The sequence below is a fragment of the Lathyrus oleraceus genome, chromosome 7, assembly GCF_024323335.1.
Source record: "Lathyrus oleraceus cultivar Zhongwan6 chromosome 7, CAAS_Psat_ZW6_1.0, whole genome shotgun sequence".
NCBI lineage: Eukaryota > Viridiplantae > Streptophyta > Magnoliopsida > Fabales > Fabaceae > Lathyrus > Lathyrus oleraceus.
This window is the reverse complement of record NC_066585.1, coordinates 191,239,798-191,383,976: the sequence shown is the minus strand read 5'-3', so window position 1 is coordinate 191,383,976 and position 144,179 is coordinate 191,239,798. Positions and strand designations below refer to the sequence as shown.

The window sequence follows — 144,179 nt, the reverse complement described above, 5'->3', positions numbered from 1 at the left end:
CGCATGATCTATGGACTTTTAGGCTTAAATAATGATAGATTCTTGCTCCACTCAGTGAGACGGTTCTAATGATGTATCATATGCGCATTTCTGGAGATTTTTTGGATGAGTGCACTGTAACACCATTGGTCTCAACGAAGGAGACGGTGGAAACCACCCCTCCAACCGCCGTCTGCAAAAGTTGCTAGGGTTTGTTCCTAGTTGGCGCCACGCATGCGCCTGTTGGACATTCCATTGGCTCTCGTTCCTTTGATCGAGCCTTGTGTGCCTTGGACCTGATGACTGGGCGCCACATCGTTAGTGGAACGCTGCGTTTCAATTAGTGAAACGCGCTTGTAACCTCAGCATCCTCAGTTCGATTCCAGCGTTCGTTTATTTTGCATTTTTCTCATTTGTTTTATTTGAGCGCGTATGACCACTGAAACCAGGGTTCGATCCCCTCGCCTGGCAATTACTTTATTTCCTTTGTGCGCCTTTTTGACCTGAAGTGCATGTGTTCAACTCTTAGCTTGTGCAGTTTCCAATTTCATTTTTCATTTCATATTATTTTCCATGTTTCACATTTATTTTCATTTTGTTCATGTATTTCAAAAAATCATAAAAAAATAGAAAATGATTCCAATTAAATCCAAATTTTTCCTACATGTTCATTTGAATGTCTATTATTTTGTGGCATTTATTTCATAATTTTTGCATTGCTGGAATTTGAAATATGCCTGATTGTTTGAATGTGATGCAAAATATGACATGTTGTACTATTTCTTTTGTGGAATGCTCATACTTGATCCAACTGCCATGAAATTTAATATGCTGATTCCTAACATGTTACATGATTTGTGAGATTTTGTTTGGCATTTTTAGCATATTTCATTTCTGTTTTAGGCACATGGATGCATGGTGTGACAATGTGTGTCCCACATTTGAATGTTATACTTGTTCATTTTCATATACATGTCAATTGAGCTCTGTTGATTCCAATTTTTGGCATGATGATTGTGTTTAACATGTTGTGTGCACATAAAAAATTTCAGGATCATTTGATTCATTTCTGTTTTAATATGGAATTTTTATTCTTGATGTCCAATTGTGTGCTTTGTAATTGCCTTTGCCATATCTTGCTCTTGTGATGACCTTGCCTTATGCTTTAGACTTGGTCCTTTTTAGGACATGTTCTTACTTGAATAAATGAGCTTCGTATGGAATATTGGTTGCTGTTTTGACTTTTTGCTTTACCTTTGACCCTAGTCTTTGCACTAGTGGTTTATACTCACCTTTTAAGCTTTGCATTTTAGGTTCAAGCAAATAGTTCTAATGGATGATGTGATCTCCTTGCTTGAGATGCAATTTACTTTGGTTAACTAATCTTGATTGTGTTGTAGGTCCTTTGGTGGTGGACTCATTTGAGTGATTGCCTTTTAGGACTTGCTTTGTGTACAAATTGGGAATGTCTTACTGTTATCTGTTGGTTGTTTGTCTGAACATAATACTGATTGTTTAGCTTTTCATACAGGTATATTAGTCGCTTAAGCTCATTACTTGAGCTTTGCTTTGCTTGTGGTTTACCACATAGGTAACTTCTCTAACTCCATGTAGTCTGGAAGCCCTGTCGTTTCTTTTGGCAGGCATTTGGCTGAAGTCCTCCTTAAGAGGAAATGTCTGTGATTGTTTACTTTTGTGCTAAAGACCTCTTTGTCGAGGCAAGTTACTTAAAGTCCTCCTAAGTGAATAGGCAATTGGCAGATAGAAGGGATTAGAAATCAATCCCCTGCTAATCGTTTGAGTCGTTCATTATGCTCGCACTACGTGCTGAAGCTCTTGAACTTAACCCAAGATCATTGTATATAGAGTCAGTCATGTGGAATAGAGTCCCTCATGCTGGACTCCCACGTCTTCTTTGATTCAAGCTCACCCAGGCCAGGGTTAAGAGCTATGAGGTCCAATCCTCATTTCCCATTTCATCTGCTCACCCTGACGGTCAATGTCAGTGGTTAAGAGTCTCAATATCCATAACAGTATTGGCTTGTTTGTCAAGGTCGATATGACCCCTTGACTAAAGCCCAACTTTGTTTGAGCCTCTTGCTTGTGTAAAGAGTGTGCTAATTGATTGATGTGATTGCTTGTGTTTATTTTTGCATATTGCTTTTGCATATTGTTTTGCATGTTGTTTGCATTTGTTATTTGCTTTGTTTGAGGAGTCAGATGTAAGACCATTGATTGGTTATCTGTTTCCTGTTCCTTTTGGGGAGCTGGATATAAGACCATTGATTGGCACTCCATTTCCTGATTTATTTGTTTTGTGGAGTCAGATGTAAGACCATTGATTGGCTATCTATTTCCTATTTTGTTTTGTGGAGTTGGATGTAAGACCATTGATTGGCTATCTGTTTCCCGTTTCGTTTTGGAGTTGGACGTAAGACCATTGATTGGCCCTCCATTTCCAGTTTTGTTCTCTTATGAGACCCTTGCTTATTTTCTTATTGCTTTATGTTGCCTGATTCCAAAGGAACTTACTTGGATCATTTCTATGGTCTTGAGAAAGCAATCCTGCTTGTGGCTTTGTCCCTTATCCATGACCTCTTTGCATGTTTAACCTTGATCCCCTTTTTCATCTTTAAACCAAAAAACCAAAATTGTGCAAACTTCTGATTCCTTTTCAAATTAGAAACCTAGGCCATATGCCTTTGACTTTTTCAACTTCTTTCATGAAAACTCATTGTAATTGAACTTAACTCATACTTTGGTCATACTTTGCGAATACTCATAATTGGTTAATTCCACCCACTTAATTGTTTTTGTGGCTCTTGTCCACTTCTTGATAAGTTTTCATACATTAGCTATAGATCTGGATTATCTTAGTGGTTGATGTAAATCTCACCGCATCCTTAGTGAGTTGATCATAAGACTTCCATACTCATTATAGGGTTAACCCCTCACTAGTATGTTGAAGCCATCCTCGCATGGTGGATTGTTGGTTCAGGTCGAGTGTTCTCCCTTTGATAATGAAAGACCTTAGGGCTTTTGTTTAAAATCAATCTACTTACTTTTTGGAAATCTTTTAGCCGAACTACGAGGTTTTGATCCTGTAAAGGTACGTAGGCAATGAATTCTTCCATCCAAACACAAAAATAATAAAACTTGTACATTCTTTTCTCACCTCTTCCCTCATGTTTGCACAATAAATATTTTCATAAACAATACTTTTTACAACAAGTTGTGAAAAGGGTTCCCTAGGAGTACCTAGGATGTTGTGGGTGCCTAACACCTTCCCATAACATAATTACCCCCTTACCCAGATCTCTGTACCTCTTTTATTAGTTTTCTTTGTAAAACTTCTTAGGCTTTTGTTCGCTTTCTAGCCATTCCTTTGGATAAATAGAAGTGTGGTGGCGACTCTATCTTTGTATGCTTTGCTTTTGATTTAGTCAATAAATCTAAAGGTAATGAATACACCGCTACACTAGGCGCTTTAAATTTAAATTATTTCCTATCTCTTAAGGACCCTGTCTATGCTCAATTAACACTAGAATTTCTAAGTTAGTTAATTTTTAGTCCCACACCCAACACAAACTGCTCCAGTGGGACTGTCCAGTTTCGTTTATTCAACGTCGAATATGCCCTTACATTTTCCCAACTAGAGGACCTGCTACATTTCCCCCATGGGGATGGCATCCTAAGTGAGGTCCCAGATACTGAGGGTTGGCAACGCGCCTTCCAACCATTTTGGAGGGTAGTAACCGATACAATAACCCATAGTTTTGAGGGAAATAGAGCCATTCTAATTAACAACCTGGCTATTCGATATTTCTGTCAAATATTGGCATCCACCATTTTTGGCCAAACAAATTCTAACAAGGTGAACGAAAAAGAACTCTTTTATTTGTTCGCCACATTTTTGCCACAAAAGGTTAATACCGTCCCTTTTATGTTATCTCACATGCAGGCCATTGTCAATGCAAAGAGAGGGCCAATTATTTTTAGAGGTTTAATAACCTCCATAGCCAGAGTCCTAGGACTCGAGGAAAAATTCTACAGGCTAACCCCGCTCCCGCATCATGCCATTGACATAGACATGGCAAGGAGCATGAAATTAGTAAAATGAATGGGAGACGGAAAATTTAATTTAATAATTGCAAATAATGTCTTACAAGATTTCATCCTCCTAAATCCAAATCACACAGATGTGCGTAACCCGTATAATTATTGTTATATTAATGATTCGGTGCCTATTCAAGTCCCCACGCACATTCCTGAGAATGTAGCTGCTGGCGGGGACACCGATGAGGATCACATTTTGGAGAAAACTGCTCCCGCTACTGACCCACATACCACACACATGTCATCTGAAAATGTTGCAGGTACATCCTCCAGCAAAAGACCCAGAAGAAGAAATGTGGCACCAGCCACTCTCGATGAGGTTTATGCTGAACTGTTGCAGCGTAGCGAACTAGATGCTCAGCACGACCTACAAATCCAAAACATGGAAGCTCAGCAAACTGAAATGATGCAAGTCCTTCGCCAAATGCAGCATGATCAACACGACTACACTTTCAGAACCAAATAGAACATGTCTAGCTTGATCGATGAAATGACAACATTGACAATGCATGTCGAGAACCTACAAGACTATACGCCACCTCACCAGCCAGGAAACGGTGGACGTCCACATACACGTGGCAGATGGCGCCAGTAGCAGGCTACCCAGGTTCTACCTTTCTCTCATATCTTATGTCGTTGCATTGGGGACAATGCAAGATTTAAGTATGGGGGAGGAAGCTTTATCGCTTTTATTTATCGCTTTCTAGGTAGATTTAAATTATTGTTATTTCCTTTTGTTTTTTTTTTTGTTAAAGTGTCAATCGAGTTAAATGTGTTGTCGAGTCTTTATCCGTGGTTTTCGTTATTTACTAATTCTCCTATTTGCTTAAGCCATACAAAATTTTTGCAAAAATCTAGACTTAGAGATACAATACATCTTTTGAAAATTCTAACCTATAAATTAAACTAAGGTTGAATTATAGAGATTTGGAAAAACTTTATAAGATCGGTATCATTTTAACACCTTAAATCTCCCAAGTATAAGATCGATTTGAGTACTTGTCATGCCATAGCCTTAAATTCTATCCTTTAATATTCCTTAAGTAGTTTATCTAGCAGTCAACACCATCCTAAGCACACACTACACAAGAAGTCGATGCAAATAGTGTATGATCTCAAGCTTAAAAGAAGAAAAGATTGTGAAATACATGAAAAATGTTGTTCCTTCTAAGTTATGTGACCCTCACCCGGTCATTTAGCCCAACGGTATAACCATATTTAACTATTATTTGAGCCAAAGTGAGGGGAAAAAATAATGATGAGATCATAGTCACTAACAAATTATCTTGCTATGAATGTGAAAGAATAACGGGCTTAATGTGACTGCGCCAGAATGAAAAAGGATAAAAAGAAGGTTTAGTAAGGTAGGCTTAAGCATGACAACATGATTCATATTGGTTTGTATAGGAGGGAGACTTATGGTTGCAATATTGCGATTATGTGTTCCAACGATACCCTTAATGTGGAAGTGAGTGCCTGTTAATGCAATTTTTAACCAAAGTAAAGTTTATAGACTAGAATGAGTATTCGAATGCAACTGTATCTTTTTACAAGCCTTGATACTTCATGCTGCAAAGATATTACCAAACTTTTTATTCATATACGCAGCTTTTGCTTGAGGACAAGCAAAGGTTTAAGTATGGGGGAGTTTGATAACGCGAAAACGTATTGTATTTTTTGGCTTCATATGCATTGCTTTTTACTTGATTAACACTTATTATTACACAATATTTTATGTTTATTGCAGGTATTTATCGATTAAAAGGTTTACAATCAAGCAAAGTGGAAAATAGAAAAAAGGAAAGGAAATGGAGAAAAATAGAGAGAATGGGCCACCACGCCTAATGGGCTTGTGGCGCCCATCATCTGGGTGTGTGGCACCCGCCAGATGACCCAAAGAGGATGGTGGTGCCCGCCACAAAGAATGGAGAGTGTGGTGTTTAACCCTATATTGGTGGCGCTCACCACGGAGTCAAAGACTAGGGTTGTGGCAACCACCACAACCTGGTCTTCCTTATTATTTCTCCAAGTTTCTAGCCACAAATCCAATCACCTTTGGCTACAATTTAGGGGAGTGGAAAATATATAAAAGGGAGTTTTGTTTTCCTCCAGCTCTCTCTCTCTTTTCCAACTTTCAACCGTACGCTTAATTTTTAGTCAGATTTATTTCCTTTTAGTTTCCTATGCAGTTTTTCCTACTTTGTAACAGTGATAGTTTCTCCACATCAGGGACTATTGCAATTTATTTTACGTATTTGAATTCAATTGTAACGGTTACTCATTGCCAAAGCCTGTCGACATTATTTTATTTGAAGAATCAAGGTTCAGTTCCAGTTCTCAATTCATAATCCAGGTTTTATTTTGATTTCTATTTTATTTATTTATGCCTTATTGCATGTTTGATTTTCTGAATACCATGTCTGTTACCGGATCCATGTCCGGCTAAACCCTTAGGTATCAGTATGTAAAGACCGTCGAAACGATGGGATTCGTAGATGGTCGGTGTTGATTTCTATAAAACTTATTTTTCCGGTTTTAGTTTCTTATTTTATTCAAACTGTTTTACATACGAGAGTACAAAACAAACTAAGGTTACGGTCAACAAGAACGAGAGTTTGAGATTTTAACCAGATAGCTGAAACTAGGCATTAATCCTAAACACAACGAGAGTGCTTTATGATTAATTAGACTTTATTCATATTCAAAAATTACTTTTAAATTCAAAATGAGACCGCGCGAGCCAAGCATTCTGGTTTAGGAGTATGGTCAGAGTCAATAAAAACGAGAGTGTGAGACTAAGTCCTTTCTATAAATAATTTCTACTGAAGAACATTTTGACCAATAAGATTACACCAAACATATATTGAATCCCCGAAGTTTGATGTGTTACATATTGATATCCCTTTATCGCATATCCTTATTAATATTCTATTTACGCTATAGTTATTTCTCTTCATCCCTCCAATCTTATAACGATCATCAGCCTTAGATTTACATAGTAACATTAGATAACGATACGTTCGATTAGTAGTCCTTGTGGGTTCGATAATCTTTAAAACTACGCGATAGGACTGTGCACTTACAGTCACGATTCCCATAGACTTACTAAGTCGCGATCATGCATATGTATGAAACATGAAGGTATGTAAATGATTCTCTAGTCAAGGTTTAAATGAAAAGATGAAAAGGGGAAGGCAAATTTGGGGTATGACAGCTTCCCCTATTTAATCATCTTGAACCTGAATACCAGAATTGCGACATCTTTTTGGGTATTCAAGGTAGAAGAGGATTAAATACAATAATATCCACACAAAAATCCCGTTGAGAATGAGAGTTTTGTGGTTTTCCAACTAAAGATTGGGTTTTGGGTGAGTAAATAACTGGATTTTTGGCTTTTCTCATTTACACGGCTTCATGTTTATCAGATGCTCATATAGAGAGCGATGGGAATTTTAGGCTCGGATAATGGTCATACAAACATGATTCTCCGGCACCTACTTCAAGCTCAACAGTTGTTGTCACACCTCTGAAATTAATCTGAAATATAGCGAGAGCTTGTACCTATGTAGCCTGCATATGCCCCAGTCTAATAGGTATCTGAACTAATTTCCCCAGTCATAGGTTATAGAGCAGTCTCCTCATCTGAGTATTTCCAAATGGATTGCCCTAGCATCTTGAAACAATATTCTCTTGATTAACCATCTTGGGAATGATTGACTTCTCGTGCTCTTGAGGTGGCATGTCCCAATAAGAGCCTGGAAGTGACTTTGCCCCTATCCAGCTGATTCAAAGAGATTTGTAGAATCTCGATATGGTTTCCCCAGATTGACTGACTCTTGAAGAGATATGAGCCATGAGATACCATAAGGAATGTTCAACCGTCCCAATATGTAAGCTTTCTTGGTGTCAAGTGCTTGTTCGCAAGTAAAAATGCTCATTTTGAAAATGATAATTATAATTTCATGCTCATGCAAGTTTTGAAACTTAAGTGTGCCCACTAATATTTTGACATATAGTGAACGAATCACTGATTAGAATTTCATATAAGTATCAATACATATGACAAACAAATATTTAGGAGTCAGCTTAACGCGATCTTACCATTGTACACTTTCGAAATAAACCCTGCTTCAATTAGGTCTTATGAGGGTTGTAACGTGGCCTGGTTCACAGTGTTTAGAAAGAAAGGATATAAGGCTCAAAACCTAAACTAACCCAACCATTTTTCGTGATGTTCTTCAGTCCTACGTTTAGTTAGCTCGAAACAAGCGTTCATCTTTCAGAAAAGGATTTTGGATAGTTGTAATGATGGTTATGGAGCCCAATGAGAATCTGGAGCGACATTCACTCACCTTCTTCTTTTGTTTTCAGTCACATAGATTTGCTCTTGCTGAGGAATTTGGTTATTGATCCTCTTTTATCTTTTGTTATGATTTCCCTTATTTTTGTCTGGACTGATTCTTTGGAATTTGCAGTCCATCGATATGCCCTAACTTTTTCCTAAGTCAACCTTATTTTCAAGCTTTTAACTTAGCGGGCTTTTGATTTTTTTTTCATTTTTTGTATCGGAGCAAATCCTGTGATATTTTGCTTGTTTGATTTGTTTCAAGGTTCATGACTATCTCACTCCTTTTGTTGGTAAGGGAAAACCATTCTGAATTTGTGATCCCATCCTCTTGAGAAGGATACGATATGATTGATCACTTGATGGGATACTCTCTTTTTCGAAATTTGAGCGCAAAGTCAAACTAACTAAACACTACCATGCCCCTAGTTAAACATGAGGGTTTTATGTGTTAAAGAAAGAAACTCCTTCTTCAAGGCCCGAAGGGGTTGACTAGGGATTATCTTCCTTATATCTCAGGTGTTTAGGGATTTAAAGAACGCCTTACATTATCAGCACGGTTTTATCCAAAAGCATACAAGAAACGACTTTGCGTACTTTCAATTGCATCATTCTCTTTTGATTTTGCTTGAGCAACAGTTTGATACTGATAAATAAAGTATGAGTGAACACGAATGCATTTATTCAAAACATGCACGTTTATTTCATTATGATAATTATTCAAAGACAAACAATTTCACAATTGAACAAACACGAAAATATCACAAATGAAAAGATTGGCAGACAACATGATTACTGCCGAAATTTTTTGAACACAATGTTCAGTAACTCATTGGCGCCTTGTACGCCGAGGCTTTCTTGAAGCGTGTGAAAGTTAGATAAGGTTTCATGTTGCTTAGTTGGAATTAGAACAAGAGTCTCCACCAGATTGATGAGAACCGAACTTTCCACTTGTGAAACTTGAACTTGATCCATATGTGAAGAAACTAACACTCTAGGATCTTTAGTGTTTTGTTGCATAAAAATAGGCGGTTGATTACTTGCTTCTAAGGTAGCAATGACAACTTTTTGTGCGGTGGTGGATCTGGTAGTCTTGGATCCAACTATATTTGTTGAAGATGAAAATAGGTGATCCAAATTTTTTGAAGAAGCGAGACTGGAGTTGTGCTAATTCGAATCAGAACTCGATATATCTTCATATTTTATCACAATTAATCGCTCCGGTAATCAGAAGGAGTTATGAGCTATGAAAGTCGAATAATAGATGCAAATTCGTGGAAATCATAGGAATTAAGAATTGTTTCCCATATACGACACTATTATTCCTTCCTAGAACCAGGAATGAAATGTCTCGACGGAGGTCACAGTGGATTGCAGCCTCTAATGCAGTAGAGTGTGGGTACGTACAAGGTTAAGACTCTAATGCTCAAGCCAATATATGAAGAAGAAGAGAGAAATGGAAATTAGCTTTGAAACTTGTTACCTTGATTTGGTGCCTACTGTATATTTATAGAGAGAGGAAAAATAAAGTATCAGCCTCTAATACAGTAAAAATGGTATATTATTAAGAAACACAAATGTACTCCCACTGACTTTATAATAGGCACAATTTTTATATCTTATTCATCTGAAAACCGAATGAGACAACCAATTTTAGAGTACTCATCCTAAAATTAAATAAGACAATTAACATCGTAATATTCATCTCAAAACCAAATGAGACAATTAACTTACGAGAGTATATGGTATCACCAAAGAGATAACTTCTTTTTTTTAACTCAAATGAATTTTGATCATTTAAAGTTTCTCAAGTTTGTCCCATATTACTTCATTAATATTTCTGTTAAGAAATAAAAACATAACATTCATTTCATATAGGTACAAAATATATAATGAGCAAAGAGCGTCATGACTAATCAAACATAGAGTTTTAAGAAAACCAATTTGATTTCTCCTTATAGTCAATCCTTTCTGACACATGGTGCCTTAATTCCTGAGTGTAGTGAGTTTGATCTTTATAAATCAATTTATCAACTTGCTTGAGAGAAAAAACCATAACATTATCGTGAAGATAAAAATTTACTATATTAATAATAGTTATATGATTTGGTTTGGAACTAATTCTTCCTCACTCAATTCTGTTCTTTAATCATATCTCTACCCCAAACTCAATATCCTCAAAGTAGTTTGAAGATTTCTCTTCAAATACTCTTTAATTTGTGGGATAAAAAAATTATATTTCTCAAACATTTCAACAATTATATATTTTTACAAGTCATAATGAAAGACTTTAATAGTATTTGAATTTAAAAGATAAAAATAATCATTATTTAAAACTAATATAAAAATTACATTGCTTAAAATTAAATTAAAAAATAAAAAATTGATTCTAATAATGATTCACCAAATTATCTTTCTAATAAAAATATAAGCAAGTGATGTAAAACTATCAAATACTTAAAAGATATTAATATGTGTTCACTCCATATTAATGTGTATTTTAACATTATTGAATATTTATTAGTTCATATAATAATTCCATGATTTCTCCTAATTTTCTAGAATATTATTTTATTTTCTCTTCCTTTGGATTTATTGCACATTTTATGAAAGAATTATATTAAATAATTATTTTTTACTTTAACTTAATTGCGTAAAAAGAATATTAAATCTTAAATTTTCGAACAAATTACCCAATAGTAAAAAATTATAACACCTTAAAAAGAGTAAAATATTACAAAAATATTAAAGATATTTTCTTTGCTTATTTAATTTTAATGAGATCTTAGCTCTCCAATAAGAGTCTGTCTGACTCTTTATCTACTTTTAATATATAAAAGTTAATTACCACCATAATTACTTAATTACCCTAATTACAATCCATAATACAACTAATTTCATGTTTCTATAAGTAATTTTGTACTAAACTCTATTTAATACTCTAACTAACTCTACCATTTTACAATTTAATAAACATGCTCTAATGAAATCCCTTTAGGTTTTACAGCTATATTAATACATAGGCTGATGAAAAACTTTTCATTTCCCTATATTACACATATCCACATGTTACGTAATTGTCAATTATTTTGGAGTGAACAGACGAATTTTCGTACCAAATATATATATATATATATATATATATATAATGGAAATGATTCATTCTTAACATGTACCTTATATATTATATATTAGCATTTCAAGTATTGTTCCAAATTCAAGAAATGAACTTATCATGTTGAATGAGCAAAAGTTGTAAGAAAACTTAATTCAAATAAAGCCATGACAATGTAAGTTATGTTTTTTATCAGGTGAACATTTGATATTTTTATTCACTATAAAATTATATATCTTTTGTTTTATTTATAATGATGAAGATATATAATATCTGTTATATATGTGTAATTTTTTCAGATGTATGATCAAGTATGATCATTTTGAATTATAGAGCCTGAGTGAGTACTATAATAGAAAATATTCAAAATGGTAGATGAAGAATTACATTTTAAAACTATTTTGAGGAGGAAGAATGCTACAAAAGCCAAAATTTATAGAAAGAGTGTTATTGATGACAAGAAATCTAAGAGGTTGAAAACTGCTCTAAAAGAAAACGGTACATTTGATAAAAGACGCGGCAATGACTCAACAGCTTTGAGGATACCACTATCAGAACTTTCGCCAAACATACTAAATGACGGTCGTGGTATAGCCAACGTTGAAGTAAGTCGTCAACTTCATTCGTCCTTAAAGACTAAGCCAAGTACCGATAATAATATCAGATCAAAAAGGATATCAAGCAGAAACATTACCAAATTAGGAGTTAACTTATCTAAGAGGTACGTGGTATAGCCAACGTTGAAATATCGACAAAGGTAGTGATCGTGCAGAGCTACTAAAAATGGCAAAGTTGATAATTTGGGATGAAGCTCCAATGGCACACAAATTTTGTTTTGAAGCGTTTGATAAAACCCTTAAAGACATAATGGGGCGTTCCAATTGTTCTGACAAATTATTCGGAGGGAAAGTAATTGTATTTGGTGGAGATTTTCGGCAAATATTACCAGTTGTACCAAGGGGCAGCCGTTCAAATATAATACATTCTACAATAAATTCATCATACATCTGGGATCATTGTGTTGTGCTGAAGCTTACAAAGAACATGCGACTCCAACAAGCCGGCAATACTTCAAGTACATCTGAATTAGAATTGTTTTCTAATTGGATATTAAAAGTTGGCGATGGGAAATTGGAAGAACCTAACGATGGTTACACGAATATTCCTATTCCAAATGATTTCTTAATTTCTAACTATGATGATCCACTAGAAGCCATTGTTAGTGAAACATATCCGAATTTTCTTAACAATTACAAGAATCCAGAATTTTTGCAATCAAGAGCTATATTGGCAGGAACAATTGAAACGGTTGACATCATAAATCAATACGTTTTGGGATTCATACCAGGTATGCGTTATCCATTGTAAACATATTTATAGATACATTCATATATTTATATGTACTAACATAGATTTATAATAATAAAATTTCAAAAATTTTCCCAAAGGTGAAGAAAAGGAATATTTAAGTTCAGATTCTGTAGACACTTTTGACGGTGAAGGAAATGAAGCTTTTGATGTTTTGACCCCGGAATTTTTGAATACACTTACAACTTCCGGTCTACCTAACCACAAGATTAAATTGAAGATTGGGACCCCTATTATGTTGCTTCAAAACATTGATCAACCTGAAAGTCTCTGCAATGGAACAAGGCTTATAGTTACAAGATTGACAAACCACGTTATCGAGGCAAAGATTATATCTGGAAAGAATATTGGAGGGGTTACCTATATTCCAAGAATGAATATGACTCCAACACAATCTCCATGGCCATTCAAAATGACTAGAAGGCAATTTCCCATAACTATATGTTATGCTATGACAATTAACAAATCTCAAGGTCAGTCATTGGATTATGTTGGATTGTATTTGCCTAGAAGTGTATTTAGTCATGGTCAACTATATGTTGCAATACCAAGGGTCAAAAGCAAAAAAGGGCTTAAGATATTAATCCATGACAAGGATAACCATCCATTGAATTCTTCAACAAACGTCGTGTTCAAAGAAGTTTTTGAAAACTTATAGAACGTAAGTTTTTCATTAGTTATATTATATCAACAAATGTCGTTGTTTATTATTAGAATTTTATTGAATGAGTTGTATAAAATATACATTATGTTTTAACATTTGTTTATATGGATGTAATTGTTTTTTACAGGGTAATGAATCATCACTTCCTAAAAGGTTGCGGGCAGGTTTTGTATAAACCCAGTTTTTTAAGGACCAAAGAATTGTACGAAGTTAAATCATTTTTGTTGCTGGACTTATTTCTCACAATTTTAACTAAAATTGTGAACCTTTTGTTTCAATATCTTTTGTTGCATTAAACCTTACTGTATCAATTGCAATTAACTTCAACATTTGGTAGTATTCATTACTATATTTTAAAACAAATGAGGTTCTGGTATTTCTTTTACATGGTTTATGTATTTTGGTTAAATAATCATTTATTATGAAGGTTAATATTTGCGCTTTTATACCTCAAATTAGTAACAGATTGGAAAATTTCATCCATTACTAAATAAATATATTTTTATTTCTTATGTCCAAAATCTCAATGATAAATGGAATGTTTATTCATAACATTAACAATGGAATGTTTATTATATATCAATATACCAATAAATTGTAAAAATATTTTTGTATTATATTTTTTGATTATTTCCTTAATATAGTATACAAAAAAATTAAGCAAATTATATTACTATAAATTAATAATGTTTTACTTTATTATGTCCCAAACTGGAAAAAATTATTTGTGGAAATTTTTTGAACCCATTTATTGATCATTTAACATCCATTACATTAAAAAAAACTCTTATGCAATAAATTTGTGTACGTTGATCCAACCATATATATATATATATATATATATATATATATATATATATATATATATATATATATATATATATATATATATATATATATATATATATATATATATATATATATATATATATAAACAAAAAATATATTATATTTTAATTTTTTTAAATAAATTATTGCACTTGCGCGACCCGTGCGAACGCACGGGTCCTTTACTAGTTACTTTAAAAGTAGTTTACATTAAAATAAAATAAAAATGACAAAAATTTTGTCATATTAAATAATATTTTAAAAAAAAATTATAATGTCATACTTTATGATGGCACGGACGAAGCTATTAATAAGAAAGGGTGGGTCCATGCCCCACCACATTCATTATTGATTAAGATTTAATAATATAACTAATATATTAATATATTTAATATATTAAAAATTATGAAAAAAACTTAATAATGATCTCACTTAATAAAATGATACGGAGTATCACACATCCATTCATTTGTATTTAAAATAAAATAAATTCTTTAAATAAAATTAAAAAATTTAACTCCCCTTTCTTTTCATATTCCTATTAATTCTCTTTTACTCTTTCCAAATAAAAACAATTCACTTTTCGTATTCTTCTTTCTCTCACTCATTTTTCTCTCATTACAAATTGTCACTTTCTTACTCGCTTCTTCTCCATTGTTGATCTTTTAAAAAGGTAAATCTTTTAATTTTAATCTTTATGAATTTATAATTTTTTATTATTATTCTAATAAGAGTAAAAAATATATTATTACCTTATTGACTTGAAATTGTGTTAATCGCAGGAAATTTATTTTTAAAATTTTATAGTGTTGGTTTAGAATTGTTGTGTTTGTATCAATTTTATATTATTATTATGAATTTTCTGAAATGATTTTAATTGTGATTTTTGTTTTGTTTTGTTTTTAGTAATAAGCAATGGAAAAATATTTCAAAAGAAAATCAACAAATCAATCCTCAACTCCTAATCCTCAAACACCTCATGAATGTCGAAGTCCCAAACTGGGTCCTCCCATAAAAAAAAGGTTTTTGGAGTTTGAATTGAAAAAACTTCCTAACTATCCCGGTTTAAGGCCAAAAATATCAGATTGTCATCCAAGTGATAGAGATAAAATTAGAAGATATTATTTACAAAAAGGTTATTGTCAACCAAAAGAAATCATTTTTCCACAAAGAAAATTTGGAGATACCTTTCGTAAGTTTAACTCAGATTGGTATTTAAAATATGATAGTTAGTTGGAATATAGTCAAAGTGAGGATGTTGCATATTATTTATGTTGTTATCTATCTTATGAGGTCACATCTTGAAGAACATAAAGGTTATGGTGATGCCTTTATAATAGAAGGCTTTACAAATTGGAAAAAAAGTGAAAGATTTCGAGTTCATCTTGGAGATGTAAATAGCTTTCATAATCAAGCATGGAGAAATTGTCAAGCTCTAATGAAACAAAAGCAACACATTGAAGGTGTTTTGTGTAAACAATCTAATCAAGTTAAAGAGGACTATCGAATTCATTTGACAGGTTGATTGCATTCGATATTTATTACACAAGGTTTAGCTTTTCGTGGTAATGATGAGTCAATTTCATCAAGAAATAAGAGGAATTTTCTTGAACTTATGAATTTTCTTGTTAACCATAATGAAGATATTTATAAAGTTTGGAAAAATTGTCGTGGAAATCTTAAGTTAACATCTCCTGGTATTCAAAAGGATATTGTTAAAGTTGCTGCAACGGTCACTACTCAAGTTATACTGGATGATCTTGAAGATGATTTATTTGCTATTTTAATTGATGAATCTCGTGATATCTTAGTGAAAGAGAAAATCGTTCTAGTTATACATTATGTAAATAATGAAGGAAAAGTTATTAAGCGTTTTCTTGGTGTTGTTCATGTTTCAAATACTAGTGCTCGAACATTGAGATCGGCTTTGGAATCATTATTTGCAAAATATGGATTAAGTTTATCAAAGATACATGGACAAGGCTATGACAGAGAAAGTAATATGCAGGGTGAATACAATGGTCTAAAAAGCTTGATTTTAAAAGAGAATTGTTATGCATTTTTTATTCATTATTTTGCCCATCAGCTCCAATTAGCTCTTGTGACATTAACAAAAAAACATTCTAAAATTTCTTTATTTTTTAATTTGATTTCTAATTTTTATAATGTTGTTGGAGCATTATGTAAGCGTTGAGATATTCTTCGTGAAAGTCAAGTTACAAAGGTGAAACAAGCATTGGAACATGGAGAAATCTCTAGCGGGCGTGGCTTGAATTAAGAAATGACAATTAAGAAGGCGAGGGAAACAAGATGGAGCTCACGTTATGGTACATTACTTAGTATAGTTTCTCTATTCTCTTTTATGATTGATGTGCTAGAAATGGTTGAGGAAGATGGAACAAATTTAGATAAAAAAAAGGTGAAACACTAATGTTGATGAATTATACGCAATCTTTTGAATTTATTTTCATCTTGCACTTGATGAAAATAGTTTTAGGAATTACACATGATTTATCTCAAGCATTATAAAGAAGTGATCAAGATATTGTAAATGCTACAAAGTTAGTAAAAGTGTCCAAAATAAGGTTACAAGTTATAAGAGATAATGGTTGGGATTCTTTGTTAAATGATGTTTCATTATTTTGTGAGCATAATGATATTGACATTTCAGATATGGATGATTTTCCAACTGACACAAAAAAAGTCAAAGATAAAAATGGAGAAAGTATCTAATTTAGACCATTTTTCAAGTTGAATTATTTTATGAAGTGATTGACCGACAACTTCAAGAGTTAAACAATCGTTTTACAGAAGTGAATACTAAGTTGCTCATTTGTGTAGCTTGTTTAAGTCCAAGAGATTCATTTTCTGCATTTGATAAGGAGAGGTTGATTTTTAGCTCAATTTTATCCTTCAGAGTTTTCTCAAGTTGAATTATTGGCACTAGATTGTCAGCTTGAAAACTATTTCTTAGATGTATGCTCTGACAATGAATTTTCAGAATTAGAGGGGATTGGTGATCTTTCTATCAAGTTCGTAGAGACCAAAAAACATGTTGTGTACCCATTGATATATTTGCTTTTAAAGTTATCTTTGATTTTACCGGTGACAACTGAAAGAGCTTTCTCTTCTATGAATATTACCGGTGGAGACTGAAAGAGTTTTCTCTTCTATGAATATTATCATAAATCAAATGCGAAATTGCATGGGTGATGATTGGTTAAATGATTACTTAGTTACTTACATTGAGAGAGATATTCTTGTTGATGTTGAAAATGAGAAAATCATTCAACATTTTCAGAACATGAAAAATCATAGAAAGCAATTATAATTTATATTTATATTTTTGAAAATGAAATTTTATATTTATATTGACCTTACTATTCAAAATTTCTGACTCCGTCTCTGATTGTAAGACTTTTTAAATTAGAGCATATTCACTTATTATAATTTATTCTCACTTTTGACATACTGAATTATGAGTTTCACCATCCCTATTAAAGATGTAGATCCAAAAACATGTTAATGCTCTCATTTCAATCATAAATATTATAACTTTTAAGAGAGAAAAATAATAATCAAATTTGTTAATATATAAGTTAGTTTTAGCTTAAAAGAGAACAATAAAATGAGCAAAATTTACTCACAAAAATACTGAATGCACTACTAATATTAATTCTTTAAACAACAATATCAGTTACCAGTAGTATTTATTTTTAATGATCAAATATTGATAATTAATATTTATAAATAATAAATTCTTACAATCGTCATATGTTTATCATTATATATGTGAATGCAATCAAATTAGCATCATTACTTGTAAACTAATCAAAAATTAGTAATAAGTTCGATTAGATAGTGAGCGTCTTCTGCATCAATCATTATCCACATGGATAAATTTAATAATTATTACATATTTATCATCACATACAGTTGTTTAGTCAAACTGTGTATTCCTTTGACCCGACCATAACAGTTCACAAGAATAATTATACACTATAACTTTCATAATTTCGGTTGAATCAAATTTACACAACAGATGTTACTTTTACAAATTGTTGTATCAATCAATTCAAACAAAATTAATAGACATTTTAATAAATTAAACGGAGAGTCTTAAATTTACAAGGTACTACTCAAAAATGTAAGACATATTCATTTATGATTTCGTTTGCTAATAGTAAAATTTCTTGAGAGTCCTCAGTCTAAAAACAAACTCCCAGTAAAACATAAATATTATCTATTCAGATTACATGAATAAAAAAACTATATTATCGTTCAAAACTAAATATTTAATTTTAAATTAAATAAATATTAATTTTTTATATATTTTTTTAAAAAAATATCACAACATATTCACATATACACTAAGTAGAAAATTCAATTTTTTTTTTTAAATTCAAAATATCCAAAACTTAAAAAATCAAATCTTTAACTTTACCTTTACATTTTTAAATGTATTCAAAAGACACAATATATTTTTTTCTCCAATAATATATAATAACTAATACATATTAAAAAAAATTATATTTGTTGTCGAATTTTTTACCCAAATACCTCTAATTTTTTTTTAAAAATCACAAATAATCATGATTTTTAAAAAAAATCGCAATCTACCCCACTTTTACCCCTCTTTTTAGAGGAGGCACCAAACCAATTGGCGTCAGCTCTTAAAGTTAGGGAGGAGGCGCCAATTGAATTGTCTACAGTACATGGTACTGCCAATATAATTGGCGCCCATGTGTTATTTTATAGAGGGGGCGTCAATTGGTCTGGCGCCTCAGTGTAATGTGCAATTTTTTGTGTTATAAATAGAGGTGTTGTGTGAATCATTTTTCCACATCTCATTTCATCATATTGCAAACATGTTTGATGTTCATCTCCGTTATGGAAAAGTGGTTTATTCGAGAGACAAACCTCCGATATTGATGCTCTTATGGAACATCATTAGTTTCGATCCACTGAAGAGGGAGTTGGTTCGTTGGTTAGATGGAAAATACCATAAGGGAAACAAATTAGAAGTATTGAGAGACTCAATAGTATATTTGGTTGGATGCGAGTCAAAACTGATAAGGATGTTAGGGAAATGATGTTTGGACGGGATGACATACGTTTGATTGTTGTAATCAGTTAGAAATGTTTTGTTTTAAGTTTGCTTATGTTGTAGTGATGTTTGTTGTGAACCTTGTTGTAACAAAAATATAATGATATATAAAAATCCAAGGTTACAAAAATTAAGAGGAAATACTATCTTATGTTGCAGATGTTGCTCCTAGATTGGGACAGTTGTTCTTATTGTGTCCTGGTTGACGACATATACTACATAGTCTTATCATTTTATCAATCGTATCAATTTCTGTTCTAATACGCGTGTTGTTTTGTCGTCCTTTTTTCTTTCTTCGCATCTCATCGTTGTGTCAAACTATGTCACCTTCATATGGAGACCAGTATTCCTCCATTGGTATCACTGAGAAGCGTTTGTTATACACATTTATGGCGGTAATGACCTTGTAAACATCAGATAGATGGTTGTAAGCGTCCTGGCGAGTATGTGTGCATGCCGCAATTACATGGGAGCAAGGAATGCAAAAGGCCTGGAACTTTCCACAGTCGCACCAACTTCTATTTAGTTCGACCACCATGACCATGTCTTAATTGGCGTTGTTATGCCAACTGAAGAAAAACCAAGTCGTAATTATATGGCTTGGTACAAATCGGTTGGATTTGAATTCATCACCGAGGATATGTACCTATACGACCCACGCCAGGCAACCTACACACCAAAAGGCTCAACATCTAACCCCTAACAACATTGTCAGACCGACTACTCACAATCCCTTATCCATCAAACTTTTCGTTCCATAAACACACAAACCTACAACCCTAACATGCCAAACACTCAACCACAATACCAAGAGCATACCCCATACCACCACCAACAACTAGATCATCATCAAGACATCCAACATCGCTTTGCACCCAACACATCACCCTACCATAGCCGCCTTAGCCAAAGCACTCAACGATCATTTAACACCAACTGTCCCTCCTCCTACTATAGCCAAGAAGCCCAAACATCTCAAAACCAAAGCCTTCAACAACCATATGGCTACCAACACCACAACAATCATTTCAACCTTTCCTTGACGCATCATTCACACCAATGTCTCCCTTCAATCGTCTGATCGCCCTCCAACAACTCAAACACAACCCAACTACTCTGGCATGGGTCATGAACTCAGCTATGGTGGTACCCCTTCGATGCATACACAAGACTACGCTGATTTGTCTGACTATCTGAGGCAATCTCCTGCAGTTGATGGTGATGTTCCTGGGCCCTCAGATACTCAAACACCTGGGGTGAATCATCAACGTGGGTTAGGGCCACGAGTTCGGGTAGCTAGGGGATGTGGGACCGGAGGTCGGTTAGGTGATCTCGGTCATCAACATTAGGCTTTTTTGTGTAAACGGGTATTAATATTAATATGAATTGGTCCGATTTCGAATTTATCTATCATGTAGAATATTTTTCAAAAAAAATTACAAAACACACAGAAGTGTCAATCCAATTGGCGCCTCCCTTAAAGCTTAAGACATGGGTGTCAATTGGATTGGCAACACAAAGAGCCCTAGCCAATCCAATTGACACCTCCTTTCTAAGTTTAAGAGGAAGCGCCAATTGATCTGGCGTCTCCTCTTAAAAGTGGGGTAGATTGATTTTTTTTTTGAAATCAAGGTTATTTTAGGATTTTTTTTTTAAATCAGTGGTATTTGGGTAAAAAAATATTTGTTGTCTTATTGGATATTTTATGTGAATAAAAATTGAAAAAATATAACAAAAATAAAAATTAAATCAAATAGAATTATTCAATTATTAAATTTATTCAATTTAAAATAAATAATCAAATCATTAAATAATTATTTAAATTCAATATTTACCACATCAAAATAATTGACATAAATAAATATATATGCATGTATTATAATTATTAATATAAAATAATTAAACAATATTTAATATAAAATATTCCAACAAATAATTAATAATATTAATATATATTCCAATAAATAAATAATATTAATATATATTCGTCTTAAACCTCATATGGTATGGTCGGCCCTGTCTACAACATGTCATAAAAAACTGGTTGTCATATCAAAGCCTTATTTTTACCATATTGTTTTCATTAGAACTAATGACATTTTGTTTTTTTTCTGAAACATTGCTCTTTCTTTTAACAAGGAACACAAGTATTTATTTATTAACTAATGAATAATTTAATTACATAAATTTTTATTAAGTAAAAGAGATTTTTTATCTATATAATTATTATACCGATTTAATATTTAACTTTAAAGTTAAAAATATTTTTTAATCCTTATCTTACATAAAAATTAAAACATGAATATTTTTGAAGTTGATTATTTTTAAGAATAATTCAATTTTAATAAGTAAAATGTAATTATCTAAGTACCGACTTTAACATTAATTTTAGTATTTAATTTTATAATAAATACTAACAAATTTAATTTTAAAAATATCTTCTAAAAATATAATATTTTAATTATAGTGAATAAACAACAAAATATTCCATTTTAATATTTATCTTAGACCTCGTATTATATTATGTTGGTCAGCCTTGGTAATCGCCTCAAATTATAAAAACCACAGTTACATTTGTATCAATACATGTCTCAAATTATAAATCGTTTTGAGATAAATTAGTGTTTTTAAATATTTAATATGATTAGGGATAAAAATAAAACTTATCAAAAACTAAAAGTCAGACTATTTATAGAAGAATACAATGTGTGTTATTGTGGGACATGTCAATTGAATTGTTTTTTCCAAAAGTGGTAACATTTCTAGGTAATTAGATCCCTGTCTTTATGCAGGTGATGTATCACCTCACTTGATAGACACGTTGAAACTCTGATAAGGACTCTTGTCAACGTAACATAAGTATTTACTGGCCAATAGATATCCACCTATTTTAAAAGTAAACTCATTTTTTATATTAATTTATTCGTTGATCGATTCAGCACCACCACTAAAACTGATAACTGCAATCTTTGTTAAGCTCAATGGGCAAGTAAATAGTTCATCTTCTCAATCTTTGTGGAGGAACTGTAGTATGGCCATTTAATATGATGTAAAATGTGACACGTGTTCATATTATCGGTTAATTTTCTTTTTAATTAACAAGAGTCAGTTCATTCCATATTTGGTTAATTTAGTGAGAGTCTATCAACCAACAAAAGTAAGTGATAGTCTCATAGGTTTAGCCTCAATTCTTTCTTTGTTACTTTTTATCATTTGTGTGGTAGTCCAAATCCAAAATATTTATACTTTTTGTTGTGTTAATTTTGAACTTAGTTGGACACAGATATATTTTCATGTTGATTATTTTTAAATTTAAATGCACTTTAAATTTTTTGATTAAGTTAATATAATATATTTAATTTAAATTTTTATTCTTCTATTAAACAAGTTTTAAAATTGTTTATATTTTCGATTTTATTAATGTATCTGATTTATTAATAATATAATAAATATATGACAAAACTCATATCATATTATCTTACTATGAGAAATCTTTATCTTTTACAAGAGTTCAAAAAGTTATAAATAATAATATTATATTATTTAAACCTATAAATATAAATTTTAAGATAATTAATTTTATCATTAAAAAAAAGTAATGACGCAGTTTATTGCTAGTCTGTCTTTTATTTATATTTATGTATAAGCTTTAATATATTGAATTTGTTAGTAACAATTCATTCAAAAATATATAATTCAACTAATATTTGAATTAAATAAAATTCATGAATCAATATTAGCAAATTAAATTAAAACTAAGTTTATTTTGAATTAAAATGTAGTAATTAAAATTGAAATTAAAATATTAAATCGTAAAAATTTATCCATTTAACTTTCATCATAATAGAAATTCTTACATTTTTATGTAAATTTGTCCCAACGTTTTCATCAAAAGAATATTTTTTTTTCTCTTTAAGTACTTACTTTACATAAATAGAAAAGAACAGAAGATAAACAAATAACAAGTTGCATAGTTTTTTTATAGCAAAAATAATTATTTAAAAAATTATATTTATAGGGTTAAGAAAAACAACTTTGTTATGCACGATTTTATACTCTTTATAAAAGATTTATTGTTTCTAGTCTTGGAAAATCAAAAGTGTCAAAGACAAATGATATAAAGGTATGTTGATTATCAAACCATATTTTCTAATGTTTGACCACTTTAATTGAAGCGGCTTTAAGGACTTCATATGTCGCAGTAAAACCTCTTTTCCTCAACTCCACTAATGGAAAAACTCCAATCAAGTATACATGGATGTTTTTCTCCTACACTAGAATATTTGTTGGCCTAAGTGTTGATTCCTCTCTTATAGGTCAATCACGAAACTCACTAGAGTCTCTTTCTTCACAAATACTTCAACCCCACCGAAATATATCAAATAGAACACCCCTAACAAATTCATGTCGGTATTTGAAGATTGGAAATTCTCTATAATGAATCACATGTCCCTTAAATGTATTCAAACATGCCTCGTGACAAATAGGACAAACATCATCTATAAGAAATAAAGAAATCAAAAAAATGATATCTAAAGATAGTACACTACTCTACCTGTGACATATGTTGGCGTAATCCATCATTAGAAACAACAAAAAGAAAATCATGATCAAGTGTTTCTTTGAAACAACCAAAAACTGTTTTTTTATCTTATGGTCGTGTCAAACTTTACGTCCATGTCCTGAACATTTATACTAAAAAAGAAACTCTCCAAAATATGTTTTACTTTAGCAGAGAGTATATTTTTACTAGTAAAATTGTTAAGGTCAAAATCTGAAACCGCAACATAAAATCATCCAAAGTTCTATCGAAATTAGAGTTCATACCATATATTCCACTATCTCTCAATATGTGATTCTATAACATCCAAATTGAGCCTTGGAAGTTAGAAAAGTGTATAAGGCCGCATCTACTATGGAGTATAAACCCAATACCTCAACTCTAATAGATAAAAGAGCAATCATCCATTGAAGTTCTCCGAAGAAATGACTTTTATCCACCACAATGTCTTCGATCATCCTCCACAAATATTTATCAAACCAAATAACCACTTCCTTCATATGATTAGGTTGACATGTTATTAAGTCAAAAAATAGTTTGGTGATACCCATGCATGATCGAAGTAGAAGAAGTTTACTTTGATGACCCCCTCATTTGTAGCAAAAATGCATTAATTCAACTGTCTTGACAACTCTCTTCATAGACAATCCCTCGATAAAGTCTTCATCTCAACTAGCAGCCCCTCCGAGCAATTTCATCCCTAACACCAGCCTTTCAATGTCTAAAGAAACCAACATGCAAAACTTAATACCATCACAAGAGGATCACAATAATATTTGTCATACGAATATTCAATATGAGGCATAATCTTAGACGATCTCCCAAATGATGACAAGACATAAAGAAGTTAGTATTATATTAATATATATTTGTTGTATATAACTATTATTAAATTCTCTTTTATTTATAAACATGTTAAATTTAAATTTTCATCTTTCAAAATAAATTGATATCATTAATAAATAATATAATTAGAAAAATTAATAATAAACACATCCAAAATTTTATAAAATGTTTTATATTTATATTAAAGACAAACAAAAATTCTAAAAGGTCTTATAATTAAAGACCATATTAAGTATAATCTTTATTGAAGAAAAGCAGATAGATGATATATAATAGGTATTTATTTTGACTAGAAAAATTTGTTAAAGTTGCACCACTACATGCATCCTAATAAAACAAAAATAAAATAGCTTTTGAACTTTTAAAGTATATGAACAGAGTACAACACTCAACCTATGTAGCCTATAGTTCTAAATCAGTTAGAAAAAACCTAAACTATTTATTTCCATGCTTTTCAACACTTTCTCTTCAAATTTCTAAGCTAGCAGCACTAGGGTAGATCAAACTTCTTTGGTTTTTCTGTCATTTATATCCAAAAACACAAAGTGTCACTAAGCATTTAGAACACAAAAGAGGAATCCATTTATCTTCCTAAACTAGTGACATGTCGATCAACATGGTATACCAAGTTAATTTTTGGAGTTTTATAGGTATATGTCAATGAAATCCACCACCATCTAAATAAATCTGAAATGATATATTTTTAAAAATTAAAGTATGACTCAGCCTACAGAAAAAGTACCTAGTAGCATATGGTGCTATTAGTAGGAAAATGTATATAAAATCAAAGCTTGCTTTGTCATCACAACACAAGTTAGAACTCAAAAGCACTATTAAAAAGTACTATAAGTAATTTGTCTCTTTTTGAATGGTTGTTAGACTAATCTGAAACATGAAGAGACACATTTTGAATATAGGTGGGGTAAACTGTATGTGAGGAATGGATTATCATTGACCAAATAGTGGTGGAAAATCAGATAACTCTCACTTTCACACCATCACTCTTGCCATGATTTGTATAATCTATCTGAAATATATGTAATTGATTATACTTGAGAATATAATGAGCTATCAGAGTGGAACATTTTATTGTGTATTGTTAAGTCAATAAAGAATAGTGATGCTAGCTATTTATACCAACTTTTGTGGTAACAAATTTTTTGATGAGGACTTTTGTGGTAATAATGTGTTACAAGTGTAAATGAGCTGTTTAAGTTCAAATGATGTTATTTTAAAAAGTACATTCAATAATAATAATAATAATAATAATAATAATAATAATAATAATAATAATAATAATAATAATAATAATAATAATAGTAATAAAATCATCAAAGTCACTATAAAGCACGATTCTTTAAGTTGATCTTAAATACGTGTCTAACTCTATTAATATTTTAAATTAATCTTTGTTTTATTTCAATTTTAATCTTTATCAATTGTTCTTCACTTGGCGCTTCTTGTGAATTTCTTTATAATAATAATCATGTTTTGACCTAATATTATTCAAATCAACCATGTCTCCCTCATAAATATTAATATATCTAACTTTCAAACAAACAAAATTACACTTAGAAGAGGGTGTCAATAGAAATAAAATTCATGCTTAAATTTGTGAGGGGCGTCAATAGGAATAAAGTCTATTTTAGAATTTGTAAGGGGGCGTCAATTGGATTAAAGCGCCCTCTTAAATTTGTATGGGGGCGCCAATAAGAATAAAACCATATTTTCTTGATTTATTTATTTAATTTTTAATATATATTATATCATATAATATTATAAAGTTAATTATTATTTTAATATAATAATATTTGAATTACATCCCCGAATAACATTGTACATTAATTGTTATGACCCGATCGAAGTAAGTGGTCGCCGGTTCTGCATCCTCGAGGTCGTATGTCTCTTACTGGTCTATGTGGTTGTGGTTCCACATGAGGTGTTTCATAAGAAACCGTCGCGGATTTTGTCGCATCTGTTTGAAGAACCTCGCGTATGTAGGTCCATGTCGATGAACTCAAATAAGTGAAGTTCTCTAGATTGCGTTGGGTGTCCATGCCTTCGTAGTTTTGCTGTGTTGGTTATGTTTATGAGGTAATGTTCGGACGGTAGCAAGGTTGGTTGAATGGTGACATTGGTGTGAATGTTTGGATGGGTAATAACTTATGTGGTGTTTGGTAGTCCATGCTAACTTGTTATGTATTATAGTAAGAGTATGATGGATTGGTTGGTTGGGTTTGTTGGTATTGGGACTGATAAAAAGTTTGTGGTTGTTGTTGGAATGAGGGTTGATATGAGGCATGTTCTTGGTATTGTGGTTGCGTGAGTGACACGTGTTGCTGGTAATTACTTTGGGATGGATTTTGAGTGTAAGTAGTGCGTTGGGTTGGAGGTTGGGTATTTAATGATGAAACTTGTTAGAGAGAGAGAGAGAGAGAGAGCATTTGTTTAGGCAGTTCCTCAATTATCCTCACTATGGGTACGTCTGTCCCTAACTCCAAAAAGAATTGAGATATTCAATAATCTTTACAAAATGTTGAATACAAGAGAGAAATAGAAAGTCAAACCCCATAAATCTCAAATTTGATGTTGATTCTATCTTCTCCCCTTCCCTTGATATTAAGCAAGATCAAGTGTCCTAAGATTTTCAATTTGATCCTCTGATTGCACTACTTCTTTAACAAAAACCCCTTTCTTCAAAGCTTTCACTCGGCTGAATCCTAATTGCAAAATTTTATGCCTAAAACCCCCAAATCACAATTGATCTTGGAAGGATAACCCCAATTTGTTTTGTCAATGAAGCCCCCAAAGTAATCTCAACCCAATTGATTTTACAAATCCATAATTGGATCTTAACAAACCTAAATCTAGATGGCACCCAATAAAAATTGTTGTGTAGTTGTTGGTGCTCTTGTTGCTGCACACACATGTTCTCTAGCAAGTTAATAATCGTAGATTTGTCACTACTCGAGCCAATACCAGATTCGTTCACATATGTCATGCCATGATGAGTCCAAGAATTTTGTTCCTATTGACCCCACCCTTGTGGGTCTTCGTGTTGTTGATATGTTGTATCATATAGTCGCGCCTCATCTTCCTCATGGTTAGTATTCATCATCTCCGCATCAACATGGTCATCATGGTTGTCGACCGGTTGCTCTTCCATATTAATTGGAGAAAATTCATTCGGATTATCATAATTGTAAATAATCTTATCGGAACCCTTCACTCAATAGAAGTAAACCTTGTTGACATTATCCCAATGATAACCCATATTTGTCATGGTGCTTTTGTTGAATTCTTGAGCCGGACCAGATGAGATATATTGTAGATTGGACACACCAATACCAAAATGCTTTAGAATTATTGCGATCGTGGAAACGTAACACAAAGAGGACCTTTTATTACAATCCTTAATAGCAAACATTCTTGCTACAATATAGTATGGCCAATTTATCTTAATTTTATTTTGGAGAATATAGATAATATGTACCTCACCATGGTCTATCAGTGAATGACCGCCTATTTTCGGATGTAATACATGAGTGACAATCCAATGGAGAATGCGAGGATCCCTTTTCAAGTAGACCGTTGACAACTTGTACAGGTTTTCATCCGTCCTTGGCGCCTTTAAAATTGAATTCAAATGAATCTTACAATTGAAATCCTTATGAAACACATGATCACTCAAGGTTGAGTCATGAAGAACCACACTAATATCACATAATTCCTTCCATAAGTCCTCCGTAAACTTATATGTACTCTTTCGCATCTTGAATTTAAATGTAGATCCATTCTTTGATTCCAACCCGGAATAGAATACCCTTACCAAATCTTCATTGTAGTTGGTGGAGAGTTTCAAAAAAAGAGCTAATTTGTTGATGCTCCATAAGACTTACAATTTCTGGGATGTTTAACCGAGCAACAACTTTAGAATCATACACGTGCTGTTTCATGACAATCCTTCTTTTGTGATTCATCTTAAATTCATCAACACACATAGGATGTATGAGTCAAAGGGTACTTACACGGTACGGAAGAGGATGCACCCACAATACTTTTTCCCTTGTTTGCCTTAGGAGCCATATGAAATTCGTACGCAAAGTCTATTTGTAACACCCTAAACCCCACATACAATTTAACGCATAATTTAATAAAAATCACAACCACATAGGGTGTCACTCACACCAAATATATCATACTTTATAACACGGGTTACAAAATATCACATAAAACTTGTCATTGCATGCTCACCTTCACTTGGGGTATCATCGCAGCGAAATCATTATTAAATAAATTAAACACAATAATTGTAACTTATAACGTTTAGTCTCATAAAATTCAAATTTTATAATGCAATAAAAAGAGTTGTATTATTAAAGTCGCCACAACTATGAAATCTCATAAAAACATAAATATCAACAAAACAAAACAAAAGAAGTGAAAGAAAATATTCTCAGCCTAATGTTACATGATCAGAGGAAGACCTTACTAAAGAAAATGACAAACTATTGGAAGCCACTCCAAGAGCTACCTTCCACTTACTTAATTAATGTTACTCTTGAGTATCTGCATGATGCCCATGTACATGCAACATTCAAACAGAAGGGGTGAGAAACAACAAACCAATATAAACAGTGTAAAGAATATTAAGATAGAGAACACACATCAAGTACACATTCATTACACAACTATCAACAACACATTCTCACACCCAATTCATGATAACAATCACATAATCTCATTCAATCATAAACATCATGAAATATCAACAACATATGCAATCATATATGCAAATGTACTCCACAACTGACTCATTATGCATGGGATATCATTCATGAACACTCAGGTTCATCTCACTCCCGATCCCCACCATCGTACCTGAGCACACCAAATCGTTACACCCACCATAGGTAACCGTTCACTGATTCCCACCTAAAACTGACTACTCGCTCCCGATCCCCACCATAGGACTAGAGCACACCAAAGTTCATCACCATCACCATAGGTAACACTTCACTAATTCCCCACTAGAATTAGTTACTCACTTCTAATCCATACCACCGGACCAGAGCACATCAAAATTGGACCGAATCTCGTACACCATGATGCATGACTCTCGACAACATGCATTATCACAAAAAGGTTCACCAAAAGGATCCCCATACACATCTCATTACTTATGCATCAAATCATTCATCATACTCAACGATAAACTCATGTTATAACATCAATAACCTCAACAAATAACATCAACTCAGCAAACATAACTTCATATTCATTCATTCATGTTACTTCACCAAAACAATAACACATCATCGTATAAACATAACGATTCGCTAACCAATCATACAAGTCATCACAAACATCTCTATAGTAGATAATTGACTATAACTAAAACATTTCACCAAGCACTACCATGAGGTATTTCAGTGTGTTAGCTTTCTAACGCTTCAAACGACACATTATTTGGATCTATAGATCAAAAGATACGACCGAAATCGCCAGACAACACAACAAAGTAAAACAACATTTTTCACAAAATTGGCCCATGACAATCGTTTGTCATAGGATGGAAATAGATTGTTTACAAGAATATTTTGCTACTGACTTCCTTAAACAGGCAATCAATTGACTGTCAAAAAGGTTCAATTAATTGTAGTGTTAATTTTTTTCAAAAATTTAACTGGTGCAATCGATTATCATTTGGTGACAACCGATTGTCACTAAAGCTTTTTCCAAAAATCCCAGCTTTTACACTCATTCATCTTATCCTTCCTCCCTAAATCACCACACATGAATCCAACCAATTTTTCCAAAAATTAATCAATTCCAACACGAATTAAGCACTAAAATCATATTATCATAACCATCACATATTACAACTGTTATTTTCATCATGATTCATGGTTATTCATCAACAACCTCAACAAAAATTTCATCATTAATCACGAACACAACTCAAGCATTTAAACATTCATCAATGACAGAATTTTATACATGCATGTTCATGATATTTCAAACATAGGTTCATCCATAAAAACACATATACACACAAGATCAACCAACAAATTCCAGAATTTCATCATGTAACAATTCATCAAAAGAAAACCTAAAACCCTAATGAGATTAAGGATTTCTCATCACTACCCCATCATGCAGTACACCTAATTGGTATCCCTTTCTCTCCCCCTTACTTGATTTCCAAAAAAAACACTTTTGATCCTTAAAGTTTTTCCTCAACCTCGAGCCCTTGCTCTCCCTTGTTGACTTTTTCCTCAAATTTCACGTACTGATAAATTCTCCCCAAAACCTAGCTTCTCTCTCAACTTTTAAAATATATAGTAACTTCCTTACTTTTGCTTAATTTTTTTTTCCAATTTAACTCTAGCCTCTTGTAGCACCTCAAATTTGCACCCCCAGTCATGCATTCATTTCATTTTTTTTAGGTCATTAACATTGCATATTGCATTGCATCATGACAGTCAACTAGAACTGGCATCAAGAGAAGGCCTCAGTGAAAAGAGAGCAACATTTCCTTGAGATGAAAGCCACATGAGAATTCTAGAGAGCTTATATGAATCAAGGTTCATTTTGAAGCTATTGTACCAAGTGTTGAAGGCTCAAAAGTCATCAGTACATTGCCAAGTCATCTGGGGCCCATAAAAGTCAACTGAAAGTCAACTGAGGGCTAGGAGGTGGAGAAATGATTTGAGACACTTCATTCATGTCCAAGAGAGGCTCCTTCATCATGACAAACATCTATCTTGAAGGATTTGAAGCCAGATCAAAAGTTCCCAAAAATGGAAAGTGACCTGTAATTTCAAGTTTCCAAAAATGGCAAGTTTTTGGACCACTTTCAACTTGACTTTCCAACATCAAAGAAGCTTCAAATGAAATTTTGTCCAACATGAAAGTTGAAGATATTTCTCTCCCATTTCCAAAAAGTCCAAGATCATGAGCATCTGATGAATGGTTGAGGAGTTATGGCCAAATGATTGCAAAGTGTGCATGGAACTTCCAAGTGCCATAACTTTTGATCCAAAGCTCCAATTTGAGTGCCTCTTTTTGCATTATGCTCCTTATGACTCATATTTTCCAAATCCAACATTGCATTGCATGAAATTTCATCACATGACCATTTGCTCATTCTTGAACATTTTGGAGGGAAAATGCCAAATTCAAATTTGGTGCATCATATGAACAAAATTCCAATTCCAACATGTGCATGAGATGATTTTAAGTGATTTTGAGCATGCACATGGTACTGTTCACGTTCATATTGCCATGCATAGGGTGAATTTTCCAATTGTGCATAACACCTCATTTTTCATTAAACTTTCATTAGCCAATGCCTAATCATGATTACAGCATATAAAAGCTTAATTGTAACTGTTTTACTCATTCTAACACATTCTAGATCTAGATTTGAGTTTTCCCTCCAAATTTTCTCTCATCTCAAACTTCAAAATTCTTCACATAGCATAGTAATTTTCTTGCATATTCTGGATTATGGAGTGTAATTGATAAAGATTCAAGCCTTGATTTGAAGAATTCGAGCAGAAATCAAGCTGTGCAAGCTCAAGAACATGAAGATGGAAACTGCCATTTGAGCTAGATCCAAGCATTTCCAAGCTTCAATTCATACATCAAACTTCAAGTCATCATCTCAGGATTGGATCTGGACACTTGCAAGGCCTTGAATCTACAGTTTCCATTGTCTACTCTTCAAGAGGTTAGGATTTCGAACCTCTTAATTCTCCATTTTATGCACATAATGTTGTAGATGCTTGACTCTTGAGCATCCTGATATAAATTTCATGAAAAATGGTGAAGAATTGCATGAGATATCTGGAATTGAAGTTTTGAATGCATAAATGTTTTGGTTCGATTTGCACGATCCATGGAGATTCTGGCCAAAATAATGTTGGATTCGTGTTGTGCTTGATGAGAGCTTTCCAATGATGTATATATTGCTTATTTCTGGAAAAAAATTTGGCCATGATGTACTGTAGCGCCACCGTCTTCACGAAGAAGACGGTGGAAACCACCGCTTGCGCCGCCGTCTGGTGCATCCTAGGGTTTATCCTAGTCATTGCCATGCATGCATCCACGTTAGAGCCTCATGTCCAAATGATTGGCTGCTGTTTCGTTGACTGTGTCCACATGTACTTAGACTCGCTGACAGGGACGCCACTTCAATTAATGAAGTGATGCGTTTTGGTTCCATGCACGGTTCGATTCTTGGCTTCAGCACTTGTCCATTTTATTTCTCATGCGCCTATATTTTTTGCTACATGGTTCGATTCCCATCTCATGCACTTTTTCAAATTAATCACACTATTTCTCATTTCCCTCGAATTTAACATGTGATTTCTTCATTATTCCAAATATTTTCTTGTCAACTTCAAAATATCATAATAAATTGAAAATTAATCCAATAATTCCAAATTTTTTCTCATATGTTCTTTAAAATGTCTTTTATTTTATGATGTGAATTTCTGGATTTGTGGACTTCTGGAATTTTGATTGAGATTGTATGTTTGAACATGATGTAAAATGTGGCATGTTGTACCAATTCTCTTGTGAAATGCTCATACATTGGCCAATTGATTTGAAATTTGGTATGCTGATTCCCAACATGTTGCATGATTTTTGAGGCTTGGTTGTGCATTTTTATCATTTTCCATCTCTGTTTTAGGCACATGAATGTATGGTGTGACAATGTGTGTCACACAATTTGATGTCATACTTGTTCATTTTCATTTCTAGGTCAATTGAGCTCTGTTGATTCTAATTTTTTACATGATGCTTGTGGTTGACATGTTGTGTGCACATAAAAATTTTCATGATTGTTTGATTCATTTCTGTTTTAATATGGAATTGTTATTCTTGATGTCCAATTGTGTGCTTTGTAATTGCCTTTGCCATATCTTGCTCATGAGATGACTTTGTCATTTGATTTAGGTTTGGTCCTTTTTAGGACATGTTCTTACTTGAATAAATATGCCTCATGCTGAATATTGGTTGCTGTTTTGACTTTTTGCTTCGCCTTTGACCCTAGTCTTGGTACTAGTGGTTTGTACTCATCTTTTTGAGCTTTGCATTTCAGGTTCAAGCTTCTAGTCCTAATGGTTGATGTTGATCTCATGACTTGAGATGCAAATTACTTTGTACACTAACCTTGGTTGTGTTGTAGGTCCCTTGGTGATGAACTCACTTGAGTTGTTGACTTGCCTTGTGTACATATAGAACCACTGTTGACTGTTTGTTGGATTTGTCTGAATGTGAATATTGACTTGTTTGATTTTCTTACAGGTACTTTAATAGCTTTAGCTCATTGCTTGAGCTTTGCTTTGCTTGTGGTTAGCATACCACCTAGGTAATCATCCTCTAACTCCATGTAATCTGGAAGCCCTGTCGTTTCTTTTGGCAGGCATTTGGCTGAAGTCCTCCTTAAGAGGCAATGTCTGTGATTGTTTATATTTGTGCCATGTACTTCAAGTCCTCCTAAGTGAAGAGGCAATTGGCAGATAGAAGGGATTAGCAATCAATCCCCTGCTATTCAGTTGAGTCTTTCATCTTGCTCGCACTACGTGCTGAGGCTCTTGAACCTAACCCAAGATCCTTGTATATAGAGTCAGTCAAGTGGAGTAGGGTCCCACATTCTGGACCCCACGTTTTCATTGATTTGAAGCTCACCCAGGACCGGGTTAAGAGCTATGAGGTCTTATCCTCATTACCTTTCATCTGCTCACCCTGACGGTCAATGTCAGTGGTTAAGAGCCTCAGACACCCCTTCCAGTGTTGGCTTGTCTGTCGAGGTTGATATGATCCCTTGACTAAAGCCCAGCCTTGTATGAGCCGCTTGTTCGCATATAGCGTGTGTTGCTTGATTGCTTGTTTACTTAGCATGTTTGTTTGCTTGTGGAGTCAGATGTAAGACCAGCGATTGGCTTTCTGTTTCCCATCTATTTTTGGAGTTGGATGTAAGCCCAGCGATTGGCATTCCATTTCCAGTTTTCGTTCTCTTATGAGACTTGCTTGTTGTATCCCCATAGGTTTGCTAGACTTCGTATAGTCTCTCGTTTGCATGTCAATTAAGGTAGCACGGTTCCTTCGTCTAGGACTTCCTTTCTTGCATGAGCATTCCTAAAACACAAACAAACTTTATCTTCCCTTAAGGACACGTTAACTCCTTCTACTACAGGTGAGTAAGTCTCCCAAGGTCGAGCATCCGGTAGATTGCGTAGTGACGTCGTTCACCTAAAAAACACAAAACCAATAGAAATAGGTTAGCCGAGCTACGGTGCTCTGATTCTCAATCCTTCTTGAGATACGTATGCAGCAGGGTAGGGCCTGTGCGAGCAATAACTCTTTATTTTCCCTACTTTGAGTTTCTCTCTTTCGCATTGCATATAGGACTTTTATACACACTTTAGACATAGACTAGCAATCGTGGATCCTGTGGAGTACCACAGACGTGAAGGGGTGCGATAACCTTCCCTTCACGTAACCGGCCCCCTTACTCAGTTTCTTTGGTTCGAGACTTGTTTTATCCGTTCCCTCTAGGTTATGCAGTACTACCTTTCCCTTCTCTTGGGATAAAAGTACATAGCTGGCGACTCTATTCTTTTTCTTCTCGTCGCCTCTTTTCGCGTTTGTACCTGGATTCGGGAAATCCTGGGGAGCGACACCTCTCTCCTCTTACCACAAACTCTCCTCAAATCCACAATTGGACCAGACTCCTATTTTCTCCAATTTCTTATTTTATCAACAATAATAAATAAAATTCCAATTATTATAATTATTTTTTAATTTACTCTACCTTTTCACCACACCTTACTATTTATACCACATCCCAATAAAACATATTCAAATAATTTAATTTAAATTACACCAACATCCAATAATTAAATAAAATAAACTCACATAATTCAGTTAAATAATTTAATCAAATTTGGGGTGGTACACTATGCATAGTAGATGTTTGGTGAAATGTGTGAAAGAGAAGGTTATGTGTTTGAGTGATATGTGAGATACCCACTAACCCAAACTATAATAGTTTGTTTCTAAACACACAGATAAGGAAATATAGAAGAAAACAAGTGCAAATTCATAATGGGAAATGATGGGGTTTCGTGAAGGATGATGTAAATGTGTTGTAATGGAGTTGAAGAAGGGAAGAATACGTTTTCAGGAGAAGAAAAAGGTATTCTAGGTTTTCTAGGAGAGGAAAAGTTTTTCTAGGGTGATATAAATGAGGAATTATGTGAACAAAAAAGTGGAAATAAAAAATTTAAAAAGTAGGTCGTATGTGTTGACATGTACGACTAATGAGTCAACCTGAAATGCTTGATAAAAAAATTGAAATTTTTTGAGTCATGTGCCGACCTATACGAGTTAGGCGTCAACACATACTGGACATAAATGAAAAAATTGTAAAATTTGAATTTATGTGTCGACCTGTAGCATATAAGAGTTGACACATACTGTACAAATTTGTAAAAAATAAAATTTTAAGGCTTTAGGTCGACCTCTAATGTAATGAGTCGAGGCATATTGTGTGAACTAGGAAAAGTATCATGCAAAACTTCATTTTGCATGCAAGAATCGATATATAACATGCTCAAACACCAAGCGCTTCAAAAATACTTCTAATTTGAAGATATAAGGGCATGAAACACATATGATAATTATATAATAACTTGAAGCCACTATAAACATATAGATTGAAAACACATGGTTTAACAATAAAATTCTTAGAAGTGAGCATATATGAAATGTATTATTGATCAAATATATCACATTTTGGAACAGAAACATATAATCACATATAAGAGCCATATAAGCAATACACGAATTTTAAAAGAAAAACTTACGTACAAAGAAAAAAGTGAAACGATACTACCTCGCAGGATGAGACACGAAGGATAATCTCACATGAAATAGAACTTTATAACAAAAGTTGAAACAAATGTAAAGAGTGCATGCAAAAAAAAATATTTAGGCCAGCTTTGAGATATCGAAAATCCCCAATTCCCCTAGAATATTGAAAAATGGATCACTCGTAAGAGGTTTTGTGAAAAATGTCTGCAAATTGATTTTTGCTATCAACGTGTTCAACAACGACATCGCCTTTTTCAACATGGTCGCGTAGGAAATGGTGACGTGTCTCAATGTGTTTAGCATGAGAGTGTAACACTTGGTTTTTGGTTAGGTTAATCGCACTAGTATTATTGCACTTTATCGGAATACATTGAAGTTTGATGTCGAAGTCAAGTAGTTTTTGTTTGAGCCATAAAATTTGTGCATAACAACTATCAGCTACGATGTATTCCGCCTCGGCAGTTGAAAAAGCAACAAAGACTTGCTTCTTGTTATGCCAACTAAATAAGGAGTTTGAAAATTGAGTGCCGATTGACTTTGCGTCTGCCATTCTGAAGCGTTTAAGCAACTCTTAGCAGTATTTTGATTGACAAACAAACATCCCTTCTTTGGGTTGCTTGATTTGAAGTTCGAGAAAGTAAGTAAACTCTTCAATTAGACTCATTTCAAATTATCCATGCATTAACGTTGATAACTCTTGACCAATTGCATGTTAGTAGAACCAAATATAATATCACAAACATAAATTTGAACAAGAATAATATGTTTTCCTTTACGTTTGATAAAAAAATGTTGTATCAAAATCCTCTTTAGAGTATCCTTGATCAAGTAGAAACTTACTGAGCCGTTAATACCAAGCCCTTTGGGGCTTGTTTGAGTCCATACAAAGCTCATTTTAATTTAAAAACATGGTTAGGATACTCATGATTTTCAAAATGGGGAGGTTGTGAAACATACACTTCTTCACTTATATAACCATTAAGGAAATCACTTTTCACGACCATTTAAAATAGTTTGAAATCTTTAGAGCATGCAAAATCTAGTAAAAGGTGTATAGCCTTGAGGCGAGCAACAAGAGCATAAGTTTCCTCATAATTTATGCCCTCCTCTTATATATATCCTTGGGCCACTAGCTAGTCCTTGTTCCTTGTTATCGCTCTGTTTTTGTCCAATTTATTTTCAAAAACCCACTTAGTTCCTATAACTTGATGATCTTGCGGAGGTAGGACAAGGTCCCACACATCATTTATTTTAAGTTCATTCAACTCATCTTGCATGGTCATAAGCCAATGCTCATCAAGTAAGGCCTCTTTTGCATTTGTAGGTTCAATTTGAGACACAGATGCAAAGTGATAATAAGATTACTTATCTTAGAGCATATAGTTACGCATTTGGTGTGTCTCCAAGAATCTTGTCAAATGGATGGTCTTTGGCAGTCTTCCAAGCAAATGGAAGGTCATCCATTTCATTTGGAATATCTTCCTTCTCTTTTACAGGTTCACCATCTTCCTCCTTTTCAGGTTCCACCGCCTCAGGATGATCAGATCCTTCTTTGATGTCTTTGAGTATGACTTCTTAAGATACACTTGCATCATGAAAAGAAATAACTTTCTCGATATTTCTTGGATAAGATTCGTCAAAAGTGACATGCACTGACTCTTCAATAGTAAGTAATCTCTTATTATGTACTTTATAGGTTTTGCTTGACTGAGAGTATCCAAGGAAGATACCTTCGTTAACTTTTAAATCAAATTTTCCAAGGTTGTCCTTACTATTATTCAATACAAAACACTTACATCTAGAGATATGAAGATGTGATAATTTGGTTTTCTACCTTTGAGAAGTTCATAAGGTGTTTTGTTTAAAATAGAACGTATAAGTACCCTATTTAAAACATAACACATTGTTCTTATCTCATCGGCCCAAAAATATTTTGGTAGACTATTCTCATTGATCATAGTTCTTGCCAACTCCTTTAAAATTCAATTTTTACGCTCCACAATATCATTTTGTTGTGGAGTCCTTGGAGTGGAAAAACTATGTTCAATGTCGTATTTATCACAATAATCCTCAAAGAGATGGTTTCAAATTCACCTTCATGATCTCTTCTTATTACAACTATGTTTAAACTCATTTGATTTAGGGACAACATTGCAAAATGTGTGAAAGCCAAAAAAGTCTCATCTTTACTATGCAAAAAAAAATGGTCCAACAAAATCTAGAATAATTGTCTACAATAACAAAACTATAGTAATTACCACATATACTTTTAGTCCTTGAAGGACCAAAAAGATCCATATGGAGAGGCTCAAGAGGTCTAGAAGTTGAAATAACATTTTTAGATTTAAAAGAGACTCTTGTTTGCTTTCCCATTTGGCATGCGTCACATAGGTGATATTTTGAAAAATTAATTTTAGATAGACCAATAACTAGATCCTTTGAGACCACTTTGTTTAGTAAATCAAAGTTTACATGGGTTAAGCGTTTATGCCATAACCAAGAGTTTTCACTCATGGTTACTAAACACTTAGTACTTGTGAAAGATACATCATCCAAGTTAAGCATATAGATATTATTTACCCTCAAGCCCTTAAATGAGTAATGTTTCTTTTTATTATGTTCAATCATGAAACAAATATTTATGAAAGTTATTTTACAGCCTTTGTTGCATAGTTTACTAATGCCAAGTAGATTATGTTTAAGGCCTTCAACAAGTATAACATCTGAGATAGTAGTAGAAGAGAGATTACTTACACTACCTTTACCAAGGATAACACCCTTATTATTGTCTCTGTAGGTCACATAGCCCTTATTCTTTTCTGTGAAGTTAATGAATAGGTAAATTTCACCCGTCATATGCCTTGAGCATCCACTATCAAGAAACCACATTCTCACCATAGAGCCAAGACATTAAATCTACAAGATCAAACAAGAGTGATAGGTACCTAATTTTAATTGGGTCCTTGAGAGTGAGTGGAAGATTTGTTGCACTTAGGAAACCATTGAACTACACCTTTATAAACCAAATATCTCTTAAAATTGCATTTTGCAATGGTATGACATTTCTTGCAATAATAATGACAAGTCAAGTGATGATGAAAGTGACTTTTGATATTTGATTCCCTTAAAACAAATTTATACTTTTTGTCCAGTACGTTTAAAGATCTTTTAATTTTTTTGGATCAATAGCGAATGTAACTTTTAGTTCTAAAGCCTTGTTCAATTTCCTTTTAGATTAATAACTTCTTTTTTTACAAATGTGACAAGTTTCAAAACCAAACCAAGAAGACTTCTTATCCTCAATTTTAAATTTTGGAACCTCTAACATGGTTTACTTAAGAGCTTCCATTTTTTTTCCGTTTCTAAAACCTTGGCTTCTAAGTATGAAATTATTCTTTTATTTGAAGCCAACCTTTTAAAAGCTTATTTAGCTTCACCATGTAGATTTTCAAAAGCAATTTGTAAACCAAATTAAGACATTTTATCGATAGGTTCAGATTTGGAATGACTTACATTCTTCTTCTTGTGCTTGGCCATGAGGCAAAGATTTTCCATTTCATCACTTTCACTTGAGATACCCGCCTTGGTGGATTTTCCATTACAAGTTGTTAGAAATTTGAATAGGATGTCTCGACCTCTAGATCATTTGTATCGACCTATAGAAACATTTTTGCTTCTATGTGTCAACCTGAACTGAACATAAGCTTTGGTTTTGCCAATAGACTCAGTATGTGTCGACCTGAAATTTACAAAAACTTTGGTTTTGGAAAAATACTCAGTATGTGTCGATCTGAAAACTGGATGTATCGACCTATGCACTAGTTTTTCACATAAAATCTTAATTTTAACTTGTAAAAACATTTCTAAACTGATTTTGAGTATCCTAAGGGTAAAATGCACATCTATACACAGAGGATAAGGTCCAATATACACGAATACTAAGTGTCCTAGTTTTGACATCATTCAAAATATATCTAAAAGGAAAGTGAACTCACATACTTTAAGGTGGGTGACGATGGAATTATGAGGTTTTGAGGTAGGATTTGTGTACCAAACGTGTATGAATTTAAAAGGTTGATTTTGGAATATGGTCATAGAAGCAAGCTAAATTTTCATCTCGGAGCTACAAAATGTATCAAGATCTTAAGAAGATATTTTGATGGCCAGGTATGAAGAGGGATATGGATAAATTTGTGTATTCTTGTCTGGTTTGTTAGAAGTCAAAAATTGAACATCGTAAGCCATCCAGATTGATGCAAGCTTTGAGTATTCCCGAGTTGAAGTGGGATAGTATCTCCATGAATTTTATGGTAAGTTTGCCTAGGACGGCCAAGGGATATGATTCGATATGGGTGATTATGGACAGATTAATCAAATCAGCTCATTTTCTTTTGATTAACATCACTTATCTGTTGAAGAAGTTGGCAGAAATCTACATCAGTGAGATGGTGAGATTGTACATGATTCCATCTAGTATCATTCTTATACAGATCCTAGATTTGTGTCAAAATTTTGGGAAGGTTTGCATAAAGTTATGGGAACCAAGTTGTGGTTGAGTTTTTCTTATCGTCCGCAGACGAGCAGTCGGATGGAAAGAACTATCAAACCTTTAGAAGATCTTTTGAGAGCTTGTATGGTAGATCTTTTGAGTTATTCACCACTGATTGTGTTTACCTATAACAACAAATTCGATTCTAATATTGGAATGACACCGCTTGAAGCGTTGTATGGTATAATATGTAGGACATTTGTGTGTTGGTATGAATCTGGTGAAAGTGTTATGTTAGGAACTAAAGTAGTTCAACAAACTATGGAAAAGGTCAAGATGATTCAGGAAAAGATGAGAATGTCGCAGAGTAGGCAGAAGAGTTATCATGATAAGAGAAGAAAAGCTCTTGAATTTTAGGAAGGTGAGAATGTGTTCTTGAGAGCCACTCTAGTGAATGGGGTTGGTCAGGCATTAAATTCGTGAAAGCTTATAGCTCGTTTCATTGGTCCTTATCAGATCCTTAAAAGACTCAGCAAAGCCACTTATCATATTGCTTTACATCCATCTCTTTCAAATCTTCATAATTTCTTCCATGTTTCTCAACTTCATAAATATAGTCCTGATCTGTTGCATGTGATTCAGTCGAATGATGTACAAATAAGAGATAACCTAACTTATGAAACATCACCCTTACGAATTGAAGATCAGAAGATTAGACACTTGAGAGGAAAAGAAATTCATTCACTTTAGGTTGTTTGGGGCGAAACGATGGACGAAAGTGTGATCTGGGAGCTAGAGAGTCAGATGAAGGAGTCTTATCCAGACTTGTTCATTGTAGGTAAATTTTCGAGAACAAAAATTCTATAAGTGGAGGAGAATTGTAATACCCCAATTTTTAATTATTTTAAATATTATTTTAATATTTTGATATTATTTTATTATTTAAAAAATTAGTGTTTATAATTGTTAGTAATTATATAATGACATTAGTAATAATAGTTATTATGATATTATTATTATTATTATTATTATTGGTATTATTATTATTATTAGAAAATACAATAAAAAGTCAGAGTTAGTGAGAGTTAGTGAGGAGAGAGGGAAGTTAAAAAGGTTTAAAGGAGAATAAAGAGAGAATGGGAAATGACAGAGAAGAAAAGAACGAGAAATTTGAGGGAAAAAAAGAGAAAAGGGGAAAAGTGAGAAGAATAGGGGAAAAATTGTCATCGTGAGACTGTTCGAGAAAGGGAGAAGAACTTTAAACTCAAGGTAAAGGGTGAAGGTGAGAAAAACAAGAAAGGGGGGGGGGGTTTGAATTGTTTGGAAAATAAGCGCTTTTTCAAAATGAAAATCACACAAGGATTTTATACTGGTTCGCTTATAACACAAAGCTACTCCAGTCCACCCGGCCAAGGTGATTTCGCCTTCAACAAGGACTTAATCCACTAATCTTGAAAGATTGATTACAAACAACGTCTAAGAGAAAGATCTCTTAGTCCTCTCAAGTATACAGACTGCACAGAGTCACTTGAGGAAATACAACAAAGATAAAAACTTATGTAATCTAGAGTGCTTCTAAGATAAGCAAATATTACAACAGTAAGAACAAAAAGTGTTTCACGTTTTAAGCAAAAGCTTTGTGAAGATTGAGAGAATAAAACGTTTTTATGAGTGTTGATGTTTCAGTATGTTCTTGTTGTGTTGTTGTACTTGTTGTTGTACACTCAATGTTGATTTGCAGTCCTTTATATATAGGAGTGAAGTAGTCGTTGAAACTGATGGTCAATGCTTTGAATTAATGCCATAACTTATATAGCTTCTTGCCAAAATGACTTTCTCTCCTTGAATGACTACTTTCCAAATATAGTTCCTTTTCATTTGAATTTGGAGTTTAACGTCTCTTTCTGTATTAGGAAATCCATTTCCAAAACTTTATTTGAAGTTAACGTTACTCTTCCTTATTTAGCAATTCCATAATCAGAGTCTTCGTGTTTCTGGAGATCTTGGAATCTTGCTATCTAACTTCTGATGTTGATCTCTTTTGAGTTCTGATGGTTTCTTCAGATAGCGCTGAGAGTTTCTGGAGTTTGACATACCGTTGTTCAGAGTCAGAACTTCTAGAGCGTACTTCTTGTTCAGATGCTTCTGATATTTTGCTGTTTTGCTCAGAGTTAGACTTTCTTGAACGTGTTTCCACTTCAGATGCTTCTGATCATTTGATAATTTGTATCTAATATGATTCTGTATCTGATGATTTCTTCCTTCTTTCCTTAGAACCCTGCACACTTAGAAACTTTTCGTTAGGGTGCCATTTTTGGTTTCATCCTTTGTTATCATCAAAATCATGGAATCTGTTGTAGAACAATTTTTGTTCTTACAATCTCCCCCTTTTTGATGATGACAAAACAAACTTAATTAGCAGATGAAACATAAACAATATCAGATCAGATAGACAAGAGCTCCCCCTGAGATAGGCTAGGGAGTTCAGAAGTTCTTACCAGAGCTTCCAAGCAATGAGGTTTCTTGATACCTTCTGCAATTTCTTAAGTCTAGAGTTAGATAAATTTATTTTTAAAAAAAATATGTTGCAGAGTGCTTAAGGTATTTAGACAGTATTTTCACCAGAGCTATTAATGACTTCTCCCCCTTTTTGTCAGAATCAAAAAGACATAGCAAAAATAATAATTCAAGAGAAAAACATTGTATTCAGATAAAAAAACAACAGAGGCAAAAGGAACAAGTAAACATCAGAAACAAAGAAAGCAAAGCAACAAAATCCTAAGTGCCTAAGGGTTGGGAGGCGGAGACATTCTCTGAAGCAGTTGAGCCAGCATGTTCTGAATGTTGTCGTTGACAGTATCTTGTTTATCCATTCTGGCACGGAGTTCCTTCTGATCGTTTTTGAGTTCCTCAAGCGTCTGGAGAACCATAGGGATAACAGAAGAGGACTCCCCCTGAGTCAGAGCCTGCTGTGCTTCAGCAGCGGCCTTTGCTTCAGCTTCAGCAGCAGCCTGTGCCTCAGCTTCGGCAGCAGCAGCAGCATCGGCCAGAGCTTTAGCTTCAGCTTCCTTTGCCCTTTCTTCCTCTAGCCTTCTGGCTTCTTCTTCAGCTTCTCTTGCTAGTCTCTCTTCCTCCAGCCTTCTGGCTTCAGCTTCTCTTGCAAGTCTTTCCTGTAGTCTTGCCTCAGCATCTCTGATGTAGCCATTTCTGACTTGCTCAGAGATGTTCTTCAGTTTAAAAGCCTCAGAGGTCATCCAGCCAATGACTCTGTTCCAGTGTGTCCTTACAGAGTCAGGATCATCACTGACTTCAGAGTTAATGGTCAGAGACTTGACCTTTTGTACTGAAGCCCCTGCGACCAGCATTATGGCTTCCTCAAGGGTAGGTACGGAAAGGTTAGGTTCAGAGGTTTGAGGTGAAGAGTTTGGAGGGCTGAGGTTTAATGTTAGAGGTTCAGGTTCAGCTTCAGGTTCAGGTTCAGCGGAGGTGTTTGGAGGGGTGATATCAGAGGTGTGGAGGCCAGAGGGTTGAGTTTCAGAAGGTTGGTCTTCAGAAGGGATGTTGGTTGTTTGTTCTGGGGGAGGTGAAGTTGCTTCAGATTGTGTTTGTTGTTGTGAAGCAAGGTTTTGAGCCTGAATTTGGGCTAGGGTTGGAGAGCTAGGGTCAGAGTGTTCTGGGTCAGAGGAGAGGATAAGGTATGGAGGTGATTCTGGGTCTGAAGATGATGAAGAGGAAGTGGTTTGGTTCATTTCTTCAGCTTCAGATAGAGGTAGTGATGTATGGGCAAGATTAATTTTGGGTAGAGGTTGTGAGGTTCTGGTTGTAGAAGGTGGGGTTTCAGATGATGTGTATATAGGTGGTGTTGGGAGAGGATTAGAAGAAGCCATAAGTTGTTCAGAGGGAATAGAGGGAGCAGACTTACCAGTAGTTACTTGCAGAGGCGCTGGAGATCTTATTTCAGAGGTTTCTCCTATCCTTGCTCTCTTTGCCTTTGAAGACTTATTCTTAGGGGGACCTCTTTTGAACTTGACAAAATCTTCTTCTGAATCTAGACAATCGTCCAATCTGAAATCAGATATGTCGACTCCTTCATCCTTCAGACGTTGCATGTAGAAGAGGATAGCGTCTCTGGGTTCATTCTTGAAGAACCTTGCAAGACCATGTGGCAGCTTCCTTTGATCTTTCAAAGCGTCCCAGGAGGTGTCCAGCGTGGGTCTGACTTGAATCTTTTTCAAGATTCCCATACTCTTGAGATTTCTGGCATTCAGAGGCCTCCCAGTATCTATCGCCAGATCTTCCATCAGCTTGTTCTTCTCCAGATGATCTACCAGCCCATTTTCGATGAAAACATCAGACAGAAGTCTTCCCAGAGGGATGTAGGCTCTGGGCTTCATGTTGTTTCTTGTCTCCCTTACAGAGTCTCTGAGATATCTGAAGAGTAGTGCAGAAAGGCAAAGCTTCACACCCTTGTGAATGCAATACAGAATGCACTTCTGATCTGTATTGATGTAGTCAGAGGAGTTTGATGCTGGGCGATGATGAATGGTTCCCAGAATGATCTTGAGCCATACTCTGAGGTTCTAATGAAGTTCTTTATTCTTTGAAGGATTTCCTTCAGTGTTGAGTTTGAAGATGGTTGGATTAATTTCTTCAGCAATGCGCCTTGACCTAGGGTTGATGTTGTAAATCCTTTTTCCTCCATCTTTCTCCATGTTCAGTAAAGAAGCAATTGACTTTTCAGTAATCACTATCTTTACCCCCAATACGTAGGAGACGATGAAATGGTCATCAGCGTCTGCAAATCTCCAGAATTCTTTGATGAGATTTGGGTAAACAGGGCCATAAAGCCTTTGGAAGTAGTTTTCCCACCCTTGTTTACGGAGTTCTTGAGTAAGATCTACACCATTTCTCTTCATGTTGTTGAAGTCCACTAGAGATTCACACAACACTTCCAGTCCCTCAAAGGGAGTTGCTAGGTTTATATGGGGTTCACGGTCAAGAACATGGGGTTCCTTGTACACTGGAGTAATGGGGACTCCTGTAACCGTTGGAGTTGGAATGCTTGAACTTTGGGCAGTGGTGTTGGATTCCATTTGTTGAGAAAAGTTGAAAACTTGTTGTTGTTGAGCATCCATAGTTGATGAAGAAGAAGAAGAAGATGAAGTGTTTGTAGAAATGCTTCAGAGGGGGTTTGAGAGTGAGTGAGAGTGATAAGTGTGTGAAATGTGAGAGGAGTGTTTAAAAACCCTAAATGAAAACACATGCAAAACGACACACAATTCAGCGTTAGCACGAAACTCAAGTTAGCACGCTTGGGGGAAAAATGATTAAGGCTCATTAATGAATGTCTAATCCCAACAGTATGCACACTGCTCGAGGAGATCTCAATCGTCTGACCTTTGAATTTCTTCTGGACAACTGTCTAGAAGTTCTAAAGTTAGACGCTAAGTGCTCCACGTGTTTTGATGTATCTGATCTTCAGGAATACCAAAGGATTGGTTCCTGGAGATTTCTAACTCAGATATCTTCTTAACTTGGTAGAAGTATCAGAGTCAGAGGCAGAAACACATTTGTTTATGTCAGAGTCTCATTTTACATCTTCAGAGCCACACTTCATTCGGGGCAATTTTGAATGTTCAGATTTTCTAAGATAAAAAGAAATCTATCTTCAGCTAGAGGCTTAGTAAAGATATTTGCCCATTGATGATCTGTATCAATGAACTTCAATGTTACTATCCCTTTCTGAACATAGTCTCTGATAAAATGATGTTTTATTTCAATGTGTTTAGCTCTGGAATGTAGAATGGGATTCTTACTTAGACAAATGGCAGCAGTATTATCACAGAAGATAGGAATGTTACTCTCGAAGATTTGCAGATCTTCTAACTGATTCTTCATCCAGAGCATCTGAGTTGTGCACAGTGATGCTGAGATATATTCTGCTTCTGCAGTAGATAGAGCAATAGTTGACTGTCTCTTGCTAGCCCAGGATATCAGATTGTTTCCCAGAAGCTGGGAATTTCCAGATGTGCTTTTTCGTTCTAGTCTATCTCCTGCATAATCTGCATCACAGTAACCCGAAAGTCTATACTCTGATGTTTTCTCATACATCAGGCCCAGGTTAGGAGTTCCTTTCAGATACTTGAGAATTCTCTTAACTGCTGTTAAATGAGATTCTCTAGGATCTGATTGGAATCTGGCACAGAGACAGACACTAAAGAGAATACCAGGACGAGTAGCAGTCAGATAGAGAAGAGAGCCTATCATACCTCGATAGAGCTTCTGACAAACCTTTGCGCTTACTTCTTCCTTTTCAAGAATGCATGTTGGATGCATGGGAGTTTTTGCAGAGTTGCAGTCAGCCATATCAAATTTATTTAGAACATCTTTAATGTATTTGCTTTGATGAACGTATGTAACTTCTGAAGTTTGGTTAATTTGAATTCCCAGAAAGAACTTTAGTTCTTGCATTAAGCTCATTTCAAATTCTGCCTGCATTAACTCAGAGAATTCTTGACAAACAGAGGCGTTAACTGAACCAAAAATAATATCATCAACGTATATTTGGCATATCATGAGATCATTGTTAAGGTTCTTACAGAAGAGTGTGGAGTCAACTTTCCCTCTGATAAAATTGTGTTCCAAAAGAAAATTGCTTAAACGTTCATACCAAGCTCTGGGAGCTTGTTTAAGTCCATATAAAGATTTTTTAAGTTTAAAAACATGTTCTGGAAAATTTGGATTTTCAAAACCTGGAGGTTGGTTGACATACACTTCTTCTGAAATATAACCATTAAGAAATGCGCTCTTGACATCCATTTGATATAATTTAATAGAATGATTAATAGCAAAAGATACAAGAAGACGAATAGATTCTAACCTTGCGACTGGAGCAAAGGTTTCATTATAGTCAATACCTTCTTGTTGACTGTAACCTTGAGCTACCAGTCGAGCTTTATTTCTGACGACTTCTCCTTTCTCATTCAGTTTGTTTCTGAATACCCATCTGGTTCCAATAACATGAGTGCCTCTGGGCTTTGGAACAAGATCCCAGACATCATTTTTTGTGAATTGATCTAATTCTTCTTGCATGGCTGAAACCCAGTCATTATCTTGAAGTGCTTCATCACATGACGTAGGCTCAATCAGAGACACTAGTCCCAGAGGAGTATCTTCAGAGGTCCTGAAGGTAGATCTGGTTCTGACAGGTTCGTCCTTGTTTCCCAGAATCAAATCTTCAGATACGTTGATACGACTTTTAACTTTCTTTGGGATTTCTGGGGATTTAATTTCTTCAGAGTTCTGAGTGACAGTTGCTTCTGGAACTTTATCAGATCCTGCAAGAGTGATTTCTAAATCTGCAAAATTTTCAACTAACTTTGACTTTTCAGGGTCAAGCTTATCATCAAATCTGACATGAATTGATTCTTCCACAATTTTGGTTTCTGTGTTGTATACTCTGTAGCCTTTAGAGCGTTTTGAGTATCCTAACATAAAACCTTTCTGTGCTTTGGAATCAAACTTGTTCAGATGTTCTTTAGTGTTTAAGATAAAGCAAGAACATCCAAAAGGATGAAAATATGAAATGTTTGGTTTTCTTCCTTTACACAGTTCATAGGGAGTCTTTTCCAGAATAGGTCTTATAGAGATTCTATTCTGAATGTAACACGCTGTATTTACAGCTTCTGCCCAAAAGTGCTTTGCCACATTAGTTTCATTGATCATGGTTCTGGCCATCTCTTGGAGTGTCCTATTCTTCCTCTCTACAACTCCATTTTGTTGTGGAGTTCTAGGGCAGGAGAAATCATGGGATATTCCATTAGAGTCAAATAATTCCTCAAAATCTTTGTTTTCAAATTCCCCACCATGATCACTTCTGACTCTAATAATTTTAGAGTCAAATTCTTTTTGCACTTTGGAGCAGAAACTAGTGAATCAGAGTGAGACTCACTCTTGTGCTTTAGGAATTTCACCCATGTCCAGCGACTGTAATCATCAACAATGACTAGTCCATACTTCTTTCCATTGACTGATGCTGTTTTCACAGGACCAAATAAGTCAATGTGGAGAAGTTCCAGAGGCTTAGAGGTAGAAACAACATTTTTCTTTTTGAAAGACGTTTTTGAAAATTTTCCTTTCTGACATGCTTCACACAGAGCATCTGAAGAAAACTTCAGTTTAGGTAGGCCTCTGACTAACTCGAGTTTATTTAGCTGAGAAAGTTTCCTCATGCTAATGTGGCCCAAGCGTCTATGCCATACCCATTGCTCTTTATGAACAGACATCAAACATTTAACATTTTGTTCTTTTAAATCAGAAAGATTAATTTTATAAATGTTGTTTTTCCTCTTGCCTGTGAAAAGGACAGAGCCATCGTTCTGATTAATGGCTTTACATGTCTTTTGATTAAAGATTACATCATAACCGTTATCACTTAATTGACTTATGGATAACAAGTTATGCATTAATCCTTCTACGTAAAGGACATCAGATATAGAGGGAAGAGTACCATTACCAATAGTTCCGGAGCCTCTGATCCTTCCTTTCTGATCTCCTCCGAAGCCTACAAATCCAGCGTCTTTAAGTTCCAGACTTTGGAACATAGACTTTCTTCCCGTCATGTGTCGCGAGCATCCAGAGTCCAGGTACCATGACTGGTGTCTGAACTTTGCTGCATAGGATATCTGCAACATAAACAATCTTATCTTTCGGTACCCAGAATCTCTTGGGTCCTTTCTGATTAGTTTTCCCAGAGTTTCTTATAACTTTGGGTTTTCTAGCATTTTCAAATTTTTGTTCTTGTGTGTGTGTATAGTGATATGAAAATGGAGATTTAAGTTGGTCACTAGTAGAAGTTTTATCTTCCTTAGGATCATACCCAATTCCCTTTTTATTGTTCTGACTGACTCCATAAATCATGGATGCCATAATACTCCTACCTATTCCATTTTTCAGAAATTCTTGAAAGGCTTCTTCGTATTCAAAAATTATTTTATTTGAAGTTTGTGGTGCTTGAGACAACGCTTCTTCTAATTCTAAGCTTTTTCTTTTTGCTCCATCTCTTTCTAATGTTAAAAATCTGATTGTATCTTCTCGCGCTAGAATTGTCATCTCAAGCTTGCCACATTCTTTGAATTTTGCTTTAAGACAGCCTTTTATGTTTTTAAGCTTTTGTTTTAATTTCTGATATGAGCTAAGAGTTTCTGACAAGCATGATTCTAGATCAGATCGAGAGAGTTCAGAAAATACCTCTTCAGATTCTTCATCTGAGCTGCTCCTGGATGTGGTAGCCATAAGTGCCACATTGGCCTGTTCATCAGAGTCAGATTCTGATGACCCAGATTCACTATCATCCCAGGTAGCCATTAATCCTTTCTTTGTCCTGAAGGTATTTTTCTTGAAATTTTCTTTTCTAGAATTGTCTTTCTTTAGCTTGGGGCATTCATTCCTGTAGTGACCTGTTTCTTTACATTCATAACAAGTAATATCTTTGTTAGTTTTACCTTTTGAGGTTGATTCTGATCGATCCCCTCTGGGTCTTCGTCTTCTGAAGTTGTTGTTCCTCTTTTTCCAGAGTTGTTTAACTCTTCTGGTCAGGAGGGACAATTCTTCTTCATCATCAGAATCTTCTGGTTCAGAGTCATCAGTATCTTCAGTTTCTGCCTGGAGAGCTTTGGTTCTGTCAGGTTTGCGTCTTTCATATCTGGACTTTAATGCTACGGACTTGTTCCTTTTCTGAGGCTCATCTTCCTCTAGTTCTATCTCATGGCTTCTGAGGGAACTGACAAGTTCTTCAAGACTGATATTGTTCAGATCCTTTGACAGCTTCAGAGCAGTAACCATGGGTCTCCATTTCTTTGGCAGACTTCTGACTATCTTTTTGACGTGGTTTGCAGTTGTGTATCCTTTGTCTAGAACCTTGAGACCTGCAATCAGAGTTTGGAATCTAGAGAACATTGCCTCTATGGCTTCGTCATCTTCCATTTTGAAAGCTTCATATTTCTGGATAAGCGCCAGAGCCTTTGTCTCTTTGACCTGAGAGTTTCCTTCATGAGTCATCCTCAGAGAGTCAAGTATGTCTTTGGCTGTTTCTCTGTTGGTGATCTTTTCATACTCGTTGTAAGATATAGCATTGAGGAGTATGGTTCTGGCCTTGTGATGATTTTTGAAAACACGCTTCTGATCATCTGACATCTTACTTCTGGGAACTTCAGCTCCATCCTCTGTGACAGGAGGTTTGTATCCATCTGTGACAATGTCCCAGAGATCAGCATCATAGCCTAGAAAGAAACTTTCAATTCTATCTTTCCAGTAATCGAATTTCTCTCCATCAAAGACAGGAGGCTTAGCATTGTAACTATCCTTTTCATTTGTGTGGGCCATAGTTTTTCTCGTTCTGGATCTCTCTACACTGTTAAGTGTTTGATTAGAAAATCAATAACAGAGCCGGAGCTCTGATACCAATTGAAGGTGAGAAAACCAAGAAAGGGGGGGGGGGTTTGAATTGTTTGGAAAATAAGCGCTTTTTCAAAATGAAAATCACACAAGGATTTTATACTGGTTCGCTTATAACACAAAGCTACTCCAGTCCACCCGGCCAAGGTGATTTCGCCTTCAACAAGGACTTAATCCACTAATCTTGAAAGATTGATTACAAACAACGTCTAAGAGAAAGATCTCTTAGTCCTCTCAAGTATACAGACTGCACAGAGTCACTTGAGGAAATACAACAAAGATAAAAACTTATGTAATCTAGAGTGCTTCTAAGATAAGCAAATATTACAACAGTAAGAACAAAAAGTGTTTCACGTTTTAAGCAAAAGCTTTGTGAAGATTGAGAGAATAAAACGTTTTTATGAGTGTTGATGTTTCAGTATGTTCTTGTTGTGTTGTTGTACTTGTTGTTGTACACTCAATGTTGATTTGCAGTCCTTTATATATAGGAGTGAAGTAGTCGTTGAAACTGATGGTCAATGCTTTGAATTAATGCCATAACTTATATAGCTTCTTGCCAAAATGACTTTCTCTCCTTGAATGACTACTTTCCAAATATAGTTCCTTTTCATTTGAATTTGGAGTTTAACGTCTCTTTCTGTATTAGGAAATCCATTTCCAAAACTTTATTTGAAGTTAACGTTACTCTTCCTTATTTAGCAATTCCATAATCAGAGTCTTCGTGTTTCTGGAGATCTTGGAATCTTGCTATCTAACTTCTGATGTTGATCTCTTTTGAGTTCTGATGGTTTCTTCAGATAGCGCTGAGAGTTTCTGGAGTTTGACATACCGTTGTTCAGAGTCAGAACTTCTAGAGCGTACTTCTTGTTCAGATGCTTCTGATATTTTGCTGTTTTGCTCAGAGTTAGACTTTCTTGAACGTGTTTCCACTTCAGATGCTTCTGATCATTTGATAATTTGTATCTAATATGATTCTGTATCTGATGATTTCTTCCTTCTTTCCTTAGAACCCTGCACACTTAGAAACTTTTCGTTAGGGTGCCATTTTTGGTTTCATCCTTTGTTATCATCAAAATCATGGAATCTGTTGTAGAACAATTTTTGTTCTTACAAAGGGGATTGTTTTACAAAGGGGTAGATTGGTTTGTAAAGTAGTGGGATTGACCTTGTACCCCAATATTGATCTTTCCCTATAGGATTATCCCATAGTATGGGGTTGCCTTAAACCCTAGGGCAAAGAAGATGAATGATTGAGTGATTATGAAAATGTAGATGGGGAATTTGGGGTTTGAGCACTACTATTGGCCGTAATAGCTATTACGGGTGGCCGTAACAGCCCTCTGGTTTTTATACTAGAGACATGAAAATGGGAAAAAGGGGTCTGGAAGCTATTACGGGTCGTAATAGCTATTAAGGTTGGTCGTAAAAGGCCTTTGGTTTTTGTATTGGTCGTGTCGTCGAATTGTAGTCCAGGGTTGGTCGTCTTGTTTCACACGTAACTTGAGTTTCGTAAGTTTGTTTGAGGTAAGGTAGGTTGCATTGAAAAGCTAACACGATAACCTTTCTTGTGATAAAGGTTAACAATACTTTTGCATCATTATGACTGGTAAGTTAAGAATGATTTAGATGAATCAATATGAAGTCCTTATGTGGAAATGACATAAATGTGTTTAGAGGAAATTATCATAAATCCCTTATGTGGCCGTGTAAAGAGGAAGGAGGTTTTGGAAGATTATTGTTTATGGTTTTTCATTCCTCATACTAGTGTTGGAGTAGGTTTAAGTTTAGGGGAATGTTGTAGTACGGATGTAACTCGCATGTACTCCTAAGCGTTGTAGGTCTATGTTTATCCAGGAGAGTGTTATTATGTTGAAGTAGCTCATATGTACTCTAAATTGTAGAACTCGGGAGAGTTTTTTGGTACGAATGTATCTCGCATGTACTCCTTGGTATTTTAGATCAACGAATATCTATAGAGTGTTGTGGTACAAAGCGTATCCTATATGTACTTCCATAAATATAATATGAGTTCAGTATTTGGTACCACAAGCATATGGAGTAGAGGTAAGCATGCATTGCATAGAATTCATGTGCATTGATGTGTGACTTGATGAGTTAGAGTAGTAATCATTAAGTTGCAACGATGATTGTGAATGCTTATGTTTGACTACCTTGTTGACTTTATACCATTTATCTTTGTAAGATGTATTCTTACCCATCTACTTTCATGTTGTATGGTGTATCTCCGTACAAGATACCCTCAAAATGAGACTGGGGGAGTAGAAGGCCATCTTAGTCTTAGTTGTGATGTGTAGTTGACATATGTTAGTCAGCTAAGGGTTAAGTCTAGATAAATTTCTTATATAATGACATCAGGGATGGGGTTGAAATTTTATAGAATTATGTTTTAATATGAAGAACCATTGTTTTATCTTGAATCATGGACAAGTTAACCAAGTAGGGGGTTTTCTAATTATGTTATGAGTTATGAATAATATGTGATACCTTGTGTTTTATTTACTATTTATTATATAAATTATTTCGCAATTTATATGCATATCAATATAAAAAAGTCAATTAAAAAATATATTTGGATTTTAGGGTATCATAACACATGATACCTATATGCCTCATTGTTTGATGCATACCTAAGGAATACACATTCATAGGCTCTACTAGCGAGTTTAACCCGCTTCAGATACTAAATTTTGACATAAGTCAAATAACCAGAAGTTCTAAAGTAAGACAAGTTTGAATCTATTTTCTTCAATATCTTATAAGGAGAGATCTTATTTTCAGACTTGGGAACTCTATTCAGAATATAGCAAACTGTCAACAAAATACCCCCCCACCAATGGGGAGCATCATCAGAATTCAACATAATTGCAACAAGAAGTTCAGTGAGAGTTGTACTCTTTCTTTCTGCTTTTTCATTCATTTCATGAAAGTATGGTGCAATCGTTTCATGTACAATTCCATGTTGTTAATAAAATTCATTAAATAACCCATTATCCTACTCAGTTCCCCTATCACTATGGAGTCTCTTAATCTTCTTACTAAATTTATTTTTCATATCATTCACAGACATCTTAAACATGTCGAGCGCTTCACTTTTATTATTCATTAAGTACAAATAAGTATAATCAAAACAATCGTAAATAAAAGTGATAAAATAATGTTTACTATTTCTAGTTAAAATTCCATCTAATTCAGATATATCAGAGTGTATAAGATCTAGAGGATCAAATTCTTTAATTAGTGATTTATGTGAAGTCATGGTTTTTTTATCTTGACTACGATATTCAAAATTTTCTAAATCATTGACAATCAATTTTGGGATTAGACCTAAGTTGCTTAAATTATAAATAATTTTCTTATTAACGTGACAAAGTCTAGCATGCCAAATATTAAAATTACACAAAGAGTAAACAGAAGGAGAAATTTTATTCAAATCAACATTCAACTTAAACATGTCATCATAGGCTTACCCTTTCCCAACAAAATTACCATTCTTATCCTTCCAATCCTCGTAAGGGCTGGCAAAGGGCTTCAACAAACACGTCCCAGGAAAAGGGTGCAGCGTTACCCAACCATTACTAGGAAGAAACAATATCATAAAAAAGTAAAAATGTACTATGCCAGAAGGGGGCACCCCCCAATTGCAGCAGATTGTCTGAAAAGCCCTAAGTATACCCCATAAATTTGGAGTAACTTTTGAGGCAACCACATTCACAGCAGTCAAGAACTCTATTTTAAAAGAAGAAAAAAGGGACCAAGACCCTTAGCTCGTATATAAGGGAAGATGAATGTAGACATAGTGAGCTGACGGATCACCAAAGGTATCCATGTTTTCCCTCTCCTCCTTCGACCAGGGTTCCATAATGGCTTGATATTACAAAGATACCTCAAGGGTCAAATGATTTTGCTCAATATTCCGACACTTTAACAAATATATGGCTTGGTATTACAAAGATACCTCAAGGGTCAAATGATTAGTTTGTAAAGTGTCGCACATACAAATTCATCATTTGTCTCCTTTTTCATCTTTGTTCTGGTTTCTAATGGCGTAGCTGCTGCATTACAATTTCTCATCTTGAACCTCTTCAAGATATCTTGGGCATACTTATTTTGGTGTAGGAACACTCCTTCACCCGTGTCTTTGAACTCCACCCCTAAGAAATATGACAATTTTCCTAGGTCGTACGTTTCAAACTCTTCCGTCAGCTTCGACTTGACTTTTCTTATCTATGTTTCATCTGCACCTGTAATCATTAAGTCATCTACATACAGGCATATGATGATTTGACTAAACCTGTATGAATCAATGACATACACTCTTTGTCCAGAGACACATTTTGTGAAACCTGCTTCGACCAGGAAGCTATATATTCTCTTATTCCAAGCTCTTGGGGCTTGCTTCAAACCATAAAGAACTTTCCTCAACCTGTACACCTTTGAATCTTTCCTTTTGCTTTCTAATCTTGGTAATTGGATGACATAGACTTCTTCTTCAAAGGTCCACTCATAAATGTTGATTTTACATCCAACTGATGTATCTTCCACCCTATGTATATTGTCTTCGACACAACAATTCTAATTGTCTCCAGCCTCGCCACATGTGCGTACACTTTGTTGAAACCAATACCATGTTTTTGCAACAAAAAAAAATCTCTCACCACTAGTCTTGCCTTATTCTTGGAAATTTCACCATTTGTCCTTCATTTCAGCTTGTAAACCCATTTCACATCAATTGACTTCTTGATTGACTCTTCGACAAGCTCCCAGGTCTTGTTCTTCTTGATTGCCATGAGTTCTTCATACATGGCTGCTAACCAATTAAAATAATTCATGGCTTAATACAAATTAATTTATTATGCTTCAACCGTCATCATCACTTCTTCTATTAAGTCACCATCTGCATCAAATTCTTGATATGGAAATCTCTCATATCCAGATAGCCTTATCAACTCAGTTCTTGCTCTAGTCGATCTCATAACATTTTGCTCATGTGGTTCTTCCTTTTGATTGGTTGGTCTTCTTCAAACACAGTTGTGACTGTATCTGATTCATGTCGAACTGATCCATGAATTCAATCCCACCCTTTGCTTTCATCCACAAAAATATATTCATTGATCAAAATTTTAGCATCATTTGGTGAATACAACTTGTATGCACCAGTCGAATAATAACCCATGAGCACCATAGCCTGACATCGATCATCTAGTTTCTTCCTTAATTATTTAGGTACATTCTTGAATCACATTAATCAAAACACTTTAAGATGACTAACATTAGGCTACACACCTGTCCAAGCCTCATAAGGAGTCTGCTCAACTATCTTCTTGGTTAGACATATGTTTAAAATGTATATTGTTTTCGAAGCTGCTTCACCCTAAAATCTCTTTGGCATATCTTTAGCTCTCAACATGCTCCTAATCATGTTTATTATGCTTCAATTATTCCTCTCAATTATGCCATTATGCTGAGGTGTATAGGGTGCAATGACCTCATGCTCCATACATTTCTCATTGCAAAATCTAGCGAATTCTTGAGAAGTGTATTCACCACCATCATCAGTTCTCAGTTTCTTCAACTTGCATCCACACTTCTTCTCGACATGAAATTTGAACTTCTTGAACTTTGTGAACACCTCACTCTTCCTTTCAATAAGGTTAATTCACATATATTTGGAAAATTCATCTATGAAGGTTAGGAAATAGTAGTTATCTATATTCGACCTTACTTCAAATGGTCCACACACATCATAGTGAACTAGCTCCAGCTTTTCCTTCAACCTCATGGGCAAGTTAGGTTTTAATGCTTTCCTAGCCTACTTTACTTTGCAACATTCCTGACACACCTGAATTGGTTCTTTCACCTGAGGTAAGCCATCACCATATTCTTCTGGTTGAGCATACCTAAACTTCTGAAGTTTAGATGTCCATACATGTAATGTCATAGCCAATTCTTGTCTTCTCCTACAGTCGAAGAAAGACACTTATGATCAACTGTGTTGATCTCTTCTTTGAAGGTTCTGTTGTCTGCCAATGGTGCCTTCAGAATCAACCTTCCATCACCATGATACACCTTCATCAGATTATTTTCAAGCTTCATGTTATATCCTTTTGCAAGTAATTTACCTACACTTATCAAGTTACTTGTCATCGAAGGTACATACGACACATCAATGATTATGGATTTTCGACCATCCTTTATGAAAACAAATATATCTTTTTTTCCACCTGATATGGTGTGCCTACAATCTGTAAACTTTATCACTTTCTCAAGTAATTCATCTAGCTTGGTCAACCCGTTTTTATTACCAGTCACGTGGTTACTGCATCCTAAATCCAGGCACCACATGTTGGTTTTCATAGTGTTCGACTGAGTGTCGGCCATAAGTAACATATCATCATCATAATCATTATCTTCAGCATATGCATACTGCATTTCATCGTTATCTTCGACATTCTCAAGCATAGTGGCCAAATCCTTGACAATTGTAACACTACACCTCCTTTATGTCAACTTTCTTCCCATAATACTTGTTTACCATGCCTTTCTTGATCGAATTAGAGCGATTCTTTGATTTCTTACTTGAATTCTCATCATTAGCAAGATTATTTCCCTGTTTCGCCTTCTATTTCCTAGATTTCTTAATGAAACTTGCTTGTAGTGTCTGTTCAACCACCTTCTCCCTTTCTGAGTTCCTCTGCTTCATCCTCATCTCATGATCCTCCAATGAAACTTGAATTTCTCAATCTAGGTTCTTGGACACTTTAATTGATACTACAATATAATCAAAATTCGCAGTCAGATATCTCAACACTTTCTCAATCTTTTGCAAATCGTTAATTGATTCACCACACAACTTCATCTGGTTTGTTAACAACACCACACATGAAATGTATTCTGAGACAAATTCATCTTCTTTCATCTAAGTAATCTCGAATTGCTTTCTCAAAGTCTGCAACTTTACCTTTTTCATCTCCATTGTATAAGTTCTTTAACTCGTCTCATGCTCATTTAGTCATTTCTTCTCAATTATTTTCTCGAACACGTTAGGATCCATACATTGGTGAATCATGAACAAACCTTTTCCATATTTCTTTCTTTGTTCCTTGTGCGCATCTTGTTGAACATCCTTCACATTCTCTTCCAATGCAGGTACTACATCATTCACGATTTCAGACACATCATGAAATTTGAAGATGACATTCATCTGCATAACTCATCGTTCATAGTTCTCACCTTTGAAAATCGATAGATTCGCTGGAAATTGTGTTGATGTTGTTGTTCCGTTTGCCATTACAGATTCTCTCTGAATCGCAACCTGGGCTCCTTGATACCAATTTGTTGGAACAAAAGGATTTTCAAGAAAGACGAAAGAAGAGAATGAAGAAAGAAAAGAGATAGAAACTAAAGTGTAAAATTGTGATTTTGTATTGAGTGTATTTCTATGTGATTTATAACATGCAATGCCTTTATATAGGCAACTAAAGCACAAGCCCAAAAACTATACAAATCGACACAAGTCCAAAACATACAAAATACAAAGTACAAAATTACAAGTTACATTTCAATATAACAATTATATATTGTATTTGACTCAATCAAATACAGCTAACTCCTACACCTCGACTAACTACTTCGACATAATCGAATGTTAGTTTTTGACATAACATCAAATTTCAACTTCGAACACTCTCGGACTCTTAAATTTTATTTTAAATAATATGTACTATTTGTCTGTGCGCTTGATTTAAATTGAGAAAAACAATTAAAATATTAAATGTTGTCTTTTATTCTATTTAAGCCATGTTATTTTATTATTTTATGATTATTTGAAAATTCAAATATTACAAGTGAGTTCATTGGATAATATTTTTGATCAATTGATTAGTTTGAATCAATTTGGTCATATCCAACCTAATTCAACCTATGAAAACCTCTAAAAAGTAAAAGACCACAAAAATGACTTATACTACGAAGTAATGTATTAAATCAAATTATTTGATATCATTGATTAAAATTATTTCATTATACATATTCATTTGATATTATATGAATGAATGCACATGTAAATAAAATTACACATTGCTTACATAAAAAATAATCTTTTTAACATATAAATTTTAGAAATATTTATCGTAAAGTTTCAAAAATAAAATGTTAGGATAATCTAATGTATAATCACAAATATCAAAATTTAAAATTTTAATTGTCTGCATAAAAATGGAATGGATATAATAGCTCAATCAGTATATAATAGTGAAGTTAGATGGCTGGATACGAGCGGTTAATTTAAAGTTCAATTATAAACATCATTATTTCTTTATATTTTATATATTGTATTAATTGTAAACAAATTGTTAATATTTATAAATTAATAATTTTGTAATAGTAAAATAAAACGAGTTGTTCTATGTAGCAAAACATGGTGTGAAAAGTAACTGATTTGCTCTTTCTAATTCAGCTAGATCAACGGGCCCAATCAGTTTATTAGATCTAAGTGAAACTCTAGCCCAATTCTCAAAATAGAAAATTAAACTTGTTAAGGGAAAATTCAATAAAATCCTACAAATATTTGAATTTGAATATTTGTCGATGCGAAGAAATTTCATCAAAGAATAATAATTTTTTTTAGTCAAATAATACATGTTCTTACATTACCAACTAAGTTGTTTTATTGAGACAATAATCAGTATTTTTGTAAATAATATTTAACCATTAAAATTTATTAGAGTTTTAAAATAATTCGTGCTAAACATTTGTCCTTAAAAATACTTGTTAAAAAAAAAGGTTGTCTTGAAAATATATATATATTAAACTTTTACAAAATTGACTCCACAACTTCCAAAATTGATTTAAGACATGGTAATCTTTTCTTTTTTATATATATTTTTTGGTCAAACTGGTTAACCTTTTCAATAAAAGAATTTATGTTTATGAAACTATGTGTATTTTAGAAACTAGGGGTGCAAAAAGTAAAGAGTAGTTAGAACGACATAGCACATATATGGTAAAGTGATAAGAACTGAGTGAAGCACAGTGAAATTTTCACATCAATGGAAGAACAACAAAAGCTTCTTCAATCCTCTTCCTACCCCTTCTTCTGGGGCTACACACCAGAACAAGAATACTACAAACAACAACAAATCACATCCTCAAAATCAACCTTCACAACACCAAGAAATCTCACCCTCTTCACCCGATCATGGCTTCCAAACCTCACCACCACCCCACCACGCGCTCTCATCTTCATGATCCATGGCTACGGCAACGACATCTCATGGACCTTTCAATCCACCCCAATCTTCCTTGCTCAAATGGGTTTCGCTTGTTTCGCTCTGGACCTTCAAGGTCACGGTCAAACCCAGGGTCTTAAAGCTTTTGTCCCTAGCGTTGACCTTGTTGTACAAGATTGTCTCTCTTACTTCAATTCCATCAAAAGAGATCCAAAGTTTAAAGCTTTACCTTGTTTTCTATTCGGTGAATCAATGGGTGGTGCTATTTGTCTTTTGATTCATTTTGCTGATCCAAGAGGCTTTCAAGGTGCTATCTTGGTAGCACCCATGTGTAAAATCTCTGATAAGGTTAGACCCAAATGGCCAATTCCTCAGATTCTCACGTTTCTTGCAAGATTCTTCCCTACTTTGCCGATTGTTCCTACTCCTGATCTTCTGTACAAGTCTGTGAAAGTTGATCATAAGAAGGTTATTGCTGAAATGAATCCTTTGAGGTATAGAGGGAAACCTAGGTTAGGGACTGTGGTGGAGCTTTTGAGGGTTACTGATATTTTGAGTAGGAGGCTTTGTGATGTTGAGCTTCCTTTTATTGTGTTACATGGTAGTGCTGATGTTGTTACTGATCCTGAGGTTAGTAGGGAGTTGTATGAAGAAGCTAGGAGTGATGATAAGACTATTGAGGTGTATGATGGGATGATGCATTCTTTGCTTTTTGGGGAGACTGATGAGAATGTTAAAATTGTTAGGAGTGATATTTTGCAGTGGTTGAATGCTAGATGCAATTGAAGAACAAGTGGTGATTGTAGATGAACATGATTGTTGTGATGATTGATGAAGTGGAAGGCTTGAAAGGATGTTTGCAATTGTAAGTAGTTTGAGTTCTCAATTGTTCTGTTATTGATTCTAGATTGATGAAATGCATCAATGAGGATTTGAATTAAATTACTGGTCTATAGTATTAGTATACATAGTTGTTTTATTTATTTATAAAAGATATGATTCTTGGAATGACATGAGGTGTTTGTTTTGGTGTGAAATGTGAATTATTTAGTTTATGGTTTGAGACAAAAAGAGCATGTTATGTGTTTTGGGTGAGTGGTTTGTGTTTGGATGATAAGGGAAATGCTGACTTAGCAGAATCAGATGCTTCTCTCAGAAATTCTGATTTGAGACAAACAGATAAAGTTTGAGATCTTCTTGAATTTATATATTTCCTTGTTATTGTGTAGGTGAACTTTAGGTTCATATACAATTTCTGAACATTGTTGAAGTGCATTTGAAAAACTTAAGTTCATATACAATAACAGTAAAACAGATTTTCTAGCAATTAAGAAGAATGTTAAGGGCCTTAACTATTGCAACAAATGACATTGTTCCACATCATAGCAGAATGGACAAGGGTTTGTCACTGAATCCACTCCACTCATTTTTTTAGACAGAACAAAAATGAAAATCATATATAGACATCATAGGCTGAATTCTGACTAAGAGAAGTGACACTAGGTTGACACGTCACTCCCATTTTTCGTTGCATCAAATATCAAATGCTACCAAGTCAGACTCTCTACCCTCACTATTTTTCAATTTCCTTTTGTTGTGAAATTGATGCTCAAAGAATAACAGAATGAGGATAATCGGCTTCTTTATCACTAAGAAATCAACAAAAATAAGAAAAATTTAGAATAGATAAGAAAACAACAATTTAATGTGGTTTAAAATTATGGATTTTTTATTCAATTATAAACCGCACTATTTTATCTATGTGATCTGAATTATTAAAGATTGATTAAAAAGTGATGATTAGTATACTATTTATAATAAAACTAAACCCTAATCTTCAACTAACATACTAAACAATTGGTCCAATAGAGTGTCATAATTCAACATGCTAACTGAAACAACAAGCTAACTAAGACATCTGCTTGTAAGAACAGACTTCGACTACGGCATGCATATTTTGGTCTACTGTCGAACCATGAAGTTATCGCTGTCGAGGCTAGAGTTCGATCCAAATACCACAAATCTCCACCTTAGAACAAACTCTACACTAACAAGGGAACAAACTAGCTTTCATCATTCAACTTTATCATCTGCATACAGTGGAAGAACTTGCTATTTGACAATGTCTCGGTGATCATATTAGCATCATGTCATCAGTCGAAACTTTCAGCACTTGGACTTCTCCACACTCGATTATCTCTCTGACAAAATACAACCTCTCGTCGATGTGATTGGTTTGCTCATCATAGGCTGAATTCTTCGACATGTGTATCGCGCTTTGACTATCACATTTAATAATGATTGCTTGACCTTGAAGTTTCAGTTCCTTAGTAAAATATTCAATCCATAATGCTTCTTTCACAACTTTAGTGAGGACAATATACTCTGCTTCAGTGATTGATAAGGCAACAACCTTCTGAAGTGTTGTTTTCCAACTGATTGTTGTGCCAAACATAGTGAACACAGAAGGTGAGAAAAACACAAGGGAGGTTGAATTGTGTTGACTTTTCCTTTCTTTTTAAAGCTCTTGTCAGATTCTAAACACAAAGTATATAATATGAATCAGAAATAAGAGACAGAAAACGGATAAGTAATGCAAGAAAGAAGAGATACACACAAAGTTATCTTGGTTCCTCTCACAACTTAAGAGTAATTCAGTCCCCTTGTACTCACAAGAGATTTTCACTATAATCACACAAGATTGCAATTTGCTCAAGCACAGAAGCAAAAGACTTCCAATGCTCAAACACAAAGTAAGATACTTTTATGCTCAAGCATACAAGCAAGAGCCTTTCAATGCTCAAGCACACAAGCAAGAGACTTATCTGCTCAAGCACACAAGTAAGAGACTTCAAATGCTCAAACACTAAGTAAGAGACTTTTAATAATCAACCTAGCAAATAAAAGATTGTTGGGTGATACACTTGATATACAATCAGAGGTGTAGACAAAATAAAACTCAAGAAGAACTCTTTAAGACTCTAGGATTTCTAGAATATACAAAGGTAAGAAATCCTAAGTTATAACTTGTGCTTTTGTTTTGACAGGGTAACTGCTCTTTGAATGTCAATAGTTTGTTTTTAGTTCTTCAAGTTTTCAGCTCCTTAAATAGAGAAGAAAAAGAGTCGTTGAAGATCCATCACAAGATAGTTTATGAGAAGCTTGAATAAATACGTGAAATGTTTCTTCAAATGGTTAATATCATTGAAAGCTTGTTTGAAATTCCTTTGCTACAAGCGAAATTATCAATTACATCCTAGCTGACTCTATGAAGAAAAAGCTCTTAGGTCTTCATGTGACAAAGTAGGCTCAGAGGTTGACAGTGAACTAGCAGAGTCACCTTGGTCCTTGCGCTTTGACTAGTCTACAGGTTCTGATCAACAGAGGAATACTTCTTCAGAGTCTGGTCTTCAGCTTCTGATCCACCAGATTCTGGTCTTTAAGCTTTTCTTTAGATGTTCATAGTCAGAACCACTACTTGGATTATTCATGAAATTTTAGTTAATGGTCCTGAACACTTGAACAAGTATTAGTATACCCAATTGTTCTTTAAATACTTTGTTATCATCAAAACCTAAGGGATATGGGACAAATCAATTTTGTTCCAACAATCTCCCCATTTTCGATGATGACAAACACAAGTATTTAAGAATAATGGTTGTTAATTTAATTAAAAAGTTGATTTAAGGGTTTGAGGTTTGTAAACACGCCCCTCACTTCCGAAGCTTATTAAATGCACCTCTGCATAGCTAGCGCACCTCCCTCGGATCTAGCCAGTCCAAGGGAGTGGGTGGTGGAGCCTAGAGATGTCCACCTCAATCGAGCTAAGCCTCGGGAGCAGGGACATGGATCTTACCCTTACTCAGGGAACGATCCTCTTTGACGCGTATCACAATACAATGTACGACCAATGCAACTAGCTCCTTCTAAAGATTATTGCACTTTAAATCCAAAACTTTAACATTCCCTTTCCAAGTATCCCTCTTCTTGAAGGGACTACCTAGAGCCAATACATCATCATGTCCAACAGAGACAAAAGAGCAAATAGAAGCAGCCTTGAACATGTTATGAGCAAGCTCTGAAGCCATTTCTATCTTATCCCCTTCAGGAAGATTCCGTGCGAAGGATAAATTCGACGTTGAGACAATAGCAACAACTTTCTCAAGAGTACGGGGAAACCGAGAATAGAAGATGTCTGGTATCTTGATAAAAGGAGTCACCTCCCCATAAGCACCATTCTTGGTGATCCAAATCCATTTTGAAGAAACCTCATAGCGGGGAGACAAATGCTCCTCACCCTGAACCCTCTTCAACGAAACTAGAGGAGAGATTGGTTCCTCCACTATCAAAATGATTGTGGCATTCGCAAGCTAATCCTTGTTAAATGATTTTTTTTTTAATTTTGAAATCCTCTTATATTCTTTTAAAGACCTAAGGGACTTAAAATCTAATTTGATTAAAACAAAATATTTTAGTTTTTTCTTAATTATGTATTTTTTTTTTTAAATTAAAAATTAAAAATTTCTGAAAATTAATTTCAAAAATATATTTTTTTAAATAAAAAATTGACTTTTATGATTTTTCCTTAAAAAAACGATTTTTTATTTATTTTATTTATTTTTTGAAACAAAAAGTGTTTTTGAAAATAAAAAATCTCTTTTTTCCCAAAAATAAAAAAAAATGATTTTTTTCCTGAATATAACAAAAACTTATTCTTTTCGAAAATATTTTTTTTCCCAAAATCAACAAAAATATATTTTTTGGAAAATATAAAAATCAATTTTGAAACATTTAAAAAACATATTTTTATATTATAATATTTATAAAAAAAACTTTGTGAAAAAGTTAGGGTTTTGAGACCTTCAATTTTGGAGGCATTTAGTTTAAGTGACCTCTTTATTTTGGGCTCATTTTTATTTAAAATTTTAGGTCTCTAAATTTTGAAATTGTTTTTTCCACCCTTATGCGTGCTCTCCGACCATCGAGAAAAGTCACAGCTGCCCTTAACATCCGGAGATGCATCTTCAGACACACCTTTTTTAAGCCATTCTTCAGATCAAATAGAAGAGGCGCTCTATTATGCCAAAATTTAATCCAGATATGCATCTCTGTATAAGTAAAAGGTACGCTCAAAAATGCATCTCCGTAAACACCATTTATTCAAAAATTAGTGGGTGGTCTAGAGATGCATCTACCAATGTTATTGTTTCATATCCCGTAACATACCCTTCCCTTTTCCTCCGTCTTCATTTTCCAAAAATTTCTCAAAACAAATCATTTGAGCTCTACAATATTCAAGTTTCTCATCCATTCATTCAAGCTTCTACCATCAGAGCTCTTTCTCCTCCTTTCTAGCATCTCAAACATTCAAGTTTCTACTTCTCATCAATTTGATTTGGTAATTTTTTCAAAATTCTTTCACTTTTTATGTTTTAATTTATAGTTAGTTGTTTAAGTTACATTAGTTGTTTTAGGTATATTAGATAGTAATGTAAACGAAATTGGTAGCCTACAAGAACATGCATTGACATATTTTTGGAGGGTTAGAACAATAATGGTGTTTCTGCCATGGCTAAGAATCACATGTTTGTTCGAAGATGCATCTCCAGATTTTCCTGGTGATATTTTTGGAGATGCATCTTCGGATCTGACTCAGGCTAAAATTTGGTTGAGTTTGTGGAATTTGTGGATTTGTCTTGACTTGCTGTTTTCTCTGTGTCGGTTTGTAACGCGGGTGCAATAGTTGAAAACAAACCTAAAATCCAACCATGACAAATTTAGGCTCAAAAGTGTATCCCAAACTATGTTGGTACGATGTGAGAGCACCGCAACCAGGTTCCCAACCATCTGGTTTGATGGTTTGCAACCATCTAGTTTTATGGTTTGCAACCATCTAGTTTGCAGTGCTGAGGTTCCCAACCATCTGGGTTTTCTTCTTCGTAGCCGTCTCTCTCATGCATCTATTTTGCAACACCCTAAACCCCATAACTTAGATAAAATATTTAATCGATAATTTAAGGTGTCACTATGACAACCATCCAAAACTCATCAACATATTTGACAACAAGCAACAGAAAAACATATCACAACAACTTAAAAATCAAATTTCACAAATAACGTATTAGACTTTAAACCAAATAATTTAGCATTAACTCAAAACACAGTAAAAATGAATTGTTCCTGATGATACATATCAGAGCATTTAATAGACTAAAAGCGATAAACAATAAAGTAAATGAAGATGAGCTCCAAAGCCATCTTCCAACTCACAGCGGCTACTACTTTTGTTCCTGAGTATTTGTACACATCATACATTAACATTCAAATAAAACAAAAAGGGGTGAGAATACGCTCAAAAATGTTAGCGGTGTAAAAGACTAGGAAGGGTAACCTAAACAACAATAACAACAACAACAATCATCAACCACTATTATAAATATTACATTTCATGATGACGATTTCATCTCACGTATTGAAAAATGAGGTATAATTCATGGACACACCCTGTTTTTTTATTTTTAAAATACAATATATTTTGTTGGTTATTTTGAAAACTGAGGGTAAACCGATTTAGTGTACATGCTTCAAATCCCATCAACCTCAGTTTATTTTTTCTCTCATTAAAAGTGGCGTCTTCTTGAATATTTTATTTTTAATCTAAAAGTACGCTACTTTTCACCTTGGTTTTCTCTCTAATACTTTTAGTTTTTGTTCAACTTTCTTTCATATTTGTTCATTTTTCAAAGCATCAAATTTTATGCTTTCAATAATGAATTAGTAGAAAAGGAAGTTTTGAATAAAGAACTTGAAACATTGGAGAAATTTTAACCATAAAACAACTTAAGATGAATGATGAGTTGCATAATGCTTCAAAATCATTAATCAATGCAAGTTGTTCTTCAAATATAACACAATTGTTCATATACTTATTTTTCTGACCAATTTTGAGAAGTTATATATTAAGTATATGGTTTAGTGAAATAAGAAATCCACATTAGATTTAATAAACTCAAAATTGCGTTACCCCTCGATTTTATTAGATAACCGAGGTGAAAATGTGGTATATCTTTCAGTGAAATTACACAACCAAGGGGACATATGTTTTCGCCATTTCAGAATTCCAAAAAAGTCTCCATGGGGATCAAACTCATGACCTTTTCATATACCCGTCGATAATTTTAAAACCGAGAGGTAAAGTGTGCACTTTCCATGACACCCTTTATTACCACAGATAATGTATTCACATAACAATCATCAATTCACAAATGCCAACTTGTATGCGATGTGACAAACACCTCGCCTCTATATGCATGTGGTACCAACTCAATAATGGTTCTTTATATGAATCGGGTCCCATCATCTAAACCCCAAGCCCCAACATCTGAGCACCAAGCCCCAACATTTGAGCTTGGCATGAGTCATTTGACATAACATTTGAACTAGAGAACATGCCTTTTTTCACAACAACGACAACATATGATGCATTACATATAATAATGCAACGATAATAATACAACCGTGATTACAACCCAACATCGGAATGTAATGATAACAACACAACAATTATTACATCCCAACATCTGACTAATGCATTTTAATGCATCAACAATAGTTCTCACTCTGAACAACACATCTCAACATTCATCATCAAGTATTTACAATAATTCACATGATTGTACTTGCACTTCATATCATATATTCACACATCGAATTAACATCCACACAACACTTAATCATGTTAAATCATCTTAATATCGCTTCATCATTAATTCATTCATGTACAACAATTAACATAATTGTACTTGCACTTCACATCATATATTCACACATCAAATTAACATCCACACATCAGTCACTCATGTTAAATCATCTTAACATCGCTTTATCGTTAATTCATTAATTTATAAGAATTAACCATTCAACCGTTATTGTCAACTATTACGTAACAAGTAAAATAATTAGTTTTCACAAATTCCATCACCCATATAGCCTTTTAAAACATCGCTACGGGATGGCCATACACGTTAGCTTTCTAACGCTTTGAATCGCACCTCATTTGGATTTACGGAACTAAAGTTATTGTAAAAACACTAAAATGACAGTTTTTTGATTTTGACACTATTTTTTAGCAATTAATCATATAATTATTCTTATTAATCAATTAACATCAGTCGATTGTCCCAGGGTGTTAATCGATTGATAGTTGTTCTTTTTTAAATTATTTTGGTCATTACACTAGCATCAATCCATTACAACAAAGGTCAATCGATTAACATCGTTCGTTTTCTCAAAAAATTTAATTTTTCACGTGATCAATCTGTCGCATCTCGAAAAAACACGATCATTCTCAAAGCGCTCGCACGCTCGCGAAAAAAACTTATTCGAACAGAGTCGCCACCGAGATTTATTTATTCTAATGAAGGAAAGGGAAAATATCGATAAAACCCTTAAAAGGGAAGAAAATGGTTGTTGCAACCAAATTTGGGTTTGAGAGTCGATTATGCAAGGGGAAAGTATTAGCACCCCTCATGTCCCTTGTACTTAACGAGAACCTCAATTATATTTGCGATGGAATAGTTAACGTGATATTAGTTGTTTTCTTCTATTTATTGTGCGAGAAAAGGAAAAAGAAAGAAAATATTTTGAAGTTTTTTATTAATGTGCTTGACAAGATTTCAAAATCCTGCTCCTACGTATCTCCACGTGCGATGAAGAACTCAAGGCTACATAGTTATTTGTAAAAATAATTGTTTATTGGGTTGTTTTAATGAGTGGTCCTTTAGACATATCGAGCGGTTAAACCTTTACTTGCGGCTCGCTCTTGGAGGTTTAAGTCTTTATTTATTTCACATCGATATGGATAAAGCATACTCGTTTTTGAAAACGGTTTTTAAAGTTGCGCAAGAGCAGAAAAAAAGTTTGATTGGTTTGAGTATGTTTTAGGTTTTGGGAGACGAATACTCATGACTTACAAGAAATTACTACTTGGGTCGAATATTCGGGATTATGACTGGACCTTTCATCCAGGTAGTCTTTTTCTTTCCAATTTGTTTGCGAAAATGTTTAATAGTTATAAGTGTTTTGAGATGAAAGACAAACACGTGAGCTTGCAAGTAATTATTATTTGGGCTTAGTGCACGGAAAAATGACGGGAGCTTTCACCCAAGTAGTCTTTTTCTTTCCATTTAATGTGAAAATGATCGCATTTGTATTTTTGGTGAAAGACAAAGTATTTATGACTTACAAGCAATTACTACTTAGACCTAATACTCGAGACTATGATTGGATCTTTCACTCAGGTAGTCTTTTTCTTTCATTATTGAAATGGTCTAAGTACGAATTAGTCATTTTGAATTTGATTGTAAAGAGGTTTTGATGTTGGGTCAAGTGTTTATTTATGTTTGTGGATGAATTATGAAAATGGATTTGAAATGATGAAGTTTGATTTGAAGAAATACTTGACTTTGGATCAAGCACTCGCATTGCATTCTATTTAATTTTGATTTGTAAAAATACTTGACATTGGATCAAGCATATTTTTATCTTTTCTTGTGAAAATTGTTCTTTTTACATTATCTTTGATTAATTCTAAACTAAGAGACAAATAAAAGAAAACAATAAAATTATTACAACCTATGGGAGAGTGATACATTTGTTCAAATAGGAATAATGTGGAAAAGGTAAAAGCACATGAAGTTATAAAATGCTAAGACATGGAAAATAATTAAATCAACTAATTAAATTAATTAAAATTATTAGATCAATTAACTAAGTTAATGAAAATTAATTAAAAAAGATTAATTAAAACTTTAATCAATCAACTAGTTTAATTAAAATCTATTAATAAAATTAATTAATTAAAAGATTAATTAATTTAATAGAATAAGATAAAAGAAAAAAATAAGAGAGAAAAGAAAAAAGAAACAATAAGAAAAACAATACAAATTGGTTAGAAAAAACAAGAAGAGCAACCCAAGCAAGGCGTTGCATTCTCCACTAAAGGGGGTGTGGACAGTGATTTGGGGTGTTAGCCCAAGGGTGAAAGGCCTAATGTGAGAGTCAAACGGATTGACTCAATCACAAGCCTTTGATGTGCGTACTAAGGTAGTTAAATGAGATAATAAGGATAAGGTGCTACGTTACATGATAAGTTGTATGGGTGTGCACACATGGGAGAGGTGGCAGGTGACTGCCTGCATGGATGACAAATGGCCATGGGAGGGTCACTTGTCACAACCTAAAATTAAATTGGCTTAAAATCAAGAAATGTAAAAAAGACGGTCATAAGAAAACAAACATTACTCATTTAAATCTCATTCTCTCTGTAACCATCATTCCTCTTCTACTTCATTTTCTTCGTTCTCTCTGCAACCATCATTCCTCATTCTCAAATGAAAGATATATATCTCATTGGATATAAAAATTCATTTTTATTAATGATAAAATCATTCATTAAAATAAAGATGGTGTGCTACAAAGCTATTCATATGCCTTAGGGAGAGCATATGATTTTTTAGGAAAATAAGAAATTACTTTGAACATGAAATAATCTCCAGAATCTCGTCTGCTTTCCAATTTATAAGAGCAGCATCCGGAGGTCCATAAAACACCATCTTGAGCATTTCTTCATCTCCATCTCCAACAACATTCATTTGATCATCACTTCAGAAACCAGATTTAGCGAACACTTCTTGAATGCTAGGAAATTTCTCTTTATCGAACTTCTAATCTCTAGTCCATTCAAAAGATAGTTAATAACCCAAACCAAATTTGTCTTTCTTTTCTGGTAAGTCAGTCACTTTTCCCCATCCTTCAGGGTGACCGACTTCCATTGCCTCTTTCACGTTCTTCCACGAGGTCATAGCTATCTTAGGCTCTTCCAGAGGCTTTGGCTTGGAGAGGCGTTTCTACAATTTATTCATCTACTTCAATGTATCTGAATGAAGACAGGTGGCAGACGATAAAATCTCTGTGCCCATATACTGAAACCAGCTTTCCTGAGGTGACAAATTTCAATTACTGGTGGAGCGTCGAGGTGATAGCACGTGCAACATGGATCTAACGTTTTCCCAAAAGAAAACTATAGGCAGGCCTAATATCCATAACCTGGAAAGTGATTTGGAAAGTTTATGGGCCGATCAGGATTAAGAGATCAATTTCTCCAATAATTTCTCATTTAGATCCATCAAAAGCTTTCACCACAAGAGCACTAAGCCTCATCTGCGCTTCTTCCACACTCAATTGTGCCAAAGTAGCCTTTGGTAACACGTTCAGAGATGAACCTATATCCACTAACACTCGAGAAAGAGTAAACTCTACATATTTAATTGAGATGTAGAGAGCCATATTGTGTTCCCGCCCATTAGGTGGTAAATCATCATCACTAAACATCAAGTAATTGTTTACACTGAGGTTGGCAACCACATTGTCAAACTGATTAACATTGATGTCTTCTATCACATAATCCTCATTTAAGAACTTAAGCAAAGCAGTCCTATAAGGCTCATAACTCATAAGTAGAGATAGAATGGAGATCTTCGATGGAATTTGGTTAAGCTAATCTGCGAATTTGTAGTTGTTCTTCTTGATAATCTCCAAGAACTCCCTATCATCTTCTGCTAACACTGCCTTCTTAGACAAACTTTCTCCTACTTCTAAAGGGGTTACCTCCTTCTCTTTGGAGGGTTCAACTGTTGTTTCTTTAGCTTTGTTCTGAGACACTTCAGAAGAGAATATTCTTCCACTTCATGTGATCCCACTGGTTCTAGCAATATTAGTCACGTCTGACATCTTTAGGATCATTGGCTTGTTACCCTTAAAAACTGCGGCATCATAGTTCGAAGACACAACTTTGGTACTATCAAATGAAAATGGAGTTGGGATACGGACACCATTGGTTCTATTTTCTTCACAGGTGCTGGATTGGTATTCCTTGGACAAGGAATCACCAATGGCTTGGGAAGCCTTTCATTGTCAAATATAGGCACGATTACATAAGCACTTTTGTCATTCATTGTTTTTGTAAATTGGATCACATGCTGGTCCATCAAGTGTCGAAGACAAGTTCTGAATTCATCACACTGGCCCGGGGCAGACAAACACACATTGCATTGGTCGTGCACCCCTTTAACATTTCTAATTCTACCAACATAGCATGAACCACTGCCAATGGGGCCTTCAACTCAAACACATGTTCAGGCAAGGGATTGTTCCCTACATTTGGGACATTAGCAAAAGACAACATTTTTTTATCTATTAACTCTTGCACTCTGAGATTGAATTTACGACAATTTTCTGTAGTATAACCTTCAGAGTTAGCATGGTAAGCACACCGAGCATTCTCTTCATACCCAAGCTTATATGGCTTTGGGATATGTGTCAATGCTCTGGGTATCACTGTTCCATTTTAGATCAGATAGGGAAACAATTGAGTGTATGTCACAGCGATGGGATCCACATCCAAATTGTTGTATGGTCGGTGTTGCCACGAAAAATCTCTAAAGGATGTTGAAAGCATAGTTAGTGATAGAGTCCTATGAATTTGGGGGTTGTACCCCATCAAGGGATGAAGAGGTGTCTCAGGCAGATAAGAGTGAGAAGAACACAAGTCAAGGGTTGAAGTCGACAGGAGAACGTGTTTTGGTCGATAGGCCATTCTGTCGATTGAGGTGACGTCAGACTTAAATAATTTTTCCTTTATGCCAAAGGCGTAGAAGACAGCGTCGTCCTAGCATCTGGGTGGGAGAAATTTGAAATTTGAATAGCCAGCGGTTACAAGAAGAATAAAGAGCGCCAGAATCTGGAGCAGTTGGCAAAACGTGAGAGCAGCGGTTTGGCAGATCGTGTGACATAACATCTGTTGGTTTCTAGGAGTCTTAGCTTATGAGCAGTTCCTTTAGTTTAGTATAAATAGAAGATCCCACGAGGGGCTCAGGGTGTTCACTTTGTACTGAAAATCACTTGTAAGAAAACTTCTCATTCCCAGGGCGAGGAAGCAAGAGTTTTTTGAGAGTGCTATGTACGTGAATCACCACATTTATTTCAATGCAACTTTCTTACTTTTCAATTGTTCCCGTTGAACATTTTATCTTAATTTCATTTACTTTTGAGTTATCATTTTACGTTGTCGTTTACGCTGTCGACACTAATTCTATTACGACAATAGAGTTTACCAAAAGCGTGTTCGTCGTATACCTCTTTTGAATGCTATAGAGTTGTCGGTCACGAGTCACCTATAGGCTGTAACATTGTCTAAACCGTTCGTGTGGAAAACCCCTACGTTTGTTCGACACTTTGTTAGGAACCGTTCCTCACAAAGTCATTCTATCGAGTTGGACAAGCTTCACTTGCACTAGCACATGTCCTGGGATCAACTGGTCGATCCTGCAAGTAACCCTTTGTTTTAAAGCCTAGGGAGGACCAGCGGTTGTTTACCAATTTCCACAGTAAACAAAATGGCACGCCTAGTGGGACCGTGCTAGAGCAGTTGCGAAATTGCATGAAACTTAGAAGTGGCAAACTGTATAGTAAGCCACGAAATATTGTGAAAATGTCAGAAACTAACACGGATGAAGTACCACGAGGAACTTTATCCACTACGGAAACAATAATCTCACAGGTTGCCACCGATGACAAGTGCAGCCCTAACCATGTCGACTACGGGTGCGGTTGGAACATCAATTCCTCAGCCTCCACCGGGGGTTCAGGATCAACGGTAACGACGTTCAGACCTTATGTGCCTCGCTTTGGCACCACAGATCCTCTTTATGGAATGATGTATTCCTTAATGCCAGGATATCAGTCGACATCAAGTGCAACACTGTTTTCAGATATAAATCCTCCCTTGCAAGGATCAGCGCAAGGGGGCAACATGAGGAATAATACTCAGAACAGAACCATGCCGCTGTCGAACACTTCAGTAGCGGTGTTGAGATAGCAAATGGACGATAGTAACCATGAATTGGTTAACGTGTTGACCAACCAGATGGGCACAGTCTTTAATCCACTAATACAAGAATCTGCTGAAACAAATAGGCAGGTGGCGAACCAATTGACACGCTTATGCAATTTTCTGGGGGCACCGACTCGACAGATGACGCAAATGATTAGACCGACTGTTCCTGTGCAGATGGAGATAGGGGCAGCGGAGGAGGAGACAGTCCACGAAGGACAAATCATTAGACCCCTTCAAAATCAAGGCGTCGAATCAGGAGTCGCGGGACGTAACCAGATGGTAATGGTTAACCGACACCAGGATGCTGATCAAATTGTCGATCAACATCGACAAGAAGACTTGGCAGTGGAAAATAATTTGACGACTATTGTCGAAAAGATTATGGCTAGAAATGGCATGGGTGCTACATTGCAAAGGCCATTATACGCCTCCCCGTTAGCTGAGTTTATTCTCCAAGCCGAGGCGCCCAGGGGGATGAAAGTGCCTAAGTACACTAAATTTGGGGGAGAGTCTGGTGAATCGACAATAGAGCACATTGCCAGATACTTAACAGAGTCAGGAGATCTAGCTCATAATGAATGTTTGAGAGTAAAAAAATTCCCCTCCTCTCTAACTAAGGCTGCCTTCACATGGTTTACTTCGTTGGCCCCAAGTTCAATCGATTCGTGGGCCAGATTAGAAAAGAAGTTCCATGAACAGTTTTAAGAAGGACACTCCAAAATTAGTTTGGCAGAATTGTCTAGTATCAAGAGAAGGTTTGCTGAGAGCATCGATGATTATCTGAATCGTTTTAGGTCCTTAAAGGCTAGGTGTTTTACGCAAGTGCCAAAACATGAACTAGTTCAAATGGCCGCAGGAGGTTTAGATTATTCCATTAGGAAGAAGATAGATCCAACTTTTGTGAAAAGTATGTCACAATTGGATGATAGAGTACGACATCTAGAACGGCTAAGGTTAGAAAAAGTTAGGCACAATTGTAAGACCCCAATTTTGTCCCTAAGATCCCTCATGGCATCATATCATTGCATTACATAGCCTCAATGATCTTTGAGCATCTTGGCTTCCTTTCCTTTTGGGTAGGGATCTCTTGTGAGTGGTTTGAGATCACCAGGCATGCTTGAATTGTATATCATTGCTTTTCTCATTTTGTTTACTAACCAAAAGCACAAAAATATGCCATTAACATTTGGTTTTGTAGCTCAAGCAATCACCAGGTCAAGAGCTTCAAGAAGATCCTTTGTGTAAGAGATAAGGTATTTTTCTTGAGATGAGGACCACATGATTATTATATGGAGCTTACATGAGCTAGGGTTGCATTTTGAAGCAATTTCCTCAAGTGGTAGAGGCTCAAGCTAATCAAAGCATTCCAAGGTCATTTGAGGACCAAAAAGTCAACTGTGCAGTCAACTGAGGGCTATGAGGTGGGGAAATGAGTTGAGACACTTCAATCATGTTCAAAAGAGGTCTATTCATCATTTTAAACATCCATCTTGAAGATTCAAAAGTCATGACAAAAGTTACTAAAAATGGAAAGTGACCTGTAATTCAAAGTTTCCAAATTTGGCAAGTTTTTGGTCCACATTCAACTTGACTTTTCAACATCAAATAAGTTTTCAAATGGATTTTTGGTGAACATGAAAGTTGTAGATCTTTGTTTCCCCTTTTAAAAAAGTCCTAATTCATGTCCATATGATGATTGGTTGAGAAGTTATGGTCATTTGATCACAAAGTGTACATGGAAATTCAAAATGGCCTAACTTTTGATACAAAGCTCCAATTTGGTCCATTCTTTTTGCAAAATACTCCTCATGACCAATACTTCTCAAAAAAAGCATTGCCATGCATGAGAGAGGCTTGTATGCCCATTATTTCATATGTGTTCATTTTGGAGGGAAATTCCATAATTCAAATTTGGCTTATGGTACAAGCAAGACAACCATTCCATCATGACCATTGGATGATTTTGAGTGATTTTCAAGTCATTGCATGGGATTCTCACGTGTTGCATGGACATGTTGGTTCATTTTGCAATTTTTGCAATTCACTCCATATTTCCCTAATCATGTTTAACCAAGGCCTAAATTGGATTTCAGAGTCATTAGTGCATCATATAAATACCAAACCCTAATCTCAATTGCCAGAACAAAATTTCAGATCTAAAATTTTCAAATTCCCTCCAAAATTTCTCTCACTTCGATTTTCTTTTTTCTTCACACAAACACCAAATCTCTTTGCATATTCTTGCTCCTGGTGTAATTCTGAGCAAGAATCATCATCTGGATTGTTCAATTGAGCCAGAATTCAAGCTGTTCAAGTGCATCTTCATGGAAATGGAAGTTTGAAATTGAGCTAGATCCAGTTGGTTTCAGTGGATTCTCTTTGCACAAAGCTTCAAGGCAAGGATATTGGAGTAGATCTGGAACTTTTGGACACTTGAGGACACGATTTCAACCACTTCCAATTTCAGGTGACTTCAAATTCATCACTTCCTTTTGCTTTTTTATGATCATAAAATGATAGATCCTGTTGTGTAGAGCTTGTGCATATGTTCAGAATTAAAAATGATCAAGAAATGAGCATGTATGATGAAATTCAAGTTTAGATCTAGGAAATGTTTTTGCTCGATCTGGAAAATTCACGATGATTTAGGATTAGATGATATGATATTTGGAATGTGCAATACAAGAGCTTTCGATTGATGTATGATTTGTCAAATTCTGGAAAATTTTCTGTTAGCTCCGCCGTGGATGTGGCCGGAGAAGATGATCGGAGACTGTAGCTCCGACATCTGGTTTTTAGGGTTTGCCTGCTGTGTTGGCTGCCATGTGTGCTCCATGTGGCTCATGCGTGTCTGTTTCATTGGCTATGCTTGCTTTGACTGTGCCACGCATTGTTTGACCTGCTGAGTAGCGTGATGACTGTATTAAATGAAACGCATCGTTTCATTTATTCCATGTGTGTGCTGATTGTGTTGCTTGCGTGTGAGTTCCATTGGTTGCAATTGCATTGACTAAGCTGCGTGTACGTTTGACTGCTTGGGTGGCACGCTGAGTAGATTAATGAAGCTGTGCGTTTTGCTGGTTTGAATGTGATCCGTTGATTGGATTTCGTGCCTCATCGTGTGGTCCTGTTTAATTCTGAGTTTATTTCAAATAATTGTTTCCCTCAATATTTTCCATGCTATTCCATTTTATTTTGTTCACTTTGAAAATTCATTAAAAATAGAAAAATGCTCCAAATTAACTCCAGTTTTTTTCATAGTTTTGTTTTAATGTCTAGTTTTTTTTGATATTATTTTCATGATTTGTTGATGTCTGATTTTTAATGTGTGAATTTTTTGATCCATGCCATGCTATTTTGATATGTTGCATTCAATGCTTTGTGAAATCTTCATCTTTGATCCAATTGATCTGATTTTTTATATGCTTGATCTTCATACATGATGTGAATTTTTGAGCATTGGTTTGGAATTTTTCTCATATGCTATCACTGCTTTTGACACATGAAGATGTATGTGACAATTTGTGTCACATTTTTGACATTCAATTTGTGCATTTTTGTTCACCTAGCATTTGAACCTTTCTGGATTTGATTTTTTGCATAATTATTGTTAATGAAATGAGAAACTTGCATAAAAAATATCAAGGTCATTGCATGCTTTTCTGTTTTGATTTGGATTTTCTAAGTTGGAAGTCCATTTTGTGCTTATTTTTTTATCATTGCATTACATGAGCCATTTGATACCTTTGCTTTTTGAATTGATGCTGGTCCTTTTGAGGACATTGAATGAAGTGTTTGAATGAGCTTTGTGCAAAAGATTGACTTCTGTTTTGATCATTTGGTTTGGTTTTGGACCTAGTCTTTGTACTAGTGTTTTGTACATAAACTAATTGTGCTTTGTGTTTCAGGTTTGGACATTTAGCATTGATGGTTGGTTTGGTCTCACTTTGTGAGATGCAAATGATTTTAATTCTAACTTTTGTTTGTTTTGTAGGGTTCTAAGTGATAGGCTTGAGCTCATTTGAGTGCTTGAGCATTGTTCATTGAGTTGTGTACTGTTGGATGGTTTCACTGTTTGTTTTCTGATTTTATGTCTGAAGTACTAACTAGTTAGCCTTTGTACAGGTACCTTAGTTGCTTGCTTTTAGCTCTAGCTTGAGCTTTGGATTGTGGTTGATACACCACTTAGGTAGCTATTCTCTTACTTCATGTAGTCTGGAAGTCCTGTCACCTTTTTGGCAGGCATTTTGCTGGAAGTCCTCCTTAAGAGGCTCTGTTTGTGTTTGTTTACAGATTGTGCCAAAGACCTCCAAGATGAGGCATGTGTTACTTGATAAGTCCTCCTAAGTGAAGAGGCAATTGACGGAAAAAAGGGATTAGCAATCAATCCCCTGTTATTCAGTGAGTCGTTCAATGAGAAAGGACTGTTCAAGAGTGGAGGTTTCATCCACACCGGTCATGAGGAAGCTGCTGCTGTCTTGGAAGAGGATGCAGAGGACTCTGGCAATTTTGTCATCCCAGGTGGAATCTGCAACAATTGGGTCGCTGTGGATGTTCCTACGGTTGTTCATAAGTCAGAGTAATGATCACTTTGTTTAAAAACCCTTCTCCCATGCCAAAAGGAGAAGTGATGACATTGTTGGCAACATTAATACAATGATATTTTCATTCAATAAATTCATGTTAAATGTTTGTTTTTCCAATTTATTTCCCTTTTTGCTTTTTGCATGAAATTGGTGATCACATAAAACCCTAAAAAAAGAATAAAAACAATCTTTTCATCTGCATAATGATTTGCCTTGTTTGATTTCTAAAAGATTTTCATATCCAAAATCATTATGCAGGTTGATTTCTAAACCCATTGAACATAATGATCCAACGCCATCTCCCAATTTTGAATTCCCTGTATTTGAGGCAGAGGAAGATGATGTTGAAGAGATTCCTGATGAGATTACCCGTCTTCTTGAGCATGAAGAGAAGATCATTCAGCCGCATCTTGAGAATCTGGAAACAGTCAACTTGGGGTCTGATGATTGTGTGCGAATAGTGAAGATCGGGGCACTCCTGGAAGAATCTGTTAAGAAGGGGTTGATCGAATTGCTACGAGAATATGCCGATATCTTTGCTTGGTCGTATGAAGACATGCCAGGTCTAGATACAGATATTGTGCAACATTTCCTACCTCTGAAACCTGAGTGCGTGCCTGTGAAGTAGAAGCTTAGAAGAACTCATCCTGATATGGCAGTGAAGATCAAAGAGGAAGTTCAAAAGTAAATTGATGCGGGGTTTCTGCTGACTTCTACGTATCCTCAATGGGTGGCCAATATTGTGCCCGTGCCTAAGAAAGATGGAAAAGTCCGGATGTGTGTGGACTATAGAGACTTGAATAAAGCTAGTCCGAAAGATGATTTCCCTCTACCACATATTGATATGTTGGTATACAATACAGCTAAATTCAATGTCTTCTCGTTTATGGACGGATTTTCCAGATATAATCAGATTAAGATGGCACCCGAGGATATGGAGAAGACAACATTCATCACACCTTGGGGAACATTCTGTTATCGAGTGATGCCCTTCGGTTTGAAGAACGCCGGAGCCACGTATCAACGAGCTATGACTACCTTGTTTCATGATATGATGCACAAGGAGATCGAGGTATATGTTGATGATATGATTGCTAAGTCAAGAACGGAAGTTGAACATGTAGAGCATTTGTTGAAGCTTTTTCAGCGTTTGAGGAAGTACAAGCTTCGTCTGAATCCCAACAAGTGTACATTTGGAGTCCGTTCTGGCAAGTTATTGGGCTTTATTGTCAGCGAAAGAGGTATTGAGGTTGATCTTGCAAAGGTCAAAGCAATACAAGAGATGCCTGCGCCCAAAACTGAGAAGCAAGTCCGAGGTTTTCTTGGCCGCTTGAATTATATTTCCAGATTCATATCCCACATGACTGCCACATGTGCGCCGATATTCAAGCTCCTCCGGAAAGATCAGTCTCATGATTGGACCGAGGATTGCCAGAAAGCTTTCGATAGTATCAAAGAATATCTGTCTGAACCTCCAATCCTGTCTCCTCCTGTAGAAGGAAGACCTTTGATCATGTATCTGACAGTTCTTGAAGACTCGATGGGTTGTGTCCTTGGTCAGCAAGACGAATCAGGAAAGAAAGAGTATGCTATTTACTACCTGAGTAAGAAGTTCAATGATTGTGAGTCTCGATACTCAATGCTTGAGAAGACATGCTGTGTTTTGGCTTGGTCCGCTAAGCGTTTACGCCAGTATATGATAAATCATACAACTTGGTTGATATCCAGAATGGATCCAATCAAGTATATATTTGAGAAGCCTGCTTTAACTGGGAGGATTGCCCGTTGGCAGATGTTGTTATCTGAGTATGATATTGAGTATCGAGCTCAGAAAGCTATCAAAGGTAGTATCTTGGCTGACCATTTGGCACACCAGCCGATCGAGGATTATCTGTCAGTTCAGTATGAATTCCCGGATGAGGAGATTCTGTATTTGAAGATGAAAGATTGTGATGAGCCTACACTCGATGAAGGACCAGAGCCTGGTTCCAGATGGAGTATGGTATTTGATGGCGCTGTAAATCAGTACGGAAATGGTATTGGGGCAGTGATTATTACTCCTCAGGGCACACATATTCCTTTTACAGCAAGGCTAACTTTCAAATGCACGAATAATATGGCTGAGTATGAGGCCTGTATTATGGGATTGGAAGAATGTATTGATCTAAGGATCAAGTATCTTAATGTTTATGGTGATTCGGCCCTCGTTGTCAATCAGATCAAGGGTGAATGGGAAACGAATCAGCCTGGTCTTATTCCATATAGAGATTATGCGAGGAGGATTTCAACGTTCTTTACTGAGGTTGACTTCCATCATATTCCTCGAGATGATAATCGGATGGCGGATGCTCTTGCTACGCTCGCTTCAATGATTGTGGTTAAATATTGGAATGAAGTTCCCAATATCACTGTGATGCGCTTGGATAGACCAGCTCATGTATTTGCAGTCAAAGAAGCAAAAGATGATAAGCCATGGTATTATGACATCAAATGTTTCCTCCAAAACCAGGTTTACCCGCCTGGGGCATCTGTGAAAGATAGGAAGACTTTGAGGAGATTGTCAGGCAGTTTCTACCTCAATGGCGAAGTGCTTTATAAGAGAAATTTTGACATGGTTCTGCTCAGATGCGTGGATAGACACGAAGCAGACCTGTTGATGACTGAGGTCCATGAGGGTTCATTTGGTACTCATTCCAATGGACATGCCATGGCTAGAAAGATGTTGAGAGCAGGCTACTATTGGCTGACAATAGAGTCTGACTGCTGCAAATATGTGAAGAAATGTCATAAGTGTCAGATTTATGCGGGTAAGATTCATATTCCTCCGACACTTCTGAATGTGATTTCATCACCATGGCCTTTCTCCATGTGGGGAATTGACATGATTGGCATGATTGAGCCGAAAGCGTCCAATGGACACAGGTTTATTCTCGTAGCAATTGATTACTTCACCAAGTGGGTTGAAGCTGCATCATATGCAAATGTGACCAGGCAGGTGGTCGTGAAATTTATTAAGAGTCAACTCATATGCCGTTATGGTGTGCTAGATAAGATCATTACTGATAATGGATCTAATCTGAATAACAAAATGATGAAAGAGTTGTGCAGTGAGTTCAAGATTGCACACCATAATTCTTCTCCTTACAGACCCAATATGAATGGGGCTGTTGAAGTTGCTAACAAGAATATCAAGAAGATTATCCAGAAGATGGTTGTTACGTATAAAGATTGGCATGCGATGCTGCCATTTGCTTTGCATGGATATCGTACATCTGTCCGCACTTCAATAGGGGCAACCCCTTTCTCTCTTGTTTATGGCATGGAGGCCGTACTCCCAGTAGAGGTGGAGATCCCATCAATGAGAGTCTTGATGGAGGCCAGGTTGACTGATGCTGAATGGGTTCAGAGTCGTTATGACCAACTGAATTTAATTGAAGAGAAGAGATTGACTGCCATGTGTCATGGTCAGTTATATCAGCAGAGAATGAAGAAAGCTTTTGATAAGAAGGTCAAGCCTCGTGTGTTCCGAGAAGGTGACCCTGTGCTCAAGAAAGTCTTGTCTTTCGTGCCCGATTCCAGGGGCAAGTGGACTCCAAACTATGAAGGTCCATATGTTGTTAAGAGAGCCTTTTCAGGCGGTGCTTTGATACTTACAACTATGGATGGGGAGGATTTCACTCGTCCTGTGAATTCAGATGCAGTCAAGAAATACTTTGCCTAAAAACAAAAACAGAATAGCTCGCTAAGTTGAAAACCCGAAAGGGCGGCTTAGGCAAAAATGAGCGTCTCGGTGGATTGAAAACCCGAAAGGGCAATCCAGGCAAAAGTTAGAGACATGAAAAAATGAATATATGCATCCCGCTAGATTGAGTACCTCATCCTGGGGCAATCTAGGCAAAAATTAGGGATTTGGCAAGTAACTGCATCCTGACAAGACTGTGTTCTACATCTGTCATCCGTCAGAGATTCTTGTTCATTCGTTGTCAACCAAAGCTTCGAATACATCGAATTCGGAATTGGAGGAGAAATGGTCATTATGTTCAATGTAGCCCTTTTCCAATATATATCACCAATTTCAAACATGTAAAGATCTATGGAGTCTTTCCATTTGTAGACTACCATTCCATCAAATGAATTTGAGCTTTTATCCAATTATTTGCACTCTTATTTGTTTCTATTCAACAAATGTTTTGCATGTTTTAATTGATAAAAATATCATTGTTTTAAAATAAATGAATTTTTCACAACTTGTTTTTTAAACAAAGTGAACACTCACAATGATGAAAAGATACTTAGGAGATCATCAGTGCTCTCCCAAGGGTGGTATGATTTCCAACAGGGTAAGACATCTGTTCATATCCCTGGCATGTTTGTATCCTCTTCCTCCGGAGCCTTTTGTGGTTTTCTCCCGAGCAGAGTGCCTTTCTTGGCTTCTTCTTCCTAAGCAGAGTGTTGGGAGGATTTATTCATCCCTTTTCACTTCAGCAGAGCAGTGGTTTTCCCTCCTCAGTAGATGTGTCCTCTTTGGAAGGTTCGGTATTTGGTGGTTGGTCCCCAGTATCCCTTCATTTCCTCAAATAGATCCCCAGCGGAGTTGTTGGTGTGTTGGATCTTACTTGTGATGATGTTATCCCCTGTAGAGATATTGATGTTTCCTGGTATCTCTGATCCCCAGTAGAGTTGTTGGTGTGGTGGGTCTTATTTGTGATGACAATTTCCCCAACCAGAGTTACTTTTGTGGAAGATTCTACTTGTGCATTAAGCTCTTTTCCTCAGCTGAGACTTATGGTTCGTCCCTGAGTGGTATGCTTGTTGAGATGTTCACCACTCTCCCCTTCAGCGGAAGAACGATCTTTTTCTCCTCAACAGTTGTGATTTCCTTGGTGATTTTGGTACTTGGTGGTTGATCACCAGATTACTCTTGTATCCCTCAGATGGATTCTCCAGTAGAGTTGCTTTTGTGGCAGTTTCTGCCTGTGCAATGAACTTTTTCCCTAGCCGGATTGATTGATGATTCATTCCCCAGAGATTTTGTGGTTTCCTGGTATCTCTGATTTCCCGGCAAGGTCTTTGCTTCCTAGCATCTCGGATCTCCAGCAGATTGGATATTCTCCGGTGATCCTGGCTTTCTCTTCTGAGATGTAGTATCGGGCGGCTGTGTGCCTTTCCCTGGACCTGTTTGTGTTAGATATGTCTGTTTGTCAGCATTCATCATACATAAACCACGCATATACATGTATAATCATAAACATTTAGATATTCATGTTGCATTTTTTGCCATATATCCATTGTTTGTTGTCTCCTGCTAGTTGGTGATATATATCTCCCCAAGCAGATGTCGGTGTCTCATCCCTCAATATAGAGTCAGCCCCATAAGCAGAAAGTGTTTATCTTTCCTGCCATTCCCCACTGAGTTATATCCTCGTGGACGACGGTTGTTTCCGTTTCCTCCCAACACATATTGGGATGGGTTCCCCTATTGAGTTATATCCTCATTAGGATGAGTCTTGATTCAGTTTACCTTTTTGGTTTGATCCTAAATTGGCTTTTTGTGACTGTCTCTGGCATTTTCCCTGTGGTAGATGAATAATTTGCTCAGTAATCAGTAATTATTCACCTTATCCTCAGCGGAGTTTGTGGCTTCTACCCAGTAACCGGTAGTTGTAAGTCCTATTTTTTGTGGTTTTCTACCCAGTAACCGGTAGTTATAAATCCTACTTTCATCCCCTAGCAGAGGTAACCTTTGTGGTTCATCCTGGTTGATGGCGGATTTTTGTGGTTTTCTACCCAGTATCTGGTAGTTGTAAATCCTATTTTCCCTCCCCATTGGAGTCTGTGCTTCCCCGTGGTATAAATGAATAATTGCTCAGTAATCGGCAATCATTCATCTTATCCCTGGCTGAGTCTGTGGTTTTCTACCCAGTATCCGGTAGTTGTAAACCCTAGTCTTTCCCCTTTGCAGAGTTAATCTTGTTGTTCATCCTAGTTGATGACGGTTACTCTTCCGTGGTTTTCTACTCAGTATCCGGTAGATGTAATCCCCTCTTTGACGGTTATCTTCATCCAGTATTCGGCTTTGATATTCCCTCCTCCTTGTGGATAATTGCTCTAAGTAAGCAATTTTATCCCCAGCGGGTCCTCTTTCATTTACCGTTTGCCGGTGATGTTTGTTGCTCCCTTGGATTGGTCATCATTATATACCTAGTTTTGGTATCCCGATGCCTTTCTGTTCGGTGGATTTATCCTTTATTAACCCAGTAACCGGTTGTGGATAATCTTCCATGCGAGTATATTATCTATGTTCTGACGGTAATAGATAATATATCTCATGCACTCTTCGGTCGAAGCCTTTTGGTTCTTCCCCAGTTGAGTAAGATTCGTGTTCCTTTGCGGAATCGAATATCCATTCTACCCCTTTTTTGAGCATATCTCCCAGTAACCGGTGATATGTCTCCCGGATCGTTGCCTTACGCAATGTATCCCCAGTGAGTCATCTCTCATTTATCCTTTGTTGATAATGATTGTTTCTCCCCTGGATTGGTCATCATTATATACCCAGTAACCGGTATCCCGATGTCCTTTCTTTTCGGTCGATTTATCCTTTATTAACCCAGTAACCGGTTGTTGATAATCTTCCATGCGAGTATATTATCTACGTTTTGACGGTAATAGATAATATATCTCATGCACTCTTTGGTTGAAGTCTTGTTCTTCCCCAATCGAGTAAGATTCGTATTCCTGTTTTGGAATCGAATGTCCATCCTGTAAGTCGAGTTTGCTTTTTCATCCCTCCTTTTGGATGATGAGTGTTTTGGGTTTATTCCCCAATTCACGCTTTGGTTGGTCACCTATTATATACCCAGTAACCAGTATCCCTAGTGTTCCTTCCTTTCTGCTCCCTATTATGACTTTGGTCCCCTGTGGAGTCAGATTTTCCTGAGTTGAAATATACCTTTTTAGGTCTTCCTCAGATTATTTGGTTGATTGATATCTCTCACCCTTATACCGGTCTTAGATATTCATTCTTCCCGAGCTTGTTGTTCTCTCACCCTTATACCGGTGTTCAGATCACATGTCTCTTTGAGCTTGTTACCCAGTAACCGGTAACACCTCATCTCGCTTGTTACCCCAATTTTGTCCTTAAGATCCCTCATGGCATCATATCATTGCATTACATAGCCTCAAGGATCTTTGAGCATCTTGGCTACCTTTCCCTTTGGGTAGGGATCTCTTGTGAGTGGTTTGAGATCACAAGGCATGCTTGAATTGTATATCATTGCTTTTCTCATTTTGTTTACTAACCAAAAGCACAAAAATATGTCATTAACATTTGGTTTTGTAGCTCAAGCAATCACCAGGTCAAGAGCTTCAAGAAGATCCTTTGTGTAAGAGATAAGGTATTTTTCTTGATATGAGGACCACATGATTATTATATGGAGCTTAAATGAGCTAGGGTTGCATTTTGAAGCAATTTCCTCAAGTGGTAGAGGCTCAAGCTAATCAAAGCATTCCAAGGTCATCTGAGGACCAAAAAGTCAACTGTGCAGTCAACTGAGGGCTATGAGGTGGGGAAATGAGTTGAGACACTTCAATCATGTTCAAAAGAGGTCTATTCATCATTTTAAACATCCATCTTGAAGATTCAAAAGTCATGACAAAAGTTACTAAAAATGGAAAGTGACCTGTAATTCAAAGTTTCCAAATTTGGCAAGTTTTTGGTCCATATTCAACTTGACTTTTCAACATCAAAGAAGTTTCAAATGGATTTTTGGTGAACATGAAAGTTGTAGATCTTTGTCTCCCCTTTTCAAAAAGTCCTAATTCATGTCCATATGATGATTGGTTGAGAAGTTATGGTCATTTGATCACAAAGTGTACATGGAAATTCAAAATGGCCTAACTTTTGATACAAAGCTCCAATTTGGTCCATTCTTTTTGCAAAATACTCCTCATGACCAATACTTCTCAAAACAAGCATTGCCATGCATGAGAGAGGCTTGTATGCCCATTATTTCACATGTGTTCATTTTGGAGGGAAATTCCATAATTCAAATTTGGCTTATGGTACAAGCAAGACAACCATTCCATCATGACCATTGGATGATTTTGAGTGATTTTCAAGTTATTGCATGGGATTCTCACGTGTTGCATGGACATGTTGGTTCATTTTGCAATTTTTGCAATTCACTCCATATTTCCCTAATCATGTTTAACCAAGGCCTAAATTGGATTTCAGAGTCATTAGTGCATCATATAAATACCAAACCCTAATCTCAATTGCCAGAACAGAATTTCAGATCTCAAATTTTCAAATTCCCTCCAAAAATTCTCTCACTTCGATTTTCTTTTTTCTTCACACAAACACCAAATCTCTTTGCATATTCTTGCTCCTGGTGTAATTCTGAGCAAGAATCATCATCTGGATTGTTGAATTGAGCAAGAATTCGAGCTGTTCAAATGCATCTTCATGGAAATGGAAGTTTGAAATTGAGCTAGATCCAGTTGGTTTCAGTGGATTCTCTTTGCACAAAGCTTCAAGGCAAGGATATTGGAGTAGATCTGGAACTTTTGGACACTTGAGGACATGATTTCAACCACTTCCAATTTCAGGTGACTTCAAATTCATCACTTCCTTTTGCTTTTTTATGATCATAAAATGATAAATCCTGTTGTGTAGAGCTTGTGCATATGTTCAGAATTAAAAATGATCAAGAAATGAGCATGTATGATGAAATTCAAGTTTAGATCTAGGAAATGTTTTTGCTCGATCTGAAAAATTCACGATGATTTAGGACTAGATGATATGATATTTGGAATATGCATTACAAGAGCTTTCTATTGATGTATGATTTGTCAAATTCTGGAAAATTTTCTATTAGCTCCGCCGTGGATGTGGCCGGAGAAGATGACCGGAGACTGTAGCTCCGACATCTGGTTTTTAGGGTTTGCCTGCTATGTTGGCTGCCATGTGTGCTCCATGTGGCTCATGCGTGTCTGTTTCATTGGCTATGCTTGCTTTGACTGTGCCACGCATTGTTTGACCTGCTGAGTGGCGTGATGACTGTATTAAATGAAACGCATCGTTTCCTTTATTCCATGTGTGTGCTGATTGTGTTGCTTGCGTGTGAGTTCCATTGGTTGCAATTGCATTGACTAAGCTGCGTGTACATTTGACTGCTTGGGTGGCACGCTGAGTAGATTAATGAAGCTGTGCGTTTTGCTGGTTTGAATGTGATCCGTTGATTGGATTTCGCGCCTCATCGTGTGGTCCTGTTTAATTCTGAGTTTATTTCAAATAATTGTTTCCCTCCATATTTTCCATGCTATTCCATTTTATTTTGTTCACTTTGAAAATTCATTAAAAATAGAAAAATGCTCCAAATTAACTCCAGTTTTTTTCATAGTTTTGTTTTAATGTCTAATTTTTTTTTATATTATTTTCATGATTTATTGATGTCTGATTTTTAATGTGTGAATTTTTTGATCCATGCCATGCTATTTTGATATGTTGCATTCAATGCTTTGTGAAATCTTCATCTTTGATCCAATTGATCTGATTTTCTGTATGCTTGATCTTCATACATGATGTAAATTTTTGAGCATTGGTTAGGAATTTTTCTCATATGCTATCACTGTTTTTGACACATGAAGATGTATGTGACAATTTGTGTCACATTTTTGACATTCAATTTGTGCATTTTTGTTCACCTAGCATTTGAAACTTTCTGGATTTGATTTTTTGCATAATGATTGTTCATGACATGAGAAACTTACATAAAAAATATCAAGGTCATTGCATGCTTTTCTGTTTTGATTTGGATTTTCTAAGTTGGAAGTCCATTTTGTGCTTATTTTTTGATCATTGCATTACATGAGCCATTTGATGCCTTTGCTTTTTGAATTGATGCTGGTCCTTTTGAGGACATTGAATGAAGTGTTTGAATGAGAATTGTGCAAAAGATTGACTTCTGTTTTGATCATTTGGTTTGGTTTTGGACCTAGTCTTTGTACTAGTGTTTTGTACATAAACTAATTGTGCTTTGTGTTTCAGGTTTGGACATTTAGCATTGATGGTTGGTTTGGTCTCACTTTGTGAGATGCAAATGATTTTAATTCTAACTTTTGTTTGTTTTGTAGGGTTCTAAGTGATAGGCTTGAGCTCATTTGAGTGCTTGAGCATTGTTCATTGAGTTGTGTACTGTTGGATGGTTTCACTGTTTGTTTTCTGATTTTATGTCTGAAGTACTAACTAGTTAGCCTTTGTACAGGTACCTTAGTTGCTTGCTTTTAGCTCTTGCTTGAGCTTTGGATTATGGTTGATACACCACTTAGGTAGCTATTCTCTTACTTCATGTAGTCTGGAAGTCCTGTCACCTTTTTGGCAGGCATTTTGCTGGAAGTCCTCCTTAAGAGGCTCTGTTTGTGTTTGTTTACAGATTGTGCCAAAGACCTCCAAGATGAGGCATGTGTTACTTGATAAGTCCTCCTAAGTGAAGAGGCAATTGACGGAAAAAAGGGATTAGCAATCAATCCCCCGTTATTCAGTGAGTCGTTCATTATGCTCGCACTACGTGCTGATGCTTTTGAACATGTACCCAAGATCTTTGTTCAGTGTCTGTCAAGTGGAATAGGATCCCACTTTCTGGATCCCCACGCTTCCTTTGACATGAGCTCACCCAGGCCAGGGTTAAGAGCATGAGGTCTCATCCTCATTTCCATTTTTGATCAGCTTCACCCTAACTCTCAATGTTAGTGGTTAAGAGCTACAAATTACACTTGTACAGTTTGGCTTGTTTGTCGAAGTTGATATGACCCCTCTTGACTAAAGCCCACCCATTTGTTTGAGCCTCTTGTATGTATATAGTGTATGATGCCTTGTTGCTTGTTTGCTTATGTTGTGTTTGCTTTTGATGTTTGTTTGTGGTTGGGAGTCGGATATAAGTCCATATATTGGCATTCTGTTTCCTTTTTTTGTTGTTGTTAGGAGTCGGATATAAGTCCATATATTGGCATTCTGTTTCCTTTTTGTTGTTAGGAGTCGGGTGTAAATCCATATATTGGCATTCTGTTTCCTTTTTGTTGTTAGGAGTTGGATATAAGTCCATATATTGGCATTCTGTTTCCTTTTATTGTGGATCTTTTATGAGACTTGTGTGTTTGCTTTTGCCTTGTGCTCGCTTATTCCAAAGGATGTGTTCTTACTTGGATCATCTCTATGATCTCAAGAAAGGAACTCCTAATGTGGTTTCATTCCTTAACCCTCACCTTTTTGTTTCTTTAAGACTTAACCTTCTTCATCTTCCCACCCAAACCAAAAACTTTTTGTGCAAACATTTGACTTGTTTTCAACATTAGAAACCTAAGCCTTAGGCTTTTGATTTTCAAACTTTTTTTTCATAATACTCATTTTGAATTGAATCTTTAAGTCAATTTTGACCGTCTTTTGTACATACTTCTAATTGGTTAATATAACCCATTCAAATGTGTTCTTTTGTGGTTCCAATGCCCACTTCTTAATCAAATTTTTCATAACCTTTAGCTATTAGGTTTGAGTTATCTTTGTGGTAGATATAATACTCACCTTTGTCCTTAGTGATGGACAAAGAGTATTCCATGCTTATTATAGGGTTAACCCCTCACTAGCATGTTGAAGCTATCCTCACATGGTGGACTTGTGGTTTTTTCAGGTTGAGTTTTCTCCCTTTGATAACAAAAGACCTTAAGGCTTTTGGACCAATCAATCCACTCATTTGTTTTGAAATCTTTTACCCGAACTACGAGGTTTTGATCCTAATCTTTTTATAAGAGGGTACGTAGGCAATGGGTTTATCCATCCAAACACAAAATGTAAATAAACTTGTATATTCTTTTCTCATCTCTTCAATCATGTTTGCACAAAATAAATTTCACAAAAACAAATAACCTTTGCAACAAGTGTGGAAAGGGCTCCCTAGGAGTACCTAGGATGTTTTGGGTGCCTAATACCTTCCCATTGCATAACCAACCCCCTTACCCAGATCTCTGTTTCTTTTACTAGTTTTGTTTGTAAAACTTTTAGGTTTTTGTTCGCTTTCTAACCATTCCTTTGGATAAATAGAAGTGCGGTGGCGACTCGACTTTGTATGATTTACCTTGGATTTAGTCAATATCTCCAATGGTAATGAATACACCGCTACAACAATAAGTCTAAGAAAGAAAAGGTAGCGTTTTTCGAATACGACGCGACAGACCCAATACATGAGGCTGATTATGCTTCATCGACTGAATTAGAAATCGACGTGGCTGAACTAAAGCCAGGGTCCGCCTATGAGTGTCGATCATTGCTGTCTGCACAAGGAAAAAACCTTGTCGAACACAACCTAAAATTCCCTTCGAAAACTTATACTTTTGATGTGTCGAAATGTGAGGAAATTTTTGACTTATTGGTCAAAGATGGGCAAATGGTGGTACCTCCTGGTACTAAAATACCACCGTTAGAACAGAGACAGAAAAGAGGGTTTTGTAAATATCATAACTATCTTGGTCATAATACCTCTAATTGTTACCTTTTCAGGGATTTGGTTCAGAAAGCGATTCAAGAAGGCAGACTGAAATTTGTTGGCCGCAGAATGAAGATCGACGCTGATCCTCTTCACCAGGAGGAAGCCCTGTTCGTGGAGCCAGTCGAGATCAACATGGTCGAGATCACCGAATACGATGAGGCCAACATGCTGGAGCAAACTGGGGAAAGCCCAGATGTCGATATAACTTAAGTTTACCCAAGGGATGATGAAGACTTGGTGGATTTTCTGTATCGCTGCAAGAACAAGGGTTCACAAGTGTGCCTGTGCCCGAGGTGTGGTGCTGTCACCGACAAAATAGCGGCGAAAAATTTCCAGAAACTGCAATTAGGTAAAAGCAAAAGGAATGTGCCAACCAGGGGTTATCAGAATGAAAGAGGCTCAAAAAAGGCTGTGGGAAATAACCAAGCAAGGCCTAAAAGCTTTGTACCATCGGCAAGTGCCCCTAGAGGTACTTGGATCAAGCCTTAGGAAAAACAAGACACCCCACAAGGTGTTGCTACTGCTGCTAGAGGAGGTCTAGCAATTAACTACAGGCGTGAGTTTAAGTCTGAAAAAAGGACTTATGTCTCTGAAAACTATTTGGGGAGGAACCCCATGTCGAGGACTCAATGGAGACGTTTTCAGAGGCGTAAACAGGCCGAAAGAGAAGCTGCAAGAGGCATGACCAGCGAGGCGAATGATGGGAAGAAAATTGTTGTGAAAGTCGACACAGCAACGAAGGAACGAATAAGAGAGTACATTCGTCGACCAACTGAAAAATGTTCTGAAGAAGTGACTGATGACTTTAATTCAGAGTCTGAAGCAAGTCTGGACATCCTGGTCAACGTGGTGTCAATCCTACCACAAGAATACAAGTGTGTGACTGAAGTCGAAGAGTCGGTAGACGATGCTGACGCTGAAGAAATGGCTTTGCACCAACCAAGATGCTATTTTGTGTTGAACGATGGGTCTGCTGAAAGCCAAGAGGCAGTGTTCGAAAGACCAACGATGAACATGAAAAATCATTTGAAATCACTGTTGATAAGGGCAAAAGTGGAAGGCGTAACTGTCAACAAAGTTTTGGTCGATTGTGGTGCCACGGTCAACATCATGCCGCACCATATTCTGAGGAAGATTGGCAAGTATGATACCGACATCAGATCTAATAACGTGGTTTTGTCGGACTATGGAGGAAAGACGAAAAGCACCATGGGAGTGATTATGGTGAATATCACGGTGGGTTCAGTAACCAGACCGACACTATTCATGGTGATAGACGCTAAGCCAAGTTACAACTTGCTATTTGGCAGAGAGTGGCTACATGGCGTCGGAGCTGTACCATCTTCAACGCACCAAAGGCTGGTGATTTGGAGAGAAGATGGGGTGGCCGAAAATATCGAAGCCGACCAAGGGTACTTTATGGCTGACGTGAATAATGTCGGCAAGAAGGAGCTTGAAAGAAAGCTGGCCAACATCTCTCCTTGCTTTCCAGCTGAGGATGTATATGCTAATTTGAGTGAAGCTTTCGTCTCTCTAACTCTGCACGAGACTCACGACTTCATTTGGGATGTGGAACGCCTGGATGATCCATCTTACACAGGTATCCGACCGATAGGCTGGGGGGACGTCACAGATGATGTCTGAGTTAGAAGCTCTAAGAAAGATTTGGGCATACGTTGCTGAGAACAAAATAAAGCCGACTCTAGAGGCTGAAGAAAACATGGTTGCTGAAGCCTGTGCATTAAATAAAGAAGGGCATATGGCTATTGGGCCAGAACCCCCAGACAAGCCAACTTTGGCTAAAAGGAACATCGACATGCAGCGTCTGGACTGCATTTATGACAATGAACCTTTAGGGTTTGAAAAAGACCCAAAGGCACCAGAGAAAATCCGACCAAAAGACCCCTTGGAAGAAGTCGACCTTGGCGAGAATGGCGAGAAAAGGCCAACATACATAAGCGCCAACATCAACAAAGAACTAAAGTCTGAGGTAATATCCATACTTAAAGAATTTAGGGACTGTTTTGCTTGGGATTATAACGAAATGCCTGGTTTAAGTAGAGATTTGGTCGAGTTAAAGCTGCCAATAAAAGGTTGAAGAAAGCCAGTGAAGCAGACGCCCAGGCGTTTCACCCCAGAGATCATGGCAAAGATAAAAGCAGAAGTAGAAAGACTACTGAAAAGCAAGTTTATTCAAACTGCAAGGTATGTCGAATGGTTGGCCAATATTGTGCCAGTCATAAAGAAAAATGGGTCTTTAAGAGTATGTATTGATTTTAGAGATCTAAATGCTGCCACCCCAAAAGATGAGTATGCCATGCCCGTGGCTGAAATGTTGGTCAATTCGGCCACTGGTTTTGAATATTTAAGCATGTTAGATGGTTATGCTGGATATAACCAAATTTTTATTGCAGAAGAAGACGTGCCGAAGACGGCGTTCCGATGTCTAGGAGCCTTGGGGACATATGAGTGGGTTGTCATGCCATTCGGCTTGAAAAATGCCAGAGCAACATACCAGAGGGTAATGAACTCAATGTTCCATGATTTTATTGAAGATTTCATGCAAGTATACATTGATGATATTGTGATAAAATCAAATGGTCAACATGCTCACGTCGAACATCTTCGAAAACCCTTTCTGAGGATGAGGAAATGTGGATTAAAAATGAATCCATTAAAGTGCGCTTTTGTGTGCAAGCAGGCGACTTCCTTGGTTTTGTGGTGCATAAAAAGGGTATTGAATTGGAAATGGGCTTTAGCGTTAACGGAATACTCCCTGACATACGTACCCTTGAAAGCGATGAAAGGGCAGGTAGTAGCGGATTTTCTTGTCGACCATTCAATGGTTGAAATGGCGCAGAATTACGTAGATTTAGCACCATGGAGACTATACTTCGACGGGTCAAGACATAAGCATGGATCTGGGATAGAAGGAGTCATAATTTCTCCAGATGGAATTCCAGCAGAGTTCAAATACAGAATCGAAGGGGTATGCACCAATAATGAAGCAGAATATGAGTCACTGATCACCGGACTTGAACTACTGCTAGAATTAGGGGCAAGGAATGTCAAAATTATGGGAGACTCGGAGTTAGTGATTAAACAAGCATCAAAAGAGTACAGGTGTGTTAAAGAAAATTTAATCATGTACTTTGTGGTCACCATCAGATTACTCAAGAGGTTTGAGCAGTCAATCTCCAACACATACCACGACAAGAAAACCAAAGAGCAAATGATTTGGCGCAGGAGGCCTCAGAGTACAAAGCGTCGAAAGACCAGGATGAAGAGGTCCAAGTAAGAGAGAAAGTACGAGCGACAATGCTGTCACCATCAGATTTGGCGATCGTGAAGTTGGGAGCCGTAGATAAAAATCATTTTGAAATTCTGGCTGTCGACGATGGGGGGGAAAGTGATTGGCGTAAACCGCTAGTCGATTACTTACGCAATCCCGTGGGGTCGAAAAATCGAAAGATAAAATATAGGGCCCTTAGCTACGTCTTGGTAAATGATGAATTATTCAAAAAGACGGTTGAAGGAGTGTTACTGAAATGCCTAGGAGAAAGTGAGGCATACGTGGCTGTGTCAAGCATACATAGCGGGGCGTGTGGGGAACATCAAGTAGGTTTGAAGATGAAATGACTCTTGATGCGCTCAGGAGTTTATTGGCCTTCAATGCTGAAAGATTGCATTGAATTTTCTAAAGGCTGTCAAGAATACCAATTACATGGGGGCATACAGCATGTGCCTGCAAGCGAGTTGCATACAATTGTGAAGCCCTGGCCATTTCGAGGATGGGCTCTGGATGTTATAGGAGAAATAAAGCCAGCCTCGTCGAAACAACAAAGGTATGTGTTAGTCGGTATCGACTATTTCACAAAATGGGTCGAAGCCTTAACATTAACAAATGTGGACCAAGAGGCTGTGATAGACTTTGTCCAGAGTTACATCATCTGTAGATTTGGCATCCCAGAAACTATTACAACCGACCAGGGTCAGTTTTCATTGGTCGAAAAGTGCAAGATTTTGCAAAAGAAATGGGAATCAAATTACTGACCTCTACCCCCTATTACACACAGGCGAATGGCCAAGTCGAAGCTGCTAATAAGGTGATCATCAACCTAATAAAGAAACACATAGGAAAGAAGCCAAGAAATTAGCATAAGACGTTGGACCAAGCTTTGTGGGCGTGTCGAACGTCACCAAAAGAAGCAACTGGAACAACCCCATTTCGACTGGTGTATGGGCATGACGTAGTATTGCCAGTACAGATTCAGGTCCAGGCGGTCAAAACCCAAAGGCAATATGAAATACCTTCTGAAGATTACTGGAGTATGATGACAGACGAATTGGTCGACGTAGATGAAGAAAGAATGTTAGTGTTGGACTCCCTACAAAGGCAGAAAGAGAAAGTCTCCTGAGCCTACAATAAAAAGGTGAAAGGTAAAGTGTTTGCTGTCGACGATCTGGTTTGGAGAGTGATCCTGCCTATGGACAGAAATGATAGAGTTTTGGGTAAATGGTCCCCTAATTGGGAAGGACCGTTTAAGGTTTTGCAGGCGTTTTCTAACAACGCCTACGAGGTCGAAGAGTTGGCACCAGATAGGCGAATCTTAAGAGTGAATGGAAAGTACTTGAAAAAATACAGGCCTCTCCTTCAAGAGGTCAAAATTTTGACAGACTAAATAACTGTCGAAAGAACAAGGTTGGAGATAACTATGTTAGAAACCAGCTGCAAAGGCACAGAAAATAAATACACAGTGCTAAAAGTAAGAAAGATAAAATTAAAGTGGCAAGAAGCCATTGTTTAAATATTACAAAAAATTTATACAGACAATAGAAACGGTCAAAGCTGGCCGAACTTAGATTGGAAAGATTTAAGCTCAAAATTGTAATGCAAGGACGCAGGCTCCAAGGTGTCGGTGTGGGCTTTGAGCTTTTCAAGCTTCCCTTCGACGGTCATAAGCTCTTCAGCGACCGCTAAGGCATCACCGGTGGTTTGCTCCACAGTGGCCTGGGCAGGTTTTAGCACCTCGTCGATAAAACATGACTCCTCTTTGGTAATTGATTCCAACTCACTGTCCAGAGTGGCAATTTGACGCCGAAGGGCATCAATTTGTTGACGTATCTCAGTGGCCTGTGTTTGTTTGGAGATCAATTCGTTCTTCCGCTCCTCCATATCCCCCAACATATTGGTGACCTTCGTGTCGGCATGCATCACCAACTCCCATTTTTCCTTCACGGAGGCCTCAGTAGCAGCAATCTGGCGTTCAGTGTCCCGGACACTGTCAATGTGGTGCAGCATGGGAACCAGAATTTGTTCTAAAGCCGCCATTGCACGTTTGGCATAATCTGAGAGCTGCAGATCTTTTAGTTGGGAAAGCACACACAGGATCTCTGGACCGACAGCAGGTTCATGCATGAGCACGAAAGGAAGGTCAGGATTCAAGGCGTGAACGCGAATTTTGTCCATTAGAGCCTTAGTCTTCGTCGCCTCAGGGCCCATTTTGCCAGAATGGAACTGCTTAGAGTCGGAAGAGGCATCACGCGATTTCACCAGATTGCGGAGCCTAGCAATTGCTTCTAAAGCAGAAGGCTTTATCGCCAGCCCCGAGAAAGTCAAAGGGGAAGCAACCGACAGAGGAGTAATCTGAGAAGAGGGAGAAGCAGTCGACAGAGGAGTAGTCTGAGAGGGTTGTTGTTTGTTGGTGTCGACACCTACTGGCCCCCGTGGATCCTGCAAAGGCAAGGAAGCTAAAGAGAGACTAGAGTCAGAACTAGTCGAACTGGAGTACGGATGCGTTGCAGGACTAGTGACTGAGTCAGAGTCACTATCACTAATCTGGATAGGGAATTCAATGAACTCACCAGCGGTGTCGACAGACTAAAATGGGCGAGCTGGAGAAGAAACCGGCGACGCGGGAGTGTAGTCAGCAACAGGTTAAGTCGGCTCAGTAGAGGCATCAACCTGCAGAAAGAAAAAATATGTAAGAGAAGTACAAAAATCCAAGGGAGTAAACAGGAAAATGGGTAAATACCTGTGTCGACGCAGGAGAGACTGCATCCTAATTTGCTTTCCCCAAGGCAACAGCAGGGGAGATGTCAGTCGACGGTGAAGCTCCCATGGTTGGATCAGGGACCGTATCGAGGATGGAAGTGTCGACCACAATGGTGTCGACGTCTTCAACAGGAGCCTCTGGAGGAGGCATTGTATGGTGCCTTTTCCTCTTGGTTTCGCCACTCTTGGAGGGAGAGTCATGTTTTTTCCTCTTGTGGCAATGGTGGCTTTTGGATTTATGCTGGGAAGTGTGCTGGAGACACGAAGAGAGGTTATAAGCAGATATTCTAGCCAGAAGAGCAGACAAGCCGACAAGAAATACCTCAGAGCCTGTGGGGGCAGAGCGTTTGTGTTTCTTGTATTTTTTGGAGTGAGAGGAGACAGTAGGCTCTGTCGAACATGGTTGACCCTGCACATAAGTGAGATATTAGAGACCACGTAGTATTTCTCTTAAGAAGTCACAAGAGTAAATAGGAATCCTTCAGATAGGGGCATACAGAAGAACTGGGTTTCCTCAAGACTTGAGTAATAGGGCGCCCATCATCGTCAGAGGATTTCTCAGGAGCAGCCTGCAAGAAGGGAGAGGATGGCTGAGAATAAAAACAAAAAGCCAAAGGAAATAGTAACTCAGCCAGTGTCGAACTTGAGCCTCCTGTGTCGAAGGAGTAGGTTTGTTAGTAGATGAAGAACCTACAGGATTTAGAGGGATCCCTGCGAATAAACAAAAGAAACGCAAGTGAGCGACGAAATCCAGCTAAAAGGGAGTGTTAAAATTTCCAGAGAAGTGTTACCAAGTTGCGTGGATTCGAACACGCTAACATATTGAGGATCAATATGAAGCGGCCCTGAGTAGTCAGGCAGATAATACTTCGTCGGGACCACTCTGTCGGCCTTTTTCTTAGAGGCGTTTTGTACGTATGAAATGGGACAATAAAACCACACCGGAACCAAATGACCAAAGGCCAAAGCCAAAGGGCTAGATGGAAGAGGAGGGAACTTGAGGTTTCCAAAGTGAAGGGCGTAAAGATACTTGTCTTTCGCGTAACCGGGGATTTTGAGTTTTGAAAGCCTGTCGGTTATTTTCGCCTTTAGTTCGACCGCAGCCTCCCAGATGGTCCCACGAAGATTATCTGGTCGATACACAACTTGGAAATAATTCTGGAAAGCACGAATTTGTTTGACATGAAGAGCCTTACACTTGGTCGACTTCGCCTGCAAACAAACAAAAGCCTCAGTTAATTCAGATAGTTTGGCATCAGGAGCGCCAACATAAAGGGTAAAATACGACTTCCACCAATCATGGAATTCTTTGGTACAGTAGTAGGCTGGTCGAAAAGGAAGAGAAGGGAGACGTGGTCGGTTTTTCCAAATGGTTTCAAGTTCCTCTTCGATCTCGCTCCAAGGTTGACCGCAGAGGATATTGGCAAGCAATTCTTGGGAGGAGAACAGAGACTTGGGAATGAATTGGCAAAGGCCAAATTGTCTGGCCACAAGGTTAGGCTGATAAGCCACTAAGCCAGGATTGCTGCTGGAGGTCTCAGCCGACAGGAACCGAGGGACCAGAAAATGCCTCCAAATAAGGAAGGTTTCATCTCTATGTTCCTCATCAGCCAGAGGGAAAGGTCCGGTGAGCCACTCAGGACCCTCAGTTCGACGGCTGAAAGAGGCCATAGAAGGTAGAAAATCGACACGAGTCAACATGATGTTGAATAAAAGGCGAAACACTTGAAGGTCCGGGAAGTTTTTGTCAATAGGCGTCAGGGGGATCAACCATTTCCAAATAAGATGTCGTTCCTTTGGGGGACACACAACCCTCCTCATTCCGTAGGGGGCTATATCTTTGGAGAAAGTGGCATTGAGCCACAACTGCAAAAACCAGAAAGGGCCATGAACCAACACATTTTTCTTTCTGGAGTTCTCGGTGTCGAAGAGCCTAATTTGGCAAAAAACCTCAGATAGAGACTCATAGAGAGAAGCTAAAATCAGTTGGCCCAAGGCAATGTCACGCTCTTGGTGCAGTTGGGTTGCCAGGAGAGCAAAGTGCTTGGCTATTTGCATAGATCTAGAATAGAAGACAAAGCGGGATAGCCAGAGGGTCAAGAAAGCCACATGTTCCTCGTTGGTCACAGGGCCTGCAGAGGTGGCATGATGATCAATAAAATTTTTGTATGTTGGCTTGTGAGAGTCACCAACATCGAACCTCAAGGAAATTGGCGCACAGCTTCGCAGTCGAAGACTTCGCCAGTCGGTTTCAAGCCAGTGATGGCAGCAATGTCCAGAAGTGTCTGCGTGATTGTTAGGGACCAATTAGTACTACTTTTATATCATTTTATTGGTCCCTTTTACCAATTTTTGATGTAATTACACACTTTTATTCTCACTATTTTGTATAAATGCAATTAGGTTTAATTTATGTTGTTTTGAGTAGTTATTTCACATTTTTGTTAGTTTTGTAGAATTTTTGGACAAGAGAGCTTCGGAATGCATAATCATAATTTGGAAGAAGTGTTGAATGCAATTTGGAGGCCTATTCTTGAAGATTAACACTCGGAAGAACAATTACATGAAGCTTGCAAAGCAAGGAAGCTGAGGTAGCTTCAGTTCGCCCAACGAACTGAATGAAAAGAGTCAGTTTGCACCGCGAACAAAGTTCGCCCAGCGAACCCTGCGAATCCTGCAAGCTGTTTTGGCCAAGTGTGCTGTTTCCAATGCCAACTGGTTTTGCCATTTTGGTGTCTGCCTTAGGATAGCTTTTCTGCTTTGGATGAAAATGGTCAAATGAGGAAATGTCAACCCTTTTTAGAAATTCAGAATGGAAATTGATAGGGATTCCAACATTCATTATTATTCACACATTGATACATTGAAATATTTTTGTAAGAGAGAAAACAGAGTTTTTCTTCCATTGCAGTTTTGCTTTGTAAAATGATGATGAGGAGCTAAACCCCATTTTGTCAAGATTGGAAGTAGTAGCTATTCTCATTTGTTTATGTATTCCATTTGATATATATATATATATATATATGATAAAAGATTGTTGATGTATGGAATACTGTTTTTGCCCTAAGTTGAAAATCAGATTTGAGTAGTTGTTGAAAGAGATTATTTGAGTCTTGACATAAAATAGATTTTCAAGTAGTGAATAAGTTGTATAGATAGATTTATTCATTACTCTTCTTTGGTATCAAACATTAAAGATTGCTATATTGATAGTTAGGTGGAGAGATCGTCTAAGGATCAATATAGTGATTATCACAATATCATTTAGACATAAATGACTTTGAGAGGATACTTGAACATCATCAATAATCTTAAGTTTATATAGTTATCATAAGGAATCATAAGCATTTGGAATAGTGAACTCCAATCTTGCCAAGCTTTTACATTTGATTAAAACCATTTTACTGTTTTTAGTGATATTTACTCACAAGATAACTTTCCAAACAAACAACTTTGTTACTTTCTAAACTTATAACAATTTGGATTATAGAACGGTGGTAATAACAACCAATCTATGTGGATACGATATAAAAATATTTGCCGAAGATATACTTTTCAACAAATTGGCGCCGTTGCCGGGGATTGGTGTTCGATATTACAAGCATTGCAATAATTCATTGTTTTAAGTTTTGTTACTTGTATTATTATCCCTCTTTTGTTTCACTTGGTTTGTTAGTTTTGTAGATTCTAGTGCATGCGAGGAAAAGCTACCGAGGAGCAATTTCAATTTGATCCCGAAATTGAAAGAACACTTCGGAAGCTCAATAGCAAAACACGAAGAAGAAGGAAACTAGCCGAAGAGAGGAACCGGAGAGAAGAAGCATCTACTTCCGCACTTGTTCAAATCGAAGAAGTGGTTGTAGAGGCTTGTGAAGGAAACATGGCGGATGACAATCGTACCGAAATGTCCGCCAATAGTCCAAGAAGAAATGCTCAATTTGCCCGTGGAGGAAGAAATACAGAGATGAAGACCGGAATCCTCCAACTTCTCTATGCAAATCCATTCACCGGAATGGACCATGAAGATCCGTATACCCATCTCATCAAATTCTATGAGATTGCAGGTTCTACGGGAATTGATGAAACGGGTGAAGAGGCGTTATTCAAAAGGATGTTCCCACACTCCTTAGTGGGAAAGGCAAAGGAGTGGTACCTCGATCAAGCACCGAGAGTGATGACGGATTGGAATTTGTTAGAAGAAAAGTTCTTAGAAAGATATTTCCCTCAATCGCGATTCATGGAAGCCAAAACGGCTATCGCGGTATTCACTCAAGGAAGCAACGAGTCTCTAAATGAGGCTTGGGAAAGATTCAAGTCAATGTTGAGAAAATGCAAGGGACATGGTTTTGATGAGCTCACTCAAGTCCATATTTTTCTAAATGGGCTCCAATCAACTCACAGAACACTTTTGGATGCTACTGCGGGTGGCTCTCTTATGTCAAAGAATGCGGAAGAAGCTAAAGTCATTATTGACCGGATGGCACTCAATGATCGTCAAAGTCAACATGACCGTAGCCCTTCACAACGTAAACCGGGAGTTCTTGAGTTAAATACCAATGATGCCATCCTTGCTCAAAACAAGCTACTCTCTCAACATGTGGAGTTGCTTACTCAACAAATGGCCAAGCTTCCACAACAAATGAAAGAAATTCAAGGGTCTCAAGTTCGACATCAAGTAGCATGTTGTGAATTATGTCAAGGAGATCATCCTACTGGTTTTTGTCCTCCACTAGAAGAAGTGAGTTATGTGAACAATCAAAATCAAGGCTATCAAAGGAACAATCAAGGTTATCAACCATCAAGGTTTAACAACCAAAATTTTCAGCAGCAAAGCCCTTATCAACACCCAAATTCTCAATGACAACAATCACAAGGAGGAAATTCAAAGCTAGAAGACACTCTCCAACAATTCATGCAAGCCTCCATGGCAAATCAGAAGAGCAACGAGGCAGCAATCAAGAATTTGGAAAACCAAATAGGTCAACTTGCAAAACAATTGTCGGAACAAACTGCGGGATCCTCTTTTTCCGCTAACACTCAAACCAATCCAAAGGAGCATTGTAAAGCAATCGTCGCGAGGAGCGGTAAAGAGTTGACAAGTGAAAAAAGTGAGGAAATTACAGTAGAGAATGATATGGATGAAATGCTGGAAAAAGAGGACATGATTGGTGGAAGGGAGAAAGTGGCTGGAACTCTACAGTTCGCGCCGCGATCCCCCTTCGCGCCGCGAAAAGAGCAGGATTTGCCAGCAAAGGAACAGCCTGAATTGGAGGTGAAAAAGGATGCCGAACCAAGAAAGAAGAAGAAAGGATAGAAAGGTGTGAGCTTCATTCCAACCCAACATCTACCTTATCCACATGCTCCATCGAAGAAGGACAATGCTAGGCATTATGCACGGTTCATGGACATATTCAAACAACTTCAAATCAATATTCCATTTGCCGAAGCATTAGAACAAATTCCACGGTACGCAAAGTTCTTGAAGGACATTCTTACAAAGAAAAGGAGACACGTGGAAGACGAAACCATCTTACTTGATGCATGATGTAGTGCCATCATTCAAAAGACTCTCCCAAGGAAGGAATCTGATCTAGGCCGAGTCGTTTTACCGGTGACCATTGGAAGCACATACATTGGTAATGGTTTGATTGACTTGGGGTCTAGCATCAATTTAATCCCCCTCTCCATTGTTAAAAGATTGGGAAATGTTGAGATCAAATCGACAAGGATGACTTTACAACTAACCGACAAGTCTACCACTTCACCATATGGAATTGCTCAAGACATGTTAGTGAAAGTGGACAAATTCTTGTTTCCGGTAGATTTCGTGATAGTAGAGATGGATGAGGATCGTGATGTTCCTCTAATTCTTGGAAGACCATTCATGAAAACAGCCCGGATGATGATTGACATAGATGATGGACTAATGAAGGTGAGAGTGCAAGACGAAGAGATGACCTTTAATCTTTTTGAAGCTATGAAGCATCCAAATGACAAGCATGATTCTTTCTGAATGGATGCAATCGAAGAGGAAGTAGTGGAGGTCGCAAACCAAGTTCATATTTCTAATCCTCTAAAAAGATCTCTTATCGGAGCCTACAATGTGTTGACCGAAAATGAGGAAAAAGAGATTGAAGCAATGTTGCATGAGTTAGAATCTTGTGGTGAGCTTACTTATCAAGAAGAAACAAAGGAGGACTTGGATGCAACGAAGAAAACGGAAGAACCAAAATTAGAGTTGAAAATGCTTCCTTCACACTTGAAGTATGTGTTCCTTGGTGACGAATGTACTAAACCGGTGATTATAAGCAGCACCTTGTCCACAAAAGAGGAATATAAATTCATTCAAGTGCTGAAAAAGAATGAAGGTGCAATAGGGTGGGTGTTATCCGACTTGAAGGGTATTAGTCCGGCCTATTGTATGCATAAGATCATGATGGAGGAGAATTTCAAACCTGTTGCACAACCTCAAAGGCGTCTAAATCCATCGATGAAAGAGGTAGTTCGGAAAGAAGTTGTCAAACTCTTGGAAGCCGGAATGATTTATCCTATATCCGATAGTGCATGGGTGAGTCCGGTACAAGTAGTTCCCAAGAAAAGTGGCATGACGGTTATCAAAAATGATAAAAATGAGTTGATTCCGACAAGAACGGTAACCGGGTGGAGGATGTGTATTGACTATCGAAGGTTGAACCAAGCTACAAGGAAAGATCACTTCCCACTACCTTTCATGGACCAAATGTTGGAGAGGTTAGCCGGCAAAAATTTCTACAGTTTCTTGGATGGGTATTCGGGGTACAATCAAATTTCGGTCAATCCGGCGGATCATGAGAAGACAGCTTTTACATGTCCTTTTGGCATCTTTGCTTACCGAAGAATGCCTTTTGGGTTATGTAATGCACCGGCAACATTTCAACGGTGTATGCAAGCTATATTCTCGGACTTAATAGAAGAATGCATTGAGGTGTTCATGGATGATTTCTCCGTTTACGGATCATCTTTTGATTTGTGCTTAAAACATCTTGATGTGATTTTGGGAAGATGCGTGTGTAGCACCTCAAATTTGCACCTCCCATTTTGTACATACATTTTCATGATTAGGTCATTAACATTGCATTGTCCACTGCATAGCATTGCATTGTCCATTGCCCAAGTGAAAGTCATCAGTCAAGACTGGTCAGGAGATCAGTTGTGCAAGCAAGAAAGTGCAATTCTCTATTGAAGCAAAGCCCTAAGGTTGGTTCAACAAGTTCATATGACCTAGGGATCATTTTGAAGTGGTTTGGCCAAAGGTTGGATGTTCAGAAGTCATCAGTCATTGCACAATTCATCTGAAACCCTAGAAAGTCAACCAAAGTCAACTGTGCATGAAATCATGGATTTGAAGGTGGGAGATGGTTAGAGAGGCCTCATTCATGTCCATACAAGTCTCATTTGACATTTCAAATATCAACATTGAAGAATTTGAGGTCAGATGAAAAGTTTCCAAAAATAGTAAGTGACCTGTAATTTCAAACTGCTAAAAATGGAAAGGTTTTCTCCTCAAGTTTACATGTCCAAGGAAGCTTCAAATGAAATTTTGTCCAACATGAAAGTTGAAGATCTTGCTCTCACCTTTCCAAAAAGTCCAAGAACATCCATTTCTCATGTGTGGTTGAAGAATTATGATCAAATCATTGTCAATGGAATTTGAACTTCAAAAAGGCATAACTTTTGAACCAAATGGCCAAATCACGTGGTTCTTTTTGGAACATTCTTGTTTTGATATGCTCTATCTAAATCATGCATTACCATTCATCAAATCTCATCACAAAAATATTGCATTTTCCATGTGAATTGAATTTGAATTTTGGAGGGAAAAGTCTATTTTGAGAATTAAGCATTTTCCACACTTCCAATCACTTGCATTTGATCTTAAACAGCATTTTGATTTGAATTAACTCATAAAACGTGTATTGTAGCAATCATTACATGCACATAGGGTTTGAGCTTAATACATTTACATTTGCATTGACCAAATTTGCACATACACTTGGTTTGAGCTTAATACATTTGCATTTGCCTAATCATGATTAAGAAGATCATTAGTACACCATATATATTGCAAAGCCTAACAGAATTGGGATTAACAACTTCATAATTTCAGATCTAAAACTTTTTCTCTCAAATTTTCTCTCAACTTTTCCATCGAATTCTTCATCTCTTTTGCTGGTTTCTTGAATTGTTCATCACCTCCATGCACTGTTGAAGATTGTGGAAGCAAGATCATTGAGAATTCTGCAAGAATCGTGACTGTTGGAGCTTGTGCACTTGCATGGCAGTTGAGGTTTCAAGAAGAATCAAGCATTGCTGAGCTACTTTATTGCATCCATTCACCTCTCCAAGCAACATAGAACATCTGTTTTCACATTTGAGGACTTGAGAAGCACGATTCCAGCTCTGCATCATCGTTGAGGTAAAAATTCGAATGCTCTAATTCTTGGAATAATTATGTGCATCTTGTAGATCTCTCATTACTGATCATTCTGAACTTTAGATCGTGGATTTTCATTGAGTTTTGAGAGAGTTATGTTGATTTGAATTCTGATGAGTGAAACTTGTTGTGCTTGATTCGTTTGATACAGTTAGAGTTAGGTCAAATTAATGTTGTATTGTTGATGAGTGATGAAAGATGAATCGAATGGTATATGTATGATGAATTTCTGTGAGGTTTGGATCATGATGATGAAGAACAGGATGAACACGCGATGAACACTAGGGTTTTAGTTCTCCAGATCGCGTTTGATCTTTCATGAGCCGTGTTTGCATGTATTTTGTTGTTTGTCTCCCATGTACCAGCACGCCACATCACTTAATGAAACGACGCGTTTCATTAAGTGAGCGCTCAATTTAAATTGCGCAGTGGTTCGATTCCGGCTCCAAGCATTTTCAAATTGGCTTTGCATTTTTTTTTCACCTTATGCTTCCATGTTCACCATGCCATTTCACATCATTTTTTATTTTTTCTCCACATTAAAAAATTCATAACTCCAAAAATATTTGTCCAAATGAGATGAGATTTTTTCCATTGTGTTCATCAAGATCTCTACTATTTTTTGAGTATTTTTCCAAGATTTGTGCTCGGTTGAATTTTAAAATTGCCTAGGGTTTATGTTTACATGTGTTTTCTTGCACCTTGCTTGCTATTTTGGTTGTGAAATGGTGATGCTTAATCCAATGAAGCTGAAAATTTACATGTGTAAACTAGAGATCCTAATTGACATTTTGGCATTGAGTTTGTGATTTTATCATTTCTGGTTGATGAGATATGCTCTGTTGAATGTAGGTGTGACAATTTGTGTCACACCTTTGTTTGCTTGACTTGCTGATTTTATTTACCATGCCAAATAAATGTCAAATGATCTGAATTTTTGCATGTTGACTCTTCTGGATGTTAAGTTTGAGTGTGAATTTTTGTAGAATCTTTGAGTGCATTTACAATTTGTTTGAGAATTTCTTTTCTGTTTGACCATTTGTGGACTTTTTGTGAGTCATGATCTTAGATGATTTGGTAAATTCTTGATGTTTATTGGATGGACTTAAAATTTTGCACATGTATTCTAGACACCTTGAAGTTTGTCGTGGCTTTGGTTTGATGCATTTATCTTGTACCAATTCTGTTTTGTGCTTGTATGAAGTTGATGTATGATTTTGTGCTTCCTTTGAGCTTGTTTTGCCTTGCCTTGCCTTATGGATTTTATTTGACATGCTTCCACTTATCCAAATGACTTGAAATTTGGTATGATGATCATGTTATGAATTCTGTTTAGCCATGATTTTTCTTGGGATTTATTGAATTATTTTTGAGTTGGTGTGGATTGATTCATTCGGTTTGGTTCTATGAGCTTCAAATTGCATGCTTTGCACTAAATGCTTTATGAAATGAAATTGGTGCATGATATGAATGTGAGATCTTTTGGATTTTGTTCCTAACTGATTAATCTTGATTCTTGATAGTTTTCATGCTCTGTTTTGGTTTATTGCTCCCATCTTGACCCTAGGCCTTGTCCTAGTGGTTAGTGCTTAATGTTTGAGCTTTGTTTCAGGTCAAAGAGCACAATTGCTTATACTTGATGATGTGCACTCAATTGGAGTTGGTCCATTGCTTGTTTATGACTAACCTTGAGTTTGTTTTGTAGGCTTTGAGACTTGTACTAAGGCCTTGTGGCTTGCACCTTTGTGCATTGATGCTTGTTTGTCTATTTATGTACAGTTGACTGTTGACTTGTAACTGTCTGTTGACTTTCTTTTTTTGAGTTGTGTACTGATTATGTTGGATGTTTTCAGGTACCTTAGTTGCTATAGTTCCTTTGTGAACTTGCTTTTGCTTTGCTTGATAGCTTGAGCATTGAGGTATAATGTTTCTAACTTCATGTAGTATGGAAGACCTGGCCTGTTACTTGGCCAGGCACCTGTCTGAAGTCCTCCTTAAGAGGCAATGCTTGTGTTTGTTTATCTTTGTCCCTGTACATATCAAAGCCCTCTATGAGGCAATTGGCAAATAAAAGAGATGCACAATCCATCTCCTGCTATTCAGTTGAGTCATCCCTTTGCTCACACAACTTGTGTTGATGCATTGTGGATATTAACCCAAGATCCTTGTACAGTTGTGTCAGTCATATGTGTAGAAGGGTTCCCACTTTCTGAACCCACACTTCATTTGTCTGAAGCTCTCCCAGGCCAGGGATAAGAGCTGTGAGGCACACCCCTCACTTCCTATTTCATCTGCTTCACCCTAACTCTCAATGTTAGGGTTAAGAGCTAACATCACCCTGATACAGTGGCTTGTTTGTCGAGGTTGACATGACCCCTTGACTAAAGCCTAGCCTTGTTTGAGCCCCTCTGTTTGTATATAGTGTGTGTGCTTGCTTTGTGCTTATGTATGACTGTTGTGCTGTTTAGGATAGCTTGCTCCCTGTGCAAGTTAGATAGCAACCTTAACTTAGGGATGATTTGCATGATAACATCTAGGCTCGAGTCGTAGTCTCCCTAGTTGTGTCTCCCTTTGTGTCTGGTTAGGCTAGTCCTTTGTCCCTGCGTAGGGGAAATACGTCGCCCTGATCCTCATACCAGATGAGGTACGTAGGCAGGAGATGAGCTGATCTCTCCGGGCGCCCTTTTTATTTTGTCTTGTTGTGTGTTTGGAGTCCGATGTAAGTCCAGCAATTGGCATTTGGTTTCCAATGTGCGTGTGTTTGGTTCGGAGTCTGATGTAAGTCCAGCGATTGGCATTCGGTTTCCATGTTTGCCTGTTTGGTGTGGAGTTTGACGTAAGTCCAGCGATTGGCAGTCGATTTCCCGTGTTGTTTTGTCTTGCGTGCGTTAGCCGAGCTACGAGTGCTCTGATTCTTCTTCAGTCCGAGAAGATACGTATGCATAGGATGCGACATCCTAGAGAGCATGTTTCCCCCTAGTCCGAACTACGTCGACTCTGATGTCTATGCCTGATAGACTACGTAGGCCCATGATGCGATATCCTGCCGAGTCAGTTTCTCTTGTTTTCTTGTGTCTCTTTCAGCCAGTGTGTGTTTGTGAGCAGTTTTTAGCAACCTTTATCCTTCCTTTTGTGCGTGGATCCCGTCGAGTACGACGGATGCGTAGGGGTGCTAATACCTTCCCTTCGCATAACCGACTCCCGATCCCATTCTCTTTGGTCGCGAGACCATGTCTTTTCCAGGTTTACTTCGAGCGTTTCCTTTCCCTCTTTTGGGATAAATAACGCACGGTGGCGGCTCTGTTGTTTCGTTTTCCCGCCGGTTTTTCGCGTAATGTGACAGCTGGCGACTCTGCTGGGGATCATAGAAGTTGACCTCTTGCTGGTCCATCTTCCCTAAGCGAGTCTCTCCTAGCGCTCTCTAGGTTAGGGTTTTGGTTGTTGTTTGGTGTTTTATTTATTACATTCATTGTTTATTGTTTGCATTTATGTTTGCATTAATGTTTGCATCCATTCATATTCATCTGTGCTGGCTATGCTGTGTTGTTTCTCTGTGGGGTGGGAGTTACTTGAGGTAAAAGGCCCAATACCCAGGCTATGAGTGAAATCTAGGAAACCTAGGAATAGAGTGATTCATGGGAAGCGGGTGGTATGCGCCACTTAGCGGAACATTGATATCACGAGCAGTTCAGACTCTGATGGGGTATTATCGGTGCATACATCGGGTGTGCACAGGATGATATTCTTGAAAGGGTTGTTTATCCTGCGTTTCTTTCGACCTTACCCTGGCCTAGATGACACCCGTGAGTGGGGAGGGATGATCATCATTACAGGTACTGTTGCTGACTTGTTGGTGACTTGTTGGTGACTCTGGTTACTGGAGGTGACTTTGGTTCAGATGAACTTGTGGGTACTTACTTCTGTCACGCCGGAGTTCTGTCCATGATATCTATCAGCGGGTTCCGTTTATTTCGGATCCCTGGGTTGAATTTGAGAGTACTCGTTCAGAGAATCTGGTTGTCGTCCGTTCAGCGGATGTTCCTGTGATGATAGTGATGTAATCTTCGGTTCCGTTTATTTCGGAACTCCCCAAGTTGGATTTATGGTGACTTAGTCCCTCAGATGAATGTGGCTGGTTCAGAGACTTGATGCGTCTTCAGTTGACTTGATGGCACAGTGACCTGCATTCATGCATTTGCATCATTATCATTTCGCATTCATCTGCATTCAACCCATGTCTATCCGTACTCAGGGTCCATTTTTGATTAAGATTCTGGTTGAGAGACATCAGATGTCAAAATGTTATGGATAAAAAAAAATTTAATTTACCCGTCTTGATGAAACCAGAGTCAAAGGATAGGATATTCCTCATATGGATAGACATTGCATGTGTGAGTCATACTAACCCATTTGTTGTTTTGTAGGTGTCAACCGGTGCGCATAGCTCGTCTGTTCAGATATTCTGCTAGGGGCAACAAATCCGAATTGATGGATCCACCCAGTGCCGAGATTCTTGAGATGAAAGAGATGATGAGGGAGTTGTTCAGTGTTGTGCAAGGGCTTGCCCTAGGGCATAAAGCAATGGCCGAGAGATTGGAAAGAATTGAAGGCTGGATGATCAAGGAGAAAGTTCAGGGAAAGGCTCTGTCAGCCGAAGCAAATAACCCCTCTGGTACTGTGGCAAAGAAACCATCTGGGAGTGGTCCACTCAAAAAGGAGGTTGAATCAGGAGGTGTGGAGACAAAGAAAGAACGCGGTAAGGATCATTACCACCCTTATGCTGCCGCTGCAACCACTCCTGTTGATAACCCAACTGTACCACAGCAACAACCACCACCTCAACAGAGAGCACTGAAAGCTAAGAGCCAAGTGAAGAAGGGGAAGACGAATCGTCCGTTCGATAAGCCACCTGTGACTTATACTCTTCTGTTCAAAAGGTTGAGGGATCTGGGGTTAGTCCGGCCAAGGATATTGATTCCCGTGGAACGGCAGCGGAGGCCTCCAAACTACGACGAAAATGCTAAATGCGATTTCCATTCTGGGGCACCCGGACATAACATTGAGGGTTGTAGAGCTTTCAAACATGTCGTCCAAGATATGGTGGACTCCAAGACCATCAGCTTGACGCAGATAATGAAGGGCGAGGTCAACCCCGTACCCAGGCAGGGTCCTATAAAAGTGAAGATGGTGAAAAAAGACGAGAGAAGAATGGAGGTGACTGAGGAGGATCAGCTAAATGTTCCAATGTCTGTGGTCCCAAAACCTCCGATGAAGGATGGAGCTTTCCCTAGTGCTGATAATTGTTGTGCGGCCGTCGCCACAAATGGGTGTGTAGTGATGGGAGATAAGATCCAGAGCATGATGGAAGTAGGAATGGACAGTGAAAAGGTTGAAACACCAAGTCAAGCAATTGAAACCGTCAAGGTGGAGAGTGCCCTTGTTGTAGAAAAAGAGAAGAAGCTGTCCATTTCTTCTTATAAACAGGCCCTAGAAGTGGTAAACAACGGAGAAGCCCTAGGCTGGGGGAAGATCATTGATATTGTGGTAAAAGCAGACATGTTTGGGGTCGGTTATCAGCCAGATCAAGAGTTGGCTAGACAAAACAGAGGACGTCGTCTACCGTACACTTTCGTCAGTGCAGGAATGCTGGATCCTAGTCATGCCTGTTCAGTGGGTGAAGAGATCGACAGTGACCGTGAGCTTGAGTTGTGGATAAAATCGTGCGTACCAGGGAACTGGAAGGCCTCAAAGATCACCACTGTCACTCGTCCAGAAGAGTAGTATTTCTGTTTTTTCAATTTTGTTTGCATGAAAGCCATACGTTTTGCCCGAAACGTAATGGTCCATTGTAAGGGCCACCTCATGTGTTTCATTTTGCAACATTTTGCATCAGTAATAAATGGATGTTTTTGTGATTAAAAGCAGGTGTTCCCTGTTCTTCATTTCTTTTTGCAATTTTAAAAAATAAAAATGGCAATGTTTTTTCATTCTCTTTCCTTTGGATTCATTTGGTTCCGACCTCAAAAGTGACTATCCTCCTGGTCTCATTGATAACAATTCGGTTACACCTCTATATAACTTCGACAATCCGAGCTATCATGCTGAAGAACAAGGCGAAGAAGATTGTGATTTACTGGAGTTAGCCAGGTTGTTGAAATAAGAGGAGAAGGTGATTCAACCGCACGAGGAGCGATTCAAGATTGATATTCCAGGCACCGCCAAGGTCAGAAAGGAAGTGAAAATTGGGGCCGCTTCAGAGGCCAAAGTCGAGAGCAGAATGGTAGCCCTGTTGAAAAAGCATGTGGATACCTTCGCCTGGTCGTGTCAGGATATGCCAGGGTCGGATATCGATGTCGTTGTGTACAAGCTGCCATTAAGAGAAGGAATGTCCCCTAGTGAAGCAGAACGCTGGTGCCACGTATCAGAGTGACTTTGTTTCATGATATGATTCATCGTGGAATCAAATGCCATGTTGATAACATGATGGCAAAGTCCCAAGCAGAAGTGGGGCATCTGGGGAATCTGGGGCAAGTTGTTTGACCGGGTTGAGACAACTCAGACGGATATTGAGTCCAAATCAGTGCACTTGTGGAGTGTTGTCCGGTAAGTTGCCGAGGCTTATTGGGAACCAAAGAGGAATCGAGGTCGATCCTGCAAAAAAAAAAAGGAAAAAAGAGAAGGAAAAGAAAAAAGAAAAAGTAAGCCAGAAATGCCTGAACCAAAAAAGAGATCAAACGGTCAGGTGGATAATGATTGCCAAGGGGCATTTGAAAAACAAAAAAAATAAGTTGCAGGAACCTCTGATTCTGATGCCTCCTGTGGAAGGAACGACTGTTAATCTGGTACTTGACAGCCCTCGAGGGGTCTATGAGGTGCGTATTGTGTCAGCATGACAAGTCTGGTCGAAAAGAGTATGCAATTTACCTTAGCAAAAAGTTTATCGACTGTGAAATAATACATTCACTGCTCGAGAAAACTTGCTGTACTTTGGCATAGGCTGCTCGCCGACTGAGACAGTATATGCTGGTTCATGCCACTTTGTGGATTTCCAAGATGGATTCGACCAAGTATGTGCTTGAGAAGCTAGTATTGACCGGACGGGTTGCGAGATGGAAAATATTTCTGACTGATTCGTGATATACAGTAACCCATTGAGGATCATCAATCGAGGAAGTTTGAGTTCCCTGATGAGGACATCTCGAGGTGCTCAAATCGAAAGATTGTGAGGAACCGATCCCGGAGGAGGGGTCTGACCCTGAATCCGAACAGATTCTGATGTCTGATGAGGGGAGGTTAATGTGGATGAATTAGTGTCATGTTGGTTACGCTAAAGAGATCCCACAATCCTTTTGTTGCCCAGATAATAGTTGAAGACACCAACAATGGTGGCCGGGCACGAAGCTTGGATCCTGGGTATCGATCTTCAGTGCGTACGTCTACTGGGGCAACGCCGCGCTCGCTCGTGTATGGGATAGAAGTGGTATTACTTGCTGAAGTCTAGATCCCATGGTGGAGAGCCCTGATGGATGAAAAATTGGAAAAGACTGAGTGGATAAGGACTCGGTATGACGCATGAAGCCTGACTGAGGAAGAGAGGCTAACGGTTATTTGTCATGGGGCAGTTGTACCCAGTGAATGAAGCGTGTTGTTGACCAAAAAGTGCGACCTCGTGCGTCCCATGTAGGAAAGCTGGTATTGAAAAGGATCCTTCCTCCTCAACGATCGTAGGGGCAAGTGGACACCCAATCATGAATCCCCAGCATGGTCAAGAAGGTTTTCTCCGACAGAGCCTTGTTGCTGACGACCATGAGTGGCGAGGATTTTCCATCCCCTGCAGATGCGGACGCAGTTAAAAGATACTTCGTAAAAGAGACCCGCTGGACAAAAAGAATAAAAGAGTCCAGGCAAAAAAGGGCATCCCGGCGAACCAAGAAAAAAGAGAAAAGGTTCGGGCAAAAGTTAGGGATAAGAAAAGAAAAGAACCGTACACCCGGCAAGTCGAAAACCCCCACAAGAGCGACTTGGGCAAAAAAGGGTATCCCGGTGGACTGAAAACCCGAAAGGGCGGTCCAGGCAAAAGAGGGAATGAAACGAACAACTGCGTCTAGCATGATCGTTTATGCTTTGAGATTTGGATGACTTGGATAATCCCCGACAGAGATCGATCGGAAGCGTCTTGTTCAGAAAACAGAAAGCGCGGAAAGTCTTGAGGACATATGAGGTGTAACCGAGTTGGAACCTGATGAGATCACGGTTTCACATTGCCATTAGGATAGATTTTTCCTTTTGTGTGCATTCACCTCTTTTCAGGGTTTGCTTCCTGTGTGTTGCTTGGCTCTGAGCCACCTTTTTCAGTCAATAAATGCATGTTCAGTCAAATAGTTTTGTTTTTGTTTTCATTACCGCTTTGATTACGAAAACATCCGTTTATTTTGATAAGAATATTTGCATTTTGAAACATGGAGATCCCTTCCGATGCATGCTTACAAGATTGAAATCTGGAAATCTTATTCGGAAGTTTGAGTGACCTAGGTGTTGAAATGTTGGCACGCCTGGGGCACGCTTTTATCTAACGATCTCTTTTGCAGGTGCTGTTAGCTATGTTCACTCACTCGCAGGTGGTGATGTGAAATATTTTGATAAAAGATCCCTGCAGAGCCCGACCAGGGGCAAGGGATAGACGAACAGTGAAGGGTCGGTGAAGGATTACGACGACGATCCTGGAAGAATAATCAAGAAGACTCTTCAAAGTCTGAAGACTGGGAAATTCGTATGAATCCCAGAAGTTCGATCCCCGTAAAGTACGGAGTAGTCGGGAATACAAGGTGATGAATCAGAAAAGTCCAGACGAGTCTACGAGTTCTCAAAAGTGGGAAGTCAACACTGTGGTTGGATGATGAATACCGCTGTTCGACGAATCGACGGGCGGTCCGTGTCCAATAAGCCGTATCTCCCTAGTGGGTTAGAGAGTGTTATCTCCCTGGCAGATTTGAGATCGGTGTCTCCTCAGTGAGCTTGAAGGTTGCCATGTTCCCCAGTGGGAGTATCAGTGGGTAGTTTGTTTCTCAGAGTTGTGGATGTCTATCCCCAGTAAGGCCTAGTGTATTATTTCCTCAGCAGAGTGGTGTAGGCCTTTCCCAACAGAGTTATGCATTTCCCCATCAGGGTGTGGAGTGTTTTCCCCTAGTGGATCTCCGTAGCAAAGGGTTTATGTTGATGGTTTTCCCCTAGCAAGGTCCCCGAGCGGATCGAGTCCGGTGAAATCATCCCCAGTAGAGATAAGCATTGGTATTTTCCCCTAGCAGGGTAATCCCAAGCAGTTCGGGTTCAATGGAGTTCATCCCAGCAAGGTTTGTCTTTCCCCAGTAGGGTGGAAATGGACGTGGTATTGAAATCTTCAGCAGAGTTTCTGGAGCTCCCTGGTGTTGTCTCTGGAGGAGACGTGTTTTTATGCATTAATCATTTAGATAAGCATAGCATATTGCATCATTAGTACGTAGCATTTCCATGATCATGGGGCATGGCGCTAAAAAAAAAAAACAAAAAAAAAACTCATGCATCAGCATTGCAAACATATCCATTAGCCCGAGGCCGTGGTGACCACCCAAATTGGGTTGTTGGAAAGAAGTTTAGCATCGCGCCATTGGATCGATTTCAGAATTGGGTTCCTCAGCATGGTTGAGAGAAAGGTGTTTTCCCAACAAGTGACTCCGTAGTTGAGTGGGTATCCCCAGCAGTGTTATTCCCCACAAAATTGGTAGCATCTTGCCAACTTGGATCTCATCCCCTGGCAGATGTGGGTGTGTCTGATCTCTCCATATAGAGTCGACCCCTTAAGCAGAAAGTGTCTGCCATTTCCTTCTGCAGTTCCCCACTGAGTTATATTCTCGTGGATGACGGTTGTTTCCGTTCCCTCCCCACACATAATGGGATGGGTTTTCCCTATTGAGTTCTTTCCTCATTAGGATGAGTCTTGATTCAGTATGTTTTTTTGGATCGATCCTAAACTGGCTTCCTTATGGCTGTCTCTTGTGCCTCCCTGTGGTATAAATGAATAGTTGCTCACTAACCGGCACTCATTCATCTTATCCCCAGCGGAATTTGTTGGCCTCTGCCTACAAACCAGCAGTTGTAAGTCCTATCTTTGTGGTTTTCTACCTACTAACCGGTAGATGTAATCCCCTCTTTGTGGTTATCATTATCCCGTTTGGGTATTGATATTCCCTTTCTCCTTTTGGATGTTTGCTTTGTTTAAGCAATATTATTCCGAGCGGGTCTTCCCCTTCCTTTTGGATAATTGCTCCAAGTAAGCAATTGTATCCTCAGTGGGTCCTCTTTCATTCACCGTGTGCCGGTAATGTTTGTTGTGTCCTCTTTTGATTGGTCATCTTTGCATACCTAGTCTGGTACCCCGATGCCTTTCTTTTCGGTCGATTTATCCATTTAACAACCTACAACCCGGTTAGGATGATCTTTCATGCGAGTGTATTATCTACGTTTTGACGGCTATAGATAATATATCTCATGCGCTCTTTGGTCAATCTTTTGATTGTTTTCACCATCAGGGTAAGATTCGTATTCCTTTGTTCGGAATCGAATGTCCATCCTTTAACAAGTTCGCCTTCGCTCTCTTCAGGATGATGTCGGTCGATCTATCCTTTAACAACCTACAACCCGGTTAGGATAATCTTCTATGCGAATGTATTATCTACGTTTTGACGGCTATAGATAATATATCTCATGCACTCTTTGGTTGAATCCTTTGTTTGTTTCCCCAGCTGAGTAAGATTCGTATTCCTTGTGGAGTCGAATGTCCATCCTTTAATAAGATTGCTTTTCTAGCCCTCTTCAGGATGATGAGTGTTTTGGAACATAAACCAATTCACGCTTTGGTCGGTCACCTTTTTCATGCCTACAACCCGGTATCCTTGGTGTTCCTTCCTATCTGCTCCCTGTCGTGACCTTGATCCCCAGTGAGTTACCTCTCCGTTGGTTTCGATAAACGTCGAGTTTTTCCTAGTTATCCATTGATATCTAGTTGTATTCTCCCTACGGGTCATCCGTTGATGTCCGTTTCACCTCTCCGTTGGTTTCGATAAACGTCGAGTTTTTCCTAGTTATCCATTGATATCTAGTTGTATTCTCCCTACGGGTCATCCGTTGATGTCTGTTTCACCTCTCCGTTGGTTTCGATAAACGTTGAGTTTTTCCTAGTTATCCATTGATATCTAGTTGTATTCTCCCTACGGGTCATCCGTTGATGTCCGTTTCACCTCTCCGTTGGTTTCGATAAACGTCGAGTTTTTCCTAGTCGTTCATTGACGTCTAGTTGATTCCCCTCAGAGTTACCTCTCCGTTGGTTTTGGTAAACGTCGAGTTTTTCCTAGTTGTCCATTGACATCTAGATGTATTCCCTTCTCCCGTTCGTCCGTTGACGTCTGGTCGAGTTTTCTCCTTCTCCGTTGGCGTCGATAAACGTCGAGCTTCTCCCATGTCGTTCGTTGACGTCTGGTCGAGTCTTCCCATTCATTCATTAATGTCTGGTTACCTCTCGGTTGGTTTTGGTAAACGATGAGTTTTTCCCACTACGTCCGTTGACGTATGGTTGTACCTTTCCAGTCATTCATTAATGTCTGGTTACCTCTCTGTTGGTTTCGATAAACGTCGAGTTTTTCCTAGTTATCCGTTGATATCTAGATGTATCCCCACAGATCATTTGTTAATGGCTGTTGATCCCCACAGAGTTTTATCCTTCTCCGTTGGTGTCGATAAACGTCGAGCTTCTCCCGTTCATCCGTTGACGTCTGGTCGAGTTTTCTCCTTCTCCGTTGGTGTCGATAAATGTCGAGCTTCTCCTGTTCGTCCGTTGACGTCTGGTCGAGTTTTCTCCTTCTCCGTTGGTGTCGATAAACGTCGAGCTTCTCCCGTTCGTCCGTTGACGTCTGGTCGAGTTTTCTCCTTCTCCGTTGGTGTCGATAAACGTCGAGCTTCTCCCGTTCGTCCGTTGACGTCTGGTCGAGTTTTCTCCTTCTCCGTTGGTGTCGATAAACGTCGAGCTTCTCCCGTTCGTCCGTTGACGTCTGGTCGAGTCTTCCCATTCATTCATTAATGTCTGGTTATCTCTCTGTTGGTTTCGATAAACGTCGAGTTTTTCCTGGTCGTCCCCAGTAGAGTTACCTCTCCGTTGGTTTTGGTAAACGTCGAGTTTTTCCTAGTTGTCTGTTGACATCTAGATGTATTCCCTTCTCCCGTTCGTCCGTTGACATCTGGTCGAGTCTTCCCATTCATTCATTAATGTCTGGTTACCTCTCTGTTGGTTTTGGTAAACGATGAGTTTTTCCCACTACGTCCGTTGACGTATGGTTGTACCTTTCCAGTCATTCATTAATGTCTGGTTACCTCTCCGTTGGTTTTGGTAAACGATGAGTTTTTCCCACTACGTCCGTTGACGTATGGTTGTACCTTTCCAGTCATTCATTAATGTCTGGTCACCTCTCCGTTGGTTTCGATAAACGTCGAGTTTTTCCTAGTTGTCCGTTGGCATCTAGTTGTGATTTCTTTCCCCATTCATCATCTTTCGATGTCTGGATGTGACTGTACCTTTGAAAAAATCAAAATCCCCAGTAATAAATATCAGATCCCAGTTGGAGTTACTGTTGGATCCCCGCAGTGTGCAAATTTCTACGGTTTTTGGTATTCAATCCCTGTTTACCCGGAAAGTCTGACAGCCGTTGCTCTCATCCATTCGGGTTCCCAATTGATTGAATAGGGGCAGCTGTAGCACCTCAAATTTTCACCTCCCATTTTGTACATACATTTTCATGATTAGGTCATTAACATTGCATTGTCCACTGCATAGCATTGCATTGTCCATTGCCCAAGTGAAAGTCATCAGTCAAGACTGGTCAGGAGATCAGTTGTGCAAGCAAGCAAGTGCAATTCTCTATTAAAGCAAAGCCCTAAGGTTGGTTCAACAAGTTCATATGACCTAGGGATCATTTTTAAGTGGTTTGGCCAAAGGTTGGATGTTCAGAAGTCATCAGTCATTGCACAATTCATCTGAAACCCTAGAAAGTCAACCAAAGTCAATTGTGCATGAAATCATGGATTTGAAGGTGGGAGATGGTTAGAGAGGCCTCATTCATGTCCATACAAGTCTCATTTGACATTTCAAAGATCAACATTGAAGAATTTGAGGTCAGATGAAAAGTTTCCAAAAATAGTAAGTGACCTGTAATTTCAAACTGCCAAAAATGGAAAGGTTTTCTCCTCAAGTTTACATGTCCAAGGAAGCTTCAAATGAAATTTTGTCCAACATGAAAGTTGAAGATCTTGCTCTCACCTTTCCAAAAAGTCCAAGAACATCCATTTCTCATGTGTGGTTGAAGAATTATGATCAAATCATTGTCAATGGAATTTGAACTTCAAAAAGGCATAACTTTTGAACCAAATGGCCAAATCATGTGGTTCTTTTTGGAACATTCTTGTTTTGATATGCTCTATCTAAATCATGCATTACCATTCATCAAATCTCATCACAAAAATATTGCATTTTCCATGTGAATTGAATTTGAATTTTGGAAGGAAAAGTCTATTTTGAGAATTAAGCATTTTCCACACTTCCAATCACTTGCATTTGATCTTAAACAACATTTTGATTTGAATTAACTCATAAAACGTGTACTGTAGCAATCATTCCATGCACATAGGGTGTTTTGACCAAATTTGCACATACACTTGGTTTGAGCTTAATACATTTGCATTTGCCTAATCATGATTAAGAAGATCATTAGCACACCATATATATTGCAAAGCCTAACAGAATTGGGATTAACAACTTCATAATTTCAGATCTAAAACTTTTTCTCTCAAATTTTCTCTCAACTTTTCCATCGAATTCTTCATCTCTTTTGCTGGTTTCTTGAATTGTTCATCACCTCCATGCACTGTTGAAGATTGTGGAAGCAAGATCATTGAGAATTCTGCAAGAATCGTGACTGTTGGAGCTTGTGCACTTGCATGGCAGTTGAGGTTTCAAGAAGAATCAAGCATTGCTGAGCTACTTTATTGCATCCATTCACCTCTCCAAGCAACATAGAACATCTGTTTTCGCATTTGAGGACTTGAGAAGCACGATTCCAGCTCTGCATCATCATTGAGGTAAAAATTCGAATGCTCTAATTCTTGGAATAATTATGTGCATCTTGTAGATCTCTCATTACTGATCATTCTGAACTTTAGATCGTGGATTTTCATTGAGTTTTAAGAGAGTTATGTTGATTTGAATTCTGATGAGTGAAACTTGTTGTGCTTGATTCGTTTGATACAGTTAGAGTTAGGTCAAATTAATGTTGTATTGTTGATGAGTGATGAAAGATGAATCAAATGGTATATGTATGATGAATTTCTGTGAGGTTTGGATCATGATGATGAAGAACAGGATGAACACGCGATGAACACTAGGGTTTTAGTTCTCCAGATCGCGTTTGATCTTTCATGAGCAGTGTTTGCATGTATTTTGTTGTTTGTCTCCCATGTACCAATCAAAGCACGCCACATCACTTAATGAAACGGCGCGTTTCATTAAGTGAGCGCTCAATTTAAATTGCGCAGTGGTTCGATTCCGGCTCCAAGCATTTTCAAATTGGCTTTGCATTTTTTTTCACCTTATGCTTCCATGTTCACCATGCCATTTCACATCATTTTTTATTTTTTCTCCACATTAAAAAATTCATAACTCCAAAAATATTTGTCCAAATGATATGAGATTTTTTCCATTGTGTTCATCAAGATCTCTACTATTATTTGAGTATTTTTCCAAGGTTTGTGCTCGGTTGGATTTTAAAATTGCCTAGGGTTTATGTTTACATGTGTTTTCTTGCACCTTGCTTGCTATTTTGGTTGTGAAATGGTGATGCTTAATCCAATGAAGCTGAAAATTTACATGTTTAAACTAGAGATCCTAATTGACATTTTGGCATTGAGTTTGTGATTTTATCATTTCTGGTTGATGAGATATGCTCTGTTGAATGTAGGTGTGACAATTTGTGTCACACCTTTGTTTGCTTGACTTGCTGATTTTATTTACCATGCCAAATAAATGTCAAATGATCTGAATTTTTGCATGTTGACTCTTCTGGATGTTAAGTTTGACTGTGAATTTTTGTAGAATTTTTGAGTGCATTTACATTTTGTTTGAGAATTTCTTTTCTGTTTGACCATTTGTGGACTTTTTGTGAGTCATGATCTTAGATGATTTGGTAAATTCTTGATGTTTATTGGATGGACTTAAAATTTTGCACATGTATTCTAGACACCTTGAAGTTTGTCGTGGCTTTTGTTTGATGCATTTATCTTGTACCAATTCTGTTTTGTGCTTGTATGAAGTTGATGTATGATTTTGTGCTTCCTTTGAGCTTGTTTTGCCTTGCCTTGCGTTATGGATTTTATTTGACATGCTTCCACTTATCCAAATGACTTGAATTTTGGTATGATGATCATGTTATAAATTCTGTTTAGCCATGATTTTTCTTGGGATTTATTGAATTAGTTTGGAGTTGGTGTGGATTGATTCATTCTGTTTGGTTCTATGAGCTTCAAATTGCATGCTTTGCACTAAATGCTTTATGAAATGAAATTGGTGCATGATATGAATGTGAGATCTTTTGGATTTTGTTCCTAACTGATTAATCTTGATTCTTGATAGTTTTCATGCTCTGTTTTGGTTTATTGCTCCCATCTTGACCCTAGGCCTTGTCCTAGTGGTTAGTGCTTAATGTTTGAGCTTTGTTTCAGGTCAAAGAGCACAATTGCTTATACTTGATGATGTGCACTCAATTGGAGTTGGTCCATTGCTTGTTTATGACTAACCTTGAGTTTGTTTTGTAGGCTTTGAGACTTGTACTAAGGCCTTGTGGCTTGCACCTTTGTGCATTGATGCTTGTTTGTCTATTTATGTACAGTTGACTGTTGACTTGTAACTGTCTGTTGACTTTCTTTTTTTGAGTTGTGTACTGATTATGTTGGATGTTTTCAGGTACCTTAGTTGCTATAGTTCCTTTGTGAACTTGCTTTTGCTTTGCTTGATAGCTTGAGCATTGAGGTATAATGTTTCTAACTTCATGTAGTATGGAAGACCTGGCCTGTTACTTGGCCAGGCACCTGTCTGAAGTCCTCCTTAAGAGGCAATGCTTGTGTTTGTTTATCTTTGTCCCTGTACATATCAAAGCCCTCTATGAGGCAATTGGCAAATAAAAGAGATGCACAATCCATCTCCTGCTATTCAGTTGAGTCATCCCTTTGCTCACACAACTTGTGTTGATGCATTGTGGATATTAACCCAAGATCCTTGTACAGTTGTGTCAGTCATATGTGTAGAAGGGTTCCCACTTTCTGAACCCACACTTCATTTGTCTGAAGCTCTCCCAGGCCAGGGATAAGAGCTGTGAGGCACACCCCTCACTTCCTATTTCATCTGCTTCACCCTAACTCTCAATGTTAGGGTTAAGAGCTAATATCACCCTGATACAGTGGCTTGTTTGTCGAGGTTGACATGACCCCTTGACTAAAGCCTAGCCTTGTTTGAGCCCCTCTGTTTGTATATAGTGTGTGTGCTTGCTTTGTGCTTCTGTATGATTGTTGTGCTTTTTAGGATAGCTTGCTCCCTGTGCAAGTTAGATAGCAACCTTAACTTAGGGATGATTTGCATGATAACATCTAGGCTCGAGTCGTAGTCTCCCTAGTTATGTCTCCCTTTGTGTCTGGTTAGGCTAGTCCTTTGTCCCTACGTAGGGGAACTACGTCGCCCTGATCCTCATACCAGATGAGGTACGTAGGCAAGAGATGAGCTGATCTCTCCGGGCGCCCTTTTTGTTTTGTCTTGTTGTGTGTTTGGAGTCCGATGTAAGTCCAGCAATTGGCATTTGGTTTCCAGTGTGCGTGTGTTTGGTTCGGAGTCTGATGTAAGTCCAGCGATTGGCATTCGGTTTCCATGTTTGCCTGTTTGGTGTGGAGTTTGACGTAAGTCCAGCGATTGGCAGTCGATTTCCCGTGTTGTTTTGTCTTGCGTGCGTTAGCCGAGCTACGAGTGCTTTGATTCTTCTTCAGTCCGAGAAGATACGTATGCATAGGATGCGACATCCTAGCGAGCATGTTTCCCCCTAGTCCGAACTACGTCGACTCTGATGTCTATGCCTGATAGACTACGTAGGCCCAGGATGCGATATTCTGCCGAGTCAATTTCTTTTGTTTTCTTGTGTCTCTTTCAGCCAGTGTGTGTTTGTGAGCAGTTTTTAGCAACCTTTATCCTTCCTTTTGTGCGTGGATCCCGTCGAGTACGACGGATGCGTAGGGGTGCTAATACCTTCCCTTCGCATAACCGACTCCCGATCCCATTCTCTTTGGTCGCGAGACCATGTCTTTTCCAGGTTTACTTCGAGCGTTTCCTTTCCCTCTTTTGGGATAAATAACGCACGGTAGTGGCTCTGTTGTTTCGTTTTCCCGCCGGTTTTTCGCGTAATGCGACAGCGTGGAGACCAACTTAGTGCTCAATTGGGAAAAATGCAACTTCATGGTCACCGAAGGTGTTGTACTCGGTCACAAGATCTCCTCCGAAGGATTAGAGGTTGACAAAGCCAAGGTGGAAGTCATTGAGAAATTACCACCCCCAACAAATATAAAAGGAATAAGGAGCTTTCTCGGACATGCCGGTTTCTGCCGGAGATTCATCAAAGATTTTTCAAAGATAGCAAAGCCATTGAGCAATTTGCTCAACAAAGGTACGCATTTTCTTTTTCGATGAGTCATGTCTCAAAGCTTTCCTTGATTTAAAAGAAAAGTTAGTTACCGCACCCATAATCGTGGCACCAAATTGGAAACTTGATTTTGAGCTTATGTGTGACGCAAGCGATTATGCGGTTGGTGCGGTGTTGGGTCAACGAAGAGATAAAGTTTTTCATGCTATCCACTATGCTAGTAAAGTGTTAAATGAAGCACAAGTCAATTATGCGACAACTGAAAAAGAGTTACTAGCCATAGTGTACGCATTGGAAAAGTTTAGAGCTTACTTGATTGGGTCAAAAGTTGTAGTCTACACTGACCACTCGACGATAAAATATTTGCTAACCAAACCGGATTCTAAACAAAGACTAATTCGCTGGATTCTCTTACTGCAAGAGTTTGATTTGGAAATCCGGGATAAAAAAGGTTCCGAAAATTTGGTTGCGGATCATTTGTCTCGTTTGGTCAATGTAGACATCACCAACAAAGAAGAGGAAGTGAGAGAAGAATTTCCGGATGAAAAACTGTATGCGATTCAAGTGAGGCCTTGGTTTGCTGATTTTGCTAATTACAAAGCAACCGGTTTAACACCGGAAGACCTCACTGGTAATCAAAAACGGAAATTCTTGACGGATGCAAAATATTATGTTTGGGATGATCCATATCTGTTTAAAGTGGGTGTAGACAATATTTTGAGAAGGTGTGTAACAAGTGAGGAGTCAAGAGACATCCTTTGGCACTGTCACAACTCTCCGTATGGAGGTCACTATAACAGTTTGAGAATAGCCACTAAAGTGCTCCAATCGGGCTTTTATTGACCATCTTTATTTAAAGATGCGCATGAACATGCGAAGAGTTGTGATACATGCCAACGGAGTGGAGGAATAGGAAAACGGGACGAAATGCCTCTAACCAACATGCTAGAAGTAGAAGTTTTTTATTGTTGGGGTATTGATTTCGTTGGCCCATTCCCCTCTTCTTTCTCAAATGAGTACATACTAGTGGCCGTTGACTATGTCTCGAAGTGGGTAGAAGCAATTGCTTCACCTAAGGCCGATGCCAAAATAGTGATCAGATTTTTAAAGAAAAACATATTTTCACGTTTTGGTGTGCCTAGGGTGTTGATAAGTGATGGAGGCTCACACTTTTGCAATACACCTCTAGAAAAAGTTTTGCAACATTATGGTGTAAAGCACAAGGTGACCACTCCCTACCACCCACAAGCGAATGGTCAAACGGAGGTTTCGAACCGGGAAGTCAAGCGGTATCTTGAGAAAACAGTCTCGAATTCAAGAAAAGATTGATCCTTGAAACTGGATGAAGCTTTGTGGGCGTATCGTACCGCCTACAAAGCACCTATTGGGCTAACTCCGTTTCAAATGGTGTATGGGAAGACTTGTCATCTTCCAGTGGAAATGGAGCATAGGGCATTATGGGCTCTCAAATTCTTGAACTTCGACTCCACTTTAGCTGGGGAAAGAAGAAAAGGGCAACTCCATGAATTGGAGGAATCAAGGAACAACGCTTACCATTCGAATAAACTTTACAAGGAAAAGGTAAAGGTATACCATGATGGAAATGTCGGTCATAAGGAGTTTCATGTTGGACAAATGGTATTGCTTTTCAACTCAAGGTTGAAGTTATTCCCGGGTAAGCTGAAGTCAAAGTGGTCAGGACCGTTCGTTGTCAAAGAGGTGCGCAACTATGGGGCCATTGTGATCGAGGATCCAAAATCACAAGAGAGTTGGACTGTAAATGGCCAAAGACTCAAAGTCTACCATAGTGGTGACGTAAATCGGGATGTGTGTGTCATTTCTCTATCTGGACCGGGCTAATCATTGGACCGTCGAGCTCTAAACGACGTTAAACAAAGCGCTTGTTGGGAGGCAACCCAACGTTGTAAGTCTGCATTTTACATTTTTTCAATTCTGCTGTGTTTATTTTCTGCTGTGTTAAATTTTGTGAAATTGGGTTCTGTTTTCTGCCGTTCGCCCCGCGACCATCGTTCGCCCAGCGAACTGAATGCAAAGCTTCAGTTTGCGCTGCGAACAAGGTTCGCCCCGCGAACAGTGCGTGGCAGAACCACTTAAGTTCTGTTTAGGTTATCTTTTCCTGTTCATTCCAAATTCATTTTCAAAACAACAAGTTTCCCTCGTTTTCACTCCCACTCCCAAAACTTCCCAAAACTAAAAATCTTCCTTTCCCAACTCCCTAATCTTCATTTGCTAACAAGAATCAAATGCTTCAATAAGGTATGTTATGCTTTTCATTCCTCTTCTTCATTTCCTTTTAGGTTCACATTTAGGTATGGTTAGGGATTGGAAAAAAATTTGAAAATGGAGACTTGAAATCACTTTGCATGTCTGATTTAGATTAGGAATAAGATAGAGTTGGAGACCATGACTGTTGGAAGTAGCATACTTCACATCTTTGGAACCCTAGGAGGCTCCTGGAGATTTCCTGGTTCGCAGGGTTCGCGCCGCGAACGGGCCTTCGCGCCGCGAACTGGGAAATTCCAGGGCCATGTTTTTATGTTGTTGATTGCTAACTCTCTTCATGTTTTGTTGTGTGGTTGTTCTGATGTTTAATGCAGATGTCAAAGAGAACCAAAACCACGGCTCCCGCTCATCCTCGTTCTTTAAGAAGGTTCATAAGTGACGAACACGAGGAACGATTCGAAAACCTTATCAAGAGAACCATTCAGCCGGAAAGGTTCATCCGTTTATTACCGAGTGGGACTTATCGGAACGTGGTTTCAAATTTTGAGAGACGAAGGTGGACGAAACTTTGTGAACCAGAAGCGGCAATCAACTATGATATTGTTCGGAAGTTCTATGCAAACGCCATGCATCAAGAAGAGGGGGTAGCTTTCAACTATCAAACAAGGGTAAGAGGCAGGATCATTTCTTTTGGGAGAGATGCCATTAACTCATATCTTGGTAATCCTCTAACCCTGGGAGAAAACGAGCGGTGCGAGTATCGTACCCAGGAATTGGCTAATGTGTGGGATCTTCCAGAGGTGAATGCTACTCTGTGCCTTAAAGGAAAATCATTCGACCTAAATGACCAAGGACTTCCAAAATCTTGGAAAAGAGAAAATCTAAATCTGGAAGCAAGGGCATTTCTGGTACTGCTGTTGAGCAATATTCGGCCAAGGAGCCACACCACCACGATCCCTCTGGATGTAGGGTGTTTGCTGTACTACTTTATGATCGGAAAATCTGTGGATGTAGCATCAATCATAACGGGAGAAATGAGGAAGATGGCTATAAGTGGAACCAAATTTGGTGGTAAAGCAGGTGTGCTTGCGTACCCGGGGCTGATCATGGGACTTTGCCGACGGGCGAATGTTTACATTCCAGATGAAGTGCATTTCTCTATCACCAGTGTGATTAACGATGCCTATCTGAATAGGTTCTGCCAAAGCCAAATGGATAGAACCTAAGGAGCTAGGACTTCGTCATCCAGACCCGACCCCGACCCCGCACTACTCCAGTTTTTGACCAGATGGCGTTTGCCAATTATTGTTGCGAGAGCTTTGAGGCCTCTAGGAGGTCTCAATCATTTATCTTCGATGCTATGCAGCAACAATTCCAGAACACATTCCTTGCACCCGAAGCCCGCACATTTCCCTCTCAGGCGGAATATGTGGCCTATGCTAATTGGCCTGAGGGCAGGCCAGATTTTATGGGGGGTGCAGGAGGTGGTGCAAACCCTAATGATGAGATGGAGGACGTCCTTGGAGCTGTTGGTGGTGGCCAAGAGGAGGAGGATTGAGGAGTTGGTGAATTTGAGGAGTTGTTATCATTTTGAGTTTTCTTTGTATTATTTTTGTTTTGGAAAATTTTTGATGTACTTTTGGGTGGCTCTAGTTCACCAAAACTTTGTTTTTTGTTAGTTGTTCTGATAATTGCATGAATACTATTTGAGATTTAAGTGTGTTACAATCAAATTGGTTTACCAACATTTTTTGTTTAATTGTTCTTACTCTTAAGTCAAGCTTAAAGCAACCGAGAAATGTTCGCAAAGAAAGAAGCATAGGACACTTCGAATGGTGATGATAAGAATTAGTGTCGGCATTTCAAGGTACACTTTATCGCTTTCTAGACTTAACATGAGTAGTTTGATGGTGTGTGCAAATTTCATATCATAAACTCATTGAAATGTATGTCACCTTTGAATCAAAATAGGACTTAACCAATTGTGAGGAAGCTTTCCATTGTACACTAAAAAGCGGGAAATCGAGCATTATTTAAACTCATTCTTATCATGCTAAATCATGCATCAATCTATTTTTGTGTGAAAATTTTGAAAATGATAGAGGCATTGTTTGTGAGAAAAACCACTTGACCAAAAAGTTTGAATCAACTAACCTTGTGAGGAGTAATCCCTAGTTAAACCCCTTTGAGCTTAATTTAGGATTCATTTGATTGATCATTGTAAAATCAATTGAAAATTTTGGAGTAAATGAATCCTAATTTCTTTCGTATCAATTGAACCCTCAAACCGAGTTGTTTGCAACTTTTGCCTTTTGCTTATGTCTAAGTAGGGAGCATTATTGAATAAATTTGGTTTTGGAATCTAAAGTTGGGGAGAGTAAAGAAAAAAAAAGTTGATTAGAAACTTGGAAAAGTTAGTTTTTATGAAAGGGTAAATATGAAAAGAAACAAGAAAAAGAAATCACCCTTGAAACCATAGATCAAAAAAAAAACAAAGAAAATGCTCATGGTTGTGTGGATGTAAAAAGAAAAAGAAAAAAGATAGGGATCAAAGAAAGGGAAATTGTGTAGAGTTGAATGTTTGGGAATGCTCCCTTAGGATAGGCAACTTTGTTGAATTCTCTTAATCATATCCTTTCTTGTAACCTAAGCCACATTACAACCTTTGAAAGACCTCTTGATTCTTAATTTTTACATGATTTGGTATTTGTTGTGATAACCGCATGATTTGAATTGTTGTTGATTTAATTGATTGGATGAGTGAAAGTAACCCTTCATGTTATTCATCATTATTATGATGTATGTGTAAGTTTGATTCAATTTTGACATATATGGCTTTGAATTCCTTGGAATGATTTTTGCACTTAACCATTTCTCTTATTCATGTTTTGTCTAGAATTGAGATAGGTGGATTGAGAAATTGCCAAACACTTTTGAACCATTTGAATGTCCTTGGTAAATCCTTGTTTCAATCTTTTGTGTCATTACTTTGGTTGTGAGGGTGGAAACTTTTGTTTAGGGACAAACAAAATGCTAAGTTGGGGAGAGTTGTTAGGGACCAATTAGTACTACTTTTTATATCATTTTATTGGTCCCTTTTACCAATTTTTGATGTAATTACACACTTTTATTCTCACTATTTTGTATAAATGCAATTAGGTTTAATTTATGTTGTTTTGAGTAGTTATTTCACATTTTTGTTAGTTTTGTAGAATTTTTGGACAAGAGAGCTTCGGAATGCATAATCATAATTTGGAAGAAGTGTTGAATGCAATTTGGAGGCCTATTCTTGAAGATTAACACTCGGAAGAACAATTACATGAAGCTTGCAAAGCAAGGAAGCTGAGGTAGCTTCAGTTCGCCCAGCGAACATCTTTCGCCCAGCGAACTGAATGAAAAGAGTCAGTTCGCGCCGCGAACAAAGTTCGCCCAGCGAACCCTGCGAATCCAGCAAGCTGTTTTGACCAAGTGTGTTGTTTCCAATGCCAGCTGGTTTTGCCATTTTGGTGTCTGCCTTAGGATAACTTTTCTGCTTTGGATGAAAATGATCAAATGAGGAAATGTCAACCCTTTTTAGAAATTCAGAATGGAAATTGATAGGGATTCCAACATTCATTATTATTCACACATTGATACATTGAGATATTTTTGTAAGAGAGAAAACAGAGTTTTTCTTCCATTGCAGTTTTGCTTTGTAAAATGATGATGAGGAGCTAAACCCCATTTTGTCAAGATTGGAAGTAGTAGCTATTCTCATTTGTTTATGTATTCCATTTGATATATATATATATATATATATATATATATATATATATATATATATATATATATATATATATATATATATATATATATATATATATGATAAAAGATTGTTGATGTATAGAATACTGTTTTTGCCCTAAGTTGAAAATCAGATTTGAGTAGTTGTTGAAAGAGATTATTTGAGTCTTGACATAAAATAGATTTTCAAGTAGTGAATAAGTTGTATAGATAGATTTATTCATTACTCTTCTTTGGTATCAAACATTAAAGATTGCTATATTGATAGTTAGGTGGAGAGATCGTCTAAGGATCAATATAGTGATTATCACAATATCATTTAGACATAAATGACTTTGAGAGGATACTTGAACATCATCAATAATCTTAAGTTTATATAGTTATCATAAGGAATCATAAGCATTTGGAATAGTGAACTCCAATCTTGCCAAGCTTTTACATTTGATTAAAACCATTTTACTGTTTTTAGTGATATTTACTCACAAGATAACTTTCCAAACAAACAACTTTGTTACTTTTTAAACTTATAACAATTTGGATTATAGAACGGCGGTAATAACAACCAATCTCTGTGGATACGATATAAAAATATTTGCCGAAGATATACTTTTCAACAGTGATCATGCCACACTTGGTATGGAAGGAGTTGGTCGAACTCTCCCAGAATTGAAGGGCAGCTAATAACATGCCACAAGACAGGGGAGGGCCACAACGGGCAATCTGTAAAAGGGTATAGATGCCTATCCTTTTCCAATGGTCGATTTTTTCTGATTCCAATCGGTCCATCCAAGCGCAAAACTTAGGACAATTTCTGGGAGGAGCAGTCCTGAAGTTCCTGTCGACGTAGCGAAGGGAGAAAGGTTGTTGAGCAGAAATCACAGGTTCAGAAATGTGACTGGAGGGGAAAAGGGAAGAAGCGGTTCTGGTAATCTCTGGGTGTCGGTTTTCAAGGAGAGGACCTAAGAACGCTAAAGGTTCATCAGCCAAAGAAAGATTAATTAATACCTGAGAACGCCAGATTTTTGCCTTCTCTTCTGCAAACGGAGGCTCAGGAACATATTCCCTACCATCAATGTTGATAGGATGTGTGAGTTTAGCAACAGAGGGTCTGTTGGAGCTTGCCATGGAGAAAATGGAAGATTTTTGTTTGGGAGAAGAAGAATTTTCACATAGCGCAAGAGACAAGTAAATGCTGAAGCAAGAGGGCGGAAAAAGAGAAGAAGAAGAAGGAGTGAGGGTTTTATAGAGGTTAAACCCTGAGCAGAGAAGTGTGAGTGGTTGAGCTTCCATTTTCGACACGTATGCCCACGTTCCCACGCTTACAGACACGTGGAGGAGAGAAGGCAAGTGAAATGACAAACACGTTCAGTCATAAAGACGTGAAATGATGTAGACGTGATTTTGTGCGTCTCGAGGGAAAAAGGAAACGTTCGTCATGATTATATGACGTCATCCACGTGGGGTAAACAGAGGTCCCACTAAGTAGAAGTGGAGGCAGTGAGAAGTAAGTCGACATTTCAAAGATGCCATCATCTCACCAGCATCGACAGTCGAAAATGACATCTCTAGGGGGCGTTTTGTTGCCACGAAAAATCTCTAAAGGATGTTGAAAAGCATAGTTAGTGATAGAGTCCTGTGAATTTGGGGGTTGTACCCCATCAAGGGATGAAGAGGTGTCTGAGGCAGATAAGAGTGAGAAAAACACAAGTCAAGGGTTGAAGTCGACAGGAGAACATGTTTTGGTCGACATGCCATTCTGTCGATTGAGGTGAAGTCAGACTTAAAGAGTTTTTCCTTTATGCCAAAGGCGTAGAAGACAACATCGTCCTAGCATCTGTGCGGGAGAAATTTGAAATTTGAATAGCCAGCGGTTACAAGAAGAATAAAGAGCGCCAGAATCTGGAGCAGTTGGCAAAACGTGAGAGCAGCGGTTTGGCAGATCGTGTGACATAACATCTGCTGGTTTCTAGGAGTTTTAGCTTATGAGAAGTTCCTTTAGTTTAGTATAAATAGAAAATCCCACGAGGGGCTCAGGGTGTTCACTTTGTACTGAAAATCACTTGTAAGAAAACTTCCCATTCCCAGCGCGAGGAAGCAAGAGTTTTTTGAGAGTGCTATGTACGTGAATCACCACATTTATTTCAATGCAACTTCCTTACTTTTCAATTGTTCCCGTTGAACATTTTATCTTAATTTCATTTACTTTTGAGTTATCATTTTACGTTGTCGTTTACGCTGTCGACACTAATTCTATTACGATAATAGAGTTTACCAAAAGCGTGTTCGTCGTATACCTCTTTTGAATGCTATAGCGCTGTCGGTCACGAGTCACCTATAGGCTGTAACATTGTCTAAACCGTTCGTGTGGAAAAACCCTACGCTTGTTCGACACTTTGTTAGGAACCGTTCCTCACAAAGTCATTCTGTCGAGTTGGACAAGCTTCACTTGCACTAGCACATGTCCTGGGATCAACTGGTCGATCCTGCAAGTAACCCTTTGTTTTAAAGCCTAGGGAGGACCAGCGGTTGTTTACCAATTTCCACAGTAAACAGTCGGTAAGGCCTTTGTTGATTTGGTTGTTATTATTGATCCTCATGTTGTTGATTATTTTGTTGCTGATTACTTTGTTGATACTGAGGTTGCAGAGCCTAATGCCGAGGCATTGGAGCTGATACTGGAGCTGGAACAACTTGTTGATAAGATACTAGAGAATATTGTGCGGCTGCAACATACGGGTATTAAAAGTAAGGTATTGGAGCGGGCTCTCTCTGTTGTGCTTTCCCCTTTGAGAGGAGATAGCGTTCGTTTCACCCTTTTTCTTCTTACATCCATTGAAAGTCATTTTTACTTCAGCCTGGATGCTAGAGCTTCCCTGAATGTTTCCACTTTTCAAACCCTTTTTTATTATCTCACCAATGATTACCATGTCCGACAATCCTGACAACACACTACTAATTAGCTTTTCATAGTATTTCCCCTGCAATGTACTCATGAAAAGATTAATCAATTCACTATCTACTAGTGACAAATGCACTATGACAGTCAACTCCCTTCAATGTTGTGCATATTCTTTAAAGGATTCATTATCCTTTTTAGCCATACTTTGGAGTTGAGTACAATTTGGAGCTAGATCGGTATTGTATTTGTATTTCTTAGCAAAATCCTCAACAAGCTTAGCCCAAATGCGTACGTTGTTGCACTCAAGTTGCATGTACCATTCTAGAGATGCTCCCTCCAGGCTGTCCTGGAAACAGTGAATCATGAGTTTGTCATCCCTGACGTAGGTTGCCATCTTCCGGTAGTACATCTTCAAATGAATATTAGGACAATTGATGCCCTGTCATTTTTCAAATTCTTGTGTCTTGAACTTGGGGGGAATCGCCATATCAGGTACTAGACACATCTCTAAGGCACTCAAGCTGGTTGAGTTGTGTCCTTCTATAATCCTGAGTTTTTCCGCCAAAGCACGACATATTTGGATGGCTTCAAAATCCTGAGAAACAACATGATTGATTACCGGGGCTGCCCCATGATAATTTCTCATCTCGTACTCATCTTGAATTTCCTCATCAATGATAGGAATAAGAATTTGATTTACAAAGGCGACCCTTGTGCATTAACTCCATTGATGACTTCAAAGGTGTGAACCGGATGGGCAACAACTCCTTCAAATGGAGGAATGAAACTTGGAAGAAGGACATACATCACATGATTAGGAACAAGAACTGATGGTTTGGAGTGTGAAGCAGATCCTTGAACATGAGCATCATTCCTTGCGGCAGTAGCATTACAAGCCTCTTCTTCTCTCCTGGCCAGAGCCATTATGGTTTCCACTGATTAATTCTGCTTTTGATGGAGTCGATCTCATACCGTATAGCAACCTATTCTTGTTAGACTTGATCCATCATCCTTCTAGTGTTGGCACAAGTTGCATACTAGTGTCGCATAATCAACTTGATTTATTGAAGACGAGGAGAGATGAATGAAATGAGCTTTTATTTTTGAGAAATGAAATGCATGATTCATATTGGATGCATATGGATGTGAAAATGTTTTTTTGTGAAGCTCTTAGTCATCTTATTATTTATTTTCACGAATATTAAGACATTGAAACATGGCAAATAAAAATAAAGAACAAAAAGCACACACAGCAATGAATCACAAAATCCTCATTTCATTCATTTTTTTCAAGTTTAACTTACAACAAAAATTTAAAAGTAAATCCTTGAGTTTTTTTAATCAAACTCTATTACAAAGAAACTTTAAAGGTGACTCCTTGGGCCCTACGGACTGATGCAAGATCGGTAGTGAGCTTTGCCAAAGTCTTTTTTACAAAATTTCAAAAAGTTGAAGACTTGGTAAGGCGTATTCTCTGGACATATGATTCGATCTGCTTCCTCTAGTCTTTCTAGAAACTCTCGGATGACAAAGTTTCCAAAGTCGCCCATGTTCATAAATTTCGCTTTCCATTTATAGTAGAGCTTTTGAAGATTTTTGATAATGATATCTCTTTATGCCACATCAACTTCTGCTTTCTTGCAACCGTCCTTCCAGTGATATTATGCATCTCATAGTTCTTGGTATACTTCTCCTAAGTTTCCACCTTTTATATCCTTGATCTTCTCTTAAGCCTCTCTTAACCGAAACTTCTCATGTAGAAGAGCTCATCCCATTTTCTCTTTATCCAAGCACTCAAGGGATAAGCTATCCTGATAGGCTTTGAGGGATTTCCTTACCTCGAGAATTCGTGCTTTGAAGTCCTCTCTAGCTTCTTTCTTCATTCTGGTAGCTTGGTCCATTATTTTTCTCAAAGCTTGGATAAAGCGTTTTGCTCGCTCTAATTCTTTGCTTCGAGATAATGTATTCACACAACAATCATAAATTCACAAATTCCAATTTGTATGCAATGTGGCAAACACCTCGCCTCTATATGCATCTGGTACCAACTCAACAATGGTTCTTCATATGAACAATCATTTGCTCGTTACCGTCAACTATTACGTAGCAAGTAAAATAATTATTTTTCACAAATTTCATCACCCATGTAGCCTCTTAATACATCACTAAGGGATAGCCATACACATTAGTTTTCCAATGCTTCGAGCCACACCTCATTTGGATTTACAGAACTAAAGTTATGGCAAAAACACTAAAATGACAATTTTCTGGTTTCAACACTGTTTTGCAGCAATTAATTGATTAATTGTTCTAATTAATCGACTGATAACAATCTATTTTCCCAGGGTGTCAATTGATTGACACCTGTTATTTTTCCAAATATTTTTGTTCATTACACTAGCAACAATCAATTGCAACAAGCGGTCAATCGATTGACATCGTTCATTTTCTCAAAATTTTATAATTTTTCATGTGATCAATCTATTGACATCGGGGGTCAATCTACTATCATCATCCAACCTTCCAAAAATTCCAGTTTTGGTCATGTTCACTTCATATTCTCCATTCCTTAACCCTTATACATCATACCAAATTCATATTGTAACATCCAAACACATCATATCATGAATTTAATAGCATGAATCAATTTTATAACAATTAATCATATCAGAGCACACATATCAAATCATGAATCGCAATAATTTGACATATAATATACACTATTTTCATCAAGCCCACATAAACACATCAATAATTGTGAAATCAAAAGAAAAACCTAGAAGAGGATGAGGATTCCTGTCTACCCTTCATATAATATACATCAATAGAAGAGTAATATCCCTCTTACCTTGGATTTTAGCAAAGCAAGTTTTAAGTTTCTCAACAATGGTATTTTCTTCCCTAACCCTAGGTTGCCTCCCTTATCTCTTTTCTCTTGTTCCAATATAATACGTAGTATAAAATGTCTAACCCTCACTTTTTCTATTTAAACTAAAACTTAATTCCCCTTAATTAGGCTATTCTCTTATTATCCTCAATTTTTTCTCATATTCCCTATTTCCCTTTACTCCTCTTAGTAACTCCAATTTATTTTGTTTTAATTCCTAATAATTCAATTATCCATCAAATTCCACTATTTCTCTTATTTTTCTACAACTAATTTTTAATTATTTCACTCAACTTAAATTAATCAAAATTAATCTAATCAATTTCTACTATCCTCTTAACTCTCTCCAAAACACATACATTCACCAATTATCCAAATAAAAGCATATAAATCACTTATTAATTTAAATAATATGCAACTAAATTCAATTAAATAAATTAATCAAATTCAGGATGTTATACACTTCACGGAGTCACAAGTCCCTAGATGATGAAGCAAACCCTGAAGCCCCTGAAGCTCGGTAGGAAGTCGTTGTCGATGCCTCATCATAGAGTCATCAAGAAGGCCCATTTTACACCTCCTTACTTCATCTCTATGCAGACCATGCTACTATACATGTCTGGGAAGGAAATGTATTTTTTTCTTTTGTAATACATATGTTTTCAACTAATTAAATCGATATTGAAGGTAATATTTTCTTTCTTTTATAATACATATGTTTTCAACTAATTAAATCGATACTGATGGTGATATATTCTTTTTACAAGAGCCTACATGTTTGAAATCGAAAAACCATGTGTAGCACCTCAAATTTGCACCCCCCATTCATGCATACATTTCATTTTTTTAGGTCATTTATCATTACATCTTGCATTGCATCATATCCATAAGCATGGGCATCAAGAGGATTCATCAGTGCAAGAGACCAAGCATTTCCTTGAGATAAAGGCCACATGGTTGTTCTAGTGAGCTTATATGAATCAAGGTTCATTTTGAAGCAACTTGACCAAGTGCTGGAGGCTCAAAGTCATCAGTGCATGTTCAGGTCATCTGAGGCCCGTAAAAGTCAACTGCAAGTCAACTGAAGGCTAGGAGGTGGAGAAATGGTCTGAGACACTTCATTCATGTCCAAAAGGGGGTTATTCATCATGTCAAACATCTACCTTGAAGATTTTGAAGTCAAATCAAAAGTTTCCAAAAATGGAAAGTGACCTGTAATTTCAAGTTTCCAAAAATGACAAGTTTTTGGACCACTTTCAACTTGACTTTCCAACATCAAAAAAGCTTCAAATGAGATTTTGTCCAACATGAAAGTTGAAGATGTTTCTCTCCTATTTCCAAAAAGTCCAAGATCATGAGCATCTGATGAATGGTTGAGGAGTTGTGAGCAAATGATCACCAAGTGTGCATGAAGCTTCAAAGTGCCATAACTTTTGATCCAAAGCTCCAATTTGAGTGCCTCTTTTTGCATTATGCTCCTCATGACATATATTTTCCAAATACATCATTTCATTGCATGAAATTTAATCACATGATCAAATGCCCATGCATGTTTATTTTGGAGGGAAATTTGGAAATTCAAAATTGGTGCATCATATGAACAAAATACCATTGCCATTATGCTTATGAGATGATTTTAAATGATTTTGAGCATTCATATGGTACTGTTCACGTGTACAATTTGCCATGCACCACACTTTTCCATTTTTGGTCATGCACCTTATTCTCACTAATTACAATTAGCCATTGCCTAATTAATTTTTCAAAGTGATTAACATGTCATATAAAGCCTTAATCCTAACAGAATTTTGATTCTAACACATTCTAGATCTAGATTTGAGATTTCCCTCCATTTTTTCTCTCATCTCAAACTTCAAAATTTTCCATATAACATAGCAATTTTCTTGCATATTTTGGATCATTGAGTGTTGTTGATGAAGATTCAAGCATTTATTTGAAGAATTCGAGCCAAGATCAAGCACATCAAGCTCAAGAACATGAAGATGGAAGTTGAAAATTGATCAAGATCTAAGCCTTGCCAAGCTTCAATTTCTACATCAAGCTTCATAACATCAATATAGGAGTGAATCTGGAGATTGCTAGGCCTTGAATCCACTGTTTCCATTGATTGCTCTTCAAGAAGGTGAAATTTCGAATCTCATGTTTCTCCATTCTATTGCCATGTTTAGGTAGAGCTTTTCACGCTGAAAATTCTGATATAAAATTCATTGAAAACGGATGCATATTGAGTGAGTTACATTGATTTAAAGTTTGGATGTGAAATTTTCTTTCCTTCGATTTGCATTTGTTAGTGAGAATTAGTGTGAATGGATGTTGGATTCATGATCTACATGCAAAGACGAGTCGATTGGTATATGTATTACAAAAATCTGGAAAAAAATTGATGAACACGTACTGTGCAGCCACCGTCTCAACGAAGGAGACGGTGGAAACCACCGCCAGGAATAGTATCGCTGCCGTCTGGTATTTTGGTTAGGGTTCGCGTCCACCTGGCTCCACGTGCATGCCAACTTAGCTGATCCATTGGCTGATAGCTGTTTGAATTTGCCACATCTGCTTTGACTGGTGACGCGGATTAATGAAACGATTCGTTTCATTTGGCTGACTGTGCTGTCCACGTTTTCGCTTGCATGGCGGTTTGGTTGGTTACCTTTCCTTTGACCTGGCCATGTGTCTTTTGACTATGCTGATTGTGTTTGAAACGGCTGCGTTTTGATGCTGGGAACGCGCCTTTCCTTGCTACACGGTTCGATTCTTGGCTCCAGCGTATTCCAATTTTATTTTCCTGAGCGCCTCTATTATTCTGTCAACATGGTTCGATTCCAGCCTCTAGCATATTTTCAAATTAACCAAACCATTTCTCATTTCCCTCCATATTTTCATGTACATGATCCATTTTATTTCATTATTTTCTTCCAACTTTGAAAAATCATAATAAATTGAAAATGAATCCAAATCACTTCCAATTTTTTGCTACATGTTCATATGGATGTCTATTATCTTATGATGTGATTTTCTGATTTTTATCATTTCTGGATTTTGGATGGTGAATTGTTATTTGAACATGTATGCAAATGTGACATGCTTCATTCATTCTATTGTGAAATGCTCATACATTGGCCAATTGATCTGAAATTTGGTATGCTGATTCCCAACATGTTGCATGACTTTTGAGGCTTGGTTGTGTATTTTTAGCATTTTTCATTTCTGTTTTAGACCCATGAATGTATGGTGTGACAATGTGTGTCATACAATTTGATGTTGATCTTGTTCATTTTCATATCCATGTCAATTGAGCTCTTCTGATTCTAATTTTTGGCATGATGATTGTGTTTGACATGTTGTGTGCACATAAAAATTTTCGTGATTGTTTGATTCATTTCTGTTTTAATATGGAATTTTCATTCTTGATGACCAATTGTGAGCTTTGTAATTGCCTTTGCCATATCTTGCTCATGAGATGACTTTGCCATTTGATTTAGGTTTGGTCCCTTTTAGGACATGTTCTTGATTGAATAAATATGCTTCATGTTTGATATTGGTTTCTGTTTTGACTTTTTGCTTTGCCTTTGACCCTAGCCTTGGTGCTAGTGGTTTGTACTCATCTTTTGAGTTGTGCATTTCAGGTTCAAGCTTATAGTCCTAATGGTTGATGTTGATCTCATGCCTTGAGATGCAAATTCTTTGTGCACTAATCCTTTGTGTTGTAGGTTCCTTGGTGTTGAACTCACTTGAGTTGTGGACTTGCACTGTACATATTGGTTGTAACACTGTTGACTGTCTGTTTGATTTGTCTGAATGTGAATATTGACTTGTTTGACTTTCTTACAGGTACCTTAGTAGCTTTAACTCATTGTTGGAGTTGCTTTGCTTGTGGTTGGCATACCACCTAGGTAATCATCCTCTAACTCCATGTAGTCTGGAAGCCCTGTCGTTTCTGTTTGGCAGGCATTTGGCTGAAGTCCTCCTTAAGAGGAAATGTATGTGATTTATTATATTTGTGCTATGCACTTCAAGTCCTCCTAAGTGAAGAGGCAATTGACAGATAGAAGGGATTTGCAATCAATCCCCTGCTATTCAGTTGAGTCTTTCATTATGCTCGCACTACGTGCTGATGCTTTTGAATAAACACCCAAGATCCTTGTATATAGAGTCAGTCAAGTGGAGTAGGGTCCCTCATCCTGGACTCCCACGTCTTCTTTGATTCAAGCTCACCCAGGCCCGGGTTAAGAGCTATGAGGTCCTATCCTCATTACCTTTCATCTGCTCACCCTGACGGTCAATGTCAGTGGTTAAGAGCTCTCAGATACTCTTCCAGTGCCGGCTTGTTTGTCGAGGTTGATATGACCCCTTGACCAAAGCCTCACCCTTGGATGTTTGAGCCCCTTGTTGGTGTGTTTACTTTCATGTTGTATATGTATTTGTGTGGTGTGATTGTATCCCCATAGGATTGCTAGACTTCGCATAGTCTCGTTTGCATGTCAATTAAGGTAGCACGGTTCCTTCGTCTAGGACTTCCTTTCTTGCGTGGGCATCCTAAAACACAAACAAACATTATCCCCTCTCAAGGCCACGTTATCTCCTTCTACTACAGGTGAGTAAGTCTCCCAAGGTCGAGCATCCGGTAGATTGTGTAGTGACGTTGTTCACCTAAAAAACACAAAACCAACAGAAATAGTTTAGGGGAACTACGTCGCCCTGATCCTCATACCAGATGAGGTACGTAGGCAGGAGGTTGAGCTAATCTCTTCGGGCGCCCTTTTTCTTTTTCAACCCTCTTGTGTGTTTGTTTGGAGTCTGATGTAAGTCCAACGATTGGCATTCGGTTTCCTGTTGGTGTTTGTTTGTTTGGAGTCTGATGTAAGTCCAGCGATTGGCATTCGGTTTCCTGTTGTTGTTTGTTTGTCCGGAGTCTAATGTAAGTCCAGCGATTGGCATTCGGTTTCCTGTTGTTGTTTGTTTGTTCGGAGTCTGATGTAAGTCCAGCGATTGGCATTCGGTTTCCTGTTGTTGTTTGTTTGTTCGGAGTATAATGTAAGTCCAGCGATTGGCATTCGGTTTCCTGTTGTGTGTGTTTGTTTGGAGTCTGATGTAAGTCCAGCGGTTGGCATTCGGTTTCCCGGTGTTTGTGTTTCTTTGTTCGGAGTTGGATGTAAGCCCATTGATTGGCATTCCATTTCCTGTTGTGTGTTTCGTTTGACGTCTCAGCGTCACGTTTCAGTGTTTTGTTTCGGCGTGCGTTAGCCGAGCTACGAGTGTTCTGATTCTTACTCTAGTTAGAGAAGATATGTATGCATAGGATGCGACATCCTAGCGAGCATATTCCCCACTTCCCCGAACTACGTCGACTCTGATGTTTGTTTCTGACAAACTACGCAGACCTAGTATGCGACATCATGCCGAGTCATCTTCTTCCGTCTTTCACCTGTGTTATTTCATTCCAGCTTGTGCAGTGTTTTTGAGCAGTTTCTTTTAGCAACCTTATTCTATTCTTTTTGAGCGTGGATCCCGTCGAGTACGATGGATGCGTAGGGGTGCTAATACCTTCCCTTCGCATAACCGACTCCCGATCCTAGCAATCTCTAGTCGTAAGACCATTCCTTTCCCTTTCTTAGGTTTACTTCGAGCGTTTCCTTTCCCTCCTTTGGGATAAATAATGCACGGTGGCGGCTCTGTGTCTTTTCCCGCCGGTTGTTTTTCGCGTATGCGACACCATGGCAAAAAGATATTGAAGTTGGGGAAGCCCATTGCTGCTTTGTATCAGGATGTTCTCCATTATTCAAATCTTGTCGGTTTAAGTTCTGTTGCGTACACGGTCATATCCCCTGGCATACATACGACTTTTGCAGAAATATGGTTTTTAGAGACTTTTTCTTTCCACCTTCCTATAAGAGATATGTCCATCACCTTGGATGTCGTCTCATGCCTCATACATCTTCCTATAGGGGGAAATTACTAGGCCGCAAAAGGATTGGTCGAGAGGAAGTCATTGAGATGATGACCACCCATTTCGGGATGACCCAACTGAGGCCTCATAGGAGGTAGCTGCCACAAGATGTGCCCATGCAAGATTTATTTATTTTTGGAAAAGCTTTATAAAGAACACCTATGGTAGGTTATGGATGCCGAAGGTGATGATATGCAGGTTGAACACCATCAGACTTGTGCATTAAGGTGTTACCTCTTGTTCTTGGTTGACATGTTCATGTTTGTGGACAAAAGTACAAGCTATGTCAATGTGTTCTACCTTCAATACTTCATCGACTTGAATGTGATTCACGGGTACAACTAGGGGGCTGCATGTTTGGTGCACATGTACTCTAAGTTGGGTAAGGGTTGTTTTTAGAAGACAAAATAGGTGACATAGAGTTGCATGATGCTTACGGTAATTTACTGTTACATTATTTTCATAATTCATTTGTTACACATCTTATTAATATTGTATTGAACCATATTTAGAGATGAATCATCTCTCACTTCCCTTACATCACCAAGTGGGAAGTTGTGCCTACATACACTGAGGTTTGGCTGTATGCTGCCGTATTTCTTCTGTACAAGGGAAATAATGTAGTTGAGCCATTCAGAGTGCATCTTGACCATCTTTTAACAGATGACATTGCCTTTTATCTATAAGGGGTCACCACGAGATGCGCCCATTTGATGTCATTTCCATATACTCTTGATGGTTGGCTTGTGGGTTGTCTCTTATGTATCCTTATCTATCCGAGCGAGTGATACGGTAGTTTGGCTATCTTTAGATTATTCTGAAACCCTCCTATGAGTCTGTTCCTCCCACTGTCAGCCGTAGAGATCTCGATGCGATACTTGATGATTTCGAGAGTCACATGGTACTAGAGGAGTATCACATGATACCAACTCCTATATAGTAGGCTTATGTAGATGGCTACATGACATGATTATATAAGGTGATACACCCTATCATGACAACAAATGCTCCTAGAAGACCACATAGGCCAGCTAACCAGAAGGGACTTGAGGCTAAGGATAACCACACCGAGGATGTATCGACGGGTTCTCGGCGTGTTGTGGAGATGAGTAGAGCAGGCATAGAGGAATGACTTTTTTTAGAAGGTGGTCCTCAATCGGTCATCGTGGAAAACATGATTGTGAGTTATGGAGTGTTGTGCAGTACATGCGAAGGAGGAGAAGGTAATGGGTTGGACATACCCATAGTTTATGTTTGGATGTATTATTCTTTTGTATTTTTGGACAAATGCTATATATGGTCTTGACTTTTTGAATTAATGTATGACTTTTTACTTTTATTTAACTTTAATATAAACTTGATTTTACTTTATTATAACTTGGCATAGAAAATTACAATGTTAGGACAATGATGCTACTCTGAAATGATTCAGGGGGATTTCCGAAGATGCATTTCTGAAATAATTCTCCTGTTGGATTTATGGTTACTCGGGCCCTCAGATGACTGTAATCAGTTCAGAGACCGGTCCAGTACAGTTGATCCTCAGATGGCTTGGAGGATGCACAGTGACTTGCCTTCATGCATTCACATCATTCCCATTTCGCATTCATCTGCATCCAACCCATGTCTATCCGTACTCAGGGTCCATGTTTGATTGAGATTCTGGTTTAGAGACATCCTGATGTCAAAATGTTATTGTCAAATTATTATCCGTCTCGATGAAGCCAGAATCGAAGGACCGAATGTTCCTAGTATGGATGGACATTGCATGTGTGAGTCATATTAACCTGTTTTCTGTTTTGTAGGTGTCAGTATCTAACCAGGTGCACATAGCTCGTCCGCACAGATACCCTACCAGACGTAACCAGTCCAAGCTGATGGATCCACCCAACGCCGACATTCTGGAATTGAAAGAGATGATGAGGGAGTTGTTCAATGTTGTGCAAGGGCTCGCCGTGGGGCAGAAAGTAATTGCTGAGAGGTTGGAGAGGATTGAAAACTGGTTGGTAACGGAGAAAATTCAAG

The 144,179-nt window shown here is 37.4% G+C and overlaps 2 protein-coding genes across 2 annotated transcripts; one reads left to right on the top strand and one right to left on the bottom strand.

Moving 5' to 3' along the window:
* Positions 1–57,717: 57,717 nt before the first annotated feature.
* On the bottom strand, positions 57,718–58,242 carry LOC127102840 (uncharacterized). The gene has a single exon (XM_051040168.1). The coding sequence runs from the start codon at positions 58,240–58,242 to the stop codon at positions 57,718–57,720; it is 525 nt and encodes a 174-aa protein (XP_050896125.1).
* Positions 58,243–60,689: 2,447 nt separating this feature from the next.
* Positions 60,690–62,047, top strand: LOC127106426 (caffeoylshikimate esterase). The gene has a single exon (XM_051043717.1). It carries the CDS (start codon positions 60,831–60,833, stop codon positions 61,794–61,796), a length of 966 nt encoding a protein of 321 aa, XP_050899674.1. The 5' UTR covers positions 60,690–60,830; the 3' UTR covers positions 61,797–62,047.
* Positions 62,048–144,179: the final 82,132 nt, after the last annotated feature.

Coding starts and splice junctions, on each gene's coding strand:
- LOC127102840 (XM_051040168.1), bottom strand. CDS start 58,242: ATGCTTGAGAATGTCGAAGATAACGATGAAATGCAGTATGCATATGCT.
- LOC127106426 (XM_051043717.1), top strand. CDS start 60,831: ATGGAAGAACAACAAAAGCTTCTTCAATCCTCTTCCTACCCCTTCTTC.